Source organism: Uranotaenia lowii, chromosome 1 (assembly GCF_029784155.1).
Source record: "Uranotaenia lowii strain MFRU-FL chromosome 1, ASM2978415v1, whole genome shotgun sequence".
Lineage (NCBI taxonomy): Eukaryota > Metazoa > Arthropoda > Insecta > Diptera > Culicidae > Uranotaenia > Uranotaenia lowii.
Window position 1 is genome coordinate 41,922,416 of NC_073691.1, and position 144,179 is coordinate 42,066,594.

Consider the following 144,179-nt stretch of genomic DNA (forward strand, 5'->3'; position numbering starts at 1 on the left):
AGGTGCATTTACCCCTGTGTGCGCTGGTTACCAGGCAAGTATGCTGATTATGAAGTAACGCACAGTGTCTTCCCTAAGAAATTCGATTTTTCTCAGCATCCGAAAACCGATGGCGTTCGTCGTAATTTAAGAAAAACTATTGCGCTTCCCTCACGATCAGAAGAGTCCGTTGGCGAGCAACATGATTCGAGGCACAGTGATCGGAAGCGCCCGATCACAGGCAAGTTTTCTCCCAAATCAGCATTAGGCCAGAAATAGCCGCAGATTACTTTTTCACAGCCAATCATCGAGCCTGAAAGCTTCGGTGAGGCTTATGCGGCATCCACAATGAGAACGATGAACCGAGGCCATGTAGATGGATTATGAGTCGCTGGAGAGAAATGGAACCTGGGAGATGACCAATTTCCGGAAGGTCGGAAGGCCTTGAATAACAAGTGGGTTTTCAAATTGAAAGGTTCAAAGCGAGACTGGTTATCAAAGGGTGCTCCCAGGTCCAAGGCATCGACTATTCGGAGTCCTATTCCCAGGTCGTCCGTTACGCTACTATACGATATTTGCTGGCGAAGGCGATTAAGGCGGTGAACTTGGGGATCCACCAACTCGGTGCAGTGACAGCGTTTTTCAGGGCGAACTCCAGGGCGAAGAAATTTACAGAATGTTTCGATTACGAAACGAAACGTGTTTGTCGTCTGAAGAAAGCGTTATTCGGTCTCAAGCACATGACACGTGCGCCTATTATCGAGCAGAAGGTGGTCACTAAGGTGAAGCAATGATTAACAACAAAATTCCAAGTGTCTCGACAAACCCTTGGGCTATGAATCACCAGAAAAGAAGAAGAGATTGATATTGATCAGGGAAGCTACATAGACGATATCCTGAAGCGTGTTTTTTTTTTTTTGTAAATCCTTTATTTGAAACGGCTCATACCTTAAGGATTTAAGGAGCCAAACTCGTTTTTTTTTTAACAATTTATTTCTTAGCTTAACACTTTTATTTTTGAGGAAAAGAGAGATAGAAAGGGAAACATGAAAATAAAAAGATTCATAGGCGAAGATCGATAGCTTTAAGGAAAAGATATATTTCGAACATGTAGTCCAAGTCAAGCATAGCCAGCACATCTCTCACCGGAACGTTGGGTGGCTTTCCTCGGGCCCGAAGGGAGTCTATAAAATTCGTTCTGGCGATAAGGTGGACCTCACACGACCAAACAATATGCTCGATGTCATGGTAACCTTGGCCGCAACCACACAAATTGCTGCTAGCAATGTCAAAACGATAGAGTACCGCATCTAAGGAACAATGATTGGACATGAGACGGGAAAATATACGAATAAAATCCCGACTCAGGTTCAATCTATTAAACCAGGGTTTAAGGCTTACCTTTGGGATAATCGAGTGGAGCCACCGACCCCTGTCATCCTCGTCCCATTTGCGCTGCCAGTTGACAAGAGAGTTCCCTCGTACCAAGAAGTAGAATTCGTTGAAGACGATTTCACGTGGATACGTGTCGCCTTCCGTCGCCCCCACCTTTGCCAGAGAGTCTGCCTTCTCATTGCCCACTATCGAGCAATGCGAGGGAACCCAAACAAAGGTGATGGAAAAGCGACGTCTTGTTAAAGCACTCAAAATATCCCGTATCTTCTCTAGGAAGAACGGCGAGTGCTTTCCCGGTCGTATTGAGCGTATTGCGTCAACTGAGCTTAGGCTATCCGTTACAATGTAGTAGTGCCCAACAGGCCGTGAGGCGATGCTGTCCAAGGCCCAGTGAATAGCAGCTAACTCTGCTATATATACAGAGCATGGTGACTGGAGGTTATAAGAGGCGCTAGTTGTTTCGTTGAAAACTCCAAATCCCGTTGATTCCTCAATTAGAGACCCATCGGTAAAGTACATTTTGCGAATCCGGGATTCCACGAATTTCCTGCTGCATAGACAAATCAAACTGGACAGAAGAATTATCGTAGTCTGGGATGAAAACACGAGTTGAAGAGTACGAAGAAGGGTTTACCTGCATTGACATGAGGACATGGTATATAGACATAAATCTGGTATGAAGATTTTGCTCTAATAACCTTTCAAAATTAACGATCACCAATGGGTTCATGACCTCACACCTGATGAGGAACCGAAGTGATAGTAGATTGTATCGATCTTTCAAAGGAAGTATTCCTGCCAAAACTTCAAGACTCATGTTGTGCGTTGTGGACATACAGCCCAAAGCGATGCGAAGACAACGGTATTGGATACGCTCGAGTTTGATGAGGTGAGTTTTGGCAGCCGACTGGAAACAGAAGCTACCATATTCCATCACTGAAAGAATAGTTGTTCGATACAATTTTAAAAGATCTTCTGGATGGGCTCCCCACCAGGTGCCAGTGATTTATCGGAGAAAATTGATTCTCTGTTGGCATTTTCCTTTCAGATACTCAATGTGTGCTCTCCAGGTACATTTGGAATCAAACCAAACCCCAAGATACTTAAAACACCTCGATTGAGTGATCGTTCTGCCAAGAAGTTGGAGCTGTGGTTGAGCTGGTCTATGTTTTTTAGAGAAAACTACCAACTCCGTTTTCTCTGGAGAGAACTCGATCCCAAGCCCCAAAGCCCAGGAAGACAATCTGTTTAAAGTATCTTGTAAAGGTCTGTGCAGATGTGACTCAGTATCACCTGTTACAGATACTACGCCATCATCTGCAAGTTGTCTTAAAGTGCAGCCTTCAGAGAGACAGCTGTCGATTTCACTTACGTAAAAGTTGTACAAAAGTGGACTCAAACATGAACCCTGCGGGAGGCCCATGTAAGAGGTTCTTCTAACTGCAATATCTCCGTGAGCAAAGTTCAGATGTTTCTCACAAAGCAAGCTGTATAAGATGTTGTTCAATAAAGGAGGCAGACCCCGGGAGTGCAACTTGTCTGACAACACCTCTATTGAGACTGCATCAAAAGCTCCCTTTATGTCTAGAAACACTGAAGCCATTTGCTCACGTTTTGCGTACGCCATTTGTATCTCTGAAGACAGCAAAGCAAGACAATCGTTTGTTCCTTTGCCCCTTCGAAACCCAAATTGAGTATCTGAAAGGAGACCATTTGCTTCTACCCATTTATCCAAACGAAACAAAATCATTTTCTCCATCAATTTGCGTATACAAGACAACATCGCTATTGGACGGTACGAATTCGCATCGGACGCTGGTTTTCCGGGCTTTTGGATAGCGATAACTCTCACTTGTCTCCACTCTTGGGGAACAATGTTATTCTCCAAGAATTGATTAAATAAATTTAACAAGCGAAATTTTGCGGCGTCCGGAAGGTTTTTCAACAAGTTAAATTTGATTTTATCAATTCCCGGAGCTGAATTGTTGCAAGAGAGGAGGGCAAGTGAAAATTCGACCATCGAAAAGCTGGAATCCAGACCACACCTATCTGGAGGCACATTCCGGATTATTTTTTGCACAGGTGTAGAATCTGGACAGACTTTTCGTGCGAAGTTGAATATCCATCTATGTGAATATTCTTCACTTTCATTTGTAGATGATCGATTACGCATGCTCCGTGCAACTTTCCATAAAGTACTCAAGGATGTTTCCCGTGATAAACCACCCACAAAATTTCGCCAATACGCCTTTTTTTTCCCTTTGATCAATTTTTTGAACTGGGTTTCTAGGGAAACATATGATTAAAAAAGGACGAGGGTTCCATGTTTTCGAAAATCTTTGAATGCTTTTGATTTGTCCTTATAAAGCCTGGAACACTGTTGATCCCACCATGGATTTGGGGGCCTTCGAAAAACAGATGAATCTGGGATTGGTTTTGTTTGAGCGCAAAGTGCACTTTCATGGATCAAACGTGAAAGAAAGTGGTACTCCTCCAAAGGAGGTAAAACATTCATACACTCAGAAAAATACTATTATGTATGCCATAAGATTCTCTTATGAAGTGGCGCCATAAGAAAAATTTATGAAATTCATAAGATTGTCTTATGACGCGAATGAATTCTGAAGATGAACGCCTACTTCAATAAGAGATTGTTGCTTTTCATAAGAGATTCTTATGGAAACAGTGAATCACTTTCTAATAAGAAAAACTCTAGATATTTCATGCTGAAAGCATTACTTTATTTTATTGTTTGCCAAATTTGTTTAAAATTAAATCATTGATGGTCACCATCAGCAGCGCATCAACAGACGGCTCCATCAAAGTATTTTTTGCCGCATCTTAATCTTCGTCCTTTCGTTTTTTTGCCGATCAGCTTGCTGAAAAGTAAACAATTAATGTATATTAGTTAACTAATATATTAAACGTCCACTCCAATCAATCAAACTTACCATTCCGGAGATAAAAATAACATTTAATATTGAAGGAAAACTATAATAACTATGAACTGGCGATTGCTTCGTACTGTGATGATGAAAAAAAAACTGATGCAATGAATGAATGTGTTCATTATCTTTTCACAATGCCATTTCTTCTATTTTTCATAAGAACATCGTATGAAAATTGAAAGAATTTCATAAGACTCTTATGAAACATTATTTTACACTCTAAAAAGCGGTTCATAAGATGCATCTTATGAAAATTATAATAAGAATTTGCCTGAGTGTAGAATCAATGGCATCTGTTTTTCGTCCGAGTACTTTTTCCAGTCGATGTGTCTTGTAAGGTCATATGCCATATTTGTTGAATTTGAAGTGCTGGCCCCATTGGTGATTGTAATTTTGATCGGCAAGTGGTCACTACCATTGGGATCAGGGATCACCTTCCACTGGCAATCCAATGATAGTGAATTTGAGCAGAGTGAGAGGTCAATTGCACTTTGTCTTGCAGGAGGCTTAGGTACTCGTGTTTTTTCACCCGTGTTCAAAATTGTTAAATTGAAACTGTCACAAATGTCATAAATAAGAGTAGAACGACAATCGTCAGATTGTTCTCCCCACACAGTTCCATGTGAATTGAAGTCACCCAGGATCAACCTCGGCTCAGGAAGCACTGAGCACAGGTCCTCTAGGTGATTTCGATCCACTGCAGCTCTATGAGGCCAGTACAAACTGACAACGCATAAGTCCTTACCTCTTATAGTTGTATGACATGCAACAGCTTCAATTCCTCCTGATAAAGGGAGGTGGATTCTATAAAAGGAGTGGCGCTTATTGATCCCCAAAAGCACCCCTCCATAAGAATCGTTACGATCCAAACGGATAATATTAAAATCGTGGAATGAGATGTTTGATTGAGAAGAAAGCCATGTTTCAGAAAGGGCAAAAATATCGCAACTAGTTTCATGAAGAAGAAATTTGAACGGATCCATTTTAGGAATGAGACTACGACAATTCCACTGTAAAACAGTGATATCTCCGACCTCTGGGCGTAAATTAGCCATCGAGAGAGATAAACACTGAAAGAAGGGGCCAAGTTTGCATCAATTGCTTTAAAAATGTCTTTACTACAGGTAGCATTGAGGTTACAATGCCCCTGATCGATTCTGATGCGTTGAAAAACGTGAAAACACCATTCAAAATGTCAGACAACTTGAATAGTCCCGATTGAACAGTTGGTTCTGACAAATTTACATTAGTTTTTGGGGTCTTAGAAGTCGTTGGAATTTCTGGTTTATTTTGGGGTGCAAAATTCATGGAGAATCCTGGAGGAACAATTTTTTCTTTTAAAGATGTAGTCGGTTTTCGCCTTACGCTTATTGGAGAGCTAATGGTTGGGATTTTTTTTGGAACCCTGGGGTTCTTAGAAGTAGGTTTTGCGCGTTTCCGGGAGTTTGCTACAAAAATAACTGGTTGGTCTTGATCAGTGGATTCATTATCTTCAATGTCAACTGGCAACACTGAAAATATATTTGTGGACTTAGGTTGGATCGGAGGCGCTGCGCTCTTCAAGATGGCGGCATAGGAACGTTTTGATCGTTCCTTTAATGAGCGCTTTTGACTATCCCAGCGACTCTTAAATGCCTCGCACGAGGAGGTATCATGGGTTGAGCCCCCGCAAAAGACACATTTGTGTTCAATTGCTGAGCACGCTCCAACCCCATGATTCTCCCCGCATTGGGGACACCGTTGCTTGTTACAGCAGTGCGACGCAGTGTGCCCCAATTTAATGCAATTCTTACATTCCATTACGCGAGGCACGAAGAGCCGCACAGGAAGCCTCAACACTCCGTCAATCAAGACGTAGTGAGGGAGGGCGGTACCTGCAAAGGTCACTCGGAATGAGGCTGAAGGCGAGTACTTTTTAACTCCGTTTACGACGGTGGTAGTTTGGAGTTGGCGGCAATCCAGGATTTCGACCGAAGTCGAATCGAGGTTCCGAAACTTACCAACGCCGTTGGACTTAACGTATTCTTCCATCAGACTCATTTCTGAGATCACGCCCTCGATTTCTACGTCCCGAGACGGAATGTAGACGCGATACTCTAAATTTATGAAATTGCTAGTAACAATTTCATTTGCGGCCTTCCGGTTGCCCACAACAACGCGCATCTTGTTTGGCCGCACCTTATACGGTTTTCGTTTATCTCCACTCGCGCGGGGCAAAACTTTTTCTGAATAAACAAACAGAATCGTTACCCGGGACGATGCAAATATATGGTTGCTATACTCACCCTTATGCTTACCCCCAACACTGACAATTTTTACGGGGTGCAACCGCCTGCTTGAGGTTCAAATCTCGGGCAAAACTAGTGGACTTCTGAATTAATAACCGAACGTAATAACAGCAGTTAGGGCAAAACTCGTGGGTAACTAGGTTGCCACTGCCAATAAACGAAAACACTATTAGGTACGCTGGATACAGAGGACCACCTTGCCAGATCTTTCGTGATCTGAACTACATTAAGGTGCTTACCATCTTTTTTGGGCCGGATGAAAACCACCCAAGGGCCAGAGAAATCTGAGCTTTCTACGTATTGTCGGAGTCGGGTTGTTCTACTCTCCGCAATGGATGATGAGGAATTATCAATCTGAGTGTGACTTGCATTTGAGGGACCAGACTCATCCGAATCCTCCAAATGCTCCTCATTCTCATAAGTCAACCCTTCTTCATCCATAGATGAAGGGTTAAACCCCCCGCCTTCGTTCATATTTTCTAACGGAGACACTAATGCCTTCCGTTTTGAAAATATGAACGAAGCACTTAAATGTCGAAATTACAATAAAGAGAAAAAGATAGTGTAAGTAAAGTGAAAAAAGAAAAAGTACAAACTTGTAATTCGTATTCAACGATTTGTTTCGGTGTAAGCGATGGACCAGATTCCAAATATAAACAATGGCCGGCCGCCACGTGGTTTCGTCTCGGTCCGTATCGTCCGTATCCACAAAACTCCGTCCGAACTGTTTCGCCGTCAAGATCGGAGTACGTGCTGTGTCAAGCTTGGTGAGTCGTCTTGAATCAAATCCTCTTTGGATCCTCGGTCACGGCAATCCAGGCACGAACCAGTCTCCGAGAAATTCCCAGCTGCCCGACGGTAGTGTAATTCCGGATTCAGCAGGTTGCCAGGTAGGTTAGTCCTCGATATCCCAGTGAACCGTGTAAAAACTCGCGGATTTAACGTTTTCACAATCTCACGAAATCAATCGAATTAAAAAATTTTCGATGGTGAAACGGGACACTACGACTACACTCTTCGATGTATGAAAACAGAATGATCCTGAAGCGTGTTCCATTCCGTGAACTGATGGGGAGTTTCTGGTCCAATGTACCAGGCTCGACATCATCCATGCTGTGAATGCCGGTAGCAGCTACTGTTCTAATCCTATAGAGAAGCCCACTGGACAGCAGCAAAGAGGATCTCGCGGTATTTGCGCGGAACGAAATCCTTGAAGTTGGTTTACTCGAGACAACACGCGCGTTAGTTCGATGCTTTCAGCGATGCTGACTGGGATAACGATCCTGACACGAGGCGGTTAACAAGCGGTTATGTTATCCTGCTCAATGGTGGTGCGGTGGCTTGGTGCTCTCGAAGACAACCGAGGGTAGCTCTATCCACAACGGATGCAGAGTATATGGCATTGGCGGCCATCACTCAAGAGGCTATGTTTTATTAGCTGAAATCGTGGGACGCGGGTCGGAGGAAAGACTCACACACTTCGAAACCAACTGAGATGATTCCGCCCCGAAGTCTTCAAATGCCTCTTCAAAATTTGAACAGACCTCATGCGCTGTTAGACCTTCATGGAAGTGCATATCATCTCTTCCCTCAGAATCAATACTTACCTAACTCGAATTACAATTGAGCCTTTTGATTACTAGCAACGAAGATCATTGCCAAAATTTAGTCGATGAAGAAAACTAAAGTTCTTTTCAAATGAAGAACCACGTTGAACTCTGTTGATGTACACACGATACTCGAGGGTAAATTTCTCAACGGAAACGTTCGATCTTTCACATAACTATCGCTAGCAGCAAGGAACTTGTCATCACACTAAACTCTCAGTGTTTATTTTTGTTAACTTTTTCTTTTATTTCACTTTTTTGGTTCGATTTTCATAGATCTATATTACTGTTTTTGTTTGTTTTTGTTTAAAATATAATACATTCAATGAATTGTACACAAGTTGTTTCTTCTTTCACTTTTTCTCTCTGACTGTTTGTCTAGATTATTATAATATTTAATTCTGTGTTCGCTCAATAATAGAGCTAGCTTCTAGCTAGGGGTATCGATCCTGTCCAATCCAATTCCAACAACCAAACACTTCTCTTCCGTTTGCCAATCTAAATATCGTTGCTCGACGCTTTTTTTTGGCTCAAATTTTTTTTGTGTGGTTCTCGCGGGAAGTGTCCACGGTATGTTACATACAAGTTATATGCGGGAAGGTGGGTTGGGAACGAAAAATATTGTCCAATTGTTTTCCTTATCCACTAGACTAGCTGGAGATAAATGGAGGGAAGAAATCACCCAGAACCAGTTCTGGTTTGTTTCCCCTTGATCGGGTTTCTGTTCCGAATTGCAACTGCAGTGACTTTCTGTTTCTGTTTCTAAGAGTAGTGCCCTATAAGTTTTAAGGTAGCGCAGGGTAGTAGTAGAGCAGAGTTATGGTATAAAGGGTTGTAGTAGTGGAAGTAGTAGTACTAGTAGTCGTAGTAGTAAGACTTTAAGCAGTAAGCAGAGTCTGTTTTCAAGCTGAAGATGAAACAGGGCTTTCGTTACAAGGGTCTTATCGGAACTCTTCAGTAGTTATAGCGACTCCGATAGTACAACCGACAACGTATTGGATGTTCGAATTCATCTGTACTCCTGGATAGTGGGATCCGTGTTGTGAGGCAGAAAAAGTGTCAAAAATATACAAGTTCAGTTTTGGATTAGTGTGGTTCGTTTTTGAGTACGTTACTTGTGAGCGGTGGTTCAGAATGTTTGTAAATAAAATAGGAAGTTAAAACATGTCCGTTAACATTCCACAGAAAAAAATGTCACAATGCGGAACAGTCAAAAACAGTCATTCCTTTTTTCTCAGTGTGATTGACAGTGGGACAACGATTGCATTCATTCTACTAGCCTGTCTTAAATGTGGTGTCAATAAAGTCAACGCTTCCTTCGATTGGCATCGTTTACTCGCGAATGTTGTTATTACAAAAAAAAAATCCAATCGCTAATCCGATTCAAAATCGACCAAATATCTATTGGTTTCTTACCTAAGCAACTGTACAATTGTTGTTTGCTTAAATTTCAACGACACAAAGCCACTAAAAATTCCAACAAAACAATAAAAAATTAAATTAAAATTTTAAAGCATACAGCTCACTGCTTTTTTACCAATTGTTTCCTTCTTTCTTTATGTTATTTAAAATAAATTATACGTTACTTTAATATCACCACATTGAGGACAAAAATACATTTTCTTTTGCTTCTTTCGTTTCTTTTCCCGCAATTTCCTGCATTGCGGGTTTATTGTTTTTTTTTATTAGTTTTTGTTTGTTTGTTTTGTGTAACATCCAAATGCAACCGAAATAAAATAAATCAAGTGTTTGCGAAATGTTCGACATCAGTTGGATTGTCAATCAGGGTCCGTTTACGTTTTAGAAAAAGTTTGAATTTAGTATCGGTAAAATTTTCCACGTTTTCAAGTATGTGTATGCGTGTGCGTGTTTATGTGGAAAAGATAAAGAATGGAGAAGAAAAAAAGAAACTATTATTTATTATCCTGGTTAGCTAGTTTACGTTAATAAAACGAAACAAATTATACAATTAGGTTCTGGTTTCATCAGCAATTTCTAACATTCGACCAAATGAAATAATAATAAACAAATGAAACGAGATGACTGACACATAAACAATAGAATCAACGAATGAGTAGGGATGTTCATAATGACGAAAAAAAAACAAAAAACAAACATTGTTGTAACGAAACAATGGGCACATAATACTCAACTATGCACTATTTACACAAAAAAAATGCCGTTTTTCAACAAAACAAAAAAACTCCTTTTACTGTTGTTTTGGTTCTTCAGAGAAACCACTTTAAACTATTTCTTCATGGGGCTAACTAGGTGGCATGTTCTCATATATGTTTAACATGGTTGTATGTTTGTATGGATGAGTGAAATTCGAACATTCGAACGTTGACCGGAAACAAAACGATCCATGAAAAAAAAAACTAGCTGTTACCGCGGGAACTCTCACTCTATTATCATCATTCGATTAACAAATGGCAACTGTTAAATTTGTTCTTGCTTTGGCACTCGACAAAGAAACATAACACATCGTTTGATACTAATTGCTTCATGAGTTTGTGGGGGTGGCGGCTTCCAAAAGTTGGAAATGAATGAACTCTTTTCTAGCGTTTTTTTTTGGTTACTCAAAAACTATAGGAAAAAACCCAAAACCAAATCATTATTACTCCTGAGCGAGATGTCTGTGAGCGTGAGTGAGTGTCTTGAGGTGTGGTGACTGGCCAAGCTGAGTAGTAATAATAATCATTATCACTATTACAAGTGGTAAAATCATGATGACAGAAATATGTATCTAGGTATGTATATTCAACATAGCAGAATAACTATTATAGTAGTTAGGGATATTCACGTTAGCGTATTGTTCGGGTTGGTGTAGGTGAAGCCCTCGAACTGGGCCTGGTTCATCGAGGCCAGCATCTGCCGGTCGATGGGCGTTAGGCGCGCCCGCTCCCGCGTAAACTGCTTGTCGAAATACTGTGTGTCCAGTGGATGTCGCTGAGGAAAACAGAGAATAGAAAGAGAAGATGAAAACATTTTAAAGATTTTTATCTTGTAACATTCAGTTTTCAAGTAAGTTTTTATGAATTTTCGTTTGATTGTTTAGCACTGTAAATAACTCCCAGCTATAGAGTTGTAATAAGCTTTCCATTGTTATTGGTAGCTTAGAAACAAAAATGATAGAACTTCCTATAAAAAAATACTCCTGAATATCGTGTATACATTCTACCTTGGATGACGATTTTAGTGTGATTTTTCAAAATTTCATCAACAAATGACCAGTATCCGATATTGCCGTTCGATCGCTCCAATGTGGTCTACCCATGTGCAGGCGCTCCCGAACGAGACGAAGAATGCTTGAAATCCTATGTTGGGCAGACTAGCTATGAGTTACGGACAAGAATGTCGAAACATATTTAAATGCGATGTCACAAATTTAAAACGCATTTCAGCAACAGGGGCCACAGCGTCAAACCCCAGCATCAGAGAGCTGCGACAGTCAGCCGTCGTCGAACATTGCTTCGAACAGGAGTTTGACTTTGATAAAGCTACCATCCTAGACAGCTCCAATAAACACCACCGTAGGCACTTAGAGATACTCGTTTCAAAGTTTCAGAGTGACACAGATGGGAGAGCAATCTCGTACGGCGTAGTGTTTCATTCTCTCGCAAATACTTGCAAGCGCTCATGGACGCCAAGTTCTGTAAGGAAAACGCTATGAAAACCCAGACAATAATAACAAATAGTGAGTCGAGTGATAGAAGTTTTGCCACGGACATGTTCCAAACGAAGGAGTAGGCGCCGACGCCCTGGCCGATACCAGAACACACCGACAGGTATGTCACACGCAAGCTTTGCTCCTTACTTTCGACATGAAATAATCTGCTAAAGTTAAAATAAACGTAGGGGAAAAGTTCATATAACGCCCCATGTGGCTAATACGCGCCACCTTTGTTTTGGAGAATCTGAAACATTTTAAGCCTGCAAAATGTTACCAATTTGTTTTAAATGCTGTGATTGGTCATGGCAAGTATGAATTTTTCCTTAAAATGCCCCTGTGTCGAGATAATTTCACAATTTAGGTTTTTCATCATTTTGATCTAAATTTTAAAACGCTTTCAGTAAGGTGTCACCAAGCAGAGAAAAACGAATAAGACAATATTTTCTGACACATCGATAGAGGAGAATCTAAAATATTATTTTATGCTAAAAAATCATACTGAACTCGCAAAGGTATGCTTTTTATGGGTATGTTCTATCACGGCCCATGCCCTCGTTATAACGCGCCAATCGTAGTAGGCTGAAAATAGCATAAATTTTTCAAAAAGGCCAATTTTCATTGAAAATGAACAAAAAGTCTAAAACCATATTTTGAGCGTTAATTCAGCCCAAAAAATCTACTTTTCATTTTTTTCAAAATTTTGATTAGTCCATTTTGATTTTCTTTTCAGTCAAAGTTTCTGTAAGTATTGGTGTGTTTTTGGTCTTCGGCTGCTTTCGGGTGTGTTCGGCTGCTAGGCGCATATTGAATACACAGCGGCGCGTATTTGCAACACAGTTTTGTTCTGTGGCTTTGAATATGGTTTTCAAAAATCGTGTTTTTGAAGCAACTATAGTAGTTTGATTAATAAAATATCATAGGCATTTGTAGAAAACACTTTTCTTCAACGATTGCCCCCATTTTCAACACATTTTGTACGTGGAATACATAGAAAATCAGCGATTCGCTTAGGTGGCGCATAATAGGGCATGTTCCCCTACACGGCTTTTGATGTGACGGGGCCTCTCAGGAAATACACCCGCCACACGAATATGGGTCTCATGGCGACGAACGTGTTAAGTCACATTGCGCGTGAATGTTCAACAACAAACCAAGAAGTTATCATCAAAATAAACAAGCTAGATGCTTCAAAAAGTCCAGGTCCAGATGGGATCCCAGTACAATTTAACAAAGCCAACCATGTCATTTTAGCCACTTTGATAAAAGATGTTTTCAACTATTGCGTGCAGAACTTTGGAATCCCCGAATTTCTCAAAACAGCAGCAGGATTTCTGCAACTATCGCCCCATCTCCAGTGGTTCAAAATCAAAAAAAGTTGGAAAAAATTATTAAAAAGCTATTTTGTTAAAGATTATAGACGAAAAGTTGGAAAAAATAATAAATTAGATTTTTTTTCAATTTTTTTTTATTTTTTCAATAAATGCTAAAACAGGGTTTGAGCTTTATACTGAGAAATTGAATATTTTTCATATAATAATGAATATTTTTGTTAAAATTAAGTATGGGCTCCTAAATTCCTGTAGGTTGGTTGGACAAATATCAAAATTGATGTTTTAAGGTGAATTTGCATATGTATCGAAGCAAACAATGCTTGGTTTACTCTGTCGAAATACTTTTGCATTTGCATTTTTAAACCAAACAGCGTTCCACTCAATGATATCGTATCCAAAATATAGCAAAAACTAGCAGCTGATTTTAAGAAATGTTTTTGATGAGACTTCCACCTATCCAACGGTGTATAATTTACCACGGCGATCGGCAGCGCAAGCTTTGTTTTTGCTTCCGAAAAATAAATAGGGTAAATCGAAAAAAATTTATCATCTAATTTTGGGTTTTCAATCAAGCGAATTTTTATAAGTTCTTGATATTAAGGAACTTTTTTATCTCCAAACTGTGAATAAGATTATAATACATCACTTCGGTATAAACATTAATAAATTTTTAAAGATTTATATGCTTTTTTAAGTTGTTTTGGGCTGAGAATTATTTTTAATTCTTGTGTTAAAGTTGTCGTTCATGTTTGTTTCATAGAAGTTTCATAAAAGGTCCTAAAAAATATCTGAATACATCATAACGTTCCTAGAATATTGGAGATTCGATTCCAATACAAAAAATTTGGTTGTTGCTGACTTGAAAAATGGGCTTTTTTCCGGCTTTTTGGGGATTTGAACCACTGTGCATCTCCACACTATCGGTGTTCAGTAATATCCTGGAGTGTATAGAAAAGTGTATAGAAAAATAACTATAAACATATTTGGGCCTTCTACTTACTAACGCGTAAACGCGCACAACTGTGCTCACCTGTATGTAGCATCTTTATCTGTCAAGAGTGAACCAGCGCTTTTTTTTTTTTAAATATATCTTTATTCGTACCAATTCATCATTACATTTATATTACATAATATTAAATTAATACATTAAATTAGGTGTTCAGTTCAATAATGAACTTTCAGAGCCCTATAGTTAAATAATCACTAACATTTATTTATTTGACTTAAATTTGCTGAGCGCAATCAAGCATTTTTATAAAGGAGAACATCCTGTCGTGTAAAAAATATTTTAAACTTAAAACTAAAAACTAAAGCTATCCTAAAATTAAACTAATTGTAGAGAGAGCGAATCTCTGCGATGGAAGACTGCATCGATTTGCCTCTGAAGTTGGAGATTATTTTGTTGGCCATCTCTTCGATAGTTTCAATGCCTGCAATCCGATGAAGATCTTCGGTGCTGTGCCAAGGTGGAAGCCGCAAAATCATTTTCAGAACCTTGTTCTGAATCCTCTGGATGGCCTTCTTCCTCGTCGCGCAGCAGCTAGACCAAATCGGAACTGCATACATTATCGCTGGTCGGAAGACTTGCTTGTAAATGAGCATCTTATTCTTCAGGCACAGTCGGGATTTCCTGTTGATGAGAGAATAAAGAGATTTAGTGTATTTATTACATTTTGATTGAATATCTTCAATGTGATTTTTAAAAGTAAGATTCCGATCAAGTGTAAGTCCCAAGTACTTCACGTGATCAGACCATTCTAATGAAACCCCATTAAAAGTTATGGAATGATTTTCATTAGGTTTTAAAAAATTTGCTCTTGGCTTATGGGGAAATAAAATAAGTTGAGTTTTGGAAGCGTTAGGAGAAATTTTCCACATTTTCAAGTAATTCAAAAAGGAATTTAAATTACCACCCGTAAATTTCGACCTTTGGCTGAAAGCAAAGTATCATCAGCAAATAGTCTTCTACCTTTTCCTTCTGGTACATCAGGAAGATCAGAAGTAAAAATATTGTATAAAATTGGCCCAAGTATACTGCCCTGAGGGACACCAGCTCTAATGGGTGTCCTTTCAGAGCATGCATTTTGATAGCTTACTTGTAAGGTTCGGCTAGTCAAATAATTTTGAATTATTTTGGTGAGATATACAGGAAAATCAAATCGAGCTAATTTAGCTACTAAACCTTTGTGCCAAACACTGTCAAAAGCTTTTTCAATATCAAGAAGAGCAACACCAGTTGAATAACCTTCAGATTTGCTAGCGTTAATCATATTAGTTACACTCAAAAGTTGATGTGTAGTAGAATGCCCATGACGAAAACCAAATTGTTCATCAGGGAAAATAGAATTTTGATTAATGTGAAACATCATTCTATTCAAAATAACTCTCTCAAATAGTTTACTTAAAGAAGGAAGCAAACTAATTGGTCGATAACTTGAAGGCTCTGAAGCACTTTTTCCAGGTTTCAAAATTGGAGTTACTTTGGCATTTTTCCATTTATTGGGAAAATAAGCCAAATGAAAACATTTATTGAAGATTTTAACTAAAAAATTTAAAGTGCTTTCAGGCAACTTTTTGATAAGAATATAGAAAATCCCATCTTCCCCTGGAGCTTTCATATTTTTAAATTTTTTGAAAATCAATTTAAGTTCATCAATATTTGTCTCACAAGAACTTTCAAATACATTTTGTTTAGAAAGAATATCATCAAATTCAAGGGAAATTTGAGCATCAATTGGACTTACAACGTTTAAATTCAAATCATGAGCAGACTCAAATTGTTGGGCTAATTTTTGAGCTTTTTCTGCATTAGTTAAAAGAAGTTTATCCCCATCTTTCAAAGTAGGAATTGGCTTCTGGGGCTTTTTCAGAATTTTAGTTAATTTCCAAAATGGCTTTGAGTAGGGTTTTATGTCCTCTACTGCTTTAGCAAAATTTTCATTACGAATGAAATTTAAACGACGTTTGATCTCTTTTTGAAGGTCGCAATAAATTAATTTCAAATAAGGATCCCTAGTACGTTGATATTGGCGTCGACGAATGTTTTTCAGTCGTATCAAAAACTGAAGATCATCATCAATTAAAGGTTGATTAAATTTATGTTTAACTTTGGGTATTGAAGCGGCTTTAGCATTGACTATTGAAGTTGTCAAATTTTCTACAGCCAAATCAATATCTTCAATTGAATTCAGTGGAACGTTTACATTCAAATTACGTTCAATAAAATTCCTATATCGCTCCCAGTCAGCTTTTTGAAAGTTAAAAGTTGATTTTAAAGGGTTTTCAATGGGACTTTGGGATAAAGAAAAAGTTACTGGAAGGTGGTCTGAATCGAGGTCCGCATGAGTAACTAATTGACTACAATGCTCGCCTAAATCCGTTAGAACCAAATCAATTGTGGAGGGATTTCTAATTGAAGAAAAACAAGTATGCCCATTAGGATATTCAACAGTATAATAACCTGCAGAGCAGTCGTTAAATAAAATATTCCCATTTGAATTTGATGAAATATTATTCCAAGATCGGTGTTTTGCATTAAAGTCACCAATAATAAAAAATTTAGATTTATTTCTGGTGAGTTTTTGTAAATCTCCCTTCAAAAAATTTTTCTGTTCACCGCTGCATTGGAAAGGCAAATATGCGGCAACAATTATAATTTTCCCCATAGAAGTTTCTAATTCAATTCCAATTGTTTCTAAGACTTTTGTATTGAAAGAAGGAAGAAGTCTAAATTTGAGACGACTATTGATAACAATAGCTACACCCCCACCTTGTAGATCAAGTCGATCATTTCGTAAAATTTTAAAGAAAGCATTGCTTTTCAAGTTATTGTCTGGCTTTAAAAAAGTTTCAGTGATGGCAGCAATATGTATGTTTTGAGTTTTCAAAAATAAAAAGAATTCATCTTGGTTAGCCAGCAAAGATCTAGCGTTCCAATTCATAATATTTAAACATCTATTTGGATCCATGAGGGAATCGCAAAGTCATAATAATTTTGTTAGCATAATTAAAAGAAGTTTGGAAAGCTTCAAACATTGAATTTGCTTTCAACATAAGTTGCATCATTTCCATTAAATTTTGATGCAAAAATTTTAATTTTTCCTCAGTAATCTCACCCAAATCAACAAAAATGTTAGGATCAGAAAAGGAAGGAGAAGAGAAAGTATTTGAATTTCGGGGATTTTCCCAAGCCTTCGCATGAACGTTGAGACTTGGTTTTTTCCCATTTTTATTAGTTAAACCTGAAGAAGGCAACCCATTTTCAACCACCTCTGAGAACGATAAACAACGAGGCTGTGGCGCAGAATCAGCCCAGGTAACATTAAAATCACTTCGGGTATTACCCAGCCGTGATTCCAATGTAGGCCGAGGCTGACCGCGAACAGGCAGGTTGTTTGCCGGTCTGACGTGTGAAGACGAAAAAGAGGAAGGAGGAGAAGAAACTTTTCTGGAAACTTTGGGATTTTTCCTAGAAGCAACAATTTTTGCTCTAACGGGACAGTCTAGAGAATTCGAGGAATGATTACCTGCGCAATTCGCACACTTAAAAAATTCTGTTTTTGGCTTATCACCACCAAAAAGGCATTTAGATTTTTCATGATCGAATGAGCCGCAAAACATGCATCTGGCATTCATTCTACAATTTTTAGTGCCATGACAAAAAGCTTGACAACGACGACATTGCGTAATATTTTGAAGAAAATTGGTAGAAGATTTACGAAAAGGTTCGAATTTGACTCGACAATAAAACATAAGACGAGCCTTTTCAAGAATTTGCAAATTATTAACCTGATCCTTTTTAAAATGGATCAAATAAAGTTCAGGAGCAAAACCAACACTACTGGTATTACTCGTGTTGGTTCTTTTCCTCATTTGAATTACTTGAATTGGAGAAAAACCTAACAAAGAATTTAATTCAGCTGTGATCTCATCCGGTGTCTGATCGCCAGTGAGACCACGAAGTACAACTTTAAATGGACGATCACTTCTAGTGTCGTACGTAAAAAATTGGTGTTTTTTATTATTCAAATAATTTAAAACCTTTTGAAAATCATTAAAAGATTCCGCCAATATACGAGCAGTTCCCCTTCGACCGATCTGAAAAGAAATCTTCACATCCTTGACGGAAGTGACGATTTCTCTTCGAAAGGCATTGGAGTCAGGAATCGTGACCGTTATTGGTGGAATCTTTTCGTTTTTAAGAGTATAAGAAGAAGAAGAAGGTTTCTTAGTACTCTTATCAGAATTAAATATGAATATTTCCTCATCACCGATGTTATGAAGGACATCGAATGAATTGGAAATTTCAACTTTTTTGGGCGATGGACCTGAATTAGGTTCGGCAATCCGTTTTCTCCCGGCCCTTGAGCCGGCCGATGACTTCCCCATGCTGGAAAGAAAAGAGAAAATATGAATAAAAGAAAATGAAAATAATTTAATTTTAGCACTGAAAAGTGCTGTTTGAAAAACAGGTAAGGAAAAAATAAATAATGAAAAATGTTCCTGCAGGTACACAGCAACGATACGATGCTCCGGCGTACGTGTTGACGGCTCAACGGTACATATGGAAGTGATGAACCAGCGCTTTGTTTTCGTTTGAAACATTCGTTTCTCCCAAAATGTCGCGAATTAAAAAAGAAGTTAAAATTCGTGTGTGGACACTTAGATGCGAGAGAAGAGCATCTCGATGAATGAAGTGGCGAAACGTTTCGGCATTCATACGGCGAGCGTAAAGTCCATCATCCACAAGTTCGGGGAACACTAGGTATATGTTCGATGATTTGCCAGGAAGAGGCAGAAAACCATTTGGACCATTTGACCCAAATCTGGACCGTAAGGTAATCAACCTCATCAACCGGAATCGTTCGATTTCCATACGGGATTTGGCGAAAAAAGCTGGGACATCGATCGGAATGATACAGCGGATCAAGAAGCGAAACAACCTGAAGACATACAAGAAGCAGAAAGTGTCCAAACAAACGGCTGAATAAAAATCACGAGCCAAAACCAGAGCCCGGAAGCTGTATCATCGAATTTTGCAGAAGCCAGATGCGTGCATTCTCATGGACGCTGAAACTTATGTAAAAGAGGATTCCAGTGCTCTTCCGGGGCCACAATTCTACACTGCAGCTATTGGGGAGGATGTGAGTGACCACGAGAAGTCGATTGAGGTGGAAAAATTTGGCCAGACAGTGTTTGTGTGGCAGGCAATCTGCTCCTGCGGATTGAAGTCGGCGAGTTTCTTTACAAAAAGAACAATCAATGCCGATATCTACCAAAAGGAGTGTTTGCAGAAAAGGTTGCTGCCGCTATATAAGAAACATACGACTCCACCATTGTTTTGGCCGGATTTGGCGTCAGCCCATTACGCTAAATCCACTCTTAGATGGTTTGAGGATAACGATGTAGATTTCGTTGAGAAAGATATTAACCCATCAAACTGCCCCAGCTTCGCCCCAAAGAACGATATTGGGCTATCGTCAAGAGAGTTTTCAAGAATGATGGTAAGGCCAACAGGCCCATGGCGGTTTTCAAGAAAAATTGGAATGCTGCGGCCAAGAAGTGTGATCAATCAGCTGTACAAAACTTTACGAAACGCGTCAAATCGAAAGTCCGAGAATATTACCAATAATTATTATTTATTTGTATTTCTTAATAAACTGTAAGAATAAGCTTTTTAAAACACTTCCGAACTGTTTCTTTGTTTGAATCATTAATAAAATCAAATAAAATTTGTTTTATAACTCATTTTCGATACACTCCTTAGCAGATCGGGTCTCACAGTTCCTGAAGCACCATAGTCTACTATACAGCTATCAGTAAGGTTTTTGCGAAGGATCAAGTACTCAAACAGCAGCAACTGAACTGGTAGATGCCATACACAGTGCTCTTGATAATAGAAAGTTTATGGGAGTGTTATTCTTAGACTTACAGAAAGCTTTCGACACGATTGACCACGCGATACTTCTTTAAAAATTGGATGCCCATGGAATCACGGGTAATGCGAACTTTCTTCTTGCCAGCTACCTAGCCAAGAGGAAGCATTACGTCCAGATAAATCAGGTTTCTAGTGACCTTGCAGACTTGCCTTTTGGAGTCCCTCAGGGTAGCAACCTAGGGCCTCTCCTCTTCGTCTTATATGTGAATGATTTACACAAACTACAATTGCATGGCATAGCTGGCAGGCTGTTTGCTGACGATACATCGTTATCATACGAACATAATGACGTTGGGACTATTATTTTCCAGATGTCAAATGATTTGATACAACTGAAATCATATTCCGACAAAAACCTTCCTTCACTGAACCTGGATAAGACCAAGTATGTGATCTTTAGTTCTGCTCATCGGCCTCGTATCAACTATAGTCAGCTACTAGTTGATACGACTATCATAGAGCAAGCCAAAAATTTTAGATACCTGGGTCTGAACCTCGTAACGTCTAAGATGGGATTCACTATCTGTATTACCAAAAGCCGTACTAAGTGACTTCAAAGCGTTACTCAAGTACACCACAAGCTACACAACCCAGTCTTCCTCCACAATCTACGAATTCACCAGCAGAATCACAGATTTCTTACGAGGTCGAGAGGAAACCTGATGCTCAGAAGAGCAAATACTGAAGACTTAAAAAAGTTGACACGAGGAGCATTTTCCCATAACGATGAGTGGAACAGGGATTTTCAGGTTCGACTGAAGTCAAGCATTAATTAAAGCCCTAGTAAAGCCAGGAGAACAAAGTGCTCCTCGTGTCAACTTTTTTAAGTCTTCAGTATCAATCGATCAAATCGGAAAGAAGAACTATGCGAGCATCAGGAAAATCGTACGCGGATGTTTTGTGACAGACGAGAGGGGATCTCAAGCTGGTCAATCTATAAGGACCCTAGCAGGTGACATGATCCTCATGCTGCAGAAGAAGGCAATGCACAATCACTACAAAGTACTGAAAGGGGAAGGTCTGGGAAACAAGTGATGGTTCACTGTTCCCCTACAGGTCAATCAACACCAACGCAGAATAACTGACTGCGGACTAAGAATCAAAATGAGGGATTCGTGTCGATATTGTTGATATTCTGATAAGTATGGTATCCGAAAGAGGTCATCGCGAATCAAATTTCGTGCATGGTATAGGATAATTTCATTGACGAGGTATGTTCAAGTAATGCCGTTTCCTACGAGTGAAACTGCGAGGATAAATTATGAGTTCAAGGTATTTAGCGGACGAGGAATGCCTACATATGACTTTTGTCGGCCGTTAGAGTCGTTTCAATCGAAGTCCTGATTTTAACACGTTTGAAGCTCACTCGAGTTGTTGGAAAAAACATGCTTAAAAAGGCATCCTATCTCCGTTGATAAAGTCGTGCAGTTGCGTCTTAAACTATGTCCAATCAGTTCACCTGACATTTAAACATTATTTTTTCAATTGGTAATTATTTTCTCTTGTTTAATGTTCAATTCAAATTTCGATATTGAAATTGCCCCAAAACATTTTATCATTAATCATTTTAAATGTTTGGAGACACTCGATTAAAAAAAACGACATTAATTAGGCTTTATGAATTGAAAGATGAGATTAAAGTTGAAATAAATAGAATTTCGAGCCGATTTTTGTGTGAAAATTTGTTTCAAAAGATTTCATTATGATTCTGTCGATATTAAGGGTGTCCACGATGAAATGGCCACACTATGAAATTGCTCTAACTTTGTAATCGTTGGGTAGAATTTAATGAAAATATGAGTGAATTTAGCTCGTAGTGCATTGTTTACATCCTTCAAGTTTTAAAGTCATGTGATCAAAATTTGCGGAAATGGAGTCGAAAGAACAACGATATAAAGTGATAAAGTCTTGCGCATTCATCTCGAGAACTAGGATCTCTCGCATCGTTCCATCGCTAAAATGTTGGGAACCTCAAATTCCACGAGGTCGCGAGTGATTAAGCGGTTCGAGGAACGCTTGACCACCGATCGGAAGCCCAGATGTGAAAGAAAAAGTATTCCGTATAACACCAAAAATCACAAGCGCGTAGTAGGGGCCTTCAACCGAAACCTGAACGCCTCCGTTCGGGTTGTGGCTAAGAAGCCGCACCTAAGCCGAAATTTTGTCCAGAAAGCCAAAACTAAGGCTGAGCTTCGAACGTTCAAGGTACAAATCGCGAAGAGAAGCAGAACAAGTCCGCCAAAACCCGTGCCAGGAAATTGTACCTCAACATGCTGACGAAAGTTGAATGCTACATCATGGACGACGAAACATATGTGAAGGCCGACTTCAAACAGATCCCCGGCAACCTGTTTTTCACGGCCAACGATAAGTTCAGCGTTCCGGAGCATGTCCGCACTCAGAAGATATTCAAATTTGCGAATAAATTCCTGGTTTGGCAAGCCATCTGCACGTGCGGGAAGCAGAGTGCACCTTTTGTGACACGATGAACGGACATGAAAAAGTGACTCCAGAAGCGACTGCTTCCTCTCATAAAGGCCAACAACGTCCCAACAATCTTCTGGCCGGATTTGGCCTCTTGCCACTACTCCAAGGACGTGCTGAAGTGGTATGCGGACAATAAGGTCATTTGAGTGCCCAAAATGTTTAACCCTCCCGACACTCCGAAGCTCCGCCCCATCGAGATCTACTGGGCTACTGAGCGAAACCTTCTTAAACGACCTAAGGTAGTGAAGACAGTCGAGGAACTGAAGAAAGTATGGGTTTACATGCAAAAAACGGTTGATTCACGGTTTGTGCAGAATCTTATGGCCGGAGTTAAGGTCAAGGTGCGGGCATTTGCGATTGGACTGTTAATAAAATATGAGTAAAAAGATAAAATGAAGTTTAATAGTTATTTTTTAATCCCTGAAAATTTGATGGCACTCGGATGAAAACTCGAATATTTCGAATCAATTTTGTGTGTGGCAATTTCATCGTGGACACCCTTTATTTAAATTTTACCGGTAAAAAAAATCATTTATCAGTATAGCGCATGGCACCCTTCCCAATAAACGAATTTCAAATCAAATCAGGTTTTAGAAAACACAAATATATTTTTGATGATATTTAGTAAACTTACCCATGTAAATAAATCTGAATGATGCACTTCATTTGTATATAGAATGCAAATGCAATTTGAATAATAATCTGATTCGTTACGATTTTTGGCAATTCGTACAACAAATCAAAAAACACTAGGGTGATATAAACATGATGTTTCTTCTTGTATGGCGACCGTCAAAAAGAGGTTTAAAATACTATAGCCGGCAAAATTCGCACAAACGTGGGTTTCAAGTTTTTCGAACATACATAAATTTCCAAGGGTAGGTATTTCAATTTTCTGGAGCTTGTTGAAGTACACTTTTATTTTTCGGAAGTCTCCGAATGGTTTCGAGAAAATCATAATCAATGGCCAACTGGATCTCAAACGTGGAGCTATATCGCCGGTGTCGTATAAAGGCGCTAGAAATTGAGATTCGAGAACGTAAGTGGAGATGGATTGGGCACACGCTGCGAAGAGATGAAAACGAGATTTACAAAGAGGTGCTTGAGTGGAATTCAGAAGGACATCGAAGAAGGTCATTCAGCTCCGAATCATCAATAGTAGAGGTCTTTTACCGACCCTATGCACCGGAGAATCGACGAGGGATTTTAAGTGAGTAGAACTTATGAGGCCTCAGTCTCAAATCGCTTAAAAAATAGACATTTCAAACACAGCTGTTTGACTAACTTAAAAATTGAAAACTCACCACTTGCGGCTTGAAGGGTGGCTCCTCCTGTCGTCTCTCCAGCCGCTGCCAGTCAATACTGTCGAAAAACGAGTGATACTTGATGTCACTTTCCTCGTTGAGGCACCCTAACCGTATCGTGGCGTCCTTTTCCAGCAGCTGAAAAATGTTTGGATTGTTAAGTCAATCTACTGGAAATTAAAACAGAAAATTTCTTGCCGACTGCAGCAGCTTCAACGCTTCCTTGGAAAGGTAGTGCGGGAACCAGGGAATCTCGTTGCAGATCGACCAGAACAGCTCGTCCTCGTCGCAACCACTGAAGGGCGACTGACCGACCAGCATCTCGTAGACCAGCACACCGAACGACCACCAATCCACCGCTTGGTTGTACTTTTGACCCTAGGATAAGAGAAGAAGAATAATCGATCAAAAAAAATTGGACTTCTTTAAATTCAGAACACGCACTTTAATGATTTCAGGTGCCATATAATCCGGTGTGCCGCAGAAACTGTCCGCCAGGCGGTCCAGATAGATTTCCAGCTTGCACATGCCGAAGTCCGCTATCCGCACGTGGCCATCGTAATCGAGCAGCACGTTGTCCAGCTTCAGATCACTGCAAGAAAGCATAAGAAAAGTTTTAAAACGCTTCAAAAACTTCATATCTATCAAACCCACCGATACACGATGCCTTTCCGGTGCAGGAACTTGAGACCGGACACAATCTCGGCCGCGTAGAAGCAGGCCCGGGGCTCGGTGAAGCGACCGCTCTGCTGTATGTGGAACATCAGATCGCCCCCGTTCAGGTACTCCATGACGAAAAATAAATGGCTCTGTAACGGAATAGAAATGAAACTATGTAGAAAACGTATACAAAAATTGTAAACCTCCTGGAATCTTATCTCTAAATCTGTTTTTGGGGTCCTCCCAATCCGAATTTCTACAATTCAAGCTGTTCTCTCAACTCACTTGAATCTCTATTTGTAACAGCTGTTCTCCCGAATCAAAGCTGTATTTTAGCTGTTCCCAGCTCATTTTTAAGCATTCAAATAATTTTATCTCTTTTATTTAAATTTAAGTTTTATAAATAAGTTTTTTATATTCAGATTATTTTAGATTATTTTCATTTTTATAAGTAGGTACATAAAAAAAGTTCTTGAAGCACACTTGAATTTAAATTTTATCAATGTTTTTAGGTTCGTTTTGGGTCTTTCAACCAGTTCCCCCAACTCAAAGAAATCAGAATTCCTTAAATATTTAAGCTGTCCTTTCTATCCATTTTTATTTCAAGATGTCAGTTCAATTCGTTTGAACTACCATCAGAATAAAAGCTGTACTTTCGAATTGCAATGTTTTAATTTTAATTTGTCAACGATTATCAATTTCCTGCCAATGTTTAGGCTATCTTCCCAATGTGTTTTTAACCCTTTATTGACATTGAAAACGTATAGACATAGGTCGGCAACCTGCGGCTCTTTGGATATAAAACTGCAGCTCTTTAGCTCACTGCGCTAATATTATATGAGGCCCTCAGATCCAAAGGGGTATAAGTGACAAAATGGTGGATTTTGAGTTAACGGTGCCAACCGATTAATCACATTTCAAATTATTTTTGATGATTTTTTCGTATTTTACATTCAAAAGAAAAATTCAAATTCTTGAAAAATATACGAGAAATTGCTAAACCAATCAATTTAAAAGCATGATTTCTCGAAATAAGCTTTCATGCACTTATACCTCTTTGGCTCCAAGGGCCTCATATATATTTGTTTAATAAAATATTTATGAAATCGTGCTAAAGCGATAATTGAATCTTGTGACTTGGCACATGGATTTTCATAGGCCCAGAAGAAAATTGTAAAATTGCATCTGCTGTAGGAACAAGCGAACCAAATGGCAAAAAAGCATTTTTTGAAGCCTTATTTTACAATTTTTTGCTTTTCACTGTTTTGAAGCATCAGCTTTGAGGTCAAGATTTATTTTATTATTAATCGTAAATGCAAAGAATAACTGGTGTTTAAAAAATAAAATTTAAAATCAAATTATTTATTTTTAAAACGTGTGTATATTTTTTAACCAATCGAACACCAAAATTGAGCTGCAGCTGCACTGCCGCTGCCGGCAAGTCTGTCCCATATGCAAAAACAACGAACCGAGAAAAACGGCTTTAAAGATTTTTATAAACTTTCGTGGATTTCTCGGTTGAAACTTTACCTTTTCTATTTCTTTCTTCACAGATATTAAGATAAATGTTGTAGAATTTCGTTCAATGTATTTTTGCTTTGGAAGTTGTTGATGCAGAGGAGAAAATAATGATGGGACAGCCTTGCGAGTATATTCCGCATGCGTGTTAAATATACCCGCAAGGCTGTCCCATATTTGGCTTTTCTTTTATCAGTTGATCATTTGATTCTCTCTATCTGCGGTTTATTATTTACTTTACTGGTTGTTTACTGATAAAAATAAGTTTGAAATCATGTTTCTGACATATTTAAATAAAGATAAAGTAAGTTTATCGTAAGAATTGAGTAGGTCTAAAATAAAATGAGTAACAACGTTCCATGTAAAAACAACCTTTACCTTCATCTTTTGGAAAGTTTTTCGGTCGATATTCTTTTTAGAAAGACAATCTACAATATATCTACGAATTAAATTAATGCTGAATCAGAAAAAGCGAAGCATATGCAAATATTTAATGAAAAAATCAATACTATACAACCTACGAGTGTGCTACCAGGCCCGCGTATTTTGGTTCATAGATTTTATGAAAGTCCAAGCAGGAAATAACAGCATGACAAAAACCAAAATAAAAAAATGGCTTTGTAGCTGACTATTTTCCATGTTTTATAACGAAGAATTCAATAAGCCTCATGCGAAACTAAAAAAACAAAAGTTTGGTGGAATTTACCCATTAGGCTAAACTTAGCTTGTAAAAATTATGGAAATTGTTATTTTTGACTTTTCTGTATTGTTTTATCTAGTCTAACTTTCGTAATTTCAATGAGTGCTTATTTTGTTGCACACATTGTATGAATTTTTGTAAAATTAACGTAAATTAGAGGAGCAAATTTCAAGCATTCTGTAAAAATATACATATGGGACAGCTTTGTGGGTATATTTCATTTGAGACAGGCATGACTTGGTATTTTTTTCACATATGTTGAGAACAAAGTTATGAAAGTTTTTAGTCTAAATTGAAGAACTAACTGTATTTGAACGATTTTTGAGATAAACTGAAAAATGACGAAAATGCATATGGGATAGTCTTGCGAATAGCGGCAGTGTAGCTAATAGGAAAAAAAAGTTTATCATTTACAGAAAAGTATTTCTTAAACAGCCTCTGTTTCAGGCGCGGTCCTAAGGGGAGGGGGGGGATCGGGGTGATCACCCCCCCAAGCTGCAAAAAACCGTTACGAAGTACTCGCAAACGCTGGATTTTAATTAAAAACTAAGAACTTTTCCTAGTAGCTGTACTTTTGAAATCCCAAAAATTTTCCACTCCGTGGGAGGTTTGTTCAATAAAAGAATTTATTAATCAATTAATAGCTTAGAAATGAAAAGAAGCCGAGCCACCAAACTGAAATAGCTGTAATATGCAATTCCCGGCACCGAATTTCATCAAACAACTTGGTTAGAGGCCTACCTCTTACAGCGTTGAATTCGAATTTGCTGACAAAATACGCTGCCGGTCATAAGTTTGGGATCACCCCCTCAAAAAAACTAATTTATTTGGTCATATCTCAGTCATCTTATGACATATTGCATTTTTTTTATCTCATTCTTAAGTCGATGAGCAAAACCTTCTTCGTATGTTATTGGTGAAATGTATATGTTAACATAATATGACTTAAACTTGGCTTAAAGTTGAAAAATTTATTAAAAATCGCACTTTATATTTAAACCCGATCAGGTCAGGGTTGGGTGAACCGAATTTAAAAATTTGAGTTGCATTTGAATCTTTTTTTCATAAATATCCAAACACATTTTTTTTTAAATTTTTTGCTAAAAATTTTCATAGTGCTTTAAATAGATAAGTATGATGTATCGGCAAAAAGTTTGGGATCATGCAAAACATACAATTTAGTTTCGTGCGTATCTCTGTCATCAAACAACGTTTCGCTTATCTGATAAGTTATCTTTAATGTTCATGAGTTTTTTTTTTCGCTTTTTGGATAATAAGGGAAAATGTTTTTTCAGACTAATTTCGTCAAAACTTAATGTTCACCAAATAGTCAGTATGTTCAATAAATACCTGCAAACAAGTTTCGACTATAACTTTATTACCTTACGAGTTATTGTAGATCGGTTTGGCTCCATGTTTAATGGATCAAAATATCTCGATCCTTTTTAGAAGTAAAAAAAAGACTTGAGCTTTTAAGTGTTAAATTGGCTTTGGGGCCGTTCAGATACCACGTGGACAAAAAAAAAAATGAGATTTTAACCCCCTTTTCTCTCTCCGTGCACAAATGTGAATATTTGGCAACCCCTAACCCCCTTACACAGATGTCCACCTTAACAGATTTGATTTTTGTTGCCTACATCTAATACTACATTTCCATTTCTTGGTTGTTTTTTCATTGCAAGCTCTGATTTTTACAAAATGCATCTCCAATGCCCATATTTTTTTTCTGGATTAAAGATACCGGAACTGATCAGACAATGTTAATTTACAAAGATACATTTAAATTTCAGAATAAACAAAAAATTCTTATTTTGGAACGTTTTTGAAAAAAAGAGCTTTGATTGTATTGGTTTCACCGTGGCTATAATCATCGATTATGATTTATTGATACAACACGCTTCTTCATAATTTGGTAATTTTTCAGATTTTTAGAATTTTAATTTACAATCTTTTATGTTTGAAAAAGGAATACAAATTTAAGATAAATACATGGAAAATGACCAAACACATCAAATTAAAAATGTGTTTCCTCAAAATAAGTTTTTTTTAATTAATCATTTATTTATCTTGCGAAGGCTCGTTTACTGTGATATTTTACGTCTTTCATTAACTTTTATGTACTTTTACCCCTTTGGCTCGAAGGGTGTCATACAATTTGAGCCGTCATCACAATTAAACGATTTTAATAACGAGCAGTAGTTTTTATAAAAAAAAATCCATTTTTTAATTTAAAACTTTCAAAATTAAGTTAATTAAGTAATAAATGATAACGATAAAGTTGTTCTGAGACCAAATTATGATTAAAATTATAAAAATAAATTTAAATAATGAGGATTAAAAAAATTACATTAAAATGTGAAACTTAGATTATCGGTTGAAACTTGGATATCAGTTATGCTTAAAATTCTATACAAAACTCGAAAAAATAGTGTTTTTCACCTGCTTTGATAAGTTTTTTCTTGCTCCAAAGCTGTAAAAGGCTCGCGTTACCTGCGTGTGTATGTGAGTGCAGTTGATCACGCATTGTTTGTTTTCTATGCAAAAAGTGTAATTTATTTTCATCAATTCTATCATCACTTTCAAAATATTGCTCACAATGGTATTTTTCGCAGAGTATTCGGTGGTGCAGACGGTACTTTTGAAAACATTTCAAGCTTATTTACGATTTTTCATATTCATGCAATTTATTTTAAGAATATTCGTTTCACCGAATACTTGAGAAGGGTTAATAGCAGGTATTCGACCGTTCGCACTATTCGGTACATCTAATGATATCTATTCAATTTTCTAAAAATACTGAAAATACTACTTCTGAAAATAGAGGTGATGGATAAAATCTGATAAAAAATCGTGGTCAGAAATTTATTTCTAAAATCAGTTTTTAAAGCATAGGTTCCAAAACCTTGCCTACGTTTTAATTTTTCCCAGGTGAGATAAAACTATTCCGTCATCTCCCCTCTATTTTCTCGGGAATAAGGCAATCGCTCAAGTTGAACATTCGGAATACATTTTTCTAACTTTTGACCAACACGGCTGGATTTCTGGATTCACACCAATTATTCCGCCGATACTGTTTTTAGCTCATCTACACAATAATATTCAAAATTTTGAATAGAAATCCAGTTTAATAATTTAGGTTAAAAATTCAACTCTGAATCTAAAAATTTAGTTATTTTAATTGCAGTTGATTATGACTTTCACTGAAATATTGAAATAGTACCGTAATCCGGGGTAATATTGATCACTTTTTTCAATATTTTTCGATTATTTTTCCTGTTAAGGGAAATGTGGCATGTTTCATATTTTTAAAATCAGTACTGGACCCCAATAAACGTAAAACATGGTTGTAGAAATTTATTAGACCACTTTAAATTTGATTAAAAAATCGATTTCGTCTCTGTTTTGAATTTGATGCTTTGGGGTTACATTGATCAGTCTCTATTTTGACTGTTATAACGAGTTTTCTCGATCATAAAGGATACAAAACACCTTCATAATATTTACAAATGCTAGTTTACCCATTTTATCTTGCTTTATAACGATTTCTTTTAAAAACATTTATAATTGAAAAAAGTACCATTGTGTTGCATACATTTAGGGGCAAAAATTAAAACAATTGCTAAATAGTTTGAGCTAATAAATACAAATGAAATTTTACCCTCGCACATTCCTCTAGGCCCACTCACTATTTACATTTTCATTTTTTCTGCAAAGTTAACCATTTGATAAGGTTTCTATCCATTTGTCCAATACGGGCTTACTCTTGGAAAATGTCCTTAATTTTTTAATATCAAAAATTTATCTCTAAAAGACTGTAAAAATAGCACTTTAACTAAACATATACAAAGAAAAAAGTAGTTCTTTCACATTCAACAACACGTTTGCTTCTAAATGCTTTTTGGTTTCATCAGGAGAGCTATTTGTTTGCAAGCCTTGGAAAAAGTAGATATTTTCAGATTTTGAAATTACTTTTTTACTAACAGAAAAAAATTTCAAATTCATACCAAATTTTGTCTATATGATACTCAATTTATAGGCTTTCAAAAGTAGAAAACAGTTTTCAAAAATTCACACTATAGACTGAGTTATTGATGATAATGTGCAAAAATTTATTGTTGGTCAAAGATACCCCGGTGATCAAAGTTATTAACTTTCAGAAATTAACTCTATATTCAATATTCTTTTATTTTATTCAAATATTATATAAAAACTTTGGAAATATTGAGAGCATGAAGAAAAGCTTCATACCTAAGAATATGATTTTGATGATCTTATAAGAATTAAATTTATATTAAAAAATTGAAGAATTGGAACAAGAATTAATAATAATTCGATACTTTCGAACAACGATTCAGAAAAATACTTTTTTATAAGGATTTTTTAACGGCTTTCAGTCTCGGATTTTTAAGTAAAACGACTGATTTATACTCCAACGTTTCGATCCTTATTGGATTTTCATCAGGGGCGATAAAGTATCGTTTTCTTGTTAAGTTTGATTCGGCTTATCTTGAACTGCTATCATTGGGTTTTGTTGACAGCATGTCAAGATAAGCCGATTCAAACTTAACAAGAAAACGACACTTTATCGCCCTTGATAAAGATCCAATAAGGATCGAAGCGTTGGAGTAAAAACAGTCGTTATTACTCAAAAATGCGAGGTTAATAGCCGTTAAAAAATCCTTATAAAAAATCAACCAAAACAGTCGTTCCATTCATAAAGAAAAATACTTTAGAAAAATAATTAAATGTTCAATTTTTAATTCAAAGTAATTATTAACGAACACTTTTCTCAAATAATTGTTTTGGAATTGTAGCAAAATGAGAATAATTAAAATTATGATGAGGGTCTAACGCTGATATGAGTAAAAATATTGTGGATAACTTGAGGATTGTTTTTACATTTTCTTCTACGAAAATGTGTGTTTAGTTTAGTTATATTTTCTAAACTACCATTTGTAAAAATAACGAAAATTATCTTTTTATCAACACTTTTTCGCGGTGAACATCTAAGATTCACAGATTGTTTTATAAAAGGATATCAAAATAAGTGTATTGAGAAAAAATTTGTTAAAAGTTTTCACTATTCATCTCTACAAATAATTATAAACCTACAACTAGACAAACCTACAAAATACAAGTCCTATTTGCGACTAGCTCCCCAACCCCCCGAGGGCCAACTCTAGGACCGCCCCTGTAAAGTTCAAGTTATTTTATAGAAAAAATTGATAAATTCTTGCATACAAGGATATTGCGTGCAAGTTTTTATCCAATTTGTTCCAATTTATTAACATTTTGGAATAATTTTTATTAAGCCCCATTTTCAAATACCGAAAAACCGGTTTTTCAAAAAATCGTTAAAACCGATCAGTCGCGGCTCAGTTGTGAAAATCTTGGCGTTGGTGAAGCAGCTTCGAGGGCAAGTTCTACTTACTGAAAACAATGTATGGAAGTCTACAGAAGGTATTGTAAGCTATTCTTGTATTTTTTTTTATTCGACCTGGAAGCCAAGATTCCAAAGAATGTTACTTTTGTTTGGTTGATTCGATTTGATTGTATATAAAAAAGTTCTATGCTGATGAAATGTTTATGAAAAAGTACGAGAACTTTATTGTCACCCGGAAAATATTCATCAGGTGTATATAAAGAAAAAGAAAAAGAGCTGAATAACGGGTAGTCCATAAAGCTTGCTTTATGTAGAATCAGAACAAGCTGTTGCTGATTTTGGCGCTCCTGGTGGATGGATTTGGAAGCTATTGGCACCTACGTGTCGGGAAATTTGTCAGTTTCATGTATGTATTTTTGAAATTCCGCAAATCGGCTGTACTTTGCAAACAATCAACATGGAAGCCGAAAGAAGGGAAAAAAAATCTGTTTTTTTGGAAAATCCATTATGATCTGCATCTAGGATAGCTGAACAGCTGAAATTTACCAGAAATACCTTATGGCGCGTTATCAAACGGTATAAGGAAACATTGACGACGATTCAGAAGCCTCAAGCCAATTGTCGGAGTGGAACTGTCGACCGGAAAATGCGTGGTAAGATATTGAAGACGATTAAGAGGAATTCTAATCTGTCGGTCTGTGATTTGGCCAGAAAATCCGGTTCTGCCCATTTCGGAGAATTCGACTCCGAGAAGGAATTAAGTCGTATCGAGCTAGCAAACAGCCAAATCGCATTTTTAATGAAACTAAACATTTGTTTAGGTTTTCGGAGCGTATGGTACTGGTGGTCCACGCTTCTTCTTTCCCCTTGTTCCGTTCTCTGCTCCACAGTAGGCCCGTCCATTTTATGTTTTTAATTATTTTAATGTTTCCATGTTAACATAATTAAAAGTATGAACAAAGACAAGAAGAATAATAACATGTTTTTATTATTCTTCGGGACTCAGACTTAAGTTGTGGCTGTGGAAGTGCGATTAGTGATTAGTGATTAGTGAACTAAACGTTTGTTTAGGTTAAAGGATAAAATTGAAATAACATCACATTTAGATCACGGTTACAGTGCAATGAACTTAACCTTCATTTTACGCATTTAATTGTTAGAGTTAAATAAACAGAACAAAATAGCAGCGCGTCTCTTAATGGAACCAAAAATATCACCAAAAGATGATATCACCCGATCTACGTTTGAGAATGTCACGAGAAAACAAAATTCACATATCAAGTGACATCGGGCGACACTTTTATTAGCCTAATTTTCATTCCCAGCATCCCCATCCACCAGAAGATTTTTGAGATCGCTGAAGGCCGAGGGAAAAGAAAACGTTAAAATTCATCGACCTAAACACCGAGACGTCGATCAGATTTATTGTTGCGGTCCAATGTCCGATGGGACTTTACCGGCGCGAGGGGAAGTTGGATTCTGAACTTTGGTAAGGACAAGGTCGCTCGTAAAGCGCACATTTTAGTCGTTTGTTTATTGAAAGCCACGTTTTCTAAATAAAAACAGTTTTTGTATAACAGCGTGTTTTCTCATAGAAAACAATTGATAGAAATTTCCTAATACGTTCTACAATACCTAAATTCAATGAAACTTTCAGCCTGTTTTGCAATAATCGAACATCTGAAGTACTGAAATGCAAAAAAAACTCATAGTGTCCTGCCCCTCTAAAGACAGCAAAAAAAGTGGCGCGGTGATTTATTTTGGTGCCGATGGCGTGGCCTACTTCGAGAGACCATTCCCGAAACTTCAACTGGTGCAGCAGCGGGTGAACTATTTTAGGAAACCGTCTCCTAGAGAAGCTACTTAACACTGTAGGACGACTACGAATGACTTTACGATCAGCTGATAACGAGTGATGGGAAACCGCGTTGCAGCAGCAGCGTCAGAAACGCAAATTCCACTTGGATTCCTGCCTGGGATGCATTCTCGCCTATCAGGAATGATACCGGGAATGTGGGAGTTTTGGGAGAATTTAAGCTTAATTTTTAACAACAACAAAAAGTGTGTTTGTGTTACGAAACATGTGCTGTTTAATTAAACATGCAATATTGTTCATTATTTCAGAAATTTGCAAATTGAGAAAAAGATCTTTGGGAGATCGATTTTTCGATTCGATTTTCGATATTTTGGATCGATTCTTTAGCATGGATAAAATCTATTAGATTGGTTTTGTGATGACACGAATGCCACGAAGATGGTAAAGTGTCACTAATAAAACTTAATAATAATAATATTAGATTGGTTTATTTTCGATTCGACCTTTCGATCTTTTGGATTCCTTTTCTCGCTGAACCGAGTTATTTAGATCCAATCCAGATTACCGATTTAATGTCAAACAGTGCCAAATGTTGAGCATCTTGTCTAAGCTTGCCAGATTATTGCTCAAATATTTAAAATTTAAATAATTTGATTATCGTTCGGTCTGGTCCGGTTGCGCGATTTTCCCTAAAAAAAACTCGGTTTGAACTTTTCTAATGGTTTATTTTTACGCTCAAGAAACGTAATTTTGAGCATAAAGTACGATTCAAAATATCTGCTGATAGTTTTCGATAAAAAGTGTTTCTAAATTTTTTTATATGTGCTATTGATTTTCTTTTGGAAATCGGCACTGCGGTTTTCGAATTGATGGTTATTTTATTTCATCCAACGTTTCGAGACTAGGTTTATCGCATCTTCAGGGAAAACAACAAAGTTGTACATATTTTGTAGAGTTAATGAATTGGGCATAATCTGTTCTGTCCTACTTATAATTTAGTCATTTTTATATGGCTTTTGTGAAAACTTGAAAACTAATGTATGGCACTGTTGTTGTTCAAACTGTTTGATTTTGTTAATTGGTATTTTTATAATGTAATTTTTAAACTAATCTTACCAATAATTAAAAATAATGATAAATTTAAAACTATCTCACATAAATTTGCAACGGTGATTTTGAAAGACTGAACAAACGGCTTTTTAAAAATGAAGTGTTGCTTGCGTTTATCAGTTGGGTATCGGTTTTAACTTTGTAGTTTTCCCTAAGGATGAGACCAACCCAATCTCGAAACGTTGGATGAAATAAAATAATCACCAATTCGAAAATAAACTGCACATCAACAAAAACCAGTCGAAATCTGAACAACACAAAACTGTTTTTTTAATTTTTTTTATTAAATAATCCGGGGACACATCCGGTCAAATTTTTGTAAATGCCAGATTTACACAAATTTTCCTAGATGTGTTTTTCGCGTGGTATCTGAACGGCCCTTTTCTGGAGTTTTTGAGTGAGAACCTAAACTGGAACGTTAATAAAAGTAGCTTTCCTTTGTATACACTGGAAAAGATCGATATATCAGAGATCGATCCTCCAGCTCCGATTTTTTAGGTGGACCGATCCTACAAACGTTTTACTGAATCGATCTTGGAGATCGATATTTTCCTGAAGATCGAACAATCCTAGCTTAGAGAGCCGTGGATCGATTCTCTGTTGTCGAATAGCAGTTTATTTTAAAAAAAACAATCAGGTAAACAATAAAATCAATGAGATCAACCATTAATCATGATGGACCGGCAATCTAGTAGTCTGATATCTGGTTGTCAGAGTAATCTGACAGCCTTTATGAACCCATTTACTTGGGTAAACTGCAATTCAAATTTTATACAAACAAAAAAGCAGTTTGATACTTGGATACAAAAAAAATTTACACCTCAAAACTGAAGATTCAACCTAGACATACAAAATCTAAAATCCATAACTAAGTATAGCGAAATTAGGTCAAATTACCCTACTTCATAGTTTAGAAGTGAGCCATCTTTCTATTCATTATCTTTATTTAAGTTACTGATAAATAATCAAAGAACTATGACTTGTCAACCACTGAACCGATTTCACTAATTTGGTCTTGTTAAGTTGAAGTGAAGTTCGTAGAACATTTTGCTACTCTATATCCAAGGAAATTTTAAATACGCATAAAAAAAAAGAAAATTATCACTACTTAACTTTGCCTTTATTTTAACGGTTTCAACTCTGGGATGAGCTATTTTTTAGATATTAAAATTTTTATGCTGGCAGGATTTTTTGTGTCTAAAACTTAACAGGTTTTTTTCTCATTAATAAGCAGAAAAAACTGGATTTATCACAAAAAAAGTCGGCACTTCTGTAAATTGGAAAATCATGTCAAACATGTACACAAATTGAACCATTTTTCCATTTAATCCGGATGATATCAATAAACATTACAACACTTCTGAGGAAGTTTTCGGCAAAATGATAGTGATTTTTTTTTACTTTACTTTACTTTACTTTACTTTACTTTACTTTACTTTACTTTACTTTACTTTACTTTACTTTACGACCCTTTCTCGTGATCCGATCTGGCCCAAATTTGGCATGAGACCTTGTACTAGGCCTAGGATCAATTTAAGCCTGCAGCGCATGACAATTCACAAGCTTGAAATTTCTTATTCAAATTTAGGGCAGTCTAATGTGCAACCATTGGAAAAAATCGGACAACATCATGCACGGCATAAAATTTGCCTGTGCAACTATTGGGCGCTGACAAGCTGTTTTAAATGATTTTCAAAATTTTTATGTCACTATTTTCAAACACTTGAGCTTTTGGAACTTGTTGACCAATCTTGTATGAGTGCATCGACAAAAAAAAAAATCGAGTGAATATGGTTGAAATGACTGAAATCTATATATATAAAAATGAATTTCTGTCTGTCTGTCTGTCTGTCTGTCTGTCTGTTCCCTATAGACTCGGAAACTACTGAACCGATTTGCGTGAAACTTGGCAGGTGGGGGTATTGGAGGCAGGGGAAGGTTCCTATTGTGGTTTGAGACCCCTCCCTCTCTCATGAGGGGGGGGAGGGGCCTCCCAAACAAAAGACAATTTTTGCATAACTCGAGAACCCATCAAGCAAATGGTATCATATTTGGGATGGGGTGGTATTTGGGAACGAGGAATATTTCTATGAATATTGGTACCCCTTCCTCCTTTCAGTGGCGTGATAGGAAGGGGGGAGGGGGGCTACCTTACAATTTTTCATATAATTCGAGAACTAATCAAGATATTGGATCCAAATTTGGCATGTGAAGGTATTTGGATACGAAAAAGATTTCAATAATTATTTGAGACCCCTCCATCTTTCCAGTTGGAAGGGGGAGGGGCCTTCTTCATATTTTTTTATATAGTTCAAAAACTAATAAAGCAATTTGAACCAAATTTGGCATGGGAGGGTATTGGATACGAAAAATATTTCTATGATAATTTGAGATCCCTCCCTCTTTCCAGTAGGGAGATATAAAGGGGGAGGGGCCTCTTTTATAGTTTAACATAACTAAGAAAGTAATTAAGCAAATGGAACCAAACTTGGCATGGGCGGGTATTTGGGAACGTGACATGTTCTAATGATTGTTTGAGACCCCTTCCTTCTTACATCGGGGAGGAAGGAAAGAGGGAGGGGAGTTTCATACAATTTTTACTGCATAACTCAAGAACTAAAACAGCAAATGGAACCAAATTTGGCATGGAACGATATTTGGGTACGAGAAATGCTTCTATGAATATTTGGTATCCCTCACTCTTTCGAAGAGGTGGATGAAAAGGGGGAGGCGAGGTCTAACTTACAATTTTCAGTATAACTGGAGAGCTGATCAAGCAAATTGAACCATATTTGACATGTGAGTGTATTTGGGTACGAGAAATGTTTCTATTATAAATTGAAGCCGTACCTTTTAAGCGGTAAGATATAAAGGAAGAAGGGGGGGGGGGGGGGTTTCCATTTTTTTCCATAACTCGAGAATTAATCGAGCAAATGAAACCAAATTTGGCATCAAAAAGTATTTGAGTACGAAAAATACTTTTATGAATATTAAGTTATCACCCCTCTATTGAAAGAAGAGAACGGAAAGGGGGATGGTACTCCCTTTCAAGTTTATACGAAACTCAAAAATTTACTACGTAAATAAAACCAAATTTGGTATGGCATGGAATATAGGAAGGGAAGAGGGAAGCTTACATTTCACTTTTATTTTACAAAATCCGAGAAATGGACAATACTTAACATGGAAAATCATTTTGGTATGACTCTATGATTATTTGACACATCATCCTCCTTTCAGTGAGAAGGTACATGGGAGGAGGGAGGTGAGCCCAATACAATTTTGTTAGCATATGTTCTCAATTTATGCTTACGAAGCCAACAAATGGAAACAAATATGGCATGGAAAGGTACTTGGTTACGAGATATGTTTCTACGATTGTTATAGACTCTTATGCTTTACAGTGTAGAGAGGGAAAGAAAGAAAGGGGCTCCATACAATTTTTGTTGTAAAGCTTAAATACTTATCAACCAATGAAACTATATTTGATATAAGAGGATTTTTGGGAACGAAAAAAATATTTATTAACGATTACAATCTCCATTCAGCAGGGGGTGAAGGGAAGGACAGGGGGGGCTCTCTAATCAGTTTTTTAGCATAAATCCAGAACATATCAAGCAAAAACAACCATACTTTATAAGTTAGATTATTTACGAACGATTAATTTGGGACCCTTCTTTTTTAGGGTAAAACTTAAGGAAACAGATGAAAATTATCAGATCTTTAAAACAAATTTATAAATCAAGATTTAGAATATAAGTGTTGCAATTTCAAACTCCAGCTGAAGCTCTCATTTTATAGTGGTTGCTTATTAATTTCGTCATAATTTGATTAAAAATAATACCAAAAACAATAAAAATTTGAATGATTCCTGAAAATATCATTTGATTCTGAAAGGTGTAGCAAAGCACACCGGGTCAGCTAGTACAGCATAAAAACCAAAATCATGTGCTTAGCTGTGCAACGATTGGCAAATCATCCTACTACGAAATCACTTCCATTTCCAGCTGAAAAATAAAGTTGTGCACTTATTACACAAGTGCAAATGCGCATATATCCTTTGCATCAAGAAAGCAAATTTTCGTTGAATTCATTGTAAAATAAAATCATACATTGTAAAAGAAGCTTTTTCTTTAACATGTACCGTAAACTGTGGGAACTTTGATCAACATGAAATTTTGGCAGATAATCATCTTTAACTAAGCCTGAAGTTAAAATATCTGAAAACTCTTTTCTACATTTAAAAACCTATAAATTGAGTTTCAAATAGGCTAAATTTGGTTTGTAGTTGGAGATTTTTTTTACAATCCATTAAATGTAGTTTTAAAGTTTTAAAATATTTGTTTTTTTTTTTGAAAACTCACAAACAAACACCTCTTCTGATAAAATGATAGCATTAAGAAGCAAATGGGTTGTTTTATATGAAAGTTTAACTTTTTTCCTTTGTATAGGTGTATCTCTTAATATTTTTATAGTCTTTCTACGACAATTTTGGATATTAGAAAAAACGGACATTTTCTATGAGAAAGCTTGTATAGAACAAATGGCTAAAAATCCTATCAAACGTTAAAGTTTGAATATAAAAAGAACAGAGGAATAGTGGGAGGACCTGGGGAATTGCATGAAGGTAAAATTTCTTTGGTTTTGAGGCCAAAACATATTGAGAAATGTTTATATTTTTTGCCCCTAAAAGTGTGCAGCAACATTTTTCATCTTTTGAGTATATTTGTTTTTGAAAGAAAACATTGAAAAATCAATTGAGTCAAAACAAAAAAAAATACTGTAATTGATGTAGCCTTCTGTGCTTATTGGCATCAAAACATGTTGTTGAGATACGTTAAAACCATATTAAAATGACTATAATCGAAAAAAAAAATTAAAACCATAGTGATCACCCCAAAATATGAAATCTGGTTTTGTAACAAACATTTAGTTATAGCCAATAATGTCTTTGAATATTCTGCTGTCAATGATCATGCTTTATACTCCTTACCTCGGTAAGTATTTTAAAACTTTTTAGTGTTACAAAAGAGCAACCTCTTCCAAAATATTCCAAAATGAATCAAAAAAAAATATAAATGTTACCCCAGTTTACGGTATGTGTCTAGAATACATTATAATAAATTGAATGATGATAAAATTATGTGATGAAACGCATTTCCAAAATGTTCTGATGAAATGATTTTCATTAGTTTCGCTATCGTTTGCAAAAAAGCTAGGGTTCCTAGAAGTTTAGTGTCCCCAGATTTAATAGTTTTTTAAATTTGGAACTAAAATTTGGTGGAGCGTTCCCACTTTTTTTTTTTAATTGAGCCTTGGTGTAACTCAAACAGGGGTTGGGCTTTTGAGTGTTCTATAATCGAAATAATTCCAATTAATTCTCCAAAGCATTAGGATATACTCACATCGGTTTGAAACGTGCAGAACAGGTGGCACAGGAACGGGTGCTTAGTGCCCAGCGCCAGCACCTTCCGCTCGATCAGCGTACACTCGACGTCGTCGTCCTCGAGCACCACGTCCTTCTTCAGGCACTTCACCGCGTAATAGTACTCTGTGTTCCTTAGCTCAGCTAAAAATACCTGCACGACGATTGGATGGTGTTGGTTTGTATGTTTGTGTGTTTAAATACAAGATTTTTTTTTTCGATAAAAAAAATCCCAAACTTACCTTTCCAAAACTACCTTTGCCTAACACAGTCAAAAAATGGAAATCATCGACGTTGTATTTTCGGAACCGGGGTATCACCGTGGCTGGAGCTGTCAGCTTACCCGTTTTCTGAAATTGTGCGTACGTGTAGGATGTTTCTGTATTGGAAAACAAGAGAAAAGAATGATATATTAGTTAAATATATCGTGTTTACAGTCTACGGGTCACTCGAGGGTTGGAAATCGTATTTCGTACTTAGGTACATAAAATTTAATAAATGATCAAGAAATGATATGAAAATAATCTCAATGAAAATGTTCGTCCCTTAAAATGAGATTGCAAAGAATAGCATTTAGTTTTGTAAAACCATTAAAAAGAAAAAAAATACAACACCTAAATAACTTATTTGAAAATTTAGCTAAAAAAGAAATGCATGACCATGTTCTAAACCAAATTTTCTGTTCAAAAATGGATTTTTTCATAGTGATCGAAAATAATTGTATCCACAATGTTTGAACATAATTGTTGACGAACTCGTTGAATAAATTGGATCGTCTTCTGCGAAATAAAATATAAATAAATCGTAAAAATCTTTTAATGTTAAATTTGGCTGAATCAAACCAATCAAAAGATTCCCTTTAATTAAACCACGGTATTAGAAACCGGTACTGGTACCGGTATTTCAATAGCACCTTGCTATCTTCTTTAGAGAGCGTTTTCGATTGATAAATGTGTATCGTTTCCTTCCCTGAAATTATCCGAGTTAGGTAAGGAAGGAAACAATAGACATTCATCAATTGTTACGATTTATTTATTTTTGATTTAATTTCGCAGAAGACGACTCAAAGAAGATGCGGCTAATCGTCGTGTTCCCAGACGAGAATCTTTTTTCGATTGATCCAGTGTCCGAGTTACGTACGGATTGGTATGATTAACCCCCAAAGGCTAAGGATGTTTCAGAGAATGTGAAATTCAAGTTTTTTTAACAAGCATCTCAGGTATTTAGAGCAGTTGCTTCGAATGGATTTAAGATGTATCCTGTTTTCATAAAAGCTGGAGACATTTTGAAAAATCAGGTGCTTTGGACCAACTTTGGTGCGCCTCAGAATGTTATATTCCATCAAGATAAAGCCCATGCCATACCTCAAAATCGACTCAAACATGCAGTTTTGGCCTCCGAGTAGTCCGGTTTTGAACCCCCTCGCCTATTTGATATGACACCCAAATGTCAATTCTCTGAAGGCATCCATCTACTAGACATGGGCTTTAATGTCAGAGGCTTATTTTGCGAAGGTATGCTCCCGATTCAGATCTCGTTTGGAGAGAATAGTTTATAAACAAAGTGGACACATCGAGTTATTGTTTCTTAATATGTTTATCTACATGCCTGAATGATTAAAAAAGTTTTAAAATCATGTCAATATCAAGAAAATGGTTTTTTAACCTTTACAACAGATTTTCGCAATTTCTTTGGGCCATACTGTATATCGTTTGTAAGATTAGTATTGTTTTTCTGAAGGAACTTTACATTTGTTTCTGTTATGCTTTTCTTAGAAAATCGGAACCGAAAGAAAATGTATTGTAAGAAATTTGGTAAAGTTTCGATGAAAAATACTATAACTCAGAAAAGAAGTAGGCTTTAATTGTATTTATACCAAAACACCCTTTCCAAATGTTATTTTAATATAATGTAATAAAGTTACCATTTAATGGTAGTAAAATGATCATGAAATTGTTTCTTACTTCGTGAGATAATTTTTGATTTTCATAGAAAATTTAAAATAAACGAGCGATAGATGTACAAATTTTTACATTTTCCGATGCCGTTAAGAACTTTACTCAGTATGATGGATAAGATGGATTTTTATTATTCTGTTACCAGTCTGGGCTGAAATGCATAAAATTTCATCCATCCAATCCAATTTAATGTGTAATTTTTATGATTTCAGTTGGTTGAATTTTTGTAGGATATTTTTTATCACTAAATGTATGCAGTACTCTTGTGATATTCCTTAAAAACATTTTTGACAGAAAAAAAATGTAAAAATTTATTCAAACAAAATAAAAAATTACTGCAAATGGTCTCCATACGTTATGACATAACAAATAGCTTAGCTTAGCTTAGTTGACTTCTCATATCCACCTTAAATCATTGATCTTGAAGTGCTTAGATTTGATCATTCATTTAAAATTTCAGATAACATATTTGATCAGACTTTGCTCAACTTACGCACTTCAAATTCCATGATCGCTGGCGTGGCTAAGCAGCACAAGTTCTATGTCGCCAATGGTTGCTACTCCGTGATTGATCGAGGTCATCAGTTTTGTACAAGGGCCAAAAGAATGGTGCTTGGGACTAGCAGTTCATTCCCAATGCACAAAACTCATGCTCTCCTTTTGAATATGATCAATTACGGCGCCGGCCACGTCCTAGAAGTCAATGAGGAATGAAGGAGGGATTGTTAGTAGGATACTTCACAGAATCAATCAACAATCTTTTGTCCATTTATATTCCAAAGATTAATTTTGAAAAATTCAGAAACAAAGGTAAGTCAATATCTCCAACTATAGAAACCGTCTATACGTCTGCGAATCTATATTTAAATATCCAAGGAAAGGGTTGTGTTAGTGGAGGAAAGGTTTAAGATCAGAATCCATTTTGGTAATGGTGCGATCGAGTTTTACTACACCTCCTCCTTCTTATGGAAACTCCTAATTTCTATCTTTCAGGCAGTGATAAGAAGGTTAACAGTAACGAAAAAAATGTTTTAAAATTTTCTTTAAACTAACTTGTTTCCCTAATACTTGTGCCTGATTCACTTAATGGTTTTTTCAAAATCGAACCTTTAGAGTTAAGATATTTTTATCATACTTTGAAGAATATTTATAAGGAGATATTTAAAATGTTAATTTTTTTGATTGATGAAGCGATATTCCTTCTTGTTCTTTATAATTTTAAACTTTTTATGAAGATTGTGTTAACTAAATAAGATCGTTTTTGGAAACTCATCTGTGCAATTCAACTCTTTGCCTCATATCGTAATGTGAAATAATTATAAGGAAATAACTCTCAATTGCATAACTTTAAATTTTGGATTCCTGCATCAAGTATTTATAACGATCGAAGCAATCGATGCATACGATTGCATCAACTGCTAGAAAAAAATGCAGAAAAGATCTTTAAAATCCCGCGGTCATGTAAACCGAACTTCTGATTATCACTATTTGCGCTTCGTTAAAAAAAAATTATCGTATATGCAACAATGCAGCAAAAGTCATAGGACAGTGAAAATATAGCAAAAAATCGCACAACTCTCACCGGGATTTCCTGTCCGGGATGTGGTCCTTCTAATTGTGGCATCCATGATTACTGCATGTTCAGCTTTTCTGCCACAAATCACTAGAATATCCGTGGTCGTGTTCCGATGGGCACGATAATACAATTTTTCGATATTTTTGCAAATTTCACTTTCACTTATTTCTCAAACCGTTAGGAGTAGTATTATTAGAAAACAAAACTTTAAATATTGCAGAGCAACGATAAGACAGAAAAACGCGTCCGCACCCTGGCAAGGCCTACTTGGAACTCCTGTTATGACATTACAAATATATCAAAAACTATAAATTTTTAAACGTTGTCATTTGATTTTTTATTACAAACAAAAAATTTTTCTTAGTAGGGTGAAAATCGCATGTTTTTGTAAATTAATAAATAACTGGTGACGCCAATAGTTTTTCTGACTACGCCAAACTGATGTCCCATCAACCTTAAAACTTTTGATGTGCAAGCAGTATGATTATCTGTGGACATTAAGTTTTTTAAGCCATTTAAACCGTTTCAGCCGTATGTGATAGAAATATTGCTGTTTTTACATCACAGCATGCGAAACTACAACACGTGTTGATAAAAAAACTTGAAGGCAGCAGATCCTGAAAATGTTTTTATATGGTAAATTGTCAAAACGTGCGAAAAGTGACAAAGTTTCTACCACTTTTTTCCAATACCAGTGAACTGGCTCTTAACTGATGAACAATGTAAACCAATAAGTCAAGAACTTACAACGCAAGGTGAAAAAAAAATATTCATGAAGAATTATTGACAGCAAGAATAATTTGCATACGATCAAGGAGTATTTAAATAAGGTAGTGTCGACAGTCATATTTGATTTTTTATGTGACGTCACAAAAACGATTGTATCGAAAATTTATGTGAGAATGGTAAGAATTTAGAAGAAAAACACGTTTTAGAACGAAATCGAATTCCAATTTCATTTTGATTTGATTCATTTTGATGCTCTATTTCACTATGATATGAAGTTTTTTTAACCTCTGATAATTGCATTATGTTTTTTTCTTAATTTATTAATGAATGCAAAGTCGCCTTGAAGTTAAAACGTGCCAAAAATGAAGAAAATATCAGCTTCGAAAAGGTCTAGCTGGTAGATATTGAGTGTTCAACTGATTGTTATGATTTTAATCCAACCGGTTTACCATATACAATTCTTATGTGGAACAATTAACATCAATTCATTTTTTTCTCTTTATTATAGAGACTTTCAGCCTCGGGCTGGTTCGTCTCTTAAACATCAATTCATGATTGTTAACTCAGTTTACTGAAATTCCAATGAAAAATTGTGGTTTTGTGTAAAAAATTGTGTTTTTATCACTTTATTGTAATGAGGAGCTTAAACTGCACTGACTTGAACATTTTCATGGAAGACTTTGAACTAATTTTAAAGTTTTGCAAATTTTAGTGGTGAACATCCATCATTTTTTCAAACTTCGATGGTCTTTTTCAAAGAAAAAATATTCGAAAATTCTTCGAATTATCATCGAAAAATAAAAGTTTCCTAGTAAATTAACATATTTTTCGTGATTGTGACGTCTCAGCCTGTACCAATACAAGAGCAGGGCTGCCTTGGCACTACCTTTTTTAAATATTCCTTGGCATACGATTCTATTTATTGAAGAAAATCACAATATTGAAGTTGAAAAGTGTTGCATAATGCCCCAGTTGACGATACCTTATGTAATTTTTCTGAAACCTGAAAGTATTGAATTTTGTTATTTTTTCGTGTCCTGAAATTTAGTTTAAAAATCTTAAAGTTTTTATAATCTTACAAAATTTCAAGTAGAAACTCGAAAAAAAGTTATTTTGTGAACTTTTAACTGCAAAAATAGAAATTGATAAAATTTTAAGGCATGGGTATATAACGTTTATCTACATGTGAAAATTTTATGTGAGAATCTGTCAAGTATTTTTGTGCTATTTTGCGTTCAATGGGCAAGTCCATAGACTAAAACTTTTGAGCATAATCGTGGGAAACTCAAGAATGTCTTATTTGGAGCCCTTAAAGAGCTGGGTCTCAACTATTTGATCAAATTCCACGTGGCAAAATCGTTCGAGGAGACCTACAGATCTAACGGGGAACTACCATTTTTTCACAAAAACTTAATATTAAGTTTATTTCTGTTTTTCGTGTTTTTTGGTTTTAGAAATTTATCTGACAAAAGTGAGATGTACTTTGAAGGAGTTTAAGCACATTTAGGACCGATGTACATCAGACTGCCCAAATTTGTTTGGGAAATTCAAAACCTGTGAAATGTTATGCGCTGCAGGTTAAAATATATCCTAGGCCTAGTACAAGATCTCATGCCAAATTTGGGCCAGATAGGATCACGGGAAGGGGTCGCTCAATGAGCCTGAAGTTGAGGCGTCAATATGTTCGACCGCCCGACTAATTAACAGTGATGGATACCATCCTTAAAAAAGTTAGCCCATTTTTGAAGCCTAATATATTTTTTTATCTTAACCCTAATCGATATGCAGTGATGGTGAAATATTTTTCATAATTTAGGCTTTAAGAAAACCCGTTTTTGAAAGAAATCGGCCGATGGGAACCAAAGTTATTGATGAAAAACTGATTTTACATGTTTCTCCCGAACAAAATGTCTCAAAATCCCATACAAACTTCAGGATCGTTGAGCGACCCCTTCCCGTGATCCGATCTGGCCCAAATTTGGCAAGAGATCTTGTACTAGGCCTAGGAGCAATTTTAGTCTGCAGCCCATAACTTTTTCAAAAGTCGGGTCATTTGGGGCACTCTAATGTACATTAAAAAAAAACTATCGTCAGTAATTAAAAAGTTGAAAGTATTATTCATGTTTCCAGATAACCGTACGGTGAGCTGGCTGCTTCCCATTCTATACAAATCAACCCGAACGAGATAAACTGACTCGAGAAGCTGACCCGGTAATCTGTTTATAGCACTGATCGAATTTACGAGTCAATATATTCAAAACCGGGGTTATAAATAAATAGCAGAAAGATTCCCGAGCTAGGTAGAGGTACATAGATAGCCCGCACCAATAGTCTGGCTCAAAATGTAAGCCAATTTTTTGTGTTTAACTTCCACGTTGTCGTCGCCGTCTGATTCTGGCTGGATGAACATGAACAGCTTGCAAAAGAAAAGCGCCGCAACGCTCCGCTTTGAGCGTAATTAGATTTAATTGGGGAATTCCGTGTCGGTTTCCTCGAACAAAATGCCAAATGGTGCTGTTCGATTTTAATTTTTCTATATTTCCATGATGAGGTGGAGGCAATTTTTTTGAGACTCCTCAGTCAATGCAGCACAGTCAATTTCAAAGCTATCAGCTATTGGAGAAGACATTTACAACACAAGTTCAAAGCAAACAGATTTATGGGATTTTAAAGCAATTATTTGTTTCGATTTTTCAATGTAGCCTGGCTCTATAATTTTGAATCGAGGGTAAGATTTAGTTTATAAAATATTGTGTACTTTAATTTTCAAGGGATATAAAAACGTTTGAAAAAAAAAACATAAACCTACATTTATTTTATTTTACGATTATCATCTCGTGTATTCTACGATTACTGTCTATGAACAAACAAGCATTCGGAATGCATGTTTCTATTTTCATTGTTTATTTTGAATTCGTGTTAAAAGCAAAGCCGATCGTTCAAGTAGGTAATTATTTTCCAAACAGATTGGGGAGACTTAATCGTAACCTCAAACAGGTTCAACACTACGCCATTTTTGCGATCATCATAAACACACAAGTAGGCCACCGCACAATTGACAACATTCAGCGATCCGTTACATTGTTCGGTGCTTTATCAAAACATCCAATTTGAGTTTGAAAAAAAAAAAAATAAAAACCCTTCGAAATGACCCATAAACAGGATGTGGACGGGGGTGACGATCTGAGTGTAACGAATAACACCACCAGTGAGTACAGATCAACAACTTCGGAATCGATGGTTCAACCTTACTACGAGCTACGAGTGCCGTCCCATTTGCTCAAGAAATCTCCGTCAAAAATCGAGTTTCAGCTGGTCCAGAAACCTCAACGCACCAGACGATGCGACACCAGAAGAAGAAGCATCTACACATGCAAATCGAACAGGTCGAATGTGCCGCAACCGGAAAAATCTTCAACGAAAAACAACCCAAAAAGGGTTTTCTTCAACTTCAACCGAGCCTTTAAAGCTGCAGGGCTAGATTCAGCAGATCCCTCAACGAACAATGACGATCCCTCCCAGGAAACGCAAATCGAAAATATGGAAATCTACTACTTTGACCATGGGAGTCCGGAATTCTACCGGACAACCGACTGCCCTCCGCATCTGTTAACGGAAGCTCTGGCTCAAAGTACCCACCACCATGCGACCAAATTTTGGGCCGAAATCTTCGGAACCCTCAACATCGGAGTGACCTTCGTCATCAGTTTCCTGTTGCAGTTTTACCGGTTTTTCCTGTACGGAATCGTGAGAGCCATGGTTGTTGGATTGCTACAAATTACGGCAGACTATCTGCTGAAACCATTACTGGCTGTTTTATTCAATGGAATCGTTCAACCTCCAATAATATTCCTCCAAAACACATTTACGGTACTGGCAGCCATGTTGGAACCGATTGCTGCACTGTTTGGAAGTTTCCTCCGGCCGATTCAGTTGCTGGTGCAATCCTGCAGGATGATTGAATCGAAAACAATCAACAAGAAGATCATCAAACGGCGGCGTTTTGATGTTTGATTGTATTAGTTTAATGTTCATACAATTTAAGCGTAGAGTTTGTCAGTTTTTTTAAAAGACTTTATTGTTTTATTGTTCGTTTGAACTTTGTTTTGTGTTATTTTATGAACCATTTTATATAAGTACATTTACGATGATTTAAAACTTAAAAACTTTACATTTTAACATCCCTCCGCTTTTCTCTTATTCATTTTTTTTTGTCGTTGTTCGATCATCTTACGGTTTTCTAAAGAAATGTGTAAAATTACTTCGAGTTAAAAAAAACTTTCATGATTTACATAAAAGTTAGTTTCAAGCTTAGTTGGAACAAATGAAGTGGAGTTTCTTTACGAACTTGAGCGTCGTTGAGTTCATAATATGAGCATAAATTTGGCTTGAGGGCTTCTGGCTCTGACAGACCATGGAACGAATTCAACCCGCAAAGTTTAGAGTGCGGAAAACAACGCTTTTTGTACCACCCTAATGAAGATGTAACATGAATCTGCAATGTTGGCATCCTTATGTCGAGTTAAATATGCCTGATTTAAACAGCTTGAATTCTAAGTCTAACGATAAAAATAAGGCTTATGATATCGCAAAACAATTTCTACAACGACATGAAAGGATCCTATTTCTCAGGATTTCAATGCTAAACATGGAATATAATACATTTATTTGGTTCTTCAATCAAAAATGAGGAACAAACATTCAGGGTAAGGCCAAAAAAACCGTAATAAATTTTTTTTAGAATCATTGCTACGTTTAAAAATTTTTTATGATATTTACACGTTAAAATTTTTTTTTTACCTAGGGATGACAAATATCTCGGTTCAAAATTGAGCTTAAATTAGCGCGAATTTTAATTAAACAATCTATGTAAATAATTAGCAGCTATTCTTATCCAGGCTTCATACACTCTACGGAAAAAAAATCTGTAAAATTACATCACATGTGATTTTTTTTCTCTAATTATAGACACTTTACCACGTTTATGGCGTTCGTGTCTCGATCACATATGATGTGTATAATAAATGTATAATAAATGTAATAATAAAAAGAAACTTCACATATGACGTAATTTTTAGTGCGGGTTGAATATTACATAGGGTGATTTGCCAATTATTGCCCCGTCGTGGCACAGGATGATAAAAATTGTCACTAGAGAGGTCGAAAATGATCGAGAATTGCGTTACGTGATATTTGAACGGCCCTTTAATATGACAGTTTTTTTCTGCCAAATAAGCGTAAAAATATCTTCAATAAGTGGTTTTAGTAATTTCTGTGCTCTGATCAACTGTTTCCCACTCAGAATTTTCATAGTGTTTTAACGTCATGTTGATTTTCAATAACTTAACGTTTATTTTTGGAGACACTTTAAATATGGTTTTTGAAAAAAATATGGATATTTGATGTCTTTAGTTTCTTCCTTTTTATGCAATTTTATCTATTATTTTAAAATTTATTATGAAAAAATTTCTTCATAAAAATATATTTTTCTTATCGTCAAATCTTCAAATGAAAGTTTTTGGTTTATTAAACTTCTTGAAAAATTTAAAAGTAGCCTTAAGGCACTTAAACTGATTTGGTTTTGAGGGACTACTTTTGAATCAGATTTATTTTTGAGTCCTTCGTCCTGACCATTAACTCAAAATTTTATGCAAAGAATTCAAAGATTGTTGCAAGGACATACAAAGAAATAGCTGATTAATGGGTAAAAATTGTCAAATAACACTTTACACAGATGGGTGCCGTCTAATCCAGATTGGCAGATTGGATTTTTTGAGAAAATTTCACGTAAGATAGGTACTAAAGCTTAGTTCATTTAGAAATAGGACAGTTGCGAATGAGTGCATCTAAAAACCATTCGTTTGATCGAGATAAAGGCTATCTTACATTAATTTATGAAATAAAAAATATTTATCTCTTTTTGTTAGAATTTTTTTTACTTTATTCTTGGTATCTCCCATCGGCTGGCGCACAATTTTTTTCAGTCATGTTATTGATCAGGTTTTCCCACTTATACTTCGTCAAATCAGTAAATAAATATGGGTGGCTGCATCCTCCTCCTATAATTTTCGCTACTTTTTGTCAATAATTCTCTTTTGATAGAAAATAAGGGCACTTTGGTGGATTTAGCTGTTTTGAAATTGACAAAACTTGATTATTTTTGTGCCACTAAAAACATTACTGGAAAGTCTGCTGGCGAAATCTGAAAAAACGAAGCAAAACCATCATGAGATTTTTTTAAGCTCTTAAAAATAGCGAAAACCAAAGTTTTTGTTTTCAAAATTGTTGTTTTTTTTTGCCATAGGAGCAGAATCTTGGCAAATAATTATATTTTTTACAAAACAACCAGCAAAAACATATTTTGATCTGCGAGGGATCTAGCCACGATTAGAAATGTTATAGGATTCAACCGCTGGAATTTGTTTGATTTAGTGTTTTTCATAAGTTTTTATTTTTTTTTTTTAAGTCTTTAATAAATATTAATAATAATAATAATAATAAGTTTTGTCGTCCATCAGAAACCACCTGTCTCAGAGCCTCGGTCCCGGCTATACATCTTACGAGCTCTGGAACTGTCAAAAAATTGTTGTTTGAGGTTAGGTTTAAATGGTCATTGCTAGGCAATACTGTAAGCTTATCGGAGAAAAATTTGCCGGACATTTAAGCGATCTACACTTAGTTTTTCGCTTATTCAAAATTAAAAATATCCGGTATTAGCCTTGACTTTCCTGATAACCCTTAACCGTAGTTTCGGATCATGTGCTTCACTCCAAAGCATGATTTGCACTTTGTGAATTTTTTTTAAAGTGTTTCCCACCAGTCACGCACAGACATTTTTGGAATTATCCAGGGTTTTAGCTATCGATTTAAATATTATGGATTTTAAAGGAAAATGTGTAAAATATATTTTTTCTTTTTCTCTTGCGTGGTAAATAACTCAAAAACGCGTTTGTTCAAAATTTGAAAAAATAAGTCGGATAGTACTTTTAACAGGCAACAAAATTTTGTCCAAATTTTGTATGTCCGATAGCTAGGAAATGAGTTATCAGCATTTCTAAATGAACAAAGTTTTATTCCATTCTCTGATACTCATGGCTTCGAATTTGTTGGGTTTATGGGTCTAAATTTTCCCAGTCGGCATTGGACGGTTCATATGGACGACCTCGTTCAAAAAGGGCCGTCTCCAAATTGGATTGCATCAGCTACTTAGGCTACATGGTGACTGAGCCTTTGAAAGACTTTTAAGAAAGACAACTTTAAGAACGACATCAAATTTGCCTGTGCAACTATTGGACAAATCAGCCTGTTTTTAATGATTTTTTTTTAAATTTTCACTTTTTTCGTTTATTTGAACTTTCTGATCTTGTTGACCAAGCCTGTATGAGTTCCATCGACAAAAAAATGGAACGAATTCGATTGAAATGACCAAAATACTGCCTAAAAACCAAAATCATGTGCTTAGCTGAAAAATCACCCTACCCGAAAATTTTGCAAAAACGATGTAAAAAAACAAATTGTGCTGTATTTTTTTTAAAAAATTTTTGGGTCCACAATGAATTTTTTGAGCAATCTTGATAAAAATAATCATAAAAGGTATTTTGCAAGCCTAAATTTCAATTCAAAATCTTCTGATGAGTTTTGATGAAAAAAAAAAACATTTTTCAAAGTTTTTGGACTTGGTACGCTGGGGCCGAACGTGGTGGTTGGGTTTTTCAGGCAGTTTTGTTCCTCGGTCGATTTTAAGAAAGAGGAAGGGCTAGCTACGACCTTCGGAAAAATAAGGAAATATTTTCTTCAACATCAGTGTTTTTGCAATGGGATCTCCGATTTCAATTAAGATAAGTATTTTGTTTCATTATTTATTTTTTCCATTTTTTACGGCTTTGCCACCTGCTAGAGGCACACAAATACGAGCTTTTTGTGAAAGCTTCATGCCGCTGAAAAAAAAACTGTTCAAAAGACTGTTTTGTAGTTTAATTTTAATCACCGCACGTATTTATAATCTTTTTTGATTGATATTTTTCGGTGAGCGTAAGACGAAATAAAAATGCTGTTTTTTCGGCCATCCTCAGAAAAACTATATTTATTAAATGAAATTGAAAGGATCAAAATTATTAAGAAATTTTAAATTTGAATTTGTCAATGCACTATGCACTCGGAAATTGACACTCACAACTGTTTTGCCGCCTGTTTTCTCAACGGCCGTCTCACGTCTTACGGCAAAAAAATTTCTGAGGATGGCCAAAAAATAAATAGAACGAAAACGTTAAAAACACCATTTTTATTTCGTCTTACGCTCATCGAAAAATATCAATCAAAACAGATTATAAAAGCCTTTTTTATAGACGCAATTTATTCAGCCTATATTAGGGCGTTTGTTTTATGCAGTAACAGCAACCAAATATCGGTTTTTTTTTATCAAACGAATGAAATTATTCACTATCACACTATATGAACAGAAAAACTGGCGCTATGTCCTCGGGGTTCAGATTCAGATCAATAAAGTTTAGTGATATTTTTCTTGTTCAAGGCTATTCCCGAAAGTGTTGTGTATTAGAAATTTACATTTTTACAATTTTAATAGGAATACTCATTTCGTCCAGCTATTGGCATTAAAAAATTAAACATTTAACGAGATTTCAATCTCTATTCAAACTCATAAACTTCCTTTAAAATTTAATTACCTTTTAAAAATTGAATTAAGCTGATTCATTTTATATATTCAGATTATTGAAACAAATTATCATTTAGAATATCCAGGACATTTCGTGGTTTTTATTTTTTGTCACCTCTTGAGTTGAATATTTTTGCAAATTTTCAAAGCTTTCATATTGATTTCTTTTTATTTCTGTATTGATATTATTGTTTTCAAAACTTCAGTTTTTTTTTTTCCTAGCCTCATCAAGGTTCAGGTATAATAAGGTATGTTTTGAATCAAGTCTAAATTTTATTCGAAAATGTTAATGTTAATAATCAGATAAAAATCAGTCCTATTTTATTACTTGATGAGTGATATTCTACAGCTACAGAAAAGCAAAATATTAAAAAAATATTCCTATGAATTTAAAAAAATAATGAAAATTATTCACTAAAGAATAAAAGGAGCATAGGAAAATCGGATTAAAAATATTTGAACACACTAGTCAAAAGTGTCTCCTGATCAAATCCTTTTACCAAAATTCCCAACTAAAATTGATTTGCTAAGATGCAGAGGTGACCTTGGTCCTAAAGCATAAATTACGAATCGGCCAATCCTTTTTCTCTCATTTCCTTCTATCAATTGACTAATAGGACGTGTCCGGCGCCATTATTGATGTTCAAAGAGAGAGCAACATTTTTAGATATTGTGAATGAGCTGTCAACCCCAGACACCATTCTTTTGACCTCTGATTGGCGACCATTGGCAATGTGGAACCTGGTCTACTGAGCCACGCCTGCAATCATGGAGTTCGAAATTTTTGGAGTGCAAAAATAACATGACCCAAATTAAACAATCGTTTCTCGATAAGTTCAAAACTAGAATAACCTTATACGGAAAAATACGTTGGCAAAATTTGTGGAGAAGCATTTCGGGTTCAATGATTTAAGGTGGATTTAGTCAATCAAGCTAAGCTAGAAACCCTTTTTCAAGTTTTTTTTTCCTGATTTGTTCGAGTAATTCCTGGGTTTCGACAAAATTCTCAGGGATATTGCTCGGATTTTTGGTCGATAATTTTGAAATCAATTGCCCAGACTTTGTCACGTTTTTAGATAAAATAGCCCGGCTCCGTGCTGAAAAGGTTCTGGCAACCTTACTTTAGATTAAATATCAGATTTAATGATTTTTTTTACCAACATCGGTTTTGTTGTATGAAGACATGGATTTTTTTTTCAAAAATATCAAATTTTTAGAGCAATAAGATCTTACGTTGGATTTTTTAACATTTCGGTAAGTTACCTGAATCATCCTGCTTCTCACAGTTGGCAGTTTGGCCTCCATCGGCAGAGGCTGGCGGCGCTGGAGCTTCGATCCGGTAGGCCGGATTGGCAGAGGGTGGCGTTGACGATGGCGAATCCCGCGACTCGTGCGCTCCTGCACCGATGTTCGAAACACGCAGTAGTTAACAAACGATTTGGTTGTTATTTGTTTACAACTTATGTGTTTGTGAAATTGTGAGGTTAGTTTGCGAATCAAAGGATTACGACGCAGCTGTTATTGCTCGAAATCGGAAATGCTATCGTTGTTGTTGCGGTTGTTGCGGTCGAGTGATGGCTTCGTCGATGTTGAATAACAAATCGTTTAGAGAGACTTTTGGCTTTAAATTTAGCTGGCGGCAGCCAGAAAATAAAACGAGGCGAAAGGCCACGTTGCCTGCCGTGTCGTCTAGTCACGAGACGGCAGTTCGCCACTCTTTTTCAACATTGTTGTTGTTGCTGTTGTCGATTTGTGGATTCGTTCATTCAATCTTTTTCAAACGATTTGTTTTGCGTTTAGGTTATATAGTTCGGTATCTAGTTTTTTTACTTTGTGGGGATCTGATTGAGTCAACTTGTCTACTGGCAACCTAATCAATGTTAGAGCGTTCTTCCGTTTGAAGCTTTGATGTTTTGTTTCGTTTCTGACTTTGAAATTGATTTGGTTGATGTCTTCCTTTTAGATATTTATCTTTTTTTTTTCGATCGGTGACTTTAGCTAAACTGAGCATTGTTTTGGAAATTTTCGACGGTTAACTCTATGGAGCCACAAAAAAGTTGATTTCTGAGTACTAACTCTAGGAAGACACATTTATATGAACTAAACATGCTGTTTGTAAACGTTTTTTCAAGACCTACTCTCTGGAGCCACTCGGAATCATATCTCTGAATTTTAACTCTATGGAGCCACATATTGTGAAAATATTTTTGGTTTGCATCTGAAAATTGAATTTCTAAAGCTTGCTCTATGGAGCCACTCTAGATTTTGTTTCAGTAAACTAACTCATTATCGGAATTTTCGTTCCAAAATTTATTCAAAATTTCAAAGACTTACGTTATGAACATTTACGCAAGCATCATATTTGTTTACATCACTACCGTCAATCGTGTAGCATTTCCGATGTTCAGCAGCCAATAATTCGATTCGGTAACAATGTATCACTCACTATAGGCTAGGAAAATAAACAATCAATCAATCTTACCTCTCCGCACCGACGAGAGCGCCTCGACGATCAGCTTCTGATTGACGCCGCACAAATTTGCCGCCAGTTTTTCACACTTCTTGTGACAGTTCACATCACAGTCTGGGTCGAAAAATTGTCAACGGGGGGAAAAAACGCAATGAGATGCCAAACGACGAGGAAAAAAATATTTAGGAGACAGAAATTCCCAAAATGGGAATTTGGTCACCATAAAAAAAAACTCTATTCTAAGTATAAAAGCAGAAAATCACGGAAAGATCAGCATTTTTTGCAGTCAAGCATCAGTTTTTTTTGTGTAGTAGCTATTTTCGGGAGAAAGGTCGTTCAGTTTAAAAATATGCTAATGAGAAATCTATTTTCATCGGCTTTTTTAATTGCACCCCTAGAAAGAACGAAAATTGGCCGCTGCTTAAGGCGTTGTGGTAGAAAATTAACATTCCTAAGAATCAGACTCGTGTTTTTGATGGCGCTATTTTAAATAATGCATAAGATACATTGCACGAGAGATTATTTCGGTGGGCTAGAAAGAAAAAAAATATGCTCAAGTTCTGTTTCTGAGAAATTTGATAAACATTTAAGATGATAAACTAAGATTTCAAAATTTGGGAAAAGTAAAACGAGAACTACATTCATGTAACTACAGTCATTGATTTAAAATGAGTTTTCAGATAATTTTAGGCCCAGATTTAATATTATTTAACTCTGAATTAAGAGTTCAGCACACGAAGCTCAAATGCAAACTTGAAAACTTGAAAGAACTGAAAACTAAGAATTTAAAACTTAAAATTAACAAGCTCTCAAAAATCAAAACAATGAACTCAGAAATCAATGAGTAGTATTATTGAGTTCTGAGTTCATTGTTTTGATTTTTGAGAGCTTGTTAATTTTAAGTTTTAAATTCTTAGTTTTCAGTTCTTTCAAGTTTTCAAGTTTGCTCTTGAGCTTCGTGTGCTGAACTCTTAATTCAGAGTTATAAGTTCTAACTTTTTGAGATAATATGTGTGAGTTCTGAGTTCTTAATTTTCAGTTCTGATTTTGGAATTTTTATTTTAAATTTGTTGATTTTAGATTCAGAGCTCTAAGTTTGGAGGTCTTAGTTCCAAATTCTGATTGCTGAATTTTGAGTTCCAAGTTTTGAGCTAATTAACATTTTCTGTGTACTGATTCTGAATTTTGAGCTTTAGGTAATGTTCTTTATTTTGAATTCTGAGTTCTTCTATTTTGTTAACTTTAGATTATTATTTCTGTGTTCCGAAGCTCTGAGTTCTGAGTCTTCATTGAAAAATTCAGGCTCCGAGAACTGCGTTTTTTGTTCTGAGTCCGGATTTTTTAGTTCTAAATTCTATACTCTGTGTCCTCAGTTTTTTGTTCAAAATTTTTTAGATTTGAGTCTTTTGCTCTTAGTCTTTTGCTCTTAGTTCTTAGTTCTTAGTTCTTAGTTCTTAGTTCTTAGTTCTTAGTTCTTAGTTCTTAGTTCTTAGTTCTTAGTTCTTAGTTCTTAGTTCTTAGTTCTTAGTTCTTAGTTCTTAGTTCTTAGTTCTTAGTTCTTAGTTCTTAGTTCTTAGTTCTTAGTTCTTAGTTCTTAGTTCTTAGTTCTTAGTTCTTAGTTCTTAGTTCTTAGTTCTTAGTTCTTAGTTCTTAGTTCTTAGTTCTTAGTTCTTAGTTCTTAGTTCTTAGTTCTTAGTTCTTAGTTCTTAGTTCTTAGTTCTTAGTTCTTAGTTCTTAGTTCTTAGTTCTTAGTTCTTAGTTCTTAGTTCTTAGTTCTTAGTTCTTAGTTCTTAGTTCTTAGTTCTTAGTTCTTAGTTCTTAGTTCTTAGTTCTTAGTTCTTAGTTCTTAGTTCTTAGTTCTTAGTTCTTAGTTCTTAGTTCTTAGTTCTTAGTTCTTAGTTCTTAGTTCTTAGTTCTTAGTTCTTAGTTCTTAGTTCTTAGTTCTTAGTTCTTAGTTCTTAGTTCTTAGTTCTTAGTTCTTAGTTCTTAGTTCTTAGTTCTTAGTTCTTAGTTCTTAGTTCTTAGTTCTTAGTTCTTAGTTCTTAGTTCTTAGTTCTTAGTTCTTAGTTCTTAGTTCTTAGTTCTTAGTTCTTAGTTCTTAGTTCTTAGTTCTTAGTTCTTAGTTCTTAGTTCTTAGTTCTTAGTTCTTAGTTCTTAGTTCTTAGTTCTTAGTTCTTAGTTCTTAGTTCTTAGTTCTTAGTTCTTAGTTCTTAGTTCTTAGTTCTTAGTTCTTAGTTCTTAGTTCTTAGTTCTTAGTTCTTAGTTCTTAGTTCTTAGTTCTTAGTTCTTAGTTCTTAGTTCTTAGTTCTTAGTTCTTAGTTCTTAGTTCTTAGTTCTTAGTTCTTAGTTCTTAGTTCTTAGTTCTTAGTTCTTAGTTCTTAGTTCTTAGTTCTTAGTTCTTTGTTCAAGATAAAATTTCAAGATTCAAGATTCAAGATTCAAGATTCAAGATTCAAGATTCAAGATTCAAGATTCAAGATTCAAGATTCAAGATTCAAGATTCAAGATTCAAGATTCAAGATTCAAGATTCAAGATTCAAGATTCAAGATTCAAGATTCAAGATTCAAGATTCAAGATTCAAGATTCAAGATTCAAGATTCAAGATTCAAGATTCAAGATTCAAGATTCAAGATTCAAGATTCAAGATTCAAGATTCAAGATTCAAGATTCAAGATTCAAGATTCAAGATTCAAGATTCAAGATTCAAGATTCAAGATTCAAGATTCAAGATTCAAGATTCAAGATTCAAGATTCAAGATTCAAGATTCAAGATTCAAGATTCAAGATTCAAGATTCAAGATTCAAGATTCACGATTCAAGTTTCAAGAGTCAAGAGTCAAGATTCAAGATTCAAGATTCAAGATTCAAGATTCAAGATTCAAGATTCAAAATTCAAAATTCTAGATTCAAGATTCAAAATTCAAGATTCAAGATTCAAGATTCGAGATTCAAGATTCAAGACTCGAGGCTTAAAATTTACGATTCAAGACTCCAAACTCAAGACTTTAGACACACAGCTTTAGATTCATCGATTTAAAAAAAATGACTTACTCTCTGGAGCCACCATCTCTTTTAGAAAATTTGGAAATTTAATTATCAATTATTTTTAGAAACAAAAACAAAGTTTAATCTATATTTGTTTTTTTCGTTAAAACCTTAGATTCAAGTATGATATTCAAGTAGTTTTTTTTTTAAATTTTTTAGAAGTTTTCAAAATGTTTCTGAAACAACTTTGTTCAGAAATTTTGAATTCCATAGATTTTTATCACGAGAAAAAAAACTAACGAAATACTTTAAACTCACCTTCGTTAAAATGACGACAATGCACTCAATGTTCGGGACCAGTCAAAATACCGGCCTGTAATTTAGCGTTATTAATTTGCACACACAAATTCCCCGACTAGGTTGCTGTTTTCCACAGTCTTTGGGGAGGAAAACAGGAGAAAACAGAAATTTCTTTTTTACTACAATTTGCTAGAACAACAACAGCAGAAGGAAAAAGTTGTGTTTCTATTATTAGCCAGCCGCAAAACAAATACCGATGTAAACAAAAATGGCTACGCCACTGACTGGCAGAAGAGATGTTCGCAAAATTGCAACCGTCAAAGAAGCGCAAATTTCCCGCTCAAAGAAAATGGTCCCATATTTTTTTTCCTATAATTTTCAACTTATTGTTCAACCAGCTAGAAATAAATTATTACTACAAGAGACGAGCACAACACAAGTCTGCGAGACTTCGAAAGACGAAATTCCGCCCTCGCTGAATTGACTATTTCTTTTTTTTCTATTTTTTTCGTACCTCGTTAAAATGCTCATATTCACCTGTCGTGTTGAAATGTCGCTTCGATTGCGCCAAATCGTCTATCTCGTTGCAGTTTGACGTAAAAATAAGATCGGTATAGTATTTATTGTGTGAAAGATGGAACAAATGAACTCTATTTAATTTAAAAAAAAAATTGTTTATTGGTGGAGGCTCCAGAGACTGAGTCCCTAAAGAGGTTTTTTTTTTAATTTAATTGTACCTTTATTTTCGAAGCTTTATCTCGCAACTATCCTGAGTCTCGAATTTAAAGTCTTGAATTATGAGCCGTGAATTGAAAGCAGCCCATTCAAATTCAAAATTTACCCAAAAAACTCGGTGGCTCCAGAGAAAAAGTTTTTTTTCCTTTTTTCTCAGGGATTTTTAACCAAGTAGGTTTATTCATCCCGAACCGGAGAAAAAGTTATTTGCGCATATTTTGAAATTTTATTCACAATTTATTACCGGAAGCTTTGGCTCAAGACTGTTTTCAATCTTCCGTTTTAATTCTTGAGTCTTGAGTTTAGAATGTTAAGTCAAAAGATGTCTTGATTTGTAAGTTTTGAGGCTAGAGTTTTGAGCTAAATTTTTTTTTCAAATAAGTAAATATTAAACAAAAATGTTAGGGACGGTTTTTCGACTATTTATAAAATTGTGTGGATTTTATTTCTTCTCATCGTATATTCTATATTATACTATTAAAATTCTGATTTTTTAACTTTGATTTGATTTTAATTTCTTATTCTACGATGTACGCTCAACTTTGTATACCACATAATCAAAATTTCCAAAGACATTTTTTTCGTACCATAGCTACAGGCCAGCCAAAACCGAATCCTGACGGAAAATAGTTCTAAGGAATGATCCCTAAGTAGTCTCCTTTCCTTTGCTATATCTCCTCTTTTTACTAACATAGTCAAATGCCTAAATAAACAAATCTATGAATCAAAACAAAAAAAAATCGATTTTTCTATTACTTTTTTAAATAAAAAAAAACTCGCGAAAAGACGAATTGTTGTGATATCTGAAAATACAATTCGTCGTGTCCGGTCATAGACATCACTTTTGGGAATGAGTGAAAACTAACATAAAATGATTTCTCTTACAACATGAATATGTTGTAAATTAATTCTTTCTCATATAGTTTAGTGATGCTCTTCAAATCAGGGGAGGGACCAATATCTACAAAAATATATTTTTGAAGTTATTGCTTAAAAACTTGAAGTGTCCGATAGTAGACAATTTCCCCCTATAATTCGCAAATATTTTTCAAAATTATGAAATAAAGGTATTAAGAAGTATTTTTTTTGAAATTATCATTTATTCTACAAATGGTTTCTTTTAACACCAAACATTTAATTTCAATACTAAATGAGAAAACGACACTTTAAAGAATATATTTTATAATATTTTTTTTTCCAAATTTCGCATCCTTAAAATATTACTATTAAAATTTGAAATACTTTTAAAGTTTCCATCCGTTTTCATGAATTTTGATCAGCAAATAGTTTTTATGATTTGTTCAATAATCGGAAGAATATTCCTGAAATCGTATTTTGGGAGTTATTACTAATAACTCCTGCTAATCAGTTTTATCGGGTACACGAATTTATCAATACGCGTGTTTCTACATCGTATTATTTTCGAAAAATCCATTGATATAACGAATCTTAAAAGTGATCAATATCACTTAAACATATGCTTTAGCACTTGTAGAAGAACAATCGAGTGTTGAAATTTAACTTAAAAAAGTGGAAGGTTTGATAAAGCGAAAATCAATTTTATCGCATTGTCACCATTGTGTTTTCTTGGTGACCCGAGTAAACAGTGTACCTAACCAAAATTAAGTTGAAAAGCTGATTTGCTCATTGTCGTTCAACTAAAAATCTGAACCTCTGAGGGAACTAGACGTTACCCCGCCATGGCGGGAACATCACCGGGGATTCCTCCCTATCCAGTTGAAGGAACATTACCAGCTTATATGACAACTCGCCACAACGATGGAATACTACGTGTGTTATTGCTCCGCGCTAGGAAATCAAATGAAAAAGAAATACCCGAAACTCAAAACTCTCAACCAAATCAACAAATGGAGGAAGAGAGATTACCATCAAACCCATTTATCATTGCCCGTTCCATCGAAGCAGTTATCGGGTACGAAAACCGGTCCTTTGTAACAGCTACAAAAGAAGCGCGGGGTACACGGTACGTTCTCCGTACACAGTCTGCCCAATTGTACAAAGCTCTTCTCGGAATGTCTCACTTATTAGACGAATGTAGAACCCCTGTGGAAGTTGTCGATCATCCAAGACACAATTTTACCAAAGGAATAGTCTACGATGCTGATACAATCAATGTTGCTGAACCAGATCTCTTAAAGGAACTGCAAGATCAAGGAGTCACAGCTGTTAGAAGAATAACCAAAAAAGTGAACGAAGACACTCTAAATACACCCTTGATTGTACTAACCTTCCGGGGCACCATACGACCGGATCATATATACAGGGCTGGTAGCGGTTTGACAATGAAATAGTAGGGACTTTAGTGACCAAAATTTGAAAAAAAGTGACCAAATAGTGACTTTGAGGACCGAAAAAAGTGACCAAATAGTGACTATGTAGAACGAAAAAATAACTTTGAAGTACAAAAAATGTGACCAGTCAGGCCCGTGCGATAGACCCTTCCGGGGGGGTTTTCAAAATTCAAATTTAGATAAAATTAATAACAATACCAAAAATAAACAATTGAAAAGGAAAGGAGTGACACCATTTGTCACTCATGTTCAACACAAAAACTAAAAAAATGACTGATAAAAAAAAAATTTGGAAACATATTACAATGAATGTCTCAAATTTTCGATAAGTCAAGAAAGTAAGAAATAAATTAGTTTCAAAAGAATTTCTTAGCAAATTTAAAATTAAAAAATATCTGAATTCTAAAATAAATGTCAAATCTTGTACAAAACTTAGCATGAATAGATGTTAGGAAAATGATCATAATTGTTAATTTTTATTCATCTAAATTTGGAATTCTTTTCCTCATTTTTAACTGGAAGTTTAGTGAGAAATTCCGCTGTAATTTTTTAATTTGAACAAAAAATATTTAAACACGATTTAAAATGTAAATTACCGATTACTGAATAAGAAATGAATTTTGAACAGAATTTATTCAATGTTTGATGTTTTAATTTAATTTTATAAAAAGAAGAATATATTTATAACTAGCTGACCCGTTGTGCTTTGCTACACCTTCCGGAAATAAATGTAATTTGTAAAAATTTATTAAAATTTAGATTTTAGAGAGCATTGTTTTAAATCAAACCTCATCATACTTCAGAACCAACAACTTTGAAATGAGAGCTGCAGCTGCAGTTCTGAATAGCAATTTAAAGATGGTATATATTATTTACTGATCTCTAAACTCGTTTTTCAAGATCTGAAATTTGTACTCTGTACCCAAAAAAACCTTTTTAAATATCGTCCCTTCTTTGAAAAGCTCTTTATCTTAAATTTACATGGGAGCTCTCCCATCTTTTTCAATTTTGTCCCCCACTGCTTGAAGAAGGTAGGCAAATTTAACCGGCTCGATACCCAAACAGCACTTATCATGGTAATGAAAAATATATTAAATTAGTTATGTATTAAATACAGTGCAAATTTCTTTTTTTTAAATAAATTTACTACGGTAAACATATAAATATTTAAAAAAATATCAGTTGCATCACTAAATAAGTTCTCAGCGTTTTTTTTTTATTTTTTCTTTGAAAGTCAAATTTTCAAAAATTTAGTTAAAAACAAATTTCTAAGTTTACATTTGTCCCGCATATTGGGGCAAGTGTCAATGCAAAGCTTATTTACAGATGCGTCAGAGTAATGGCTTTAAAATGGATTTAATACGAATTCCTGTTTTTTGTTTTATCAAGTTTCACTGATACCTCTGCAGTATTCCTGCAATATAAATTTATGTTTGTTACTCCACTTTTAACGAATGCTGTTCAAAGGGAATGACCTTCATTTACAAAGACATTTAAGAATTTTCAATATCCGCTGCAGTTTCAACATTCGGAATACCCCTTCTGGTCTTTCCAACATATTGAATCATTTTGAAGATGAATTTCTTAAAAGTTCGACGTTTGCCCTTGCCCCACCGTGTAAGTTGACAGAGAGGAATATTGTTTTAACACTTTAAGGGTAAACTAAAAATTTCTTTTAAAAATTTTGCGTCCAGTTGAATATCGGTTCTAAAGTCTCGCTTTTCAAAAACGAAGCGGATTAAAAGTCTCTTTTATGCAGCATACAAAAACACTTTTCATGTTAAGTACGTATTTGAATTGGTATGTAAGCCAAAAGTACAATGGTTTTTTCCGAATTATTTAAAATAAAAAGCTCCCATTTTCATTTCTAAATTCGTTTCAGTTGTGTATTCGGGCCGAAGTAACAATTTCTAGAAGAAAACCTAATTTTTATTTATTTTTTAACAGAAAAAGTTGAACGTTTGAACATGTTCTAATGTTCCTTGAAGGAAAAGTCGAATGCTACCTACATTAACACGAACTAAATATGGAAGTGTTTTAGCAAATCTTTCATTTGGTTTTGATTCGATTAATAAAATACCAATCCGTGTCACATCTAGGCGTCATTTATTACCACGTGCTGTGTACAAATCAAATAAGCAAGAAAAAAACACATCTAGTTTGCATATCGCCCCACGTGTTTGAGAAACAGGCGCCTTATTGTTAAATTTTCCAGCAATCAATGAATAGTGTGCTTTGGTTACTATCCTCTCGCGACGACGTTTGCTCGCCCATGGAGACGAAAAACAAACCCCTCAAAGAAAATATGCTTGGTTGAGAAATACGCGCCAAAATATTCCTACTGATCAGTATGCTATGCCTGGGTTACTATCCTTTTGCGACGTTGGCCGCGACGCCTCGACCATAGAGACGAAAAACAAACCGCCCAAAGGAAAAAAAAATCTCAAGAAAATGGATGTCATGACTTTAATTTGTTTCGAAAAACTACAAATTTTGTATGGAAGCCTCTCCTTCCTTAAGTCGGATGGAGTTTTGACTTTTACAGAAACCATCCCCGGCCTCAAAAACCCTCAGATGCCAGTTTTGACGATGATCGGTTCAGTAGTTTCCGAGTCTATAGGGAACAGACAGACAGACAAACATTCATTTTTATATATATAGTAATTATTTTAAAAGTGCCAGTTATAGAAGCCAGACATAAAACCTTTAATAAAGTAAAATCCTCCATGTTCAACTACACTGACAAAGAAATGTTAGAAAATGAGTAATTATGTGAATGATAAAAACTGATAAACAATTAAAAATAATGAGTTCAAAACTTTTGTTATTAACACTGCGTATTGAAATTTATTTTGAAGGTTGCTACTTAGAACAATTTTTCAAACTTTTTAGATTAATTTCAAAATCATGATCGATCCAAAAATATGATTTCATATAAAAAATATTAATAAAAAGTTTTTAAAGTTTCAATCGCAGGTTTTTAAACTTTGAATTACAAGCTCTGAGTATTTTGTCTGTATTGATTAAAATTTTGGGTCCTGAAAGAACAGAAGGTTGAAATTATGTTTTTTTTATTTAAAATTTGGAGTTAAAGGCTTATGGTTGAAGAACACGAAAATTTAGAATTTAAAAACAAGGAAACAATTGTTAAAAATATGTCTTAAAAATTTAAAAAGTTTGATTAAAAAAAATCCGGCAAGTTGATTATAAAATTGAAAAAAACTGTACAATAAAATTCGGTAGATTTATTTAAAAAATTGAAAAAACAGTATGGAAATAAAAAAGATTAGTTTTTAAAAACATTTCAGGAAGAGTTTTTTTCAATAAACATGTTTCATCCTAACCATTTTGGTGCATATTTTTTCAATTATTGATTTGGTAAATAGTGTCCTCAACTAGAAATTTTGTCAAATTCGGCCATTTAGTTTTGGTAATAAAGAGTTTATTACTAGTAAAATTGATAGATAACTGATTATGGAAAAATGTCATTACAAGTATTTTTGACATCACAGCAGAAAGTGTAAAAAAAACTTGATTCTATTTAAAGCTCATTAATTCATATAAAACTTTTATTTCTAAATAATATGTTTTTGATTTGAGTTTTTGTAAGAAGAAAGTGCAGAAACTTCTCTAAAGATTATAAATTATTTTCATTTCAATAACAAACCCACCGTACGAGGAAAGGTGTGCTCTGATATGTCTAACCTCACTCGAAAAGCGGTAAGGTTTTATATTCGACACATTGACCAACCGTATTGACTGTGCTTACATTCTACAACGTGTTAACATTTATGTACCAACGAGAACACTTCGACAACGTCAGTTTCTTTCAATTCCTCGCCACCGTACTGCTAATGGCCAAAACCACCCTATTGACAAGTGTTGTAAACTTTTTAATTTAGTGTATAATTTGTTTAATTTTAATATGTGCAAACGTCGTTTTAAAATAGGCTTAAGAAGAATTTCCTAGTTTTTAAGTCATCAGTCTGTACGGTAATTAAACCAAAGACGAAATAAATAATAATAAATATAAAAGCTGATAGAAATATTGCATACATATTTAGATTCGGGGAAGCCAAATTAGTTGAATTTACCGTTTAAATTCATTGCACCAAAGAAAAATGTAAATTTTGTGGCCTTGTGTAAATTTTTAAAACCATTTTTTTGAGTATTTAGAAGAACAAAAACACGAAATAAAATTGAGTATGAAATTGTTTTTATAAAGAATATTTCATATCAACATAACATTTGTTATGACATAAAAGATTTTTTAATAAAAAAAAATAGTTCGTTTCAGTCTCAATCTTAGTTACATTTTTTAATAAAAACTCATTCTAAAGACGAGATAGGGTTTTTGTACATCAAGTTTTGAGTTTCAATACAAAAGGTTGATTGAACTAAAAATTTAAATCTACGATCAAAGTTAGTTCCAATTCATGAACGTTAAATAATGTCGTAGATCGAAATGTCTCAATCCAAGGGAGATTCAAAAAATTTCTGTCTGACTGATCAAGTAATTTACCGTTACTACCGTCAATTTTAACACGCGCAATTCAAATTACTCTTTCATTGGTTTATTATCGGTGAAAAAAGTGACTTTTGGTGATAAAAGTGACCATTTTTCGGAAAATAGTGACTTTAGTGACCAAATGATGAAAAAAGTGACTTTTTAGTGACTGACCCAAAAAAAGTGACCAAGTCACTAAAAAGTGACTCGCTACCAGCCCTGTATATATTTCGGATTCATTCGCATCAGCGTTAGAACATACTACGATAGCGTCCAAATATGCCGTAACTGTGCAGCTTACGGGCATTCTCCTAAGTATTGCACTAGTAAATCGGTGTGCCTCACTTGCTCCCAAAGTCATCCAACGATTGAAAACCAAGTCTGTGCAAATCCCCCTTTTTGCTGTCACTGTGAAGGCGCCCATTCTCCGGTAAGCAAATTGTGTCCTGTTTTTCGTAAAGAAGAAACAGTGATACGCCTTAAAACGGACCGGGGAATTTCTTTCTTCGAAGCCCGAAAATTAATAGAAGAGTCGTCAAAAGCCCCCAGCTACGCTAGTAAAGTTCAAAACAGACTGAACGATAACTCGGACAAAGACCGTGAAATCAAAATGCTACGAGACGAACTTCTTGAAATTCGTGAGCAAATGAAAGATTACGTTGCACTCCAATCAGAATTAGAAGCCTTAAAACAAAAAATCATTCCTTCTACACCAACAACAGGAACAACAACTGATCGAGCTAGAACGGCAAAACCAACCACTACAAACATCTCTCCTGCCGAAATTCAACAGCAAGAAAAAAATCGCGTCTCTCGAAAAGATTCGGGTCCAAAACAAACTAACGCAATTAATCAAACCCAAAGAATCTCGAAAAATTACCCTCAGAACTCCACCAATCGGATTGCTACTCGTAGTATAAGCAGGAAAAGAAACATTGACATATCTCCCACAGCAACGGACGCTGAAACTAAGAGATTAATAACCTGTCCCGAACCCAGTCAAGAGGTCATCATATCCTCTGATGACGTTGATATGCTTTTCGGCGACAGCAATTAAAACAATCTTTACATCGTAAAGAACCAACTTTTATTTCCTCCGATATGGCTTATCATATAAAACAAATTAGTATAACATCTACCAGCAATAACACACAAAAAAGAACCATCACTCCCGTTAAAAAAAACACTTCACGCAATCCAAGAAGAAGGCACTCCACCGGATCGTCGTTTCCAGAACCGAATGTAGAACATTTCACCATTGAAGACAACACTATACCGTGTCACCAATCATCACTACCCCCGCCCAGCCTTTCACAGGCCCCGCCGTTGATCCAAGGGACATCGGCGGTTGCTAGTGTTTGGCAACCGGGTGGTACTAAGGTCAGTACCCATTCCGCTTCGGAAGAAATAGTTGCTACTCCTCCAACAATTCCAGGACTTGCACCCTACTGGGAACCAGGCGAGGGAACCAGAGTTCGTCTTGCCCCAAGAAAAACGCGGACACTTTCGACTTCGACCGACACCTTTGAATCTCGAGCACGACTGAACAGCTGTAGCCCCATCGAGGATCTCATGCTCCAAAATCCAAACAGGGTCATTTCTCTTTCGCTCAATTCCTGGATTAGCGAATCGACCAACCTTCCACACAACTGCTCTGAGCAGGAGATCGCAGAACACATCATAGACCATCTAATAACAACCAATATCAACACCCAGCTGAGGTACTCATCATCACCTCCCCCGCACAGCCTTTCACAGGCCCCGCCGTTGATCCAAGGGACTTCGGCGGTTGCTAGTGTTTGGCAACCGGGAGGCCCACAGGTTCGTTATCCATTTATTTTAAATCGAACATCAGCCATCGTTCCACAAATTCCACAGTTTGCTGTATCCAGCTCCACAAAACCAAACAACAGATCTACTCTGAAGGATTTCGCCAAAACATCACTAACACCCCCGCTCGGCCTCTCACAGGCCCCACTGTTGATCCATAGGACTTCGGTGGTTGCCAGTGATTGGCAACCGGGTGGTACTAAGGTCAGTACCTAATCCAATGCAAAAAGAAACAGCTGCTACTCATCCACCATTTCCAGAACTTGCGTCTGACTGGCAGCCAGGTGAAGGAACCAGCTCCCGTTTCGAACCAAGGCAAATTTCTTCAAGCCCAGCTGTGATGATTTCATCGAGCTCTCCAAACTTAACACAAGCAGCCAACGAAGAAGCAGAAGCTAGATCACGTTCTACGTCAACCGATTCCCATGAATCTCAAGCCCAACTGAACGACAGTTGTAGCATCTCCCACCGTCTGGCTCTCCAGTGGAATATCAACGGTTTGATGAACAACATAAATGATCTCACTCTCATCGTCACACCCAACCCCCCCGAGGTACTCGCCCTTCAGGAGCTACACCGAGTCAACTCCTCTGTACTCAATTCTTGGTTTGGTGGTAGGTACTCATGGTACACGAAAAACGGCGAGACCAGATACCAAAACGTAGCAATCGCCATTCGAAACCCCACTCCACATACATTGATAGCTTTAAACAGTCCTCTCCTATCGATCGGCGTTAAACTTGAATCTCATACTCCAGTTTCAATCGTATCAATTTATTTACCTCCCGGGAAAATCTCCGAGTTGGAGAAACTTCTATCTGACTTGTTTTCTCAACTTGAACGGCCTTTTATCGTACTCGGAGATTTTAATGCACATCACCAATCTTGGGGATCCTCAAGATCAGACTCTCGGGGAAACATTATCTTCAATACAGCAGAAAAGTATAATCTCACTATTCTCAACAATGGGACAGACACTTTTCTTAGAGGCCAAACTAGATCTGCCATTGATCTATCAATATGCTCGCCAGGTTTTGCAAGTACATTTGATTGGATGGTTCACCACGACACCAGAGGAAGTGATCATTTTCCAATCGAAATAACCAGAAGAACAACCCTACCTTCTCTACAACGTCGCAAAAAATGGTCTTATGACAGTGCTGATTGGGAAAAATTCGAAAATTTGTTATTTGAACGGGTAGACAGCCACATTTCATATACAATCGATGAGCTTAACAGCATTGTTTATGAAGCTAGCCTCGAATGTATTCCTCGTACGGGTGGTAGAGCGGGTAGGAGAGCGACTCGATGGTGGAATGACGAAGTTAGAATCGCAGTAAAGAAACGACGCAAATATCTACGTGCACTCAGAAAACTAGCTCAAGGAGATCCACGACACACCGAATACCATCAGAGATACTGTGCCGCTCGGAACTCGTGCCGTAAAATATTAGCCGAAAGCAAAAGACGCTGCTGGGAAGAGTTTTTGGATGGGATCAGTCCCCAATCATCGAGTACCGAACTGTGGAACCGAGTAAATTCCTTGAATGGAAAACGCCGATCGCAGGGTTTTTTTTTGAAACTTAACGGGAAATTTACTGAGGAACCATCAGAAATAGTGGAAGGGCTTGGAAATTACTTCCAAGACCTCTCCGCTTCCGCTAATTACGATCATGCCTTTTTGATTTCAAAGGCTAAAGCAGAGGAAGAGGGGATTATATTCAATCATATGACCAATCTTGAACGGGACTACAACCTGGTGTTTAGTATGAATGAATTAATTTTCGCCCTTGACAATTCTAATGGAAAATCTACTGGACCTTGTTTAATTGGGTATCCTATGCTAAAACGGTTACCTCTCCCAGCAAAATCTGCACTTTTGAAATCTTTTAATGACCTTTGGTGTCAAGGAACGTATCCTGAATGCTGGAGAAACAGTCATATCGTGCCAATCCCAAAAAACGGCACATAAAGTAGGGAGCCTAGTCACTTCAGACCTATAAGTCTCACAAGTTGCCCTTCCAAAGTTTTCGAGAGGATGGTGAATCGGCGTTTGGTAACTCTATTGGACGAAAACGAATGGCTCGACAATCGACAGCATGCTTTCCGTCGAGGCCGTGGAACCGGCACTTATTTAGCCATTGTGGGCGACGTCATTGAAAAAGCAATCTCAAACGGTTTACACGTAGATATTGTTTCCCTCGATATTTCTAAAGCCTACAACAGAACCTGGAAGCTGGGGATCCTGAAGCAATTAAAATCTTGGGGAATAGACGGTCGTCTTGGGAAATTCATATCTAATTTCTTATCTGATCGAACGTTTCAAGTAGTTGTTGGAGAATCACTCTCATCAATCAAACGCGAAGAAAATGGCGTACCACAGGGATCAGTATTGGCAGTTACACTCTTTTTAATAGCAATGAACTCAATTTTTTCTGTCTTGAATAAAGGAGTTCACGTTTTTGTATACGCTGACGACATAATAACTATAGTTACAGGAAAAAGTTTGAAGATCAACCAACGGAAGTTGCAATTAGCAGTTAATCGAATTTCAAAATGGGCGAAGTCAATAGGTTTTTGCATGTCAGCTGAAAAAAGTGTTAGAAGTCATGTATGTCAAGAAAATCATCATCCATGGAAGTTCAAAATAGAACTTGACGGAAAAGAAATTCCGTATCGCAAAGAGCCAAAAATACTCGGTATAACGTTTGACCGCAGATTTTCTTTCGAACCGCACTTTAGAAGAGTGAAATCAGAAATAACAAGCCGATCGAGATTGATTAAAACTATTAGCAAACGTCACAATGTGAACAATCGCCGTACGATTCTCAGAGTTGGTAACTGCGTAGTAACGAGTAAACTGCTATATGGTCTGGAAATCACCAGTACAGCTTTTGATAAACTAGTAGATATTTTAAGTCCCGTCTACAACAGCATGATCAGAAACGCCGGAGGTTTATTACCTAGTTCTCCAGCCCTTTCTGCTTGTACAGAAGCTGGAGTTTTGCCTTTCTATTTGATTGTGGCCCTTCATGCTGTTAAAAAAGCCATAAGTATATCCGAAAAATCATTAAGCCAAGATGAACTAATTTTCTACAACCGTGCCAAAGAAATTTTTCAAAAATACACGGACTTAGAACTGCCAGGCACAGAACGCCTAGAACGACTAGGGGATCTAAGGTGGAATGCAAGCAACATAAAGATTAATTCTGAAATAAGAAAAAAACGTTCGTGCTGGAGACCCTCGGAGAAAAGTAATTGCCCATTACAATTCGGTTGTAGAGCAAAATTTTTTCTTTTTTGACAAATTTTTCACCGATGGCTCAAAATTATCAGATAAAGTAGGAGCAGGCCTTTACGGCCCCTCTGTGGCAATAGCACAAAACTTACCTGGACAAGTTTCTGTATTCTCTGCTGAAGTTACGGCCCTACTACTTGCAATCAGTCACCAAGATACATCTTCCGGAAATATCGTCGTTTTCACAGACTCCGCTAGCGCTTTGAGTGCCTTGAAAAACCCAAAAAATCGACACCCTTGGATTCAAAGGATACAAAAACTTCAACCACCAAATATTACCTTCTGCTGGATACCAGGCCATACCGGAATTCATGGCAACGAGGAAGCAGATAGACTTGCATCACTTGGTAGAGACGAACAACCAAATCCAACGAATATCCCAGCCTCAGACCTTCATTTGTGGGTCAAAAACAAGATCTGGCGAGCTTGGACGAACATCTGGTCTTCCAATAGAAATCTTTTTTTGGCAAAAATCAAGGGGAACCCTTACATCTGGACTGATCAGAAAAACAGAAAAGACCAAACAATATTATCACGGTTACGCATTGGACACACAAGGCTTACCCATCGACACACTTTAGAGGGAGGATCCACACCGATTTGCGAGCAGTGCAACACGAGACTTACGGTAGAACACATCATCACCGAATGTCCCGGTTTCCATGGCACCAGAGAAACATACGATATTGACCAATCTATCCGCAACGCACTTTCCAATGATCCAGGGAATGAAGAAAAATTGTTAGAATTTCTCAAAGAATCAAGTTTGTATAATGACCTGTAATTCTTAAGTGTATAGTTCAACTTTTACAGAGGCGAACCAGCCTGCGGCTGAAAACCTCTCAAATAAAGACAAAAAAAAAAAAAAAAAACTCCTGCTAACTAATAACTGAGACTATACAGAATTTATATTGAAATTCCTTTTAATAAAATGGGGATGGAGATTTTCGATAAAACTGAATTTTCAGTTCTTATTAGAAATCAAACTAGTTCGTGATCCGAAGGATAAATGGCATAGAACTCAAATTTGAAGAAAAAAGTCTTCTACTTATCGGAACCACTCTCCTAACATGGCAAATAATGGCAGCTAAATTTTCAATATGTTGTTGTTCAGGAATGTGAGAATCTATCTAACATTGATCTAGGGTGGAGTAATGTGGTGTTTTTTTTAAATCTCTTATTGAAGTTTTAAAATTTAAAAATTTTATCGTATATTGTAAATAATTTCTATTAAAAAAAATTCAACTCTACCTAATAAAAAAATATTCCTAACAAAAACATAAAAAAATCATTCGTAGTTTCGTAGTTTTGTTATTTATTGTTCATTTAAAAAATACACATTCTTGTGAAATCTTTGAACAATATTCACACAATATTTCAACAACAACAATATTTCCTAGCATTCCTTTGAAAACTCCTATACGATTTAGCTTTCGATTGATTTGATGGTTTATTTATTCAGAAGTTTACTATTTACATTATTTCTTTGATACTCCACTGGTCAAGCCGCTTAAGAAGTACCTAAACCATAAACCAATCTAAATATTCTATCAAAACTTAAATAACAAAAAGGACTATATTACAGATTTTTTTTTTCTTCTAAAAGTAAAATTGAAATTATAATATAAAGATGTTATAAGATTCAAGAAGTGTTGATGAGAAATTAGGTTGCAAATGATGTTTTTTATAAGCATTTTCAGTTGAACGTTATTACCTATTAAAAGTTCCACATTTGTCCTCAAACTTATTCGCACGCAAAGCTGACAAATCGCTAAAAGTTGCCAAATCAACCGTTACAAATGTAATTAAAGTGTTTGGGGAACGTTTGTCGACAGCCAGGAAGTCTGTATCGGGAGGAAATCGAAAACCGGCAACCGCTGAGATGCCTCAAAAAAGCTGGGTGCATCGAGCCAAAAAACGAGCCGGGCTATCGACTTAAAAGAAGGTAGTGACTCCAAATCGCGATGATAAACAAAATACAACGGCCAAAGCGCGATCCCGGAAGCTGTACACGACGATGCTGACGAAGTTTGACTGCGTGGTAATGGACGACGAAACCTACGTCAAAGCCGACTACAAGCAGCTTCCGGTACAGGAGTTTTATACGGCAAAAGGAAGGGGAAAGGTAGCAGATATTTTCAAGCACATGAAACTGTCAAAGTTCGCGAAGAAATATCTGGTTTGGCTAGCCATCTGTACCTGTGGCTTGAAAAGCAGCATTTTTATAGCTTCCGGGGCTGTCAACCAAGAAATTTACGTGAAAGAGTGTTTGAATAAACGTCTGCTGCCTTTCCTGAAGAAACACGGTTGTTCCGTACTGTTTAGGCCGGATTTGACATTGAGAAATACTGGGCTATTGTCAAGCAGAACCTAAAGAAGACCAAAAAAACTGCTAAGGACGAGCAGCAGTTCAAGGTAAACTGGCTTTCTGCGGCGAAGAAGGTGGACAAGGTGGCTGTACAAAATCTGATGGCAGGGATTAAGTGTAAGGCCCGGCAGTTCGGATTTGGAAAAGCGGAAGTCAAACTGAATATTTTTCCTGAATTTTATACTAATTAAACTTGAAAAAGAAATTTAATTTGATTTTTTAAATAAACGATTTCACCGATTTACAAGCGTTTTCCCTTGACCAAATTTTGACCGTATCATCCTTTATAACCGTCAGAATAGAGACTGATCAATGTCACCCCCAAGTTAGTTTGAGTAACACAAATGAGGTACTCTATGGAGCCACCTTTTTGGATTTAATATTGAATAGTGGCAGAATTAAGAGTTGTCTTTTAAATTAAAGTTGAAATTTTATTACAAACAAACAATTCGAGAAATGGAAACTGATGACACTGATTTTTGTTGCCAAACAAGTGGAGAAAACACTTGGAATAATTAAAAGCATCTGTTTTTTGGATCAGTTTTTGGCTGTAACGAAGCTTGGAAATATATAAACAGATTAAACCGATTACTGGGACAAAATACTAGACATCACTCCATTACGAGTTCAGGAAAGGGGGATCGCGACACTTGTCCCAATTAAAAGGCCATCTCAATTCAAACGATTAGTTGAGATTCGTGTGGGTGTAGGTGCCGCCGACTGAAACTAAACAAACGCAAATGAGCCATATCGAGCTACAGGGCACAAGTAGAATAATTCTCGAGTAATTTACATTCCACGGGGTGGAACCCCAAAAGGACCACTTGTTTCGGGCGTGGGAATTTGGGAAGTTGGTTTTGCTAGATTGGATCAATCCACACAATATTATTAGTTAAACTAATGCTAAACAAAATTGAAGATTATGAATCAGAATTTTAAACAAATTGCAATTAATGCGAATAATTTAGCTAACAAACAAATCTTAAGCTTAAAATCGGAGGGTGATTGACATTTGCGGCGATGCACCTGTTCCTCCTCGAGGGAAAGGTCACTCTCGTTACTCGTGTGGGAAAAATTTACGAGGATCACATCATAATAATCTTCTCTGGGTGGTGGGTGTTTGGCACCATCCGATGGTTGTTGGTTGATGCGGTCTGACAATTGTGAGGTATTTGACGTGTGTGTGATTCAATGCGAAGGAAACAACATTCTAATTAAGGGTGTGAGCAGCTCAATAAAAGTGTTTACCTTCAATCCTCTGAAAAAGGGGAAAAATTTCAACTAAGAACCCAAAAATTGTAACTGCAAACGAAACGTTTCGAATAACTTAGTTCTCTTTTAAAAATAAGCTGATCGAAATAAGAAACTTTAACTATACAAAAAGGTTATTTTTAACTTTTGTGTTCAGCGATCAAATTTAGGGGAAGAAAATAGGTCGAAAGCAATTCCAGAAATTTTCAATCAGAAATCCAACTCACCAAGTGAATAAATTCGTAAATGCCCGGGTAACGATCGGAAAGTATCGATGCGGTAAATTTCAAACAACCATTATCCGCCCAAGTTTGGGTAATTGGAGCGTGGAATAATTACACGGCAATAAGAATGAAGAAACTCAAGGAGAAAAAACATTTGCACAATCCACACTTCCAGACGGACGACGTGGTTAAAATTTCGAAAGGGTGTATCCAAATTTATTCATTATTCGGTTGAACCAATACAGTTTTTCCAGTGTCTGTTGGCCATCCCGCTGAGTTGGTTCAGTAGGAGTGACGCCACACCCACGCATTGCTGATCTTCCGGATGCGGATCAAAGAAATCGACACCTGGCGTGGCGTGGAAATTCGCTCTCATGCAGACAAATGGAATCCCACCGTTATTCGTTTGCGATGGGAAAATCCGCATGTTTATTTCAGTTTTCGTTTTTCAATGGTTCACCTTCATATGTACATGTAGAATGTATAAACGTCTACCGACTGCAGGTAGGGTTTAGAGATTGAACTGGATAGGAGCTGCGCTGACCTGGGTCTATTTTGGAAACGGTATCGATGCTTGGAACAAAAAATCTAGCGGCTTACTCAATGAACTTGTTTACTTTTGGGGGATTTTTTCACTTGGCAGAAGATATTTTTGGCCTCCCCAAAGCAATCAATTAACCTCTTCAATTAAGTGAAAATGTGTTCATTTTATTTCGAGTTAAGATTTTTTTAGGTTCTTAACTCTAAGTTCTGAGTTCTTACTTTTTAGTTCTCAGATCTCACTGATATCTTTGAAGTGAGATCTTAGAGATCTTAGAGATTTCTGAGATTTTGATTTTAAATTCTATAACCTGGCTACAGTAGTTTTACGATTTTATCACGGTCAAAACAAATTTTACCGTGAATATGGCAAAACCGTGAATTTGGCGAAACAAAAAATTAAAGTGGAAAAAAGTATTTTTATTGCATTTTATCAATAATTTATAATATTTTCAGTAGTGAAAACGTTTTGTATCAATGAATTTTTATAATATGACTAGCTGATCCCATACGAACTCCGTTTCGCTTTCAACTTGGAATATGTCATGAACAGTTTGTATGAAAGTCAATTGCCAAGCATTTTCCAGATGCATTTACGAATTCATTGTTAAGTAATAATTGCAAAAATATTGGACGATCACTTTTTCTGTCGTCTGCTACTAAATCTGAAATCAGGAATCCAAACCGTCCAAGAAACCACCCTGTATAAATTTCATCTCGATCGTTGCATAACAACACAATTATTGCCAAAAAGTGAAACCCCTTTCGGTGGCCTCTTATACAATCTTTGATATCTGAAATCGATTGCCCGTCTCTCCAAACTCCCGTGTGCAAACTTTCAAAGTAATCCATTGCATAATAACGTCAATTTGGCTAAAAACAGTGAAAAATTTATTAATATGGACGAACCTTTTCGTCGACCCCAGGCAAAACATTTGACATCTGAAATCGATTGCACGTCCCTGAAACTACCGTGTGCAAATTTTCATCCCTATCCGATGTATAATAACAACAATATCGCAAAAATATTGAAAAGTTTATATGGACGACCCCCTTTGCTGACCCCTTACACTAAATTTAATACCTGAAATCGATTGACCGTCCCTCAAAACAATGACGTCCCGTTATATTTTTTGGTCATCCACCGACACTGTGATTTAACCGTCCCATTCTGCTCCTCCGTGTAATCCGGCGACCTCGTCTTCTTCCTGCAGACGATTCCTTCCATCTTGAGGGTACGATGGATCAATATGTGGGAGCAGCCATATTTCCGACCGGCGTCACGCAGGCTGGTTACGTCCTTGTTGTCAAACAGCTTCTTTAACGGATTGCGGTATAAAAACATTTTTTAAAGGGGGCTACTTTCACGTCGTTTGATCGGTAATAAAGTAATCATTAAGTTCCATACGGAGCGATTAGGAATTTAACTAAGTGATTTTGATGATTTTCCTGATTGAATCCTTCTCCAAATGATTTTTTGGATTTTTTGATTTTGGAACGAAATGATTGCATCTCATCGTTTACATGTATTTAATAATTTAATGTATTTAATAAAAAAAATCGGCCAAAATATGAATTTTGCGTGAATTTCAAACTTAGCATGATCAAAAAACGTAAAATTCTACAGTTTTAAAATATGTTGAAATATAGAAAACTCATTAAAAGTTTGTCAATCACAAAAAATAAATGTTAAAAAAGAATAGTTGAATGTGATGAAAAATAGTTGGGATGCAGAGGTAACCTCGGTCTTAAAGCACAGCATTACTATTTCATCTCTTTCTCTCTTTTTAAATCTATCAGTTGACTACAATGACGTGGCCGGCGCCAGTATTGATATTCAAATAGAGAGCATCAGTTTATGGCATAGTGAATGTGCTGTCAATCCCACACACCATTCTTTAAGCCTCTGAACAAAATTGATGGCCTTTTTCAATCACGGAATTGCAATCATTGGCGAGGTGGAACTTGTTCTACTTAGCCACGCCCGCGACCGTGGAATTGGAAATGTGTGTAGGGTACTTCTGCCCATAATGCCCTTGCGGGGTAAAACGCCAGCGACTATATTTTGATGAATTTTAAAGATATGCGAAGTTTTAAGTGGATTCTTTTCACACAAATGTGTTCTAAAAATCAATACCTTGTAATTTTAATAAAAATGATTACCAGATATTCATTTAAATACGAATAACAATCAAATTAAATTTTGTGGTGGCTATCCATCACTTAAGTTGTAAAAAGTGATCAAATGAAATAGGCTTTTACACCAAGATGACTGCCTAAAACATCTTCTACACTGATTTTATTGATGGTTTAAATTATATATTTAAATTATCAATTGATGAAAAACTGTGGTAAATTGTTGTTTTGCAGTAAACTACGGATTTCTTTAATTTTGAAAATCCGATCAAAATGCCCCCATCAATTTAAGGACAAATCACCCTCCTCTCAAGGTGCTGTTCGGTAAGATGTAAACAAATCCACGTGTTTTATTCTAAACTTTGGAGTGCAGTTTTCCATGAATATAGACCGAATATCGAAATGATATATCGATCATTTTCTTTGCTTAGTCCTAAATTATCATTAGAATGCATAATAATTACAACTTTCGATCGGGTTTGAGTAAAAAACGTGCACCGAAAATCGAATCGGTTCACTAAATTTGTCGCCAAAAACAGCAGAAAAATTTTGTTGAAACTGATACAGTTCAAAATAAAGTCAAAAATTTCAAATTTTTTTAATTTTTCACTTAGAAATGTTAACAAAACACTTGTTTTTATGTGTAGATAAACTTGGAAAAAAATATTTTTTCAGTTTTTTCCTAATTAAATATCAGAATTTATTAATTTTCACTGTGAATATTGTGTTGTTTTTGAGTCATTTTAATCCAATGTTTTGGAGCATCATCTGCCTACACTGGGGCGTTAAACATCCAATGATTTTGAAGGTTGCTTTTAAAGGCGTTTGTAAAAAATGGAATGTTTTCATAGTTTTTACAATAAAAAGTTATATTATTGACAGAATATGAGTAGAAGATAGAAATACGAAGCACATGCTGCAATGTATTCGGGTGTTCAGGTTATGTATTCCGCATACTGGATCATTTCCCTTAGCAGGTGCATATTCCCCCGAAATACCCTAAACTCAATCTTGGAACCAATCATGAATAGGGTAGAATGAGGATACTTGATCCCTGGGGATACTTGATTCCTTAGCTATATCTCGAAACTGGAATGTCTTACAAAGATCAAATGTTCTAGAAAAATGTGACAAAATGAGCAAAATAACAATGCTTGTAGTTTAAAATTTTTTTAACAAAATAATTGTTTGAGTAATTGAACTTTGTTTGAAAAATTCCACAAAATGTAACTTGAAGATCTTTTTTCATCACTTTAAAATGTTCCTTACATGGGAAAATTATGAAAAAAATATTTGTTCCAATGTATCAATCGTTCGAGCGTAAAATGAACTTCATAATGCCATATTTTCAAAGCAATGGAAAAATCTCAACTTTTTTCAGAAAAAGTTTTCTAAAATGTTGATTATGGGTACAATTGATCCCCTAGAGTTGGGTACAATTGATCCCCCTTCCAAACGGCATATTCTTCTTCTGAATTGATCGTTATGATTGCTGATTACGAAATTACTAATATTTATCCAAAAAGTAACATTTATCAAACAATTGTCTGATGAAAAAACCCAAAAATAATTAATTTTCTCTGCAGTGTTATTATCGTTGAGACAAAGTTATAGAATTTTCTTCTTATGTCTGCTATAAATTGTGAAATGAGAACAAACATGACCAAAATAGTCAATTAACATTCTATTTTGGGGCTTTGTTAGATTTATATACAAGGATTAGGGCTTCCTGAATAAAAGATCAAGGCTCCTTCAATAGGGGATCAAGTCTCCCGTAACTTCAGAAAAATCGCAATATTTTTACTCCCACGAAAATACTTCTAGTTCATCAACGGGTTCAAGTATCGTTCTAATTTTTGGAGCATAGAAACTTGAAGTTACAAGCAGTCAGAAAATGTCAAAGACGGCGAGTTGCTAATTTTTTCCAAAAAGATATGGTGAAAATAAGAAAAGGGGATCAAGTATCCCCACTCTCCCCTAATTAGATTTATTGTGATTATGAAATTTTGTGATGCATTTCGGGTTCAATGACACCAACCACAGTGGTCCAGAAATGAAATTTAGCGGGAAACAATTATTTGCGCTCTTGCCTTAGGTTTAAGACATTTGGTGTGCAAGACAAAGTTGTACAACGTTACAAGGCGCTACTTTTGAATGAAACTTTTTTAGGGTGGTTCATAAAACTCCTTAGATACGAAAATTATTTTTTTACTGTAATGAGATAGTGCTATATTATGTTCAGCAATTATGTAGAACAACATAATTGATGAAACTTTGTAGAAGACTTTGAATGTCTATCTATTAACGTTTAGGTTTTATGATGACTTTTCGTGTACAAGTTAGGGTGGTCCTACAAAAACAAGTTTTATTGTTATAACTTTGTTGGGTATCAATTTATCAAAATCATGTGTTCGGCAAATATTTAGCAAATCATTATGCGCATCTTTTGTAGAAAACAGATTTCTAATATCTGCTTTTGATTCGCAGTTATCATGAATTTTGTGTTCAAAAATGGCCGTTTTGTATGAGCCATAACTTCAAATGGAGCAAACCGAAAAATTCAAACTTTAATTCGTTTGAAAGAACACGTTAAAATCTACATTATATCGAAAAACTGGAGAGGTGTTTTTTGTTTAAAGCTTTTTATTTACATTTGAACTTGACCAAAATTGCCATTTTTCATATAACAAAATATATCACTTTTGCTCTGCGACATGGAATTCTTCTTTGCGTTCGCACCCCTAGTCAACAATTCTAAATTTTTTACCACTACAAAAGCAGAGTTTCCTATTTATAACCTTTTGTAAAAATTTTGAAAGACTAACATAGCCAGAGGGGCACAAATGAGAAAAAAAAATCAGGATTCTTGATTATTAATGCATAAAACCATAAAATGAAAAAAATGAATTACTAACTACCCAACAAGAAAGTCTTGAATTGTATTTTCCTTAGGAGGAATTAATATTCACTTATGTCCTTTTGACTATGAAAGCCAGTTTTGGTTTCTCCGGTGATCATTTTGATCAAAACCAAGGAAACCATACAGTTTTCAGTTCAAGAGTTTCGATTATTCGTGATGAACGTTCAAAGGAAAGTTATTGTTGTTCACTGGCTAAAGGGGTCTAGTGAAAAAGATGTGGTTTAAGTTCTGTTAAAAATGGATCCGAAGCTTTCGAAATTAACATTGAAAAAGAAATTAAGTTTTGAGAAGTTGAAATATTTGAAACTCTGGGAGAAAAGTAATCGTAACCGAAGTCGATTTGAAAAGCTGAATGCGGACTGGCTTCTTGCTCAGATACACTTTCCGTTAGCTACAAAACAAGGAAGAACATCGCAAAACTTTTCCGAAAGCTGCCGAAAAACTTAACTGAAAAAAGTTGAAGAGTTGCAATCAAACCTTACGACGGAAGAGCTGGGGTTTCTTACGGCATCATGTATGAGGGCTGAAGGACATTGCCTAGCAGGAAAAGCTGAAGAAACTATTTCCGGCAATCCAGTTAATGGTTTTTTAACCTACCGAGCGCAGGAGATCAAATGTTACACCAATGTCTGAAGAAAAAGGTATTGGTTACATCTGTAGAAACAATTTGAGTAAAGCTCAATACGTGGATACTCGTATGACAAGCCTTAATGAAGGTGTTGATTTGATTTTCCATGTCGCAGAGCAAAAGTGATATATTTTGTTATATGAAAAATGGCAATTTTGGTCAAGTTCAAATGTAAATAAAAAGCTTTAAACAAAAAACACCTCTCCAGTTTTTCGATATAATGTAGATTTTAACGTGTTCTTTCAAACGAATTAAAGTTTGAATTTTTCGGTTTGCTCCATTTGAAGTTATGGCTCATACAAAACGGCCATTTTTGAACACAAAATTCATGCTAACTGCGAATCAAAAGCAGATATTAGAAATCTGTTTTCTACAAAAGATGCGCATAATGATTTGCTAAATATTTGCCGAACACATGATTTTGATAAGTTGATACCCAACAAAGTTATAACAATAAAACTTGTTTTTGTAGGACCACCCTAACTTGTACACGAAAAATCATCATAAAACCTAAACGTTAATAGATAGACATTCAAAGTCTTCTACAAAGTTTCATCAATTATGTTGTTCTACATAATTGCTGAACATAATATAGCACTATCTCATTACAGTAAAAAAATAATTTTCGTATCTAAGGAGTTTTATGAACCACCCTAAAAAAGTTTCATTCAAAAGTAGCGCCTTGTAACGTTGTACAACTTTGTCTTGCACACCAAATGTCTTAAACCTAAGGCAAGAGCGCAAATAATTGTTTCCCGCTAAATTTCATTTCTGGACCACTGTGCAACCTAAGCTAAGCTAAAGTAATCAGAAAGCTGGCGTCCACATCTTATGCCAATGGTGTAGAAATATTGAGAACTCATGATTGGAGTAGATGCCGAATTTCGGGTGCATGGGTCAAATGGCCCCACCCAGTTTAAATGAAATCGTAATAGAAATGATAATCCCAATCGAATATTAAGACATTTTCAATAACCATCGTAAATAAGTTGATATTGATTGATTTTCTTTTATTCATTTACGACAAGCTTTGCGCAAAAATAGTTGAGTCGGATAGCAGTTTAGCCAATATGTCTCCAAAAAGTTGAGAATATGCTAATTCTACATTTACGATTTGAGTGAAATAATTTACGATAAATGGGCGGTACATCGATTGACTCTCTATCTGATTTCTCCCTTAGTTCCTTTAATCGGTTCTTAAAAAGAAAATCTCACCTATAGAGCTATAGCGTGGATCTTATCAACTTATGAGTTGGCATCGTGGTGAGACACCGGACTGCGAACTCGGAGGGCTGGAGTTCAAATCTCGGTCGGGGAAACCACAACGCCAAAGAGAAAAAAAATCGGTGTGAAAATGAATGAAAATTGTATGGAAGGGTCACTTTCATTAGATGGGAGGGGCTCAAAACTGTTACTAAAACCTTACCCAGGACCGAAAAAATCGCTGTACGAAATTTCACGCTGATCGCAATTCACCTCATCTTTTTATATTAGAAGATGTACTTCACCAAAGTAAAAAAACCCAAATTTAAGACAAGTACAGCTCCAAAATAAGGCAACACCTGCCACGGTCCGGAATTGCCAACTGTCCTCATTAATTACTCTGGTCTTTAGATCTTCAACCAATCTGATTTTCTTTTTTTTTCAAAGGAAATGGCCAATGCAGCAGGTCAATGTGCAGCATCGACAGTAATTGAGTCATTAGCACTTCTGGGCAAAGTAACGAAGCAGGAAATCGATCGCTGACGTTTTCGGACATCGAAAGTGTAGGTACTTATCTATTGGGGATTTCCGATTTAGGGAATGAAATTCTTACGAAATAAGACGCATCTCCTTTTAGTTGAAACCCTTAAAATTATTTATTTGCTAGGTTATAAATCTCTGTGATCTTCTAGGTAAGGTAAAGCCAGTTTAAAGTAAATCGTTCTCTGGAAAATGAATCCAAATATTTGGGATCCTTTTGGACAACTGATGTGTAAATAGAACAGCTGAAATCTTTCGTTAGAATCTGTCGTACGCAATCGTTCTTCCAAAAACCACAATTTCTGGGAACAGTTAAGCCGACACGAAAACTAATTTCCCGATCCCGGAGAAACAAAATAAACTCATTAGTTTTCCCACCCATGAAGGCGTCTAGCATCTATTTTTCCCGGGATTAATCCGCTGAGTGTTTTATTATGTTACCCGGGGAGAGTAATCCAAAAATTTCCAGTGAATCGAAAACAAAAATACACCAAAACCCGGAACCGCTGTCAGGTCGCGGGATTTCGCTTGTCTCACCCGCGACCGATTGATGAGCAGATGGAATGTTTGAATGTGTGTTGTTGTTTTTTTGAGTGTCAGACTAGGAGATCGGCACCAGATCTTCGAAATCACCACCAGACACAAGACAGGCGAGGACAAGTTCGAGGGAGTCTTCCCTCCTGCCTAAAATCTACTCCTCAGCTCGAGCATGTTTCGGGATGGCCATTTTGCACGTCAACTGTGACATTGAACTTGACTTTAATGCTTAAGTTTTTTGCTTTCCCCCTTTTCGGTTTGTGCTCAACCAACTGTGGTTTGTTGTTGATTTTCCTAGCTTGATTTGATCAAACTACACAACTACAAACAAACGGACATTGGCCGGAAACTTTTCCTAAGAAAAAAAAAAAGTGGTATAAACCCTTTCTGTCATCCTAATGATGGCGTTATAGTGTTGGACCAAAAACTGTTTGTAAAATGCCGTGTATCAATTTGTCATGTGTGAATTTTAATGTTATGTGAACATATATCTAAATATATCAAGTTGATTGTATTCGTTTTTCGGTTCCGAAATAGAAGTCGGAAAAAGATTCCCATATTATACGAAAATGTGAAGATATCTATACACAGTCGTAAGCATACAAATGTTGGCTCAGATTTTACGAGCCCAGAATACAGGACTGTGATAGATAGATAGATAAATAGATAGTGTTGCTGTTGTATTGCTACTGGCTGCCATATTACAATTATAGATCACGCTAGACTGACTGGCAAGAGTTTGAAAAGTGTGAAAAGTGGAAAAGCTCATCACGCGGCTGTCAGCACGTTGAAAGATTCGCGCGATGATTATTTTCGGTGGTCGGCTTCAACAACCCAAAGGGATGGTAGAAAAATTTGCGACACTGGCGGGAATCAGTAACCGACGCTCCGTTGACGTCATTTGAATAATTCATTTCATACAAATGAGGCTTATTAAAGTTTTGTTTAGGAGTGATTTAGGGATTAGGTGGATAACAAGTTAGCATCTTTTTATTGGGGTACTTTTAGTTTCTGGTTATATTTATTTTAAATACGCTGACATAAGTTTGTTTGTTTGTTTTTAATTTTTCAGTGACTAAAATCGTTGTTTTGTGCAGTGCTACAGTTATGGCAATCCAAATTAAACTTTGATGGTTTATATGATATTGTCTTCCATCTTTACATTTCGTCAAAATTTGGCTGAGTATGCCCACTAGACTGAGTCGATTTGGGGTCATTACTCTGGGGTCTTGAAAGCTTTGTTTTGGACCATAACTCATCAATGATTCTTTGCAAAATTTATAAGTAACGTTTACATGAGTAAATTTGAATTTTTAGGTTTGTATGGGAAAATTAAATATTTTGTACTGGAAAATCAACTTCATTTTTGTTTTTTTTTTCTGTGAAACCGAGCCTGCTTATAGATTTTTTTGCCAATTTATAAATTTCCTAATGGAAATTTTCCACTGAACAACTTTGTAGAAAACCTTAACTTCGTATTTTATTAGACAAAAAAGTTATTAGGTGCTGAATGAGGTATGTATATTCGCATTGAAAAATAATAAATTCAATTGACATCTCTGCTGGGTGCCTAGTGAGGTGTTGCATGACTACTTTTCATGCAATACCTTGCGAGGCCCCAGCAGTGATGTCAATTGAATATATTGTTTATCAATGCGAAAAGACATACCCCTGTTAAACAGCCAATAACTTTTTTTTTAATAAGATACGAAGTTACGGTCTTCGACGAAATTCTTTCAGCGAAAAATTTCCTATAAAAAATTTATAAATTGGCACAAAAACTATAAGCAGGCGGTTTCATTGAAAAAACGAAAATAATGTTGATTTTTCAGTACAAAATATTGAACCAAGACGAAGCTTTTTAGACCCCAGGGTTTGAGAAATTCAAAAATGACCTCAAATCGACTCAGTCTAATGCCCACAGTTTATACTATCCCCAGCATATAACGAACTACGGTATTGTTGTGCTGTAGATGCTCAGAAACTAAATTATTTCCAGTGTGTACAACCACACTGTCCACACTTGACTGCCCGGGGAATTCTTCGTTGGATAATACGGACCCTTGATCGTTTATCCTGCTGAACCTCTGAAACCTGCTGGATGGCCGGTCACTAGACCTTTTCACTTTGATCATATGGCACTTTCGCATATGAATGATCAGGACCTGGAAGCTAGTCTAGACCAGATTCGAAAGACTTTTGTGAGGCAGTACTAGTTCCTCGTTTTGAAATTGATATATCTAACTAATTTTGTCAAAGAAAAAAGTATGCTCTTTACTACCGGGTTGTTTTTATACTTTGAAACCTAACCTATTCAGGTGTATCTTAAAATAGGCTCTAGGTCCAAAGTAGTATATAAACATTTACTATCTGACGCGCTGTGCTTTGCTATATCTTCTATAATTAAATTTGATTTTTGATTTTGATTTTTGTAGGCGTTATTTTTAGTCAAACCTCAACATAATTCAGAAGTTACAACTTAGAAATGAGAGGCGCAGCTGAAGTTCTGAATTGCAATATATAAATGACTTAATATTATTTATTTAAAAAATTGATCTCTTGATTTGATTTCAAGATCTGAAATTTGAACTCTGGTTTAAAAGCTTCATGATTACTTAAATAATGCAACAATTGTTTTACGCGTATGGGGTTTCCATCCCTTTTCCCAAAGGAGTCCATATTACAAATAACAATTTTTGAGTTTTGCCGAATATTCGCAAAAAACCTCTCTTATAAAATATGGTCCCTTTTTAATAAGTTTTTTATTGTTGCCAAAAAACAATGTAACTCCCCCCCCCCCACCTTCCTCGCCCTTCGAAGTAGTTTGAATGAATATATCTGTATCACTAAAATAATGTTAAAAAACGATTCGCCATATACTAAACTTGTAGACATGGGTGGCAAAACTCCTCAGATCGGCTTGTCCAGTGAAAGAGAGTGCAATTTTTTTCGCCTGCTCCCCCAATCGGTGCGGGGAGAGATAAATCGCACTGAAATGAAGAGTGAAATTTTCAACACATAAGAGTGAGCGAGAGCATTCACATCCGCTGATGAAGAGAATTCCTTTCTCCGGAAAAATCTGTTGCCCAATGTGCTGAGGAGAATTCGAGAGCTATATCAGTTTATACTTGGTACGTTCACGAAAAAAGATGCTACTTTCCGAATCAAAGCTCCCAGCGGTGTCCTGATTTTCTAGAAGCCGTCCTGATCGTAATTGCAATTGATTTTGTAATAAAAACATTTTAACCTCTTAAACCAATGGTAATCTTCGGTTCAGAAAATATTTGAACGGTGTTTTTCGGTATAAATTAAAAGCCACATAACTTCATATCTCTTCTGCTGCATAAATTAAGGCGTATACAGCACAGCTATTTCGCCTTAATTTATGCAATCTAGGAAAAGCTGCATTTCATTTCCGCCAATATACTGGGGTCCTGAAAAATCCTGGCTTTTGTTCTTCGCTACCTTTTGCAAAAAAAATTCAAAACAGCTAACAGCAGTGGGCATGGTAGCGGAGTCGAAATTGTTTATATTTTTCTACATTGTGTGTTGGGAGTCTAAATATTTTTTTCCTTCTTTACTCTGAGGTGTATGACTGAAACACAGGGCGCTCTTTGTTTAGAATTCTCTTTCTCCCACTCGAATGCAAATGCTCTCACACTTGCCGTCCGAGTCACTTACAGCTCGTGTAAACTCGGTTAACGAGTGGAGCACGATCGGCGAAAGAGGATTACACTCGGAAGCCGAACTGAAAACAGTGTTGGTCTCTCCCGGCTCTTTGTTATTTGAGAAGAGCCGACCAACCCTGCTTGTAGACATGTGACATTACAACTTGAAGTGTTCCCGAACAGCACTTGTCATGGTATGAAAACTGGCGATTTTATACAGTGCAAGTTACATTATTTTTGAATAAATATAAGCAAAAATTCATATATAATTCATATAAGTTTCAATCCAATGAATAAAGAAAAGGATTGGTTTTTAAAGAAGAAAACAAATGTTTAGATTTTCTTGATATTCGACCTATTCACAGCAATTTTCTCTGATTGTCATAAAGGACATAAAGGGTGATACGGTCAAAATTTGGTCAATATCAACTTGACGTATTTCTTTCAATTTTGCATTTGAAATACCTGAACACCCCTCATTCTGAAGGTGTGTGTGTGTAGAATGTTGCTCTTATTTTGATTTTGGAATTCACTCTTCAGTTGTCAAAATGCCGTCCAAGGCAAAAGAGCAGCATATCAAAATTTTGCTCGCGCATCGCGAAAATCCGAGCTACTCGAACGCAAAGCTGGCAAAATCGCTAAGAGTTGCCAAATCAACCGTTACAAATTTAATTAAAGTGTTTGGGAAACGTTTGTCGACAGCCAGGAAGTCTGAATCGGGGGGAAATCGAAAACCGGAAGCTGCTGAGACGACAAAGAGAGTAGCCGGTAGTTTCAAGAGAAACCCTAACCTCTCTCCCCGAGATGCCGCAAATAAGCTGGTTGTATCGTCTACAACCTTGCATCGAACCAAAAAACGAGCCGGACTATCGACTTACAAGAAGGTAGTGACTCCAAATTGCGATGATAAACAAAATACGACGGCCAAAGCGCGATCCCGGAGGCTGTACACGACGGTGCTGACGAAGTTTGACAGCGTGGTAATGGACGACGAAACCTACGTCAAAGCCGACTACAAGCAGCTTCCGGAACAGGAGTTTTATACGGCAAAAGGAAGGGGAAAGGTAGCAGATATTTTCAAGCACATGAAACTGTCAAAGTTCGCGATGAAATATCTGGTTTGGTAAGCCATCTGTACCTGTGACCATGGAGTGGTACGCCGCCAACAACGTGCAGGTGGTTCCCAAGGACTAGAACCCACCCAACACGCCAGAGCTCCGCCCAATTGAGAAATACTGGGCCAGCAATTGTCAAGCGGAACCTAAAGAAGACCAATAAAACTGCTAAGGACGAGCAGCAGTTCAATGCAAACTGGCTTTCTGCGGCGAAGAAGGTGGACAAAGTGGCTGTACAAAATCTGATGGCAGGGGTTAAGCGTAAGGCCCGGCAATTCGGATTTGGAAAAGCGGAAGCCTAAATGAATATTTTTCCTGAATTTTTGAGTTTTGCCGAATATTCGTTCACAAAAAACCTCTCTTATAAAATATGGTCCCTTTTTCAATAAGTTTTTTATTGCTGCCAAAAAAACTTACATGGGAACTCCACCCCTCACCTTCCTCGCCCTTCGAAGCAGTTTGAATTAATATCCCTGTATCACCAAAATAATGTTGAAAAACGATTCGCCATATACTTAACTTGTAGATATGAGACATTACAACTTGAAGTGTTCCCTAAAAGCACTTGTCATGATATGAAAACTGGCGATTTTATACAGTGCAAATTACATTTTTTGAACAAATATAAGCAAAAATGAATATTGAAATCATATAAGTTTCAACCCAATGAATAAAGGAAAAGATTGGATTTTAAAGAAGAAAACACATGTTTAGATTTTCTTGTTATTCGACCCAATCACAGCAATTTTCTCTGATTGTCATAAAGGACATATGTCCCTATTAAACCCATTTAAAAAATTCATTTGGAAGCATTTGGATGTTCTGATTTAAAAATTTTTGGAACATTATTAGAAGTGATCTGCGTTTCTATTGAAAATAAAAATTTAACGAATTTATCTGTTTAATAACATTTAATTGAAAAGCAGATATCCAACAATTGCATAGATCGAAAATAAATCTGTTCAGGCCAGAGTGGTTTTATGCATTTATTATATTTTCTGGAAATTTTAATGTAAACATCTTTTAAAACCTTGAATAAAATTTCTAAACTTTTTAATGTCAATCGTAATTTTCAATTAAGGTACACAGCAAGTGCAAACGCACTTCACCATAGTTCAACTATCATATGCCTTTGAAAAAAATGAATATTTTCAAAAAAAATATCAGATACATCACTAAGACCAAGTTCACTGGTATTGGGAAAAAGTGGTACAAACTTTGTCACTTTTTGCACATTTTGACAATTTTGCCATATAAAAACATTTTCAAGATCAAGTTTTTTAACAACACGTGTTGTAGTTTCGCATGCTGTGATGCAAAAATAGCAATATTTCGATCACATACGGCTGAAATAGAAACAGTGCTGTGAAAAAATACAATGCCCAAAGATCTTGAAAATATTTTTACATGGTAAAATTTCCAAAATGTCAAAATTTCTACCATCTTTTCGCAGCACCAGTGAACCTGCTCTAAATAAGTACTTGACGTTTTCAAATTTCAAATGAATTTAATACTTGATCTTGTTTGTTTGTGTTATCAAGTTTCATTGATATATCTGCAGTTTTCCTGAATGCTGTTTAAAGCAAAAGACCTTCATTTACAAAGTCATTTAAGAATTTTGAATATGCGCTTCAGTTTCAACACTCGGAATATCCATTCTTACCTTTCTAACGTAATAAATCATTTTCAAGATGAAATTATTCAAAAGCCAATGTTAGCACTTGCCCCACCGTGTGAGTTGACAGAAGGGAATATTATTTTTAACACTTTAAAGGTATATGAAAATTTCTCAAAAAAATAATTTCTTCTTGTTTAATGTCGGTTCTACAATCTCACTTTTCAAAAAAGAATGTCTTTTCTATGCAACAAAAATATGATAAACAAAAACACACTTTTCATGTTAAGTACTTTCTTGAATAGGTATGTAAGCAAATAGTAGGGGATGAGAAGGATACTTGATTCCTGAGGATACTTGATTTCTCAGCTATATCTCGAAACTGGAATGTCTTACATAGATCAAACATTCTAGAAAAAATCCAAATAGAACAAATCAACTGCTGTTATCTAAAAAAATCAATTTTTTGCGTTATTGCACATTGATTGAAAAATTTAGCAAATTGTGACTTAATTTTTCTTATATCATTTTAAAATGTTTCCCACACGAAAACAATATAATAAAAATATTTATTCTAATATGTCAATCGTTAGAATGGAACATGAACTTCTTAATGTCATATTTTCAAAGCAATGGAAAACACTCAACTTTTTTAAGAAAACGTTTTTCAAAATGTATATTTTGGGTTCACTTGATCCCACGAGTCCAAAAAGATATATTTTTCTTGTGAAAGGATGTTGATTAGAGATGTACCGAATATTCGGTCGGCCGAATATTCGGAGCCGAATATCGCCAAAAAACCGTTAAGCCGAATATTCGGCTCACCGAATAGTTGAGCTAAGTATTCGGCCGAATAGTCCGAATATGTATTATTTAAATTTATTCAATAACAGATTTGTCAAATTTTTCAAATTTTTTTGGATAATTTATGAAATATCTGGAAGAAATGTCGAAAAAGCTACACAATCATCAAAAACTTATGGTTCAGCAAAACATCTAAGAGTAATCTGTATACCTTTCACTGTACATCGCACAGGAGAATGCTGTCGAAAATCGCTTTATACTTTGGTTATCGTTCATTCTAGTTTTTCTTGATATATCAAGGCTTGCCCATAAATCCAATAAAGAATTCGAGATAAGTTAAATCTGATCGAGATGCCCAGATATTGTTGAAAACTTTCTGGATTTTGACCTGGTTTATTCAGATTATTTGCTGAATCAAATTAAAAACTAAAATTTATCTTTAAAATTTGAAGATTTTGTACTCAAAAACGCCTTTAGTAAATTCCAAAATTAACATAAGTTTTTGTTTAATCCTTCTAAACGATTTTTACACTGTGATTCAATGAAAACTTTAAATTTCAAGTTTTTTCTTTCTTTTTCTCCTTGTATGTTTAAAAATAATGTGGAGATTTCGTTCTGATTTGCCCTTTTTTAACTTTTTTTTTTTTCAAAATTCGTCCTAAATTTCCCGATTATATGGATGCGTTGTTTTTGGTTGGTTGATAAATTTATTGAATGATAGTTTATGTGAAGTCGACGGTTTGAATGACGTACACCAAAAGGCAGAGTGTCTTATAAATGTTTTAAAAACATGTATGAACAAGCTAGTATGTTTAAAATCTGTGAAATTGAAAGAGTCCTCGAAATGGTTTGATGCGGAACTAGTTGAATTGAAAAGGCGCAGAGACAAAGCGTATAAAAGGTTCAAAGTTGTAAACGTCGAACAAACATGGTCGAAATACAAAATGCTAAGGAATGAGTATTCATTTGCCTTACGTAGAAAAAAACGAAACTTCATTCAACGCCAAATTGAAGAAAATAAAAATGACTCCAAAGCCCTCTGGAAAGTTCTAAAACGATTGATCAAGCCCAGAACTTCTGCTTCCCGGTCAATATCATTTGGTGAATCAGAAATTCATTGCGAAACGGAAATTGCCAACAAGTTTAATGATTACTTCGTGACCAGTGTGGAAGAAATAAGCAGTGCCATCAAAGAGGAACCAGAACCAGTTGAATTAACAGGCAAATACACTGCCTTAAAAATGAGCTACTTTTCCCTCATAACTTTGGATGAGTTGAAAACCATTGTATGGTCATTGGGATCATCCTCCGGGGCAGATGAAATAAGTTCCAGAATACTGAAGGACTCTTTTGACGCCATAGGACATAATTTATTGGCAATCATTAACGAATCTTTACGTATTGGCACGGTTCCAACTTCGTGGAAAGAGTCTATTGTGGTCCCGATTGCAAAGGTTTCTGGTACCTGTAAAGCAGATGAGTTTCGACCGATAAACATGTTGCCGTTGTATGAAAAAGTGTTGGAGATGATTGTCAAGGAGCAATTAATTAAATACATCACGGCCAACAAACTACTGATACCAGAGCAAAGTGGTTATAGGAGAAATCATTCGTGTGAAACTGCACTCAATTTGATTCTAGTGAAATGGAAACAAATTATCGATACTAGACAAAAAGTAATCGCAGTGTTTCTGGACCTGAAACGAGCGTTTGAAACTATTTCTCGATCTAAATTAATAGTCACGTTGGAGAAATACGGCATCAGCGGTCCTGTGTTAGAATGGTTCAAATCATACTTGAATTCACGAAGCCAAAAAACTAAATTCGAATCTGTGATATCCTCTGCCAAAGAAACCAAAGTCGGTGTGCCCCAAGGTAGCGTTTTAGGACCTATTCTTTTCATTTTATACATTAACGACTTGAAGAGAATGCTAAAATACTGTGATATAAACCTTTTCGCTGATGACACTGTGATATTTATAAACTGTGATGATGATAGTGCTGCTACAGAAAAACTGAACTGTGATCTTTTAAGTTTAAGTAAATGGTTAAACTTTAAGAAACTTAAGTTAAATGTGTCAAAGACTAAATGTATGATTGTGTCTAATCGTATTGTCAACTGTGATTCGTTTGATGTCCAGATAGATGGCACACGCTTAGAATTGGTCAGTGAAATGAAATACCTTGGTGTGATATTAGACGCAAAATTGAATTTCGACAAACACATCGACTTCACAGTAAAAAAAGTAGCTCAAAAATATGGAATCCTCTGCCGCCTCCGGAAGGACCTGTCGCAATGGAGTTTGATTTATTTATACAAAGCACTAATATCGCCACATTTTGAGTTTTGTCCTTCAATTATATGTTTCGCCAATGAAAAACAAATGACTAGGCTACAAAGGCTTCAAAATAAAGTCATGAGATTGATTCTGCGCTGCAATAGAAGAACTCCAGTTCGCATAATGTTGGATGCATTACAATGGCTCTCGGTTCGTCAACGCGTCACATTCCTCACCATGCTCCTTATATTTAAAATTACCAAAGGCATCGCTCCCGAGTATCTCCAACAATGGATAGTAAGAGGTACAGATCTGCACCGCTATGAAACCCGCTTCTCGAATGAAATTAGATCAGCCGCATTCCTCCTGTCTTCGTCACAAAATTCTTTATTTTACCGTGGTGTGAAAATGTTTAATACTCTACCAAGTGAAATAAAAAATGAACAAGTCCTGGCTAGATTTAAGAATAAGTGTTTGACGTTTGTGAAAACTAGCATTAGTTTATAAGTACGTGTTTTAAATGTGTGTAATATAGTTACCTGGTGATGATGATCAACTGAACATACGTCTCTGGGCCGCATATGACACATTATTCAAAAGCAACGCGATTCGGGGCGCGGTAAAACCCTTTCTTGGACTCATATGTGCGTGGGCGGGATGTATCCCAAAATAACCCTTTTCCCAGATGGTCCCTGTTCCAAAGTTGAAATAAAGACAGTAGTAGCACGAACAGTAAATATAAAAAGGATGGACGTACATGGGCAAAACAAAAGTGAATAAAGCAATTCAAAGTGGACAATAAAATGAACATTGGCTAAAGACTATCAAATATCTCAAAAGATAACTAGCCCAAGTCCCATGTACGGGGGAGTGGAGGTGGGCCATCATCATCATCATCATCATCAACAAAAATTTGGAAAACATCTTACTGAAATTCGATCATCATCTAATTTGTTATCAAATAAGCAATTTCTGATTGCTTGGCACCTGTTTCGACAGGTTTTGCCCCAGATTTCACAGGAACCCAATATTTTTGTTGATAAACGCCCTAGAAGCGTTTAGTCATCTGATATCCTTCCTGGTTGACAATAATCGACTCAAAACACGAGGGGCATTAAAATGGAAGAAAAATAAGGTAATTGAAATGAGTAATCGCTTTTTTTCATTCAAAATTCAAAAGAATATTTGACCGAATATTCGGCCGAATATTCGGCCGAATATTCGTTTGGCCGAATAGTTGAAAAGGTCACTATTCGGTATTCGGCCGTTCGCCGAATACCACTATTCGGTACATCTCTAATGTTGATCATTGCTAAGCACGAAATTATTGATATTTATATATTGACCTATATTCATTCAATAATTTCCGAATTAAAACGACTCAAAAAAGAGCTTTAATACGAAAATTAGAAAACTAGGGTAGTAGACAAACTTTTAGAATTCTTTTTTTTCTGACATTTATTAACTGTGAAATAAATACTAAGATGACCAAATAAGTAAAGGGAACATTTATCTTTAGATTTTGCATGATTTGTGCCAAAGCTTAGAACATCCTGAATAAAGGATCAAGTCTCCTTTAAGAAAGGATCAAGTATTCTTTAACTTTTAAAATATCACATTTTTTTAAGTCCCACTAAAACGCTTCTAGTTCATCTACGGGCTCATGTATCGATCTAACTTTAGCAGTACATAAACTTGAAATCGTACGCTGACAGAAAATGCAAAAGACGGTTATCTGCAAATTTTTTCCAAAAAGATATAATGAAAATAAGATAAAGGGATCAAGTATCCCCATTCTCACCTTGAGTTTTTTCGTAATTATTTATAAAAAAAGTTTTCATTCTCATTTCTAAAACCATTTCAGTTGTGTATTTGGGAACAAACAACAATTTCTTGAAGAAGAAATAAGTTTTAATTATGTTGTAACAGAGAAAAGTTGAAAGTTTGAACTTGCTCTAGTGAACCTCAAATGAAAATTCTTTCGGAAATATAATACTCTCATTTTTTGTCATTAAAAAGCAATCATGTGTAAAATTCTTGAACTCATCGTGTAAATCGAAAGTTTTATATTCATGTTTGTAAAATTTTCACTTTGGTAATCGCTTATCACTAATAGAAAATTGTAGCAAGATGCAAGCAAGAAACACAAATTTCGATGAAATTTTCAAACATTATATTGATTAAAATAGTGTTGCTGTAAAATGGGATGTAAAGTAACAATTTCTGAAACTGTAATATATCTGTTCAATTCAGCTCTGTCCATTCACGATAAGATTTAATTTGTGTAGGTATTTAATAGAGAGTCAGAAAAAAAAACCATAACAAATTATTTCAAACTACCTTTATTAAATTTTCATTAACCTTTTGATGTTCCTGTTTTGTCCAATCAATTTTTTAAGTTTTTCCAACGTCCATGTTTAAAGAAGACCTCAATACAGGTGTGGAGGCAAATCTAAAGAAAAAACTACACTATCTTTGACGATTCTTGAAAAAATATGATCCATTTTTTCAAGAAACCTGCATTATATTTTAAAATACTTCACCAGTTAAAAGTTTTTTTAAACAGGAATGATGACGATAACCTACGTACATAATTGAAATGAAAATATATAGATTTTGTGTTCTTAAGTTAGTGGAAACTGAACATTAGCGGAACTTTTTTTTTATCAGCTGCTTACTGAACATTTAGCGAAAAAATAAACATTTCGAGAGCATGTTAGCGGACACACTGCCAGTTGCCAGTTGTGCGATGTAGATTTTATACTTAATACTTTCCATTCCCTGAGCGGTGAGTTGGATAAACTAAAAATTTCGATAATTCTGGATATGTTACTGATACAAAAGAATCCCACGCCCACGAAATTTGCTTTCATCCATTTATCGACGATGAAACAGTGCTGAAATATAAAAAAATCAAAGGCTCCAAAAAGTTTGGCGGGTCAGTTAGTATCCTACAAACATAAAATTTCTCGCTAGTTTTTCATTCCCCCGAGCATGCCTTTAAAAATTGGTATCATAAAAATTTCGACGATTAAAAATCCATAACAAATAGACACAGAGTAAAGTTTGAGTGTCTTCCAACGACTTATGAATAACAAAACAGTAAAAAGTTTCCATGAAATGACTTCCCACTCAAATTTAGTTAAAGTCAAAAGATTTAAAAATTCATTTACACTTTAAACACAATTCTACTCTCTGGAGCCACTACTAGATCTGAATTAAGAAACTTATCTTAATAAATTTAATCCCTTGGACAGCTCTGAAACAAATTTATCACCACCGACCGTGTCAAGTTTTGCCGGTAAATGCTGCATTTTTGCTACAAAGGAATAGATCGGCAATGCCAAGAATGCCACCTTACTCTCTTCTAAATCTTCCCTCGTGCATTCCCCAATCTGCGTTTCACTAGCCAGAAGAACCGGTATGCATAACTTGAATCGCATCTTCCCAGCTAGCTAACTACATCCACATGTTGAGGAGGCATACGCAAACGCGCATAACTCAAATCGCACTTCCTATAAATCTCGCTTTGAGAAAACTAAATCTGATGCGCGTGTAACCTGATGCAACTGAAAACAGCAACAACAAGAATAGGAGGAACAGTAATTAAAAAAAACCGGTGCTCACGAGTTAATTACGGAAAGAAATAGTGAGAGTATACAAACAAACAGCCGTTTGGTGTAGCGCAGACGTTTAGCCGAAAACAAACAACCATCCACACCTAATTCGCCAACCGATTCCGCTGATAGCAAACAAAAAATTTAGGATGCTGATGTACTACAACATTAGGTGAGAGAGCAGAGAAAAAAAAACAATCGCAAGGTTCTATTTTTACCAACCGTTGCTGCCACTGTTGGTGTGTTTTGAGTTGATTTGTAAACCAATACGTTCATCGAAAACGTTTCGCAAAGATTGGATTTCAATTCGATCGAGCGAATCGGTTTCCAATTCAGCCAAATTCGATCTTCAACTTCCGGCTAGCCAGTTTCGGATGTTTATTGTTGTGCCTTCCCCTTCCCCCAATCATTTACGTTGTTAGCTCGCTGTCTCGTTCGTTCATTCATCAACTAATTTGATAGAGAGATGCTATAACCGGGTAAGTTACGGTCATTGACGTCGTCAGTAGGCTATGTAACGTGATCATCCGCCGGAGATTGCATAATTGATTTAACTGTTGTTTATAGCGTTGTGAGATTTGCAGGATTAACCTTCCCTCGAAGATCATAGTATTTTTGGGTTAACTTATTAGGTTTTGAGATCACATTGTCGCTGCTGGTGACATTGATAAAAAGTATTAATCACCAAAACTAAAAGCCGATGAAAATGGAATCATAATTAGGGTTACAAGATGTTACTAAGCATTTCCTTCATAGAACTGGATAATTTTCTTTCAAAAATCATATTCAAAATTTTAACAGAAGTTCTAATTCTAGTCATCGTTTCTTAAATTGAAATATCATTAGAAAAAAAACAGGTCATAAAATAGGTATTGATGAAAATTAGGGGTATATCGATAAAAATTACCCCAAAATACCTTATTGTACGGATAAATCCAAATTCAAATTTCCAGCTTACATGTTAAGTGCATATTATAGAGAAATGTGTTTTTTTTAATTAACTAACTTCAAATTACTGATGAGTAATGTAAATTTGAAATATGTTTAAATTAATTTTATTATAGTTCAAGCAATTTGAGAAGTCGCAAGAATGACCAAATATAAGATTCTAACTAAGGAACACCACGAACGACACATATTGAAAAAAAAAAATTAAAAAAAAGGCCAAATAAGTTAACAAAATATGATATTAAAAGTTTAAACTCAATAAAATGCTGCAGTGATGTTCGCCGAATTTATTGGTTAAATCGAAACCACATTTCAATCAACATCAATCATGAATTGTGTTTTATGTATTATCTCTTTCATTGAAAATTGGATTTCGTGCAATGTTTTGCAGTCGCAGTTATCCGTACAAAGGTTGACTGAAAAGAGGTTAGCGTGTAGAACTCCGACAGATTTTACACTGATTTGACAGGTCGCACGAATGTACGAGTTCGCACAAATGTCGCAGCCATGAGTGCGCAGTCCAATTTAGTGCGCTGCGATTCAAGGAATATTTAAATAAGGTAGTGTCGAGAACCATATTGGATTTTTTTGTGACGTCACAAAAACGAATGTATCGAAAATTTATATGCGAATGGCAGAAATTTCACAGAAAAACATGTTTTAGAACGAAAATGAATTCCAATTTCGTTATGATTGTGTTGTAAGACCTCTATTCCACTGTTATGAAATTTTCTGGTCCTTTGAAGACTGCATTATGTTTTTTTTTCTCATTTTAATAATGAACGCAATGTCATCTTGAAGCTGAAACGTTCAAAAACGAAGATAAAATCTTCTTTAAAAAGGTCTAGCTGGTAGTTATTGAGTGTTCAACTGATTTTCATGATTTTTATCCAATCGGTTTACCATATTCAATTCTTATGTAGAACAATTAACATCAATTGATTATTGTTAACTCGATTTACTAAAATGCGAATAAATAATTGTGGTTTTATATAAAAGTCTGTTTTTTTGATATTTTTTTTGTAATAAGGAACTTAAACTGCACTGACTTGATCATTTTCATGGAAGACTTTGAACTAATTTTGCAAATTTGAGTAGGGAAAATCCACCATTTTTTTCGAACTTCTAAGGTTTATTTCATACAAAAATTACTCGAAAATCCAACTTTTTTCGTACCAATCTTGAAGAGCTAGAATCCTTCTAGACTAACAGGTATTAAAAATTGAACATTTCCAGCAAATTCTTCAAATTATCAACGAAAAAGGCAAATTTCCTAGTAAATTAACAGATTTTTCGTGATTGTGACGTCGCAATGTGTACTAATACTAAAGCAGGGCTGCCTCGACACTACCTTCTTTAAATATTCCTTGGCTGCGATTAATGTTTTTCTATCATTTTAATACCACCCAATATTTTAACCCGGAATTAGGAAGTAGGCGTTGGCCGAATCGGAGCGCAGATGTTTTTTCCTCACGTTGCGAAAAATTTCGAATAATTCGTGAAAAGTGAGGATAAACGTGGATAATCTTCGAATTATCGATAAGATAACTCCTATTTATACGGTGAAGTTGATTCTAGATATTCTTACCAGTTCACCATTCAGAAACAGTGAAATTTCAGGCGAAACATACCATCCAGTTCCAGATAGCTTTTGTGTTTTAAATTTACGTTCCGTGTTATCTCGTGAAAAATAATCTAAAGTTTCAGGAAAAGTTGAAGGGTCCGAAGATAAAGATACCTGAGAAGAATAATGTGTCAAATGAGTTGGTCGGAGAGGGAGTTGATTAGTGTCTGCGATCGTGTGGAGAAGAAGAGCTGTACGGCGCGGATTAGTTCTTAAACCAGCTATGAAACAGAATTGGGTGAAATCAAATTTTCCCCAACAGGTAAGTGGTTCTAAGTGTTGTACACTTGTCTTTTGGAAAAGTGTATAAAATTAGTTATTTATCAAAACAGAAAAATAATCCTTTTAAAGTGAAAATCTTTCATTAAATGTAGCAGTGACAAATTCTGTTGATTACTTTGATTAAAAACGCATACAAGTGCCGAATTACTGTTGGACTTTTTACGATTTTTGAGCGGCAGTAAACCGTTTGACAGTTAAAGGAACACGAGTGGGGTTGCCAGTTTTTTCACTGGATTGCATCTCATTTTGTTGGTTCAATTCTTGTATAAATTAGACCCAAGAATAGACCTCGGATACAGGTGCTGTTACTATTATGGTGTAATGTAAATATTTTCACTAGGCATAAAACAGAAATATGTTTTATTGCCATGACAAAAATGTGCCAAATAACGTCAACTTTTCGATCCTCTCTTCAAAATTTATCTGGAGTGACTTAAACTATTTTGACGGTTCATTGATTGAAAAGTACGGTTTTTACACGACTTTTTTACATTTTTTGTGGCCATCTTAAAAAATTTCAAAAAAATATATATTTATGTTCAAAATGTAGCTTTAAACTTCTGTTCTCTGGGAAGCTAAGTGATTTTTTAGCATTTCATAGCTGACCTTTGTTTGTTTGTTTATTTTATTTAACGACCGTTTAACAGCTTTGGTCATTCTGGTTGACTCATAGCTGACCTACAGTCTTTTCCCGACGCACGTGTTTTCGGATTGTTTTTCTTAGACTTTGAATAACGGAAAACTGAAGTGTTGTAGGAGAATATTGTCTGAGAAACATATTTGATTTACATTATGGGGTTTCCAAAACTATAAATTTAGTTAAAAATCGGTTGACAAACAAGAGAGATATAGTTTTAAGCGAGAGGTGTCAAATTGACACCAAAGGTCTGATTAGTGAGTTTTTTTTCCTGGGCTTTTAGGGTGCGTCAATAGAAAAGTAATGATGCAAAATTAAAGATTTCAAGAATTCATTTAGGGTCCCCAAAAAATGTAGGGGAGAGTGGGGTATCGTAGGCCATGGGGAAACGTGGGCCACTTTTAATATCTCAGATGTGTGTTGAGATAAAAATCTCAAACCAACTGTCATCGTCGCCGCTTTGCGTGAGCATATATTCCTTTATGTTGTGGACTGAAATACGCATCATATGCTCCTTTTATTTATCAAGCTAAAAAAAAGTTAGAAAAATTTACTTAAATAATTCAAAAAACAACCACTAATTTCATCATTGGGAAACCTAAAGTGCATAACAAAAATATGCTCATATGCTTATGATCTTAGTTTTGTCATGATCTTTCACATGGTAAATGAATTTTTAGTGAAACATCACACAAACACAACCAATTTGCAAATCATAGCTTGTGGGGAATCGTGGGCCACACATCTTGAATCACCTATATTTTTATGTTTTTATACACATTCAGAACTTAAAATAGGTTTTACCTATCTGTAAAGTTTTCTTATGCAAATAAAAAATTATGAAAAATATTTTGTCCATTCTATATAAGAAATTTTGCCAAAAGGTTATGGAATCTATGCGATCATACACAGCTCTCTTTTTTATTTCATCATCTGAAATTGCTTTAAAATAACGAAATGAATTAGGAAATCACAGTTTTGGGTCAACTCATAAACTTTGCATGTTATTTGATCAATTTGGATTTGGTGGCCCCCGATTCCCCACCATTTTTCAAAATCCAAAAAAAAAATGCTTTTTTTCAAACAGCCAGAATTTGAAGAAAATAACTTAAAAAAAATTTAAAAAAATACTTCCTGATACCTTGAAAATATAGAAAACCATACCATTTTTTATTTTCATTTTAACTTTTATAATAAAGAAGTTATGGAACAACGAAAAAAGTGGCCCATGATTCCCCACTCTCTCATACATAAATCAGTCAAACGATCTGTATCTTCGAGCGTTGTTGAGTGCATTCCTAAGCTTTATACTGATATTCATGATGTATAAATCGATCAACTTCCAAGTGAGACATAAAGGAATAATTTTATCAAATGACAATTCATTCATAGAGGTAAAGAGGGGCAAAAAATTCGCGTCCTATAATCTTTTCATCAGTACGTAGTTTCATTTTAAATATCTTATGTAAAAAGAACCTTGTAAAAATAAAGAAAAAAAAATAAAATTCTTAGGTAAAAAAGGTAAAAAAAAACACTCCATTCAGACTGACGTATTTGACGAATTTGACGTAAGATAAATTTTATGCTAGCGCTCAAAACGTCGGTTTTGATTTTTTTAGGGATTTCCCCCTTCAAAAAAGGCCGTCTCCAAAGTGGATTGCTTATTTGGGAAGAATGACAGCTTGCTGTTAAATTCCTTGAAAAATAAAGGAAAAGTGGATTGCCTTTGAACTAGAAATTCGCATAATAAGCTTCCATGCCAAATTTGAGCTCCTTAATCCAAATGTTGGCTGAGCCTTTGGAAAAAAATCGGAGATCATAAGGCACGTCATAAAATTTGCCTGTCCACTTATTGGGCATAGACAACCTGTGTATAATGATTTTTTAATTTTTTATGTCACTTTTTTCGAAAATTTGGACTTTTGGATCTTGTCGGTCTGGTCGAACTGAAAAATAATTATTATTTATTGTTTATTAAACCTATATATTTTTATTTTATTATATATTTTTGATACTGAAATCTTTAAGAAGGGTGAAACAATCGTAATTATTTCAGTTCTATATATTTATTAATTTTTAAAATCTTTTCAAAGCTAATAATAGTGAATAGAAACCATGGTCGATTATTTTTTCCTCATTTCCATCTATTGAAGGAAGAATTGCAAGGTTCAACATCAAGAAGCGTAGAAATGTCTTAGGGTCTATGCTACCAACGAAAAAATATAGCTAAAACGGGAACGTATGATACTTTTTTCCACGTTTCTTCCTCGCTTTTATTCCAGTTGTCTTTTCGTTCAATACTGCACAGTGGGCCCGGCCTTGTTCAAATGCTTTGGGATGCTAACAAGATCATAATCATAAGCAACCCAATGTATTTACCCGGAATTAATTTCCTATTTTTCCAACATCACTTTTCCAGAACAAACAATTGAATTGGGTCCACTTCTTTCTGTTTCTTGAACAAAAGCCCAAGAAAAAAGAGTTATAAGAAAGTTGGATACAATACGCAGAATTAATGTTAAAACATTCAAATTGTAAAAATTTTAAAAATGAAAATTGAATATAATTTAAAAAAGCGTAATCACCATGAATTTGTTCAAGCATAGGTAGCCAAAGTTTCAACAAAAATTGCCCTATTTTGAAACTAGCGGACAGCAGAAACTGAATTTATTTATGAAAATTTCGCATCATGGATCGCCTGAGGGCTCCTTATGTACTTTGAAGGAATAAAATGTTTGCATATAATCAAAACCCTGATGACCAAGGTTGCCGAAATCACAGAAAAATCTATTATTTTACAGAATTGTGTGCTAATTTTCATCACAGAATCTGTGTCACAGAACACAGATTTTTGGAAATAATCACAGAATTCAATGATTTTTTTAAATTTTGTACGTATTATTATAAATTTTATGTTTAAATAAATTTTGGCTATCTAACATTGTTTTGGAAAATTATGCTAAGATTGGTAATGTCAATTGATTTTTCTAAAGTGAAACGTGAAAAAGTCTCATTTCTTCATGACTTTTCAAATAAATTTATGCTGTTTCCATCACGGAAAACCACCACAGAATTTCTAGGTGAAATCACAGAAAGTCAGGATTTTTTTTCACTAAAACTCAGATTTATTTTCGGCAACCTTGCTTATGACCCGCGGGCCAAATTAATTTTGGCTATGACCTATTTGTGCAAACGTTTTTCCTTTCGATGAACAAAAAGCCTACAGGCGAATCCATGAGGAGAAATTTTCAGAAAGTAATTTGGTAATGCTGTCCGCAAGCTTCAAAATGAAGCAATTTTGGTGAAAATCTTGGTCACTCATACTTTAGGGCAAGAGGGAATTACATTCGCTCAACAAAGCAGAGAATCTTAACCTTTCAAAAGGGCAAGAAGCTATCTGAACCGTCCGAGAGGGCCCATAACCGGTGATGTCAACCTTCCAGATTTTTTCTGGATCTTACAGACTTTTGGACTTTTACCAGACATGTTTTTTAGGTTTCCAGACTTCCAGACTTTTGTCATTTCTTCCAGACATTTCCAGACTTTTGAGTTTCGACTTAAATTTTCTGACAAAACAGTAAAGATTAGAAATTTTCATTGCAAAATGGCAGGAAATGATTCGAATTAGTAATTGAAGGGTGCGAAATGCCACGAAGATGGTAGTAAAACAGGAAGTAAAGCATAAAACGTAGTACCACCGACATCACCACAATATGAATCAGGCATTGATAGTGTATAGAATGTTTGATTATGATAAAATAATAAGTGTTATTCCCTAGACTGCAATATTGCGATAATGCGATCTGGCGACCAAAAAAAGGCCATCACTTATAAAGTACGCCATCCAGACTTTTCCACACTTTTCCAGAATTTTTTTCAAAATCTTGCAGACATTTCTGAAAAACAGTTGACATAGCCCATACCGGCAATAAGGGAGTACGAACCGTCCGTAAGTGAGTGTTTTTCGATTTGTTAAAACACAATGAATATCAAAATAAAATGTGAACCGGGTTTAGACCATGGGCAATGAAAATAAATTATTTAGCGGGTTTGAGCCAATGGCAACCGATAGGATCAAAAAAGCTGGATTTAAACCCATGGCAATTGATTGTAAGTCGAGTTTTAGCCCATGGTCATCGATAATAAATATCCGCAGAAAAAGAAAAAAACAACAAAAATAACCAACATTTTTGACATTGAGTGTGATGAAGCTCATCAATATTGGTCACCCAAACCGAGATTTAATAACGTAAATATTTGAAACCCCCTTGAATCGTTGCTATGTATAATTCAAATCCCAAACGTTGCCAGTTGGCCAAACTCGTTGTTATATATCGCTTATATAATAGACCTCTCCTATACCTACACTTCGATGAGGTGATGACAATTCACTTTGGCATTATGTGGTTTCCACATTTGGCGATACTTCCCGGAGTCTGTTTTTGGCCAAGTTGACTGAGGAAATTTTTATTATCTCTTAAATTTTACAAGAATCTTTTATAATATTAATTGAATAGAACAGAGGCGAGCATTATTTGCTGTGCCGGCGTATCATGCTGCATTTGAGTTCATGTTCATAAAGCTGTGCTTGATAGAGAGCCGAATTTCCACGAATGGTTATGATCATTTAAAAAAAAATCGCTAGAACATTTTTTTTAAACAACTGATAACCCTACCGAAAAAAAAATCCTCGAGCGATTGCTCGCGCTCGCGTTGGTTGTTATTGTTGTCACCAAAACAGAACGTATCTACATACATCTATCCACCTCCCATAGGGCGGATGAACGAGATCAAAGCGGCTGCACCGCCCCAGCTCTGGTTGGGGGTGACAGACAGCAGTTTGCCGGCAACGGAAAACTGTTAGGTAGGTACCGAGGTCGAATGAATCGTTGTCGTCGTCGATTTTCCAACCCTGAAGGTGCAGCTGCTGCGCAATAACCCCGCCCTCCGCTTACGTTCATGATCACTTACCCATGGCTTTCTTGGGGCTGATCGGGGCCGTTCCGCCACCGTAGAAGCCCGAATCGTGGCTGCTGGTGCTGGTGCTGCGAACTTCCTGCTGATTGTTGAGGTTCTTGTTGTTTTCGTCGTCCGCCGATCCGGCACCTTGCTGCTCGTTGTTGTTTTCATCTTTGCTAGGGGGTTTGGTCTTCGGAGGCTCCGTGTGGAGCGGGATCACCATTGGATTATCGTAAATATCACTACCCACATCACTGGTTTTGCTACCTAGTTTACCCCCCTTGCCCTTTGGAATTTTCTTCGCCGCGCCACCACTACGATTTGATCCGATGCTGCTATCGGACGCGATATCCGAGGAACCCCCGACGGTCGACGATTTCCCGGAGGAACTGGTTTGATCCGTACCGGAACCGGATTCGTCTTCCGCTTCACTACTGCTGCTGGTGAGATCCGCAGCTTTGCGGTTGTGTCCATGCCCGTGGCGTTTCACCTTCCACAGAGGCCTCGGGCGTGCCACCAACACAATCGGGGATTTCTCCTCCTTCACGTAACATTTGCGCATCTGATCAAAGTTCAGCTTGACCCGCTTTTGGGGGTCAAACTTCTTCTTCTTCTCCGGCTTATCGTTGGCCATATCTTCTTCGTCCGACGACGACCAGTCGTCCTCGATGCCGGAGAATGAAGTTTCCGACGAAGACTCTTCGTCACTACCACCCGAATCCGAACTTTGGCCGCTGCTGCTGCTGCTGCTGATGCGACTGGAAGAACTATTATATCGCGAGGAACCCTTGAGTCCTTGCTGCTGCTGATTTTTGCTTCGCCGAACCGCGCCCGTTGACACTTGTTCACCAACTAATCGATCACCTGCGCTCAGCACCGACAAATCACTTAAATTAGCAACGGCGCCAAATTTATTCTTCGTCAATTTCCCCCCGATGCCTTCGGACGTGGACGACGGCTTATCAGCCGCGGCCGCCACGAGAGCCTTTTTCGGCGGTTGTTTTCCACCGTTTGCAGGAAGAAGCTTCTTCGTTGTCCCATCGTCCACCGATGATGCTTGTTGACACTTTGCACATTCCTTGATTTCCACCTCGAGCTTCGCGCCCATATTCAGCGTAATTTGATTCACTTTGGCTTTCATTTTTTCAACGTTTTCCTGCGCCTTTCGTTGCCGTTCAGCTTCTTCGGCGGCTGCAGCTGCAGCAGCAGCCGCCAGTTCAGCCGCCGTTGGCTTTGGTTTGACAACTTTGATTACCTTCTTCACCACCACCTTCGTTGGTTTCTTCTCGTCACCGCCTGCTCCTCCGATTGGATTAGTCGCTGATTTCGTCGGGTCGTTCACCGTTGGTGTTGTTGTTGTTGTTGGCGTCGTCGAAGTAGTCGTTTGTTTGATTGGTTGTTTGGGTTCAATAACCGGTTGCTGCGGTTTTCCGGTTCCGGGCTGTGGTTGCGTCGGTTTTTGTTTTGCCGTCTCGGCTACCTGTTTCTGCTGCTGTTGGGCGGCTAGCTTCTTTTCAGCTTCGGCCGCCATGTTTGGAGCCGCTGCTTTGACCAGTTCTTTCGGGGACAGCTTCTGGGTGATTGGTTTCTTGATCGGTGCGAGAAGGTTGGCGTTCGGTTGTTTGGAGTCTTCCGATGGACTCTTGGACGGAGTTGTTTCAGCTTTCTTGGAATCAGCTGCCGGTTTTGCTGGTTCAATTTTCTTCACAGCTTCGGGAGCAATTTTTGTAATTTGCGTTGCAGAAGTTTCCTCTTTTTTAGGAAGATCTTTCGTTGCGACTTTCTTAGTGTCTGGTGTATCCATCGAAGTTATTTTCTTCAGTACGGGTTTAGTGTCTAGAGAAGTTTCTTTCGTGGCAACTTTGGGTGGATCAACTGCTTTTGTTTTGTTCTCTAGAGCTTGCTTGACAGCTAGTTGTTCCTGATTAGTGTTCTTAAGACCTGCATTGGTTTCTGTCTTTTTTGCCTCTGAAATTGCCTCTTTAGGAGCCGACTCCTTCGTTTTTTCGTTCAACGTTGGTGAAGTGGGTAAAATTTTATCTTTAGTTGGTTCCACCACCGCTTTTCGTAGACCTTGAGGACTGCCAGAACTCTTTTCAACCATTTCCGTCTTTGAATCGGTTGTTTTGGGTTTGGTAAGCTCTTGTGGTTTCTCAACACCGATCGTTTTTTGTGTCTGAGCTACCATCTGTTCAGGTTTCTTCGTTTCCAACTTAGTAGTCTCCGCAGGTTTCTTGACCGTCTCCTTTGATTCTTCGTTTGCCTTTGACAACACTGTCTTTTGTCTTTCCTCCATAGTACCTACACTAGCGAGCGGTTTTGTCTTTGGCTCTATTTTCTCGTTTACTTTCGAAACTGCGTCAACTGCTGTCGGTTGCTGTTTCATCAACATTTCTGCAGGCTTCAACGGAGCCGTTTTGCTAGTAGCATCGTCTACCTTCGACGGTAATTTCTTATCCACACTTTCCACCGCTTTAACAGTCGATACCTCGAATGTCTTCTTCCCCTGGCCGGGAAGTTCCACCAATATTTCCGCTTCTTTCTTCTTCAACGCATCGGGAACCTTCTTCGCGAATCCCAACTCATCCTCCGGCTCTTCCACCGGTTTCGGCCACTGGGGCATGTTTCGTTTTCCTTCCGCCGGTGGTGAAATCATCAGCTTGGTATTGATTCCTTTGGCTTTGATCCCGGTTGGTGAAGTGTTTCCAACTCCACCAGTCGGCTCATTGGAAGGTTCTCCCTCTTCATCCCAAATGCCAAACTTCAGCAGAACCATTTCGTTTCGACGGGCGATTTCCTGCTTCCGCCGGTTGAAGTGGACAGTTTCCCGCGTTCCGATGTTGCCCCAGAAATCTTCGTGGTCTTGAACTGCGACCTTTTTGCGCAGTAAGGGTTTCTGTACTGTGGTAGTTAGTTTTGGTTGATCCAATTTCGTCGTTTTCTTGAGGATTGGTGATTCTGGCTTCGGTTTCGCAGCTGTATTTGAAACTTCTTCGACAATTGATTTGTTTAGCAGTTTGCTTGGTTCGTTTGTGATGTTGTCTTTTGCCTTTTGGTCAGTTATTGACTCACCAAACTTCTTTGCTGTAGGTGAGCTGACTGGTTTCGCTTTCGACGCTTCTTCGACAGTTTGAGCTTTCGGCTTTTCTTCTACCGCTTCGGGAAGCTTCTTGATTGCAGAAACTTCCGGTTTCCTCAAAGTCGCTTCCGGTAGATTTGGTTTTGATGCTTCAGTTGGTGTGTTGACAATTTTCTCTAATACCTTTTTAGGTGAATCTGGTGTTTTAGGTGATTCCAGTTTTGTTGGTTCTGTCGGAGTTTTCGCAATTTTCTCAGCTATCTTTTTAGGTGAATCTGGCGTTTTAGGTGCTTCTGCAAGCTTGGACTCCAACACCTTTGATTCAAGTTTCTTATCGGTTGTTTCAGTCTTTTTCATTGGCGTTGTAGGTTCCGACAATGATTCCTTTCCTTCAACCTTTCTACCTTCAACCGGTAACTCCAAAGTCGTTGGTGGTTTCTTTTTACCCCCCAAAGGCTTGAGCGCATCTTCCAAGTCGGTTGCTGTAACTGGTTTCGAGTTGCTTGTCAACTTCGCGGCCAAAATATCAGATTTCTGACCTAAAGGCTTTGTTTCTGTGTTTTTGGGCACCGGTTTCTGTTCCAGTTGATCTTTTAGCAGCTGAGCTTGCTTTTCTTCCAAAGACACCGCGCTGCTGCTCAGCGAAGCAGGCTTTGCTTTCGACGACGGAATTGTGCTGTCAACTGTTTTCGATTCGGCGGCAGGCTTGGTGACATCAGTCACGGGCTTCTTCTCTTTAGTTTCCTCGGTTTTTGGAGCAACTGTTAAAGACTTTGAGGCGATCGGTGTGTCAGATTCCGTTTTTTGTTTGTTTTCCGAAAGTTCGATTGGTTTAGCCTTGGAATCTGCCAGTTCCGTTTTGTTAAGCTTCGTTGTGTCTTCTGCCAACGGTTTCTTCTGTTTTGATTCAACAATTTTCGAGGTCACATCCGAAGTGGTTTTCTTCAGTTCGACCACCTTTTGAGTGGTTGCAGCCTCAGCATCTGGTGCTGTTTTGTTAAGCAGTAGCGACTTGGAGTTAGTTTTCCCGTACGGTTTCAGTTGTTTTGTGGCTGTTTGTGGTTCAATTGATTCCGAAGCAAGCTTCACCTCGGTTAGCTTGCTGAGTGCTTCAATCTTCTTGAGCATGTCCTGTGTTTTCTTCCGTTCGGTTAGCTCCTCGTTGGGTTTCGTTTCCGATTGTTCCGGTTTCTTTACCGTTATTGGTACGGTCTTACTGCTTGCGGTGTCATCCTTCGTTTGTGCAGTTTGTTTCAACGATTCGACCTTTGGTTCGACCTTCGATTCAGTCGAAGGTTTTTTAACAGATTGTTCAGGTTTCTTCACCACTGCTGGTTCGATCTTCGACAACTCGCCTACTGTGTCCAGCGACTCTGTTTTCTTCAGTATTCCAACCGGTTTTTTCTGATCACCTACTTTGTCCAACGACTCGGTTTTCCTCAGTATACCCACTGGTTTTTTCTTCTCGAGCGACTCCGTATTTGCCTCGGAAATCTTTGAAGCTTCAATCGTTGTTGTCGTTTCACTAATAGCATCCAATGGAACAGATCCACCTCGCGATTCACCCAAAGCCGAGGACAACTTCTGCTCGCTCAGCTTGGTTAACGCCTCAATCCTCTTCAACATATCCTGCGTCTTCTTCCGTTCGGCAAGTTCCCCATTAGGTTTCTTCTCCGGTGGTTCCGGCTTCTTCGCTTCCACCGGCTTCGGTAGCTCAATTTTTGCTACCGGAGTCGTTTCCTTTTTGTTGCCGTCAGTCTTCGTCGTTGGTTTAACTTCAACGACGTTAACAGCAGCAGTCTCCTCGACTGGTTTCACCTTTTTCTTGGGTAACTTTAGGACGGTGCACTCCTCAATGGATTCGACTTCGGCGAGTAGCTTCGGTGTTACCGTCGATTGGATTGTTGGGTCGTCGGCTGTAATTTTTAAAGGGGTCACGGTGGTTTCAACCTTGTCGTAGATGACGTTATCGTCGGCGTCGATCTTTGGTAGCACCTTCGTGCGGGTTCGCTTGACTTTCTTGAGTTTCTTTTTCTCCGGAATCTCGGAACTGCTAGAGAGGTGTTGTTCCAAGGCTTCCTTGAAGCGTTCTTCCAGGCCCTCTTGAAGAATGCCGTTGGATTGCTGAAGTTGTTCCTGGATTTGGGCGATCTCGTCTTCAATAATTTGGGACGCTCGACGGCGAAGCTCGCCCGCGTTCAAGCCATCGTCCAGCTTGTCGGAGTTGATGTCCGCACAGATTTCGTGAAAGCTTGGCATCTTGGCGGCACTTTTTCGTCGAACTGTTCCGCGTCTCTTCATGGGTGGCGATTCCGGAGCAAGGTTTTCGATGATCAAGGGGGTTTCATCGTGCTGGATGAGATGTTTTTCCAGCAACAGCTCCCCGGGACTTTTCGCGACCTCGGATTTCTTGGGTCTTAGGGAGAGTTCGTCTCTTAGCCTATCTCTCCAAGAGGTTGTCTTGACGTTGTTAACGCTGGGGTCGTAGTACAGCATGTCTTCCTCGAAGGAGGTTTCCGGTTCTTCTTCGCGGGAATACTTGCGTTCGATGCTGCCCCGAGATCCGCGTGATTTGCTGCGAGCTCGGATGGTGTTGAGTCGTACGACAGCTCGATTACGGTTGATCGTGGATCGGGCCTTGCGTTCCTCGACCCTTTCCATGAGTTCCTGCTCTCGAGCGCTGATCGTTGTGGACGTCGGAGAGGTCAGATTTACGGGTGGTGGCGCCGGTGGTTCTGGAGAAACGGACGCCTTCGGTGAGAAGTGATCGCGTTTGGGCGTAAGATCGCGGATGGCATATCGCGACGCCGATACGTCTATGTCAGCGGTGTTGATGACACGTCGAGGCTTCTGATAGGTCGGTGGAATATGGATTGGGATGAACTTTGGAGAACTAACTCGGGTTAGGGCAGCCACTCGAGGCGTCTCCGTAATGGGTGTTAGCTTCGGGATGTAGCCTCGGGAGAAGGACGGGGTCCGAGTAGCTGTGATCGGGTTCGGATATCCCCGGGACACCCCAACATAGCTCGGCGGCGTGTAGACGCTTGAAGACGCCACAATCGGCGCCGGAATGACCGGAGTATTTCCGATGTAGTTGTGGTACATCTCCGAGTAGAGCGGCATGTTTTCTAATCTTTCAACACACTTCAAACACGAATCATAACGCAATATTATGGGCTTGAGCTACACGTTTTCCACTTTTCAATCTTCGTAGAGCTGCCGAATCATGTGACCTAGACGAACTTAAATCACTTGCTTTATTCAATTTTATATTTCTTTATTCTTTTCGAGAGACACTGTGACACTTGACAATAATTTTCAAGAAGACTTTTTATTTTATCTTTTTCGCTGAAGGTAGCTCGTGTACACCGCACTTCAATCACGTAGCGACGATTGAAAAATCATCCTTTTGCTTTTTATCCCGTCGAGGCGGTTTTTTTTTTCTTTGCTGAAAATTGCCCTTACTGATGGCAAACGCGTGATCCTCGGAATACAAAATCTCAACAAGAAATCTCTTCCTGCAAAAATCGGTCACCACCTTTTGAACGAGACACACATCCGCACCGAAAAAACTTCATAATTTACCCCGAAACAGACAAAAAAATACCCGAAAAGCAACGGCACAGATTCACTGATCTACACCTACGCTTCCGAAAATTGAAAGCCTTTTGAACCCACAAGAATTCTTCCAACACGCAAACATCCTAAGGTCTAATTATCGAATAGAATTCTTCAGGTCAAAGCTCGATTACGACCCCAAAAACGAATAACCTTAGAAAATCCAAAACGTCGAACTTTTTCCGAGGGGTTTCGGAAAGTGAAAATAATTTCAATAATTTTCCCTGCGTTCTCGTACACTTGACGGCAGCAGTAAAAAATGGCACACAAGAGCAGAAAAAATAACAAAAAAAAAAATCCCCAACACCGGCCCGAGATTTTGCGCCGAACTCTTCGCAAAACGCGGAGACGGGCACACGCGGCGCGGGAATTTTAACGAAAATAGAACAACCGACCGAACCGACGTCGAAGTCGACTTTCAGCCAGATACCGTCACTGGCAGACTCGAAAATCGAAAGACCGGGTCTCTTACTAGCAGCAGCCAGCAGCCGGGAGCACACCTGTCACCTGATATGATCTTTTCCCGTCCACACACCCGTCTTCACGCGATCACTCAAAAGAAGAAATTTTCAAAAAAAAATCCGGCCCACAGTTCAGCCACCCCCGTTGTCGTCTTCTTACTACTTCTTCTCGGTTCTACGCGGTTAACCCGATGTGACGCGGGGCGGTTCGATTTTGCGGTCCCGGTTTCTAGCAGGAACCAATCTGGTCAACGGATGCTTGAAAACTAAATCGCAGAGTGCCGAATCTCGATCTATGGACTCAGATGTGGTCTGGCTTGGTCAGACTCTTGAAAACTCTCCGCCGCCATCAGTAAGAGAGAAAATTTCGGTACTTTTTGGGGGAGAAAATTCGGGGTTTTCCCTAGGAATTGGTGAGAAAATGCTATGTTATGCCATGTCACAGAGCTAACTGGCGCATAGAGCGAAATACTAACTTACAGGTGATTTGTGTTGAATAAAATAAAAGAGACCGGGAGCTGAGGCCGGGAGTTTCGATTTCAGTAGATCGAAAATTTATCAATTTTTTATGCAATTGTAATCGTGCTTTATTGATTTAACGATCACAAAAAAATTTTTATTGAAAGTTCATTACAGATCAAAATGCAGGAGATGAAAACGACTCAATTGTTTTTCTATTCTATGATTTTCCACGATTCGATACCACGATAAAGAAGTGTGAATATTCGGTAAACCGTCCCCTCTCCTTTCTAGATTTGTAGGACAGATGGGGGTTCCAATCTCGCTGGAAAACAGGCGATTTTTTCAGTTTTTTTTTCAATAAGCTTAAAAAATCACAATTTTGTCAGAACATGCGTCAAATTTAATTTAAAAAAAAAACATAAATTAAAAATAATAGTTGAATTTCAATCTTTTTTTCAGAGATTTTTTAAACCAATTTTTAACGGTCGCCATTAACTGTCGTCAATCACAGCGTCGAAATGGCACTTACGAAGAAATATTCATTCCGATAATGGCGCTATCGATCGGGCGATAAGGTTAGATTCTGATCAGATGCACATTCATTTTATTCATGAACACTTTGTTTCTGTTAGAATTTTTTATCAATCATATTTTGCAGAATGTTGAATTGCTTTTTGGCATGGTATTTGTAGCCGGTGAGCCGTTGTTTATTTTTCGAAAAAATTTAAGATATTTACGGCTTATGTTCTTTCGTTATTTGATACCTCATGTTTCTCTAATTCTTCCCATCACCTACGAAAATGGTATTTCCATTTTCGTTAGCCGAAAAACACCTATTCACCTTCAGAAAGTTCAGAACGTCCAAAATTAAACACGAGCTAATTGCACTGAATTGGACCATTCTAATGAAGTGAGATCTTACTGCATAAATAATTTAGCATCGTTATTATTAACTTTGGATTTATGGAAAACTCAATATTTTGATTCGCTCTTGGTGGACACTGGGTATAGCAAAGCATAGCATAGCATAGCATAGAATAGCATAAAATTCAATATTCATTCATTCATTCAATATTCAGTGATGGTCTGGATTATCAGTGTGTGAATAAAATCAATCATTCATACTGATGAACTAACGAACCTAAATAAAAAAAAAACTTGTTCTTGAATCTTTTTATTATCCTCCTTTTAATAAGGGATTCATAGATATTCCAGTTTCAGTAGTACAGATTTAATATTATAGATTTTAACTCATTTAACAACATTGTTGAAGACTGCAAAACGATTTGACCGATGCTTTGATAATATCCAAGATACAATTTGTTTTAAAGATTTTATTTTTGCGTAGTTGGAAAAGTAAACAAAATTAAAACAGCTATTACATTTTTCTACCAAATCAAATTTATTCGTGGTCTCCGAGGATGTGGGTCATCCAATTGAATCCTTTTTTTATATTATACTTATGTGCAAAGTAACGCTTCTTAATTCAGTTTTCACTAAGTGAATTTTTTTGAGCATTCCGTAGCTGATCTACAGCCTTTTTTCTGAGCATTTTTTTCGATTTTTTTCTTTAGACTTTGAATAACGGAAAACTGAAGTGCTGTATGTGAATAATGTCTGAAAAACATATTTGATCTACCGTACGAGGTTGACAAAACTATAAATTTTGTTAAAATCGGTTGGGAAACAAGAGAGATGTTTTGGTTTTAGTCAAGAATCTCATCCTGGATTATTATTCGTATTCCTGATTTCTTAATGTTTCAATTTTCACTTTGATACGGAAAAGTTTTGATCCCGAATCGTCAATGTGAATTCAAGCTTGCAATTTCTTACACCTTATTGTAATTTCCATATTCTGTGTTCTGAAGTGAGTAAATGCCAATATACAAAATCTGATTTCAAATTTAGTGTTGAATTAAAATTGTTATTTTAGTTTTTGTATCTGAACACTGATTTTGGATCCTAGATGGCATAATTAAAAATTTAGCTATTTCTGCTCAATAATTTTATAATTTTATAATCTAATCTAATTTTAAATTTTCGAAACTCGCCATATCTTTGTTGTAGGTAGTGTTGTTATATCTTCGCAGTCAAAACCATGCTCAAGTGGGCGTGCAGGAACAAAAACAAGTCCCCCATTTCACGAGTCGCGAAATGATTCATATAACTCCCTGCTGCATGCAGCGATCACTTGCCAAGATATGGCCAACAGCCAGCAGCAGTCATTGAGGAAGGTGGTGTTGTTATTTGGTAGAGGAAAAAAAAGAAAAGGTGTCTGCTGAACCAAAAATAACGATGATGTGAGAACATTACCAACCTACCGACTACATTAGCTTAAGCTACGGAAAAACGGCTCCTGCTGATGGATCATGAAATGGTGCAACCAAAATTTGACTCTGTTCTGGCTGGCACAGTTGTTGATTGTTGTTGAACCAACCTTCCGAAGGGAATCGCAGTAGATCGCAGTAGATCCTTTTGATATCGCAGTAGATCTCGCGATGGGAATAGAATTTTAAAGTGTTATCATTCAGGAAAAATTTGTTGACTACGTCAGTTAGCTTTCTTCGGGATTGAGGGAACTTCTTTCTGCCCAACACGTTTAGTTTTATTTATTCATTACGATTACATGATTCAAAAAAAATTAGGTCATTTTTTATCATTTGGCTCCAAAAGTATAAGTTTAGAACGAAATTTTGGAAAGTTTAAAAGTTGAGTGAATTTGAGGAATTAGATAATTATACCGTGAACCCACCCCCGGGCTTGTGATATAGCTCAGTTGGCATGTCTGTTGTCTCCTGAGCCGATGTCCGCGAGTTTGAGCCCAAGAGCAAACATCGAACACAGTTGTACCGGATAAGTTTTTCAATAATGATCCGCCAACTGCAACATTGATAAAGTCGCGAATGCCATAAAGATGGTAAAACGACTATAATCGAAACAAAAAAAAAAAAAAAAAAGTGAACCCACCAAGAAAGAAACATTCATCTGTCATCGATAAATTGGGATCTAATTTCGACTTAAAGTTCGATCCAAGTTTAGTTATGATACCAGACAGACAGAACTAATGAAATCATAACGGCATCTGAAAATACCTGAGTATGATTCGAATTCTTTACTCTTTGGAGCCACCATTAAATTTCATCATTCGAAAAAATTAACAGTTGTCATAAAAAGAGCTACAAATGTTAACACTTGTAGTTTAAACAATTAATATTACTCAAAGCTTTTACATTTAACCTGACAATGACGGTGAGAATTTGATTTTTTTTATTTCTTCCATTCGAACTGAAGTATCTCAAATATTACAAAACGTGTATTGTAAAAACCTCATAATGCACACTAAGGTGGCAATGGTTGTATGGAAAAAAATTTATGATTTGTAGATTGGCCCAAAAACATACCTTTAGAGAATCTCAGGTCAATCGGACTGGGTTCAGCTGTGCCTCAAAGCGCTCAAAGTTTCGGTTTTTGACCAAACGAAATCGGAAAAATCGGAATTTTAATTTTGATGTCAAATGACATAAAAATGCTTAAAAGGTTGAAATCTGGTTTTATTTCGAAAATTATTTTTTGTCAAAAATTGACAACAGAAGGTGTGAGCAACCTTTTTAACCAACGGGCCAATATAAACTTGAAATCTTATCGACGGGCCGCAATAAAGATAACTGTTTTTTTTATAATTAGCAGAGCTTCACGTCGTATTTTATAACTTAAATTTTTTTTTTAAGACATACACCGTCTTAGCAAATTTAGGCTTTACAGACTGAACAAATGACGTGGACAACTTAAGATTAACAATTCATTTTTGGCAAACACAAATCTGAAAAAGTAATAATAATAAAACGAATTCACGTGTTTAAAAACAGGAATTCAATACGATTTTTTAAATACCCGATATTGAAAAGGTACGTCAATTTTGTATACTACTTCTTGGAGAACATTCATTCTTACAACATTCTTGTTCAAACGTAGAGCGCTATTCTTCATCACTTTCATTTGAAAATCTTCCGGAGCTTACCACAGAGATAGCTAAGAGTGAAAAATATATATTTAAAGAAATCACCGTTTTGACTTTCTGTGATTTTTTTCAACAGTCAAAACTTGTCCTCATAACATAGATTTTCCTACAAACGGTAAAAATCACGTTCTTTAAATTGAAGTTCAGTATTGGATCATTGCATTGAGATGTTGAGCACGATTGTCAAAATTACAGAAAAATGATCAAATTCACATATTTTTAAGCAACTTTTCAAAAAATGCATGGAATTTTCGTTAAAAGTGACAAATTTGATAAAATGTTGACCATTGAAAACATTGACAAAAATAACAAAACTGATAAAACTAAAAAACAAAGTTACAAAAATTGAAAAAGGGACAAAAATGAGGAAGTTGGCATAAAGACAGCTTGATCAAATGGAAATGGTTAACATAAATGACAAACCTTACGAAGAAGACAAAACTGACGAAATTGACAAAAATAACAAAGTGGACTATCCGTTTAAAAATTCTTTAAAATAACAAAATATATAAAATTAACAGCATTGACAAAATTTCAAAATTGACAAAACTGACTAATTAGCCAAATTGACAAAATTGACAAAAATGATAAATCATAAAAAAGCAAATAAGCAAAATTGACAAAATTGTCAAAATTTCAGTAAATTGACAAAAGCGACTAAATTGACGAATTTCGAACCACATTGAAAAAATTGACAAAATAGGTTAATTTGATAAAATCAACGAAATTTTTAAAATTGACAAAAGTTACCACATGGACTACACAAATAAAAATTAATGAAATTGACACAACTAACAAAACTGACAAAATAGCGAAAATCTACAAACAGGAAAAAACTTGTCAATTTTGTCAATTGTGTTAGTTTGTTATTTTTGTCAACTTTGTAAATATTATAAATTCTGTTATTCCATTAAAGCCAATTTTGCAATTTTTTTAAAAAATTGATAATTTTCGACAATTTTGTCGATCTTGGCATTGTAACCTAATTTATCAAATTTTTTTACAGTGATGTCATTTGTGCATTTTTTAAAAATTTTTGTTAATTTTGTCATTTCTGTAATGTGTGTAAATTTGTAATTTTTTATATTTCTGTATTTTTTGTATTTTTAAATTTTTTAAATTTTTGTTATTTTTGTTTTAAACTTTGGCAATTTTTGTTTTTTTGTTACTCTAGTAATTATTGTAACTTTTGTAATTGTTGTATTTTTTGTAATTTTTATCATTTTTTTCATTTTTGTCATTTTTCACAAATTGTGAATTGTCAATTTTGTCAATTTTGTCAAATTTGTCAAATTTGTCAAATTTGTCAATTTTGTCAATTTTGTCAAATTTGTCAATTTTGTCAATTTTGTCAATTTTGTCAATTTTGTCACTTTTGTCAATTTTGTCAATTTTGTCAATTTTGTCAATTTTGTCAATTTTGTCAATTTTGTCAATTTTGTCAATTTTGTCAATTTTGTCAATTTTGTCAATTTTGTCAATTTTGTCAATTTTGTCAATTTTGTCAATTTTGTCAATTTTGTCAATTTTGTCAATTTTGTCAATTTTGTCAATTTTGTCAATTTTGTCAATTTTGTCAATTTTGTCAATTTTGTCAATTTTGTCAATTTTGTCAATTTTGTCAATTTTGTCAATTTTGTCAATTTTGTCAATTTTGTCAATTTTGTCAATTTTGTCAATTTTGTCAATTTTGTCAATTTTGTCAATTTTGTCATTTTTGTCATTTTTGTCATTTTTGTCATTTTTGTCATTTTTGTCATTTTTGTCATTTTTGTCATTTTTATCATTTTTGTCATTTTTGTCATTTTTGTCATTTTTGTCATTTTTGTCATTTTTGTCATTTTTGTCATTTTTGTCATTTTTGTCATTTTTGTCATTTTTGTCATTTTTGTCATTTTTGTCATTTTTGTCCTTTTTGTCATTTTTGTCATTTTTGTCATTTTTGTCATTTTTGTCATTTTTGTCATTTTTGGCATTTTTTCATTTTTTCATTTTTTCATTTTTTCATTTCTTAATTTTTTCATTTTATTCAATTTTTCATTTTTTTTTATTTTTTCACTTTTTAATTTTTTCATTTTTTAATTTTTATATTTTTTAATTTTTTAATTTTTTTATTTTTTAATTTTTTAATTTTTTAATTTTTTAATTTTTTAATTTTTTCATTTTTTAATTTTTTCATTTTTTCATAATTTAATTTTTTCATTTTTACATTTTTTTCATTTTTTAATTTTTTAATTTTTTCATTTTTGCATTTTTTCATTTTTTCATTTTTTAATTTTTAATTTTTTAATTTTTTAATTTTTTAATTTTTTAATTTTTTAATTTTTTAATTTTTTAATTTTTTAATTTTTTAATTTTTTAATTTTTTAATTTTTTAATTTTTTAATTTTTTAATTTTTTAATTTTTTAATTTTTTAATTTTTTAATTTTTTAATTTTTTAATTTTTTAATTTTTTAATTTTTTAATTTTTTAATTTTTTAATTTTTTAATTTTTTAATTTTTTAATTTTTTAATTTTTTAATTTTTTAATTTTTTAATTTTTTAATTTTTTAATTTTTTAATTTTTTAATTTTTTAATTTTTTAATTTTTTAATTTTTTAATTTTTTAATTTTTTAATTTTTTAATTTTTTAATTTTTTAATTTTTTAATTTTTTAATTTTTTAATTTTTTAATTTTTTAATTTTTTAATTTTTTAATTTTTTAATTTTTTAATTTTTTAATTTTTTAATTTTTTAATTTTTTAATTTTTTAATTTTTTAATTTTTTAATTTTTTAATTTTTTAATTTTTTAATTTTTTAATTTTTTAATTTTTTAATTTTTTGATTTTTTAATTTTTTAATTTTTTAATTTTTAAATTTTTTAATTTTTTAATTTTTTAATTTTTTAATTTTTTAATTTTTTAATTTTTTAATTTTTTAATTTTTTAATTTTTTAATTTTTTAATTTTTTAATTTTTTAATTTTTTAATTTTTTAATTTTTTAATTTTTTAATTTTTTAATTTTTTAATTTTTTAATTTTTTAATTTTTTAATTTTTTAATTTTTTAATTTTTTAATTTTTTAATTTTTTAATTTTTTAATTTTTTAATTTTTTAATTTTTTAATTTTTTAATTTTTTTATTTTTTAATTTTTTAATTTTTTAATTTTTTAATTTTTTAATTTTTTAATTTTTTAATTTTTTAATTTTTTAATTTTTTAATTTTTTAATTTTTTAATTTTTTAATTTTTTAATTTTTTAATTTTTTAATTTTTTAATTTTTTAATTTTTTAATTTTTTAATTTTTTAATTTTTTAATTTTTTAATTTTTTAATTTTTTAATTTTTTAATTTTTTAATTTTTTAATTTTTTAATTTTTTAATTTTTCAATTTTTTAATTTTTTAATTTTTTAATTTTTTAATTTTTTAATTTTTTAATTTTTTAATTTTTTAATTTTTTAATTTTTTAATTTTTTAATTTTTTAATTTTTTAATTTTTTAATTTTTTAATTTTTTAATTTTTTAATTTTTTAATTTTTTAATTTTTTAATTTTTTAATTTTTTAATTTTTTAATTTTTTAATTTTTTAATTTTTTAATTTTTTAATTTTTTAATTTTTTAATTTTTTAATTTTTTAATTTTTTAATTTTTTAATTTTTTAATTTTTTAATTTTTTAATTTTTTAATTTTTTAATTTTTTAATTTTTTAATTTTTTAATTTTTTAATTTTTTAATTTTTTAATTTTTAATTTTTTAATTTTTTCATGTTTTAATTTTTTAATTTTTTAATTTTTTAATTTTTCATTTTTTAATTTTTTCGTTTTTCATTTTTCCATTTTTTTCATTTTTTCATTTTTTTATTTTTTCATTTTTTCATTTTTTAATTTCTTAATTTCTTAATTTCTTAATTTTTTAATTTTTTAATTTTTTAATTTTTTAATTTTTTAATTTTTTAATTTTTTAATTTTTTCATTTTTTTCATTTTTTTCATTTTTTCATTTTTTCATTTTTTTATTTTTTCATTTTTTCATTTTTTCATTTTTTCATTTTTTCATTTTTTCATTTTTTCATTTTTTCATTTTTTCATTTTTTCATTTTTTCATTTTTTCATTTTTTCATTTTTTAATTTTTTCTTTTTTTCATTTTGTCATTTTTTAATTTTTTCATTTTTTAATTTTTTCATTTTTTTATTTTTTCATTTTTTCATTTTTTCATTTTTTCATTTTTTAATTTTTTTTATTTTTTCATTTTTTCATTTTTTTATTTTTTCATTTTTGCATTTTTTAATTTTTTAATTTTTTAATTTTTTAATTTTTTAATTTTTTAATTTTTTCATTTTTAAATTTTTTAATTTTTTTAATTTTTTAACTTTTCAACTTTTTCATTTTTCCATTTTTTTTAATTTTTTCATTTTTTCATATTTTCATTTTTTTCTGTTTTCATGTATTCTTTTTTTCATTTTTTTCCATTTATTCATTTTTGATTTTTTTCATTTTTTTCCATTCATTCATTTTTGTTTTTATTTTTTATTTTTGTCATTTTTGTAATTTTTGTCGTTTGTTTACCAATTTTTTAATTACACATCATTTGTATCATCGTTTGTTCAATTGATTGAGTTTGCCAATTTTGCCAATTTTGACAAATTTGGTCCAATTTTTTTTTTCATCGTATTCTTCAATTTTTCAAGTTTTATTTTTTTTAAATTGTCAATTTTATCATTTTTGTTATTTCTGTCAATTTTTCATTTGAGACATTTTTGTCATTTATGTCATTTTATTCATTTTTGTTAATTCTAAATTTGGCGATATTTTCGATGTTGTCTTTTTGTTGAACTTTTTCATATTTCCGATGAATCTGGCAATTTTGTCTTCTATCGGAGTTCATCTTTTTTTTCAATTTTTTGAGTTTTGAACTTTTTTTTAAACTTTAAATTTTGTTTTTTTGTCATTTCTGTCAATTTTTTCATTTGAGTCATTTTTGTCATTTCTGTCAATTTAGTCATTTTTGTAAATTCTAAATTTGGCAACAACAGTTTTCTTAAACTTTTTCAATTTTGTCAATTCGGTCTATTTTTTTTATTTTTTAAACTTTCCAAATCTTGTTTATTATTTTAATTCCGATATATCTGGCTATTTTGTCTTCTACCGTGTCCATGACGTCATTTAAAACTTGACTTTATATTTTCGATCATTTTCATAAGTGATGGCTGGATGTTTCTAGAAAGGTAAAGAGAAACCTTTTTTGGAGTTATCATTTGCATGAAAAACAACATTTTAAACTGTTTTTTCCTAATCTATAACAGTGTAAAGAGAAGAAAAAATCCAGCTATTTTAGATAAAAATCATTTTAATTGTTCAGCCCAGTTTCGATAAAACACCGAGAAAAAAATATAGAACCAATAAAAGGTGTTGAAACGAGTAAAGTAAAAATTTCACTTGATTTCATTCCTATATACAAATAAAAAATCCTAAATTTAATGAAATATTTACCATTTGCATACTCCAAAGTTCACTGACCTTTTCCTAAATCTGCATCTGCCAAATAACAAAATTAGAAGTACGTACACAAACACGAGGTCAGTTTTTGTCAATTGTCACTCAAATCAATCACGAATCGATGCGTCTGACGACAGGTGACAGATTGGATCATGTTATCTAAGTAAGTCTAAGCAAACAGTCGTCGTGCGAACGATGAATAATCATCATCCGTTCTAATCTGAGAATAGAATAGCTCATTTTTGTTTATTTATGTATGTTCGAGATAAGTGTGGAACAGGATGTTTCTTTAAATCTTTTATAGGTCGTTTATTTTCCTAAATTACCCTAGATTTGTTGAATAACTTAATCCACATTTCCCAATAACACTTCCTCTCCGTGTTTTATGCATTTTACTGCACATTCTTTGGAATCATTTGACATAACCCTGCAGTGCAATTTATTCCTCCCAAATTGCCCACTCAGCGAATGTCACAACATACCATTTGTCAATAGACATAAACATCAACCCCGGACAGAATGTTGTTCCATGCTTCCTGGTTCACCTCAGCCGTGGTTGTAGCGTATTGTGACACCCGCGGGTTTAGTATTTATGACACCGGACCGATTATTACGAACAACCCACGTGAGTTGAATCGCGGGAATTTCGAAAGCAAAAACCTAGTAGGCACGACATCGCCTGCTATGTTTTTTAGCCGTTTTTCCTACAATCCAGGGAAAGTGCAAATTACTGTGAAGGGGAAGCATCGGTGTCTCAAGCGTCTTTTCTTTTCCTGACAATTTGTGAAAGATTTGTGAGCGTTTGTGGTAATATTTAAGTTTTCGAGGTGTGGGCGTGACCTGTTCTCTCATCTGCAGCAGCACCTCTTCAGGATGGATGTATAATTTATCCCACGCTAAAGTGGATTAATTTTCCGTTAAAGCATTAGCCTCGACACTCAACAACAACAAGGAAAACAAAAAAAAAAAGAGGGTAGGGGGCTAGCTGATACCGGATCTGTGCCCCAAAACAGACAACAATTTGATGTTGTTGATCTTCCCACTTTTCAACTCGAACAAACGAACAAACGGGGGATCAAACTGATTTCGGGATGTGTTAAAAATATTCCCGCAAGGCGATTAAAACGTCGGCGGCTGATATTTACTGTACACAGCAAAAAATAATGTAGCGATGGACGATGTAATTTCTGGGGATTACGTATTTCTGTTGCAATAATACATCTAAATGATGTACACAACGTGAATACGTCGTGGAGTGTAATATCAAAACCTTCTATGTGATATCGCATCAAGTAGTCAATGTTTTCCTTTGTTGACGTTGGAATTTGATTTCATTTCAAAAATAAAGAAACGGATTATGGACCTCATCTGTATTTGTTTGGCTTGTAAGTACTTCCAAAATTAATTTAAAATATAAGCAAACCCACTGCTTCAAAACAAATTTCATTATTTTTCCTTTTTTTAGGAAATTTGGCCCATATGGATCAGCGGTACGAAACAAATTATTTGTCTCCAAACAACCGGGTACATCAAGACAGTGTAAAATTAGGTACCATTTGCGACTCAAGTTATGTGCAGGTATTTGATGTAATATAGCAATACTTTTTTTGCTGTGTATGGTTTAAGTTATTTTACAGGTCTACAACAACCGAACTAGAATAGCACCCACGCTCAAAAGGTAGGAAAATGCTTGGATGCTGCCAAAAACGAGAGGATCGTAACGCAAAACGGAATAGTGAAAATTGTTTTCCCTCCCTGAGCAAAGTTTGTAAAGCTGATCGTGACGGGGAAAGCTTTTCCCCGTGAATTTTCGTTCAAGAAAAACACTAGCGCCATCTTTTGCCGAGTAGCGATGATAGGTTGTCATCTAGGGTGGTACAAAAACTTAAAAAACTGAACGACCTTTCTTTGAACCTCAAAAGATGATTTCCGTGATTTTGCCATTTACCTTAGTTATAATAATAATAAAAATAAATAATAGTACTTACCTTCGCACTTGAGCCCCTGGCGGAAGAAACCGTACAGCAGCGAGCCGCAGTGGTCGCAGAACGTCGGCGACATGAACGTGTATACCCTAAAACGATGTGGTAAGTCTATCTTAAACCGTTCCCTTAAATACTGGAAATGGAAAATGGGGAGACAAAAGAGAAAAAAATAAATAAATTATTTATTTTGAGGTTTAGGGAAAGTTTATATCAATCAAAACTAAAGGACTGTTTGTCTAATTTAATTGATTATTTTTCATTTTTCTGCAGGTTCTTGGGATTTTTTAAATTCATCAGTTTTTAGGTACAGTTTTTTTTTCTTTTGAAAGGCGATCCAAAATAAACAATTGCATTTAAGTGAAATGATGATTCTAATTTAAAGTGGCATGCTTGGCGGAATCAAAACTAGAGAGAATTTTATTTTTATAGAAATATGAAAGAAAGGTGAATAGGTATTGAAATTTTTAGCTAGTGGGCATGGCGATGAAAAGCTACTATGAATTGTAACGCCTTTTCATCAACATGTCTAAAATTTCAACACCCATCAAGCTTTTTCCTATGTATGCTTATGTAAAATGTTATCGAGTTAGGCAAAAAATTATGAGAACCCCCTCTTCCCTATTCATCTCCCCACTGAAGTCCCCGAATAAGCATAGAAACATTTCTCCATCCCTAAAACACTCCCCTCTTAAAGTTGGTTTTTTTTTCATATGACTAATTTTATAGATTTTAAAAAAAATGTACTAGGCTTCCTATCTCACTAAATGAAAGAAGGGAAGGGTAGTATCAAAATACAATCCCCTACCAAATTCGGTGTCTTTCAACTGATCAACTCTCGACATCTTTGAAAAAACTGTAATGGCTTCTTCTTCTCTTCCTATTTGGTTAATTGGGATCAGGGAGGGGTCTCAAACAACCATAGAGTCTTTTTCCGCATTCAAATAATCTCCCATGCCAAATTTAGATCCCTTTGTTCGATTATTTCACCGGTCATGCATAAAATTGTATGGGATCCCCCTCCCCCTTAAGGTTTCTCTAATGAAAGGTGGGAAGAGCTTCAAATCATCTTGGGAACATTTCGTTCACCCAAATATCCTCGCATGCCAAATTTGATTCCTCTCGTTCCCCCCCCCCCCCAGTTGATCAGTGCAGTGTATTGCAAAAATTTGTATGGGCCCCCCTCCCCTCTTCCAATCTCCTCAATTCAAATTTGGAGAAGTTTAAAACGATCATAGAACCTTTTCTTATATCCATATCCTTGTATACCCCCTCCCCCGTTCAATCTCTCCGCTGGAAGAAGGGAGGGGTCTCAAATAATCATTTAAACATTTCACGTATCCAAATACTCTCACATGTCAAATCTGGTTCCATTTGCCAGCCTAATTCTCGAGTTATTTTGAAAATTATATAAATAAAAGACCCCCCCCCCCCTCCCCTCTTAAAAAAAAGAAGGATACTTAGCTTTCATAGAAATATTGCCCGTAACCAAATCCCTGCCAAATTTGGAAAAAAAAATCGGTTCAGCAGTTTCCGAGTCTAAAGGGAACAGACAGACAGACAGAAATCCATTTCTTCTTCTAAAAATCAAAAAATTGTGTAAAATAAAAATTTATGAATAAATTTTCGATATCTTTTCAATGAGAGCACATTAAATTATTATTTGAACACAAAGAAGATTAGATTCTCTGAAATGATTTTTTTTAACTTGATTTGAAATTGTTTTTCAATAATTGTTTTAAATATGATATTAGAAACTCGTTGTTATTTGCCTTTCCCCATGCGTTGTGGGGAAGGTCCACGAATATCCATAACAAAATTTTTCGTAACCAAACAACATCACATTTCACATATGGTTTCATTCGCTTTATAAGTTTTCGAGCTATACATACTCCTTTGTCACATTTCTTCTCTGAAAGATGGAGATGTCTTGAATCTTAAAAAACACCTCTCATATAAAATATAGTTCCTATTGCTTGAAAAGTTTCAAAAACTATGCGATTAAACCTCGCCATTTCCTACTCTGTACTGTATGGAATCTTTCTTTTAAAGAAAAAGAAACATTTTTCGTACTCGAATACTTTTTCTTTCAAATTTGGTTCTATTTGTTGGATAAGTTCTCAAGTTATACAAACAATTGTGCGAAACTCCTTTTCCCCTCTTTTATCCCCAACTGGAAGGTGAAGAGGGTTTTTTTTAATAACCATGGAATCATTTCTCGTATGGAAGAGTGGGGAATCGTTGGCCACTTTTTTCGTTGTTCCATAACTTCTTTATAATAAAAGATAAAATGAAAATAAAAAATGGTATGGTTTTCTATATTTTCAAGGTATCATAAGGTATTTTTTTAAATTTTTTAATAAGTTATTTCCCCAAATTCTGACTGTTTTAAAAAAAGCAATATTTTTTGGATTTTGAAAAATGGTGGGGAATTGTGGGCCACTAAATCCAAATTGACCAAATAACATGCAAAGTTTATGAATTGACCCCCCAAGCAACCAAAAGTCTCATATCTACTTAAACTCGTTCCTCCAAAGTTCGAATTTCGCTGAACAAAGGTTTCAAAGGGAATTGGTACCGATTTTTCTCTAATGTGAGCATGAAAGTTACAAAATGTTCCTCAAACAGCCTTCTATGGACTTGAAGTTCCAAAAAGTTCCTCAAATAGCTTTTTTGTGACATGTCAAACGCACCAACACAGTATCAAAGTTACAAATTAGGTCTCAAATAGCCTTCTGTAAACTTCAAGTTCTAAGAAGTTCATCAAATAGCCTTCTGTGAACTTGAAGTTCCAAGAAGTTTCTCAAATAGCCTTTTTTGTGACATGACAATCGCATCATTCGGAATAAAAGTTACATATTGGGTCTCAAATGGCCTTCTAAGGACTCGAAGTTCCAAAAAGTTCCTCAAATAGCCTTTTTGAGACATGTCCGCCATTACATGAATATGTAATGTGAACGAACATCACAAAAGGGCATATAATAAATAAATCATTTTTTTGAGCTCGGAAATTGTTGAAATGTATAATTTTGATTGAAATTTCAACTCAGAACAACTTAAAGCTAACTCGCAAATGATTGTTTTTGAAAAGAATAAATACTTTGACTTTATAAAATTTCGTCCAACTGTATTAACTTACCATGAATTTACTTATCACACATTGAAAGTCAGTTGAAGATATTCATTAATAAAATTTGAAGAAGAAAGAAGAAAGAAGAAATTGTATAATTTTATGCTTAACAGTTATAAACATGGAATTTCATTTTTTTTTAAACCGATATTATTTTAACGGATGATTGATTTATACGCCGTTTCGTAATGTTTCTTAGTAATAATCAACATGCATCTTTGCTGCTGGCCGCTGGCTGCCCTTGCGGGTATTTTAGGAAGCTTACAACCACTTCGAATTTTAGCTGCCGGCAAGGCAATATCCAGGCATGGCGTCGTGGCAGCGTGTTCGGCTATCATCTCGGAGGATCGGGTTCAAATCTGGTACCAGAACTAATTTTTTCCATTAGGTTGTTTGATTGCTTGAGTAAGCGAATCAAATAATTGTGTAGCAGAACTGGCGTGCGTACCGGCATGTATCGAACAAAGTTAAAAACAAAGCAAATTAGGAAAGATCAATTGAGGGAGGTGATGGGAGGAATAAAGATGGATGCCGAGAAACCGGCAGCACTACATGGGCTTACCAAAGTAAGAGAAGAGAGGAAAATTATTCTTTTTTGTTTTCGCTGATTAAACGTTTACTTGTGGGCTGAATAGAAGGCCGTTCAAATCTGTAATGGAACTTCAAAGTTTCAATAAGAACTTAAATTTTGGGCTGAATAAAAGGAACTTCAGCACATTGGTTATGCTGATTAAACTCTGTTCGACCTTTTTAATGAGACTTTTGGTTGCTTGGGCCAAAACTGTGATTTCATAAATCATTTCGTTGTTTTAAAGCAATTTCAGATGGAGAAATAAAAAAAAGAGCTGTGTATGATCGAATAGATTCCAAAACCTGGCACGCGAACGTTTTTGCAAATTTTCTTATATAGGATGAACAAAATATTTATCATAACTCTTCATTTGGCATAAGAAAACTTTACAGATAGGAAAAACGTATTTTAAGTTCTGAATGTGTATAATAAATAACATAAAAATATAGGTGATTCAAGATGTGTGGCCCACGATTCCCCACAAGCTATGATTTGCAAATTAGTTGCGTTTGTGTGACTTATTGATGTTTCATCAAAAATTCCTTTTTCACGTGAAAGATCATGACAAAATGGCCCACGATACCCCACTCTCCCCTACCCTTACTCTCTCCCATGTTAAAATTGGGTTAAATTTATTTGATGAGCTCTTGATTTTATCAAAACAAACGTTTAGCACCTGTCTTTTTTTTCCTATCCCGTGAGAGAAACCAAACTATTTTAAAATATTTCTTGAATTAAAATACTCCTCCCAATTTGTTACTATCTGCTAGATGTATAGCACTCGAATTAAAAAAAAAGGAGGGAGCTCCCTTTCCTTCTTCCTATCGAATCAGTGAAAGGAAGAAGAAGCCTTAAACAATCATAGAAAAAAATGTACTGAAATATCCTCTGCTATTAAATTAGAATCATAAGTTCTCGAGTGATCCAAAAATATAGTATGAAAACCTCCATCCTCCTTCCCCTGTTCCCGTTGAAGAGAGGAAGGGGTCTCGAAAACACAAAAAAAAAACATTTATCGTAGTCAATTATACTTCCATTATAAATTTGGTTTTTTTGTTCGATTAGTTCTCGAATAATGCATAAAACTGTATGGGATATTTTTTTTTGTGATTGTCCCATTGGCCCATTTGGGTCCATTCTCCATCCCATACGCTTCTTTAGGAGTGGGAGGGACTGTTTTATCCTCTGTATAATTATGTTAACATTAATAGTTCAATTTCTGTACGACTTGTTCGTCTTACTCCCGCGTATGTCCATCACCGCACAATTTTCTATCTGATCTGAATCTATCTGAAGTTCTGATCGTCAGAACTTCATCACATTGATATGATAATTTTTAGGATTAGTCTTTGTATGAAATTGTCTGTTTGACATATTGTATTGTCAGTTTCTTAAAAACTTTCTCTGATGTTCACCGGTAGATCATTGTACATCTTCAATCCGTTGTAAAAAATAGAGCGTTTGCAAATCTCTTTTTTCGTGTTTGGCAATCTAAAATCTTGAGTTCTGTATTGTATCTGTGGATATCGATTCCGTACTGCAGGTCATCCAGTAAATAAGTTGGTAACATTCCTTTCTTCATTTTGAATATAAAACTAAACTGTTGTATGTAATCCTCTGCTTAACTGACAACCATTGCAGCATATCAAGCATAAAAGCACTAGGAGTATATCGATTGCATCGTATTATCACTCTCATTATCTTGTTTTGAATTCTTTGTAGCCGCTTTGTCTGCGTTTCTGATGCATGTATCAGTAGACTGAGTCAATTTGGGGTCATTTTTGAATTTCTCAAACCCTGGGGTCTTAAAAGCTTCGTGTTGGTCCAAAACTCATCCATGATTTTTTGCAGAATTTTTAAGTAACGTTTACATGAGTAAGTTTGAACTTTTAGGTGTGTATGGGAAAATTGAATATTTTGTACTGAAAAATCAACATCATTTTTGTTTCTTCTGTGGAACCGAGCCTGCTAATGGTTTTTGTGCCAATTTATAAATTCCTTCAAGGAAATTTTCCGCTGAACAACTTTGTCGAACATCATAACTTCGTATCTTTTTAGACAAAAAAGTTATTAGCTCATTAACAGGTGTATGTCTTTTTGGATTGATAAACCATGCATTCGATTGACACCGCTGCTTTTGCCCCACGAAGTATGGCATGAAAAGTGGTCTTGCAATACTTCGCTAGGCACCTAGCAGTGGCGTCAATTTGACAATGACAAAGTTGTTCAGCGGAAAATTTCCTTGAAGGAATTTATAAATTGGCACAAAAACCATAAGCAATCTCGGTTCCACAGAAGAAACAAAAATGATGTTGATTTTTCAGTACAAAATATTCAATTTTCCCATACAAACCTAAAAGTTCAAATTTACTCATGCAAACGCTACTTAAAAATTCTTCAAAAAATCATGGATGAGTTTTGGACCAAAATGAAGCTTTAAGGACCCCAGGGTTTAAGAAATTCAAAAATGACCCCAAATCAACTCAGTCTAATGTATCAGTATTGTAGCGCAATAGTCAAAGTGTGGCGTTATAACTGATTTCACGTAGATTATTTTAGACCAGAATGTCATATATCTACTTATTCTACAAAGTACTCTATATTTCATAGCAATCTACTTAAATGTATAATCGATGTGAGCTACAAAATTTAGCTTTTCGTCGAATTGTACTCCCAGGTATTTGACTTGACGTACTCCTTCGATTGCACACCCATCAATAGATAGGTTTGAACAGACTCCGATCTTGCGATTTCCAATAATCATCCAGCTTGTTTTATTGAGGTTTAGACACAATTTTCGAAGTTTTAAAAAAATAGCAATATTTTTTAAATCCGCACTTGCTACTTGTATGAAGTGTTCCAAATCATTGCCACTCCAATAGGAGACTGAGTCATCCGCAAATTGCTTCAGACGACCATACTGTAAACATTTTTTCGTGTCATTGATGTAAAGTATGAATAACAAAGGACCCAACACAGTTCCTTGTGGGACACCTAAGTTGTTTTCTCTGTATCGCGAGTAAGATGAACCAAATTCGGTTCATTGCATTCTGTTACCCAAATAGTCCTTGAACCAGTTAAGAACTGTCCCACTGATGCCAATTCTTGTTAACACATCAATCAGAATTTTTCGATCAATCGTTTCAAAAGCTCTTTTGAAATCCAGAAACACAGCAACTGTATAGTTACCATTTTCGATATTGATCTTCCAATTTAGAATGACCAAATTGACTGCAGATTCTGTGGAATGTTGCTTCCTGAATCCAGACTGTTCAGCAATTAGTATTTTTTCGTCCTCAATAAAGCGTAAGCGTAAGCGTGCCTTTTCACTGCTAATTATAGCACTTTTTCTTGAATTTCCATCATGTTTATAGGACGATATAATGTTGCCTCTCGTGACTTATTTTGTTTTTCAATCGGAACTAGAACTGAACACTTCCATGTTTTTGGTATTCTCCCTGATCGAAGACTTGTGTTAATAATATCTCTCAAAGGATTTCCTAGTACAGGTAAAGAATCTTTAAAAACTCGTAACGATACAAAGATCCTTTCCTCTCTTCTTATCCACCCAGTGGAAGGACAGATGGGTCTCAAACATCGTAGTTACTTCCCAGCTAACATGAAATCGTAATAGAAATTATAATCCAAATCGAATATTAAGACATTTTCAATAACCGTCGTAAACAAGTTGGTATTGAGTGATTTTCTATCATTCATTTACGACAAGCTTTGCCCAAAAATAGTTGAGTCGGATAGCAGTTTAGTCAATTCGTAAATATGTTTCCAAAACGTTGGGAATATGCTAACTCAACATTTACGATTTATGTGAACCGATTTACGATAAATGGGCGGTCCTTCAATTGACACTCTCTCCGGTCTCTTCCTTTGACCGGTTCGTAAAAAGAAAATCTCAATTATAGAGCTATAGCGTGGACCTTATCAACTTATGAATTGGCATAGTGGTAAGATACCGGACTGCGAATTCGAAGGACTGGAGTTCAACTCTCGGTCGAGGAATTTTTTTTTTCGTTTATTTTGCTTTTTGTTGAAAAATCGAATCGTTAGAATCTTGTCATTGTAGATATATCGCCTCCACTTTTGTAGCTATATGCTATTTTGGTAAGTTTAATACAATCTTTTTATCTGGTATATTTGTTTGAATAATTCTGCTGTTCCTGCGTTATACCCTCATAAATGTTTGCTGGGTTGCCTCGTAGCCTAATACTTTCTTAAGTGAAATTTGGATTCATTTGCATGATTAGTTATCGAATAATGCAATAAATTGTGTGGCAGACCCCCTCCTCCCTTTTGTATCTCCCCAATCGAAGAGGGTGGAGTCTCAGATATTCATAGGAACAGTTCTCGTACCCAAAAGAAAAAACCACCCATGTCAAATTTGGTAAGTTCTCGAATTCTGCGCAAAATTGTATGGGAGCCCCTTTCCTTTTCTATCTCAACACTGGAAGGAGGGAGGAGTCTCAAATCATCTTTAAAATATTCTTCCTGCCCATATATCCTTGAATGCCAAATTTGGTTCCGTTTGCTTGATTTGTTATCGAATTGTGCGAAAAATTGTAAGACGGCCCTCCTCCCCGCTTACTATTTCCCCTTTGGAAGGAGGGAGGGGTACCAAACCATGTCCGCCGCGTCGAAAACGGACACCTTACGGTACTCATCGGATGCCGGATACGTCAGCTTTGGTATCAATAACGTCTTGACCAGGGTTGGTAAATTTCGCCCGTCACGCTTGACCTGACTAGTTTTGTTTCATCAACCGAACGGCACCGTACTCAATTGATGGAACCTCACTACTCGCACGACGGATAAAGAAGGACAATAGTCAACATTTCTCCGTCTTGCGATTGGCAAAGCTCTACACAGAGTCAAATTTTTCCGGCAAGCGGGGTTGACTTGAGTTATAATTTTTAATGTGATTTTATGTTTGCTGGGTTCAAAAGATGAAGAAGAACATAAATAAACATGTCAGAAAACTCCACTGGTCTCGAACTTGCAGGCAAAGTTGCAACAGCGACGTCTAAAAATTGATCAACGTGCAAAAATCTGCTTAAGAGGTTTTCACCCAAATTTTTGTACTTAGTAGGGAAGGTATTGATCAACTGAACATTTCCAATTTGTGTTTTGCGAAAATTGAAAATAAATTGACAAAAAAAACGAAGAAAAACCTCAAAAACATGTCCAAACGATCATTTCTGGCTTCCGTTTTGAATTTCTCGATAAAATGTCGATAAAATGCCACAAGACCGCTCGGGAGTTTCAAAAATAAATTTACAAGTAAGTTCATATTACATACTACCTTTAATGGAAAATTTACAGAACTTTATTATCTGTAGTGGTTTATTTTCATCGTCATTTGAGAAAAGTCGATGTTTTTTTATGCATACGTAAGTTTACCAGGTGAGTACTAAACAAGGCCGAAACATATTCCAAATCCTTTTGTCACTCGGAGTTGAAACATCGCAAAGGGGAATAATAAAAAATATTGCGAATAACAAATTAATTGGAATAAATTGCACGAAAGGTTGTATGCTAAAAAAATGCACAAACCCCATAAATCAAGTAATTTTTTATCGAAAAGTTCAATTAAAACAAGAACATCAAAGTCGAAATAACTCCCATTTTTCCAAAATATATTTTTTGGTCTTGTAATCTTTCGGATATTTAATTTTTTTTTTCGAAATTCACATTTCACATAAGATACTTTGAACTTTATTTATTCTCCCCTTCGGGTGTGTTTTGGAAATTTTTAAGAGCCTAACTATACATGAAATTTGTTTTAATTTTCAATCAGCTGGAAACGTACCTTCGCCGACAAAGAAAATGCTGCAAAGCACTAAGAAAATATGCAAAGACGACGAGTTATATTCTTATAAGTGCTGATTGCAACTGCCGAATGCGTAGTTCATCGGAAATTGGCTACGAAAAAAGAAGAATATTGCTTAAGGCTAGATTTTAAAAAAAATACAGACGTAAATTTCGTAATTTTTAAGGACACTGCATATTTACCTATCAAAAAATAAAAGATTTTTGTCATAGTGAATTTTAAAATTATTTTAAATAAGACCCTCGTCTCCGAAGAAGGGAGAGGTCTCTTTTTATTAAAAAAAAATATCGTCATGTCAAGACAGGTAGATATGCTCCAAATTTGGGGAATATCGCTTCAGAATGATTAGAGCTGCTCGAGTTTTTCCGAATCACTTTCATGGGAGGAATAGTCACAAGCAGGGTTGGCATTATTCATCGTCATTAGTCAAATGACTATGACTGTTGAGCCTCTTGGTCCGTCAAACTCAATTGACTGTTCTTTAATGACCAGTCACTTCGTTTGCTTTTCATTCATTCCCCAGGCATTTGAAGCTAAAAGAATTTTCTAGTCAAGCGTCAAAATGGCACATTAGTCACTTCGGTTTACTAATTTACTCAAACACTGTTCCGTATTTCAGAAAAATTTTAAAGCTTCTAAAAAACTGTAATTCCCTGAATTGACACAACCTACGGTAAACAAACAAAACCCGGAGTAAGCGGCGCCAAACATCAACTCGCACATAACGAACCCTTGAAGACAACAGGTTAACACAAACGAAATCGATTGGCTTAAACTAAATCAGTTCAGCAGAAGGGAAGGATAAAAAATCCATGGTTGTGTCCAGGGGCAATTTCCCCGGCCCACGTCTAAAGGGGGCCCATGTGAAAAACTTAAATTTAAACATTACTTTATTCATACTGCTTTAAGTTTTAAAAAAAAACTAGGAAAGAGAATCAAAATCGGAATTAAAAAGTAATATAACAGGTGAGGGCCCCCGCCCTAAAATAATATCTCGAAAAGTTTCACTCTAACATAAATGAAGGGGGCCCTGAGAGGAAGCATTGCAGAGTTTCTCGCATATTTGTTGGCTGACCAAATAAGCACAAATTTATACAATACCTGGCAAAATCTGGGCATTTGATCTCGATTTTTTCAACACAAAATCCGGACAAATATAAGCGAAAATCAGTGATAATTCAAAATAAAAAGCTATAAGAAAGTGACTAAAACCTCCTAAGATTTTTAGTTTTTTTCTATTGAAACATGTCAGCAGCGTTCAAGTTTCTTTTCAAACTCCCAGAAAAAATAATTGGATAAAACAGGCAAAGAAAAATTGAGCCTAGTTTTGTCCTTAGTTTGCTTTATTTGTCCACTTTACTTTGAAAACCTGAGCAAGTCCGAATAAATCTGGGGAATCTGGAATGCGCCACTTCCTCTTACTCATTGAATAAAGAAAATATTTCAGAAAAAAACGTTGTCAGTCGCTTACTTCAACAGATAAAAACATGAATAAGATTAGACAGACAATCAAAAGAAGGTGCCTCGTCTACTAACTCTGAATAAAAAGGTATTCGACCAAATGCTTATTTTGAAGGTCTCAGGAAAGTTAGGCACAATTTTCCCATTTGTTTGGATAACGTGTCGCTATTAATCCTACGCCCATTCTGAAGCCTAAGATGCAATTAAACTTCAAGAAACTTATGAAATAATATCAATAACCTCCATCGTTCTACTTGGACAATATTGAGATACTTAAAAAATATGTTGAATTTGTTTACTTACAATTGTACTTTCGGAATTAAAACTAGATTCGGAGCAGCTTCCCAGCAGCTTGTCGTGGCATTTTTTGTGCACCGCCGTTTGACACGCTAAAACAGAAAACAAACAATAATATAGAAACGATAAGTAAGTAGCAAGAAGAGGGTAGGTAGGAAGTCATAAAACAATCTTTCAAGCGTCGTCGATGTGGGGGCGTTAGCAGCATCAAATCAAATTAGAATGCAAACATTGGAAAAGCACAAAATTCGGGGAAGGGAGGAAAACATGCATCAACTTTGTCGTCGTGAGAAAGAAAAATAAAACGTTGACCAAAAACATAAACCAAAACAAATGGTTCGAAATGCAAATGATGATCGTCCCTCCCGGTAATAGCTCTGTTTGACCATTGGTTATTCTTTTATTTCACAAAAAAAACATCACCCAACATTAGTCACTTGAGGCCTGGGCCGGTGATTTATCTGCGCTGGGTGTTGTAAAGTTGAACCGAAACTGTAACTTTGCTCAGGGAAAATAAGAAAAGATCGTCGTCACCGGGAGAGAAAAAAAATCGAAAAAATACGAAAGACAGTGACAAGGAAAATTTTGAAACAACCGTCGAAGATGATTACTGTCAGTGGTTAATGCGGTCGTAAATCGCTCATCCACAGCTAATTCTGCGACTGTAAGTATTCAGCATCGGTTGAGCTAGATGTAGGTGACGATTGAAACGTTTTATAGACTAAATTTGGAAGCCCCAAAGTGTCAATAAGGGGGGACACGCTCATTTTTCCTCCAAATGGATTAGTAACTGTCTTGAAGCACCTATTGTTAATTTGTAGGTTAGCGTCAACGAAATACAACTTACTTTTGCACTGGTAGCCCTGCTTGCCGAACCCCCAGAGGAACTCCTTACAGAATGCGCAGAACGTGGGCTGCCGGAAGAACTTGGCCACGAATTTGTGCCCGTTGATCTCGTGTGTCCTGCAAGAGAAAAACCGGGGATGTCTGATGATTGAACATGTTGGGGAACCAACAACGGTTCGATACTGTACCATAAATTTGAAGGAGTTGTGTTTTTTGACACTCGGCGAGGATTATTGAAGCGTTCGTTGATCGTATGATTTTGGTTGGTTTACAAAAATCACCTAAAAATTTTTGAACAGGCTTTTTGACGCTATAAATTTCATTTTTTTCCTGGAAAAATTCCTTCTGAAGAATAAATTACAAATAAGTTTTTCTCAAAAAAATTGGTGCTATGTTGGGAAAACCTAAGTTTGATAAAAAATATGCTGATTCTAAATTAACCTTTTATCTTGCTCTTTTTTTATGAAATATCAATAAGTAGCTCAAAAGCGACCAATTGGAAAATCATAACTTTATCTATATTTTAGTGTTTATACACAATCTTGAAAATGAATTTTTCGTGTCTGTGATGTTTTTTATACAAAATTAGCCAGAATGGAAAAAAACATTCTATCATATTTATTGAAGTTTCGTACATAAGTCATAAGTAACTTTGCTTAAGTGTTAGCGAGACAGGATTGAAATATTCTAAAAAAAAGATAAACCATCATTTAAAAAAAACTATGCGAATGTTTTACTCAATCGTAGTTTGAGTACAATGTTCATACATAGGATTTTATACTTGACACGCATCATTATTAACTTCAGGAGCTCAATAACAAAATATGAGACTCTAATCTATAGGGATGCCTATCCATTTATAGGAGTAAGTAGTTATAAAAAGATCTAAAATTTTCAAAGGCTTTTTATTGCGTTATGAAAAGCTAAGAATGGTAGTCAGGCAAATTATGGAATTTCAAAAATTTGCGTATTTTTAATTAGCTGTTTTTAAATAAGCTCTATGTGACCTTTTTATGCATAATTTAAACAACATTTATGAAGTCTCATTCTTATCAAATAGATAAGGATTTTTGAACACTATTCACTTTAGATTTTATAAAGAGCAGTCAAAATTCTTAGTAGAACTTTGGAAACTTTTTTTAACAAATTGTAGTACAGAACATTCCCTTTAAAAATTCGCATTTTGAAAAAAGCATTTTCACACAAAATAAAATGAAATAAGAAATACCTAACTTAAGATTAGAAAGGTATATATTTTTATATTGCAGCACAACGCTAGGGGTGTAACTGTGTTTTTTTGTGATGCTCTGTTACTATACGAGACATCATGAGGCACATGTGAAAACAATAAAAACATTGGTCACTAAGGTACACTACACCCACAATCACACACAGAAACCACTAAAAGACTTACTTAAAATGAAAAATCTGTAAAATTTGTTTATTGAAGTTGCTCATATACATTTATCCTACCCTTACGTTTGAAATAGTCTGAGAAGTGCTTTCAAACCCTAATTTTAATATGTATCCACAAATAATAATGATTTCCAAGAACTGACATCTCCAGCGGCTTACGGAGAGAGCAAGCAAAGAATTTCATCCAGCTAAGTACAATTATGAAGATTCCTAATACCTCTTTAACAGCAATAACTGATTTCTAACGAAGCTTCTAGAACCCAAAAGTTCTATGCTTATGGACAAAAATTTTAGAGTTTAATAGAAAATAAGATGCAAGTCGGGAGACCGTTATTTCAGTTGTTTTCTGCGTTTTTTTTCGAGTAATGTTGCTCATATTATTTTGATTAGGAAAATCCTATAATCAGTTGTTTGAGAAGACTCGGTAGTGCTCATATTTGAAGAAGATTGAAGTTTTAAGTGTTTTCACGTCCTTCGTAGATTTTGCGAGCGCTCACTCAGATTGTTTTAAGTTTTGAAAAATTTGCAGTTGAGGATTGCCAAGTTTCTGTGGATGCTTTTTGGTATGATATTGTCCGCTCCAAAAATGTTCAATCCCGTTTCTTATGGTACACTTACACTTCGATTGAAATATGCACTTTCTTTGTGAGGGGATGGTGATGATTACGAATTTATTGCTATTGTTTACCTATAAAATTGATGTAGGTGATTGAAATCTGTCGATATTTTTTTCCCTTTTTTAGAAAAACCGGGGTAAAAGTAGCTATGTCTCGAAAATAAAACAAACAAAATTTTATTAGATTTTCAACACTGAACAAATTTGTTTCGAGTTATAATTCAAAAGTTTTTTTTTCTATCGACGTACTCAATGTTGTTTTTCTATCTCATTATGATGTTTGAATTGAATATGAGGCAAAGAGTTGAATTGCACTGATGAGTTTCTAAAAACGATCTTCAGTTATCACAACCTACATAACAAGTTAAATTAAAAAAAAAGAACAAAAGGGGGATTTCCTTCATCTATCAAAAAATATTTAAAATTTTAAACTTTTCCTTATAAATATTCTTCAAAGTTTGATAAAAGTGTTTTTACTCTAAAGGGTTGTTCTGAAAACCACATTCGACGTGTAACCACGGACGTGTATCAGGAACATGAATTAGGAAAACAAGTTAGTTTGAAGTAAATTTAAACACATCTTTTACTTTTCCTTTATATTTCTTATCACTGCCTCAAAGACAGAAATAGGAGTTTCCTTAAGAAAAATGTAGGAGCATAGGAGGTGTAGGAAAACTCGATCGCACCAATGAATCCTGATCTATAACCTTTCCCTTTCTAATACAACTCTTTCCTTGGATATTTAAATACAGATTCGCAGACGTATAGACGGTTTCTATAGTTGGTGATATAGACTAACCATTGTTTCTGAATTTTTCAAAATTAGTCATTGGAATATAAAAAGACAAAAGGTTGTTGATTGATCCAAGAAAATATCCTACTAGAAATCCTTCCTTCATTCCTCATTGACTACTAGGACGTGGCCGGCGCTGTTATTGATCATTTTCAAAGGGAGAGTATGAGTTTTGTGCTTTGTGAATGAACTGCTAATCCCAAGCACCATTCTTTTGGTTCTTGCATAAAATTGATGGCCTCGATCAATCAGGGAGTAGCAACCATTGGCGAGGTAGAACTTGTTCTGATCATGGAATTTGAAGTGCGTAAGATGAACAAAGTCTAATGAAATATGTTGTCCAAAGTTTTAAATGAATGGGAATATCGAAGCACTTCAAGTTCAATAATTTAATCTGGCTATGAGCAGTCAACTAAGCTAAGCTTTAACTTTTGGGCACCACGTGCGCCATCTATAACGTGAACCACCCTTTTTCAAATCCAGGATATTTTAAATGACGTATTCTGTTTCCTTCTGTTTGATCTTCAAAATTACCTAAAATTTTGTATTTGGTAGAAATTATGACAAATTTAGCCGGTTTTTCTCCTTCAGCACAAAAACAATATATTAGCCTTTTTATCAATTTACAATTTTTGCGTAATGCACGATTCAAGAACAACCGAAACAGAGTGTAAACATCAAATAAATAAAAAATCTCCTTTTTATCTCCGGATTATCTGTCAACGGAAAGTTGACGGCTGGAAACCTTCCAAGTGACCGCTAAAGAGTTTGTTTTGCTGTCTATAACGACATTTTTCAAAATTCCTCTTCGGTAGCGGTTCAAATATTTTGCGCACGATTTGATGACCGTATTTTATTTATTTATCGGTGGGTAACTTTTTAAACTTGTAGAAGTTAAATTAGGCCTGTTTGAAATTCAGCTAGCAACCAGTTTCGAAAAGCACGCCAATGTTTCAATCGAATTCGCTCTGAAGACAGTACACATCATCTTAGACGCTTAAAAAGCGAATTTGAAAGTTTAAACGAGCTGCTTTAGCATCAACATGTCTCGTGCCTTCAAGAAAACATGTAAAACGACCACATCTAAAAAAAACAAAAACAAAACGCCGCTGTCCCCGTTGATGTAAGCTTACGTGGTGTCACTTCCTCCAGCTAGACCAAATCTCTAATATGTTTGCTGACTTCTTCCAAAGCGTTTACTCTCCACCTCACCTATTATTGACACAGCCAGTAGTTACCTCGCATCGCTCGAGTCCGAAATACGACATAAACTTGCCCTTACCGTGATTTTCCGTTCAGGGTATCTACGAGAAGCTGACCGCAGTTAAACTAACGGAGGGATCTGGACCTGACGGCACACCTCCTGCGATTCTGAAACATTGCGCCGCATTTGTTGCTGCCCCGATTTGCAGTATCTAGAATCGATCACTTAAAGAAAGGACATTTCCTAGTGCTTGGAAGATCGCAGCTATTTCTGCGATATATTAATCAGGCAATGCTTATCACATCGAAAACTACCGCCCAATCTCGATTCTGAATTCAATTTCAAAAGTTTTTGAAATTTTAATGCACTATCAATTGTATGCTGCCATAAAACCTCTCATCTCGGAGTCTAAGCATGGGTTCGTAAAGAAACGATCTATGGTGACGAATTTGATGTGTTACGATAGTTTCCTGAGTAATAGTCTGGATACAGGTTGTCAAGTGGATTCAGTCTATATTGGCTTTACATAAGCGTTTGACCGTGTCCCGCACAGTAAACTTACAAAGATGGATCGCATAGGTTTTCCAGCTTTCACGAAAATTGGGAGTTCACGATCACGAACTGGAGTACCGCAGGGAAGTCACCTTGGACCCCTTCTGTTTACAGTTTTTGTGAATGACCTATGTAAAATTTTTCAATCCGTTCTATGCTGATGGCCTGAAGCTGTTTAAGAAGAAATCAGCGCTGTTGGCTATCTTGTTAACAAAACGGCATCGGTAGATTAGAAGACTGGTGCCGCTTAAATGGAATGACGGCAAACGCCAAAAAATGTAAGATATTCAACTTCACTCGTGCACGAAACACAGTCAACTTCAAATATCAACTCTCGGGATCAACATTGGAGAATGTCAAGTCCATTCTCGACCTGGGAGTAAAAATTGACAGCAAAATAACATTCGCTAAACACATCGCGCTCGCGTCTGCGAAGGGATTTGCAGCATTAGGATTTTTACGTCGTAGCACGAAAGATTTCGACGGTGTCTATGCTCTGAAAGCAGTGTACTACTCTTCGGGTCGTAGCATTATGGAATTCGCCACTACGGAATACTTCCCCTATTGAAATTTTCGAATTGCGCTTGATGTGTGGTGGTGGATTTATCTCGAAATTATTCAAATTTAGGTTTAATAACACATAGCAACAAAATTCTCATTTTTTCGAGAGCAAATTTGAGCTAACTTTGGAGTACTGATTTTGAATATTCATTTAGTTTTTTTTTCTTCCAGCTGTGCTTTTCGAATCAACTTTTGAAAATAGGTAAAAGTTAAAAAAAACCAATGTATGCACTTTTTGAAAAAAAACTTTAGAACATTGAGTTTAAAATAAAGGTTTGAGCTCAGTGATCAACTTACTCGAAGACCGCGAATAGTTTTGACTTATGAGAAAAAAGTTATTAAAATCTTTTTTTTTTACTAATTCTGAAAAAACGGGATCTTTGACGAAATTTTTTAGGAAAAAGTAAACTAAATTGAATCTTTGATATTTTGAAAATCATAAGTCAAATAGTTTTGCAGTCTTGATCAAAGGTGTTAAATGTGTAAAAAATTTTAATATTAAATTCTTAAAGACTTTCTTAAATGATGTCCGAAAAAGTTGTTATCTTATCTAGTGAATTTCTAAAACTTGTTGAATTTATATTTTTGTAAACCTTCACATCTCTGCACCAAGAATTTCTAGTCATGATCTGAATCCTTGATTAAATGAAGGATAATACATTGATTCTAAATCTGCTTTTAGTTTTCATGTAATTACAGTATTGTTCCGATTTTGTCAGCTCCCGATTTTGTCTACCCCCGATTTTGTCTATCCCCGATTTTGTCAGCATTTTATCCCGATTTTGTCAGCTTTTAAATTTAGTTGAAATTTTCTGCTTTTGAACTAAAAATCCCAGTCATTTAACACTGTATGTTTTTTTGGGGGTTGTCCTGGCCCACGTAGAGCACCACCCGTTAACCACTTGGTATTTTAAGGGTTGGTATTTTAAGGGTTGGGGTGATTGAAGGGTCATAAGAATTTTCATTGATGACGAATAGAAGGAGATTGAAAGTTGACCACATTTTGATCACATGGTTTATGGATAGCTCTGAGGGATCATCCATAAACCACTTAGACTTCAAGGGGGGGGGGGGGGGGGCATTGGCCAAAGTCTACGCTCCATACAAATTTTCGAAATTTTATATGGACAACAGTATACGAGGGGGAAAGGGAGGGGGGAGGGTCTGAAATGGCCAAAAATGAGTCTACGTGGTGTATGGATAGTCCCTTAGGGAACTATCCACAAACCACGTGGATTTGTCGTTTTTCATAAAACATATATTTTTTTCCTTTTTAATTCAAAAAATAAAAGACGGTTAAAAATAAAACATTTATTTTTGTAAATCCATAAAAAAGTACCATTACATACTTCAAATCAAAACGCTCCAAGTCTTACCAAGACGACACGAGGTGTTGGATGCCGCACGAAGTATGGAGTCAGCATTCTTTTGAATTTTTCTGACGGTTGTTGGATGGATGTTGTATTTCTTCGCGATGTCTGCTTTCTTCGCAGCCTTTTCCTCAAGATTCCGAAGGATTTTGACTTTTTCCTTAAGGCTGAGCGCGTTTCGTTTGTTTTTCTCAATAGGCACTATTTTTGGAGACATCTGTAAATTTAAAAAAAAAAGCCATCTGTTTTGAAAACCATACACCTTGAAGCACTCAGGATAGTACAAACCTTGCTCTACACAGTGGTTAGCTATTAATGGTGACGCTTTTTAAAGTTAGTTTCAACGATGGTTCTTGGTGGTGTTTCCGATATTACTGCGGAAAAAATGGTAAACGTATGTATTAGGAAACAGTATTTTCAGATTTTATTTGGCGTTTAGAACTTACCTCACCGGCGGTTGGAAGCAGAAAGAGGTTGTTGAATATTGACACCTAATCATGAAGCATTTCTGTAATTTTGGCAGCCGTGTGCTGTCAACACGTGCTGATAGGTTCAAGATGTATTCAGTTTAAAGTGATCTAACTTATGTGATCA

General features: G+C 35.5%; 1 protein-coding gene across 4 annotated transcripts; it reads right to left on the reverse strand.

Annotated features, from left to right (window-relative positions):
* Positions 1–8,471: 8,471 nt before the first annotated feature.
* Positions 8,472–116,315, reverse strand: LOC129740458 (titin homolog). Of its 4 annotated transcripts, none has more exons than XM_055732140.1 (10): positions 113,150–116,315; positions 105,844–112,152; positions 40,804–40,940; positions 40,542–40,715; positions 24,604–24,758; positions 24,394–24,541; positions 24,148–24,327; positions 23,950–24,087; positions 11,021–11,166; positions 8,472–9,873 (listed from the first exon to the last, which is right to left on the reverse strand). In XM_055732140.1, exons 2-10 carry the CDS (start codon positions 112,031–112,033, stop codon positions 9,783–9,785), a joined length of 7,359 nt encoding a protein of 2,452 aa, XP_055588115.1. In that variant the 5' UTR covers positions 112,034–112,152; positions 113,150–116,315; the 3' UTR covers positions 8,472–9,782. The 4 variants fall into 4 exon arrangements, with proteins under 4 accessions (XP_055588115.1, XP_055588114.1, XP_055588113.1 ...); XM_055732139.1 differs by having other exon boundaries at positions 105,844–112,448; XM_055732138.1 differs by having other exon boundaries at positions 105,844–116,315.
* Positions 116,316–144,179: the final 27,864 nt, after the last annotated feature.

Excerpts from the sequence above, each read along its gene's own strand:
- LOC129740458 (XM_055732140.1), bottom strand. The coding sequence starts at position 112,033 with ATGCCGCTCTACTCGGAGATGTACCACAACTACATCGGAAATACTCCG. Across the intron at positions 40,941-105,843 it reads CAGCCCCAAGAAAGCCATGG|AAACATCCTACACGTACGCA; the intron begins GTAAGTGATCAT and ends TTTCCAATACAG. Across the intron at positions 24,328-24,393 it reads TGGCACCTGAAATCATTAAA|GGTCAAAAGTACAACCAAGC; the intron begins GTGCGTGTTCTG and ends CTCTTATCCTAG.